A 120,993-nucleotide genomic window follows, 5' to 3' on the forward strand; every position below is an offset into this window, starting at 1 on the left:
AAGCAAAAGCAAAAACAAAAATGAAAAAAATAATAATAAAGAGAAGAAAACGGAGGGTCTGAAGGAACCACAGCGGTGGAGGAAGGGCTGGAGATACGAAGAAAGGCCGAGGTACTTACGCTTCCTCCCAAGGCTCAGGTGGCCCTCCAGCTGCCGAACCTGCTTCTGTAGCTCAGGACTGGCCCCGTGTCTCTGCAATGCGTGGCCGAGCAGGGAGCAAGCGTACTGTGCAGCCCTGGAGGAAAGGACAGGCAAGGTAGCATGGGGACCTCCTGAACCTGCCTCTCAGGAATGTTCCCCAAAAGCCAAGAAACCACTTGCCCTTCTCCCAGTTTGAGGCCATTCTCTTTCCTCCTTTGGGGAAAAAGAAAAGCATAAGGGGAAAACGCGGAGCTAGCAAGAGTTAGGGAAGTTGTGTTTCGAGTTGAGAAGAGTTTTGACAAGCAGGGGGCCGGGGAAGGAAGCAGCTGTCCACCGAGGGCACGCCCCAGATGTCTGAGGCAGAGGAGGGTAGCTGGCGGGCAGGTGAACTAAATGTTCTCAAGGTCCTCGGGCTGAATCAAGACCAGAAAGAGGGCAGAAGCAGAGGACCTCCCGGGGTGACCACAGGGCGAGGGCACACAAAGTCGGGGCGCCCTGGGGGACGAAGTTCAGCTCGCCATCCTCCACGGCGTGAACACTCTTCATTCCACCACCGCCCAGGGAGGAAACTGCTGGGTCTCAGTGAACCCGGTGACCCTGAGCGGCCTCCCTACTGGCCCACTCGTGCCTCAGTTTCCCCATCTTTCCTGCGAGCAGAGAAGTATCATCTCCTCACGGCCGGCTCAGCTCTGCCCGTGGCTGTCCGTCCGAGGCCCCGTAGTCGGGTGTTGACCCTTTCTGACCCCCGTAGCCCGAACTGACCTCTCGTCTCCCGAGGCTCTCCCGCTGCCCGCCCTCCCCGCGTTCCTCTTCAGGCCTCACCTACACAGTCGCTCCCGGGCTTGACTCTGAGCACTGAAGTGGACCCAGGCGTCCATGACAGCGGCAGCCACCGCTCCGCGGCCCCGCGCCCGTCCCCACTTCCCGCCCCTAGTCACGCCTTCCCGGGTGACCCAACGGCGCCGTGCGAGGGACAAACAGCATCAAGAAACAAAGCGAGTGGAGCCGGCCCTTGCAGCGGAATTTCGGGACTCGAAGTTCCGGATATATAGACCTACACCAGCGTGATGTCGTGCGTGTCAGATTCCCCTATCAGACGCTCTCCACTCCTTAAGTTCGTCTCCAGGGGCACCTTTTTTCTTTAAATATTCGAGTCCTAGGGCGGTGCCTGCAGGGCCGAGGGCGGAGCGAGGATGCGGCGCAGGGATCTCCTGGCGGCTGGGCTACATTTCTCTGTCTGAGGAAACAACCCCAGGTACTCCCAACACGACACACTCCACGCACGTGCATGCAAGCTGTATTTGTTGGAAAGATAGATTCTGCAGAGAGAGGAGACTGAAAGATCTTCCATCCGCTGGTTTACTTCTCAAATGGCTGCAACAGACAGAGCTGGGCTGACTCGAAGTCAGGAGCCTCCTCCAAATCTCTCATGCTGTGTAGGGTTCGAAGGACTTGAACCATTCTCTGCTTTCCCAGCCCACAATCAGGGAATTTTACTGGAAGTGGAGCAGCCGGCACACGAGCCAGCACCCATATGGGATGCCAGCACTTGAAGGTGTTAGCCTGCTAAGGCATCGCACTGCCCCAAAATGCCATCTGGACTGTCATTACATTTCTCTAATGGCGATGTATGCTGCAGCTTTCCTGCCTGTGGTCATGGAGTTTCACCACCAGGGGTAATACTCAACCCGCTCACCCCTGCTCAGGTAGAAGGAAACTTCTTGAGGCAGCCTGGAGAACTTAACTTCCTGTCTGCTTTGCCCTAAGTGAGTGACTTGGGATCCTGGGCTGGGGTGGACAGGAGTTTGGCTGTTAGATTGTGCCTGGCCTCCATTAGCCACTAACCCTCTGGGAGGGTGCCTCTGCTCTCTTTGACAAGTTAGGATCACATGTGTGTTCATTTACAGGTTGAGCTTACTTTCAGAGAACTACTCTGTCCCTTATCCTTCGGGATGGCCACAGTGCTGTGCTGGGCTTCCACCGTTTGGCATCTTCCCAATCCTGCCTGCTTCAGGTTACTGCAAAAAGTCTCTAGATCAAGGAAGAAACATAACGGGAGCCTATCAGGAAAAATGAAGTCAGGCTTTGGGTAAAACGTTGTGGTATGTTCATTCAGACATTTAAAAAGGTGTATTCCGTATGCAGCAGTATCCTGACTTCAACAAGTGAATGTACTAGAACACAGGAGACAAATGAAGCAGTGTTATGCTAAAGTAAAGAGCGACAGAACACAGCCACACTCCACTCCCAGCTCTTGCTGTCAGGGGAAGCATTCTAGAGATGTTAAAGTTCGATTCTTGAGAGAGAGGTGTTACAATTTTGGATCAAGCATTTTGGAATGAGGTAGTAGATGGAAGATAGCTGTCCCTCTGTTGCTTTAGCTTCCAAGGACATGAAAATACAGATGTACAGAGAGGAGGAGAGACAGAGAGGAAGAGCTTCTGTCCAATGATTCACTCCCCAAGTGACTGCAACAGCCGGTGCTGCACCTATCCGAAGCCAGGAGCTAGGAGCTCTTCCGGGTCTCCCACATGGGTGCAGGGTCCCAAGGCTTTGGGCCGTCCTCGACTGCTTTCCTAGGCTACTCGCAGGGAGCTGGATGGGAAACAGAGCTGCCAGGATTAGAACCGGCACCCATATGGGATCCCAGCGCGTTCAAAGTGAGAACTTTAGCCACTAGGCCACAGCTCCGGGCCCAAAAATAAACATTTTTTTAAGTGTCAAATTTAAAATGTTCTTATAGTGTGATGTTAGTATGGTGAGAGTATTAGGAATAGTTAAGAATGGAGTCTCGTAGGGACAAGACTCCATGTTATCAATTGTTGAAAGAAAAAAAATTGAAAGGCAGTTACAAAGTCTTCCATTTATCAGGCCAAAAAAAGTATTCAAGAATTGAAAGACACTATTAAGAGGCCAAATATAAGAGTTATGGGAGTCCCAGAAGGTGCAGAAAGAGAAATTGGTTTTACAAATATATTTAATGAAATAATAAAGGAAAATTTCCCTAATCTAGAGAAAGAATTGGGAAACAAGATCCAGGAAGGGCACAGAACTCCCAACAGGCCTGATCAAAAGCGATCTTCACCACGACATATGATCATCAAGCTCTCTTCAATTGAACATAAGGAAAAGATCCTTAAATGTGCACCTGAAAAAAATCAATTGACATATAAAGGAATGCCAATTAAACTCACAGGAGATCTCTCACAGGAAATTCTACAGGCAAGAAGAGAATGGAGTGACATATTCCAGATTCTAAAAGAAAAAAATTGTCAGCCTAGGATAACATATCCAGCAAAGCTTTCTTTTGTCTTTGAAAATGAAATAAAATTCTTCCACAGTCAAGAAAAGTTAAAAGAATTTGCCTCTTCCAAACCTGCCCTACAAAGGATACTTCAAGATGTTCTCTTCGGGCCCGGCGGCGTGGCCTAGCGGCTAAAGTCCTCGCCTTGAAAGCCCCGGGATCTCATATGGGCGCTGGTACTAATCCCGGCAGCTCCACTTCCCATCCAGCTCCCTGCTTGTGGCCTGGGAAAGCAGTCGAGGACGGCCCAAAGCTTTGGGACACTGCACCCGCGTGGGAGACCTGGAAGAGGTTCCAGGTTCTCGGCTTTGGATTGGCGCGCATCAGCCCGTTGCGGCTCACTTGGGGAGTGAAACATCGGATGGAAGCTCTTCCTCTCTGTCTCTCCTCCTCTCTGTATATTCCAGCTTTCCAATAATAATAAAATCTTTAAAAAAAAAAAAACAAAAGATGTTCTCTTCACAGAGAAGAGGAATAGCACCAAACAAAACCAAAGGCAAATGTAAAAAACATCCCAGTAAAATGACAACAGAACACTAAACCAATGAACAACCCATTTCTAAAATGACAGGACCAAAGTACCACCCATACGTATTAACTCTGAATGTAAATGGCTTAAGCTCAATCAAATGTCATAAATTAGTAGACTGGATTAAAACAACAAAATCCATGTATTTGTTGTCTAGAAGAGACACATTTCTTTTTTTTTTTTTTTTAATTTTTTTCTTTTTATTGTATTGTTGTTGACAATCTTTACATAGTTAATTACAGTTAAAGGAAAAAGAAGAAAAAAAAAAGAAAAGAAAAAAAAGGTTCAGGGGGATAGGAAAGTGGGCAATGCCATTATGTCCATATTGTTTCCATCATGCATCTGAGGTAAAGGGGGACATTGAGGGAGAAGCCCCACCCGGTTTCCCGCCCACCCCAAGTCCCGGATGTGGGGCATGCTCCGAGATATGTGCCCAAGTGGTGCTAATAGTTCTCCAGTTATGAATCGCTGCCAGTTTCGCTCGATGAGGTCGTCCACTGATTGACATGGTTAGAAGAGACACATTTCACCAACAAAAACCAGCAGAAAATATATCACATGGGTTTTGATGTTTTCTGTTAGTTTCATCTCTTCAAAATACTTTCTTCTGATTAAATTCTTCAATGACTCATAGATCATAGAATAGCATCATTTTCTCCAAGAAGGTTCTTGATTTTCATTTCTTCAGCTACATGTTAGTCATTTAGTAGCATGTTATTTAACTTCATGGTGTTGTTAATTTCTTTTTCCTCCCTGATGCTGATTTTGCTTTGTGGCTTTTTATTTAAGGGGATGTACAGTAGTTGTGTAATGGAGACTGTCATATCTAGTAACATGTTATTTAACTTCATGGCATTGTAAATTTCTATTTTTCTTTCTATTGTTGATTTTGTATTATGACTTTTCATTTGAGGGGATGTACAGTAGCTGTGAAATGGAGACTAACATATCCAGATGTGAGGATACAATGTAGTATGCATTTCTACTTCCACACAAGGAAGGAGCTACAATGAAGCTGTTCACAATATCTTGACAATAGGATGCTGGACTCTCTGCCATTGTCCATACCTGCAATGATGGACATATGACTGTGCATGGAGAGCTATATTTCAGTGATGATATAGAGGAACTAGGTGGTGGGGGGGGAAATGGGGCAGGGATAAGGGAAATGCCAGGAGCCTATGGAACTGTATCATAAAATGATAATAATAATAATAATAATAAAATATAAAATGTAAAATAAAAATAAATAAATAAATAAATGAGCCAAAGCAAACAAAACAAAACAAAAAATCTGGGGCCCAGCGGCATAGCCTAGCGGCAAAAGTCCTCACCTTGAACGCCCCAGGATCTCATATGGGCGCCGGTTCTAATCCCGGCAGCTCCACTTCCCATCCAGCTCCCTGCTTGTGGCCTGGGAAAGCAGTGGAGGATGGCCCAAAGCCTTGGGACCCTGCACCCATGTGGGAGACCTGGAAGAGCTCCTGGCTCCTGGCTTCGGATTGGCTCAGCTCCAGCCATTGCGGCCAATTGGGGAGTGAATCATTGGACGGAAGATCTTCCTCTCTGTCTCTTCTCTGTATATATGACTTTGTTTAAAAAAAACAAAACAAAAAACAGAAAAATCTTCCATCCTCTTCATTTTCCAAATGCCTGCAATGGTCAAGGCAGGGCCAGCTGAAACCAAGATCTGGGAGCTTCATCAGGGCTCTCACATAGATACAGGGGTTCAACTTAGGCCATCTTCTGCTGCTTTCCCAAGCATAATATCAGGAAGCTGCTTTGAAAGTGAAGCAGCCTCCATGCTCGGAGCCCCAATTCCAGTCAACGCATTTACACGGTGACCTGTCTCTGGCCGTGCCCAAACTCCAGAGGCTGCTCCCTTCATGATGAGTACACTGAAGGGGAAGTCTGGAGAGCTGGGCGGGCCCGGCAACACCCACCGCCATCATTGCGCGGTGGATGGGATTGGGGAGGGGGTGAACTTGAGGTCTGGGGGTTAAAACTTCCAGCAGCCAATGGATGCTGGTGGTTGCCAGGCTGGAATTGTCTTCATTCTTGGAGCCCCAATTCCGGCCACTGTGTACACACAGTGTCTGGTGTCCGGTGCTCAGTCCATGCAAAAGCTAAGGCTCAGAGCTTGTCTAGCAGGACCATATCCTATTACCTGACATGATGATGGATCAGGAGATGGGTCACATTAGGCCGGGCTATGACATTAACTAGCACAGGAGAGAACCATATTTGGGGGTAGATTCTGTGGGGGATGTGTGGGCCAAACCCTGTGGAAATTCTAGCCCTACTGGTTAGCTCAAGAGTTGGGGTGGTGAGGGACTAAGCTAGGTGTGGAGCCTGCCAACAATCACAGGTAAAGGAACCCACAACAGTCTGGACTGGTCAAGGCAGCAGCACCCGAATGTGCATCCTGAATAGGGTGTGGGATGGGCCGGGCTGCAACATTCACCAGTTCATACAAGGCCAGTAGGAAGGTGAGACTATGCTTGACACTGGCCTAAAACCCATTGGCATGTATGAGAACTGGGTCTGGGAGTGGATCAAGTGGAGGAACTTGGGAAACTCCCCTGGCGAGTCATAGCTCCCACTGGTGAACACATGGTCCAGAACTTGGGGTCGGACAAGCTGGGCAAAGTAGCTCCAATGGCTGGCTAATGGTGTGGGTTGGTAATGGAATGGGGTGGACCGGGCAGGACTGAGCAAACCTTAGCCCACAAACAAAATTAGAAATCAGGACAAAGCACAGGTCATGCCGAGCTAGGCTCTTGCACTTACTGGTCTATGTGAGCCAGGGACGCTAAGCCACAGTGTCTAAGGCAGAGGCCGGGACAGGTGAGGGGCTGAGCCAAGCTGAGTCAGAGTAACCATTGGCATGTGCGTGATCTATGGCTGAGAACAGGTCAGGCTCTGGACCTAAGGGGACATCCTAGCTGGGTTGAGGTTCCCACCAAGTAGCGCATGGGCTGAAATGGGGGCTGCATTCTGATCAGGATACGGTTGTAGTCTCCCTTGGCACTAGTGTGGACTAGGACTGGAGGCACCAAGCTGGGCTAGACTTCAACACCATCTGGTGCTCTGGAGGACCAGGGTAGATGTAGGATGGACTAGGCTAGGTCTCAGTCCCTATTGAGCCAAGTGTGAGCCGTATGTGGGTATGGACGAGCCGTGGCTGGGCTGAAACATCCAACAGTAATCTATGGCTGGGAATAGGCCCAGTTGGGGAGCTAAGGGGCCACCCTAGCTGGGTTGAGATTCCCACAAAGGAGCACAGGGGCTGGAATGGGGGCTGTGCTCTGATCTGGATATGGCTGTAGTTTCCCTTGGCACAAGTATGGGCTGGGACTGGAGGCACCAAGCCAGGCTAGACTCCAACACCATCTGGTGCTCTGGAGAAACAGGGACGGACTAGGCTAGGTCTCAACCCCCTACTGAGCCATGTGTGAGCTGTACGTGGGTATGGACTAGCCGTGGCTGGGCTGAAACATCCAGCAGTAAGAACCAGATTGGGTTGAAGGCCAGTCAGGAAAGGCCACTGTTCCTGCTAGGACAGGAGGTGAACTGAGTAGGGCTGGCACATGGACCCACTGGTATGCGCGAAATCTGGCACTGGGAGAGGTTCTGATGGAGGAGCCTGGGCAACTCCTCTGGCAGGACACAGACCCTGCAGGTAAGCACAAGAAGCATGATATGGAACAGCCCAAAACAGGCCATGGAAAGTTTCCCACTGGCATACATTTGGCATGGGTCGGGGGCAGACCAGGCTGAACCAGTTCATGTCATCTACTGGTGAATCCGAGCACCAGAACAGAATGTGGGTTGAGCCAGATTCGGTCATGACAAAAACCAGTGTACAATACAGAATGCCAAGGTGAGTTGATCCGTACAGATGTGACCGCAGTGCCCAACAGTACCGGTGAGAACCAGGGAGGGAGGGGGTGTCGCCAACAGGGGGAATGTGGAAGGCTCCCCTGCTGGACAGCTACTCCCACTGGAGAGCATGGATTGGGATGGGGGCAGACCAGGCCAGGCAGGGCTACAACACCTGTGCACCTCATGTGGACTAGATCAGGGAAAAGCCAGGCTGGGCTGATTGTTCCAGCTGGCGCAAGCAAAAATTAAGAGTGGGTGAGGGTTGTTTGGGATTAGCCACAGCATCAGCTGGCAGAGGCTGGCACTGTAGGCTAAATCTGTCAAGTTTAATTACAGAACTACCTGGACAGTGCATAATCTGGGAGTGGGAGTGGCCTAGAATGGAAATACTGGGCTCCTCCCTCTTGGGTTACCACTCCCACAGGAGGGCAAGAAAACCAGGACAGGGGCTGGGGTGGCTAGACAGAAAGGGCACCCAACAGCACGTGTGTGGGCTGGATAGTGGAGCTGGTTAAGTTGAACTAAGCTTTAATACCCATTGACATGTATGAGAGCCAAATGGGATGTGGGACAGGCTGGACTAGTCTGTAGTACATACTGGCAAGCATGGGAATCACGGCAGCGAGCAGGCCTGGTGGGGGTTATTGTGGGTTGTTCCAACTAGGCTGCAGCTCCCACTGGTTTATGTGAGGGCCGAGTGTGTGCTGGGCAGAATAGGCTGGACTGCAACACCCATTGGTTCCAGTGGAAGACAGGGCTGGGAACAGAACCGACCCAGGAATTGCAACTACCAGCTGACTGGGGCGATGGACTGTGCCGGGCCTTGTACTTGCAAATACACACAAGAATCTGGTCTGGGTTCACCTCAGACAATGTTTCTTTTGAGATCTCCTCAATCGAAGTGCTGGACTCAGAACCCATGGTCTGCCATGGAGTGCAAGTGCTATAGCTGAGCTTCCTCAGGCTCAGACAGAGCAGTGGAGAGCATTACCAGCTGCACATGGAGGATATGATAGTCTATCGGAACCTGCAGAGGATACCAGGCATCACAACAGAGGACAGAACGAATCAATCAACAACTACCTTAGCTGTATGTTGGCAGTGAAAAACTGGGCAAATGGAGACTCTAAAGTGGACTATGGCAATCAGTGGATTCTGCAGCAACTTCGTTGTGCTTGGAACGGCGATTGGCAGCAATTCAGAACTGTTGACCATTTGAGCAAGACCCTCAGAGCATGCCCCACATCAGGGACCTGGGATGGGTGGGAGACTGGGTGGGGCATCTCCCTTTATCTCCCCTTTATCCCAGATACAGGAAAAAAATAATGTGGAAATAATAGTCTTACCCACTTTCCTGTAGCCCTTGAACCTTTTTACCCTAATTAACTATGTACAGATTGTCAAAAATGGAGAAAAATAAATTAAAAAAAATTGGCACCCATATGGGATGCTGGTGCTACTGCAGGTGGAGGATTAGTGTACTATGCCAGCACATTAGTGCAAAACGCAGTGCTTTTCACAATGGCACTACGGATGAACCATAGGCAGTGCCATAGTCCGTGTAGAATTCAGGATGAATTGGGAGGAGGCAGTGTGACTGAAATTGGGGGTAGGCCAAAGCAGCAGCAGTCAGTCCTAACAGTGCTCAACTCCATTTTGTTCCAGACTGCCCCCTGAGCTGGTCTAATTCCCTTCATTTAAGTGTGTCCCAAAGGCAGCTGCAAAGCTCCATGGAGATTACCTACAAATTTTTTGCTTTCTGCTGCATCTTTGTATTGCCACTGGCTGACCTGGCCATTTGCTGTAGCCACATCATCCTTAATGTATGCAGTCCCCAGACAAGAGGGGAACCACGGTGTGACTCCAATTCTCAAGCCTTATTCCTGACCCCAAGAATCATGCTCTCTAAACACCTAAGGGCTATCTATTCACTAAATCCAAGTGATACCCTAATCATATCCCTATCACCTGATGTAGGACATACTGAATGCTTTCAATTCTTAACAGCTTTGCTAAGCTGAATGAGCAAGGTGTGAATTGGGAAGAAAGGGTAATTAGTCTCCTTTTTTCTCAAAGTACACCTGGTGGTTTCACTTTTCACAGCATCACAATCATGACCTTTTCTACCCAGTGGAAAGGGGCTCTTCCACTCCCAGGTTGGTAGCACTCTCCTCCTGGTAACGAAGAACTCTACACGAGTTCATACTACATTCAGTTCAGAAGTTGACTCGTTATGCATTTGAGTATTTTCTAAATTTTCAACCCCTGCCAATGAATTTGTCTTCTGCCACTCCTCAGATAATTGCCCCCATGTTTGTCTTCAGGCCCTTCAACTGGCCCTGCTTATCTTACTGATTTTCATCCTCTACTGTACAACTTACTACCTACCAGATCTGAGGTACTGGTTCCCCCATCCATAAGTGATGTCTTCACCTAAGCTACATCCTTTTCCTCGTTGGCCTCCTGCATGTGCCTTGGATCCTATTCTCTATGGGGCCTTCACTCTTGTCTGTCAGAGGGCACAAAGAACTTGACACAAACTCCTCCAGGGAAGCAAGGTCTGGAAGAATGCCCCAACAGGAGATTCAAGCCCTGAAGACAGCTGGAAGTACACACAAACACAATATCAGGAACAAAAAAAAAAAAAGAAGCCCTATAATACCCATTTGCTGATGACACAGCATACAGAGTAATTATTCCCTAGAACCCTAAGAACATTTCACATCTACCGATGCTCTAGCTCCTAAAGAGAAAAGGAACAGAACAATGTCAAGCCACTCTGAAAACTATGTCCACTCTAGAAAATTCAGTACTGGGAGAAGCACCCTCACAACGACTGTGCCACCCTTCCATAAACAGTGTCTCGAGACTTTCAACGTTAGAACAGTAAAAGTAACTTTACATGTAGAAAACAAAAGCAAAGACAAATTTATTCATAACTCAAACACTAACTGATAGGGTAAGACATTAAATATAAAGAGTGAGATCCAACTAGGTCCTATTTCTCCGAGGCCGAACGGCCAAATGGAATCTTGCAGAGACCAGCTGGGTAACAAGGGACCTTTCAGCGTCGCCTCCGATCTGGACTCCTGCTGCGTCTTCGGCCACCTCTGGGGTAAAAGAGATAGGTGCATCAGAGGGAGAGAACAGAGTATGTCCTTGTTCTGCTGTGCTCATATTTCCTCCACCAAGGTTCCCTCTCTACTTTACCTCCTCTTGCCCTTGGGTGGACCTCGTACAAAACACCAGTCCACACTGATTGGCTGTCCCATCAGATCCTGGCCATTGAGTCCCTCCATTGCAGCCTGGGCCTCCTTGTACGTTTCATACTCAACTAGAGTATACCCCTAAGACAAGAAAAAAGACAGGTATTAAAAACACTCTTACTTCACTAAGCAAACCAAGCATCTCCTTCCACAAATCTAAACTCACACCTGAGGGTAAATTTTAGACAGTGAATGCATACCATGTAGCCTTTCCATATATGACATATTGTTTCTGTCTCTTTGCTGTATCTAACAAAATCAATTCCCAGTATCCTTTTATTTCAACTTTGCTCTCTGCCAACCACAATCAAATATGGGAGAACTACCAATGATGCTTAAGGGATACACAGCAAGAGGAGTGTCAATTAAGATACCTTCAAGTATCCTGTACGTCTGTCCAGGTTGAGGTGGATGTTTTTTATTTCCCCATATTCTGCGAATTTGTCATGAATGTCTTCCTCAGTGGCCTCCTCATGGACTCCAGTAACAAAGAGAATCCAACCTTCAACAGCTGTTGAGGAAGTGGGGAAAAAGTCAGGTAAGCACATGAAAGAGCGTGAGCTGCAGACAGGCTCCAGGGATGTGGTTAAGCTGCCTCGAGGATGCTACTCCTGCGGTGCTGGACTGCGTTGCTCCAAACACAGATCTTCCCATTTACTCACAGCGTTGCGGTCCGGGTTCATCCCCATCCTGCTCCACACTGTCATAATCCTCTCGCATCCGTGCCCGTGACCCCTCTTCTGTAACAGACACACAAGAGATCACCGAACTCTGCCCCCTTTCCTCCACTCTTCCCCACGAGTCAAAGAGACTCTCTCCAACCTCCAATTCTCGTTCTTTCCCTTCTTCACTCACTCACCTGAGCCAAAGCCGCGGCCCTTCCGCTTCTTCGCTTTTTCTTTCAGTTTGTGGATGCTCTCTGGAGTCCCCAAAAGGAAAACAATCGACAACAAAAGCAAGCATCATTGCTAACTGTCTTTCCACCCCCTCCCCACTCGCCGCAGGCCGAGGTCGCCACCCCCAGTCCTCAGTCCCTTCCCAGTACCGCCCCCATTCCTCCCAGAGGGGGTGGAGTCTCCAGCCCGAGACACGGGTCCCCGGCAGCTTTCCTCCCAACCGGGAGGATCTCCAGACGCACACGCTACCGCACCTTCCCCGCTTCCCGTAGCCGCCTGTCCTCACCGTCCCCATCCTCATCCATGGCGAAATCTTCGCCCCCAGCCTCGTGAAGATCCAGGACGTCCGCCATGTTGCCGCCCAGCACTCGACTGTGCCGCTCACTTGGGCACCTCGGGAAATTATCGCGGAGGGGAAAGGACTTTCTGCCCAGCCGACCAATCAAAGGCTAAGTCTACGCCCCGCCCTCGGCGCTCTGAAAATACGACATGGAGGCGGGCTTAGTTCGGGCAGAAGCCGGAAGCGGCCCCCGCAGCCATCTTGAGCTGATTGCCGGCTGAAAGCGTCTCGTCGGGCGAGAGGGAGGGGTTAAAACATTGCTATTCGTTACGGTAGCTGACGAAAAATACCATTTTTAAAGGATTTATTTGGGCCTGGCGGCGTGGCCTAGCGGCTAGAGTCCTCGCCTTGAAAGCCCCGGGATCCCATATGGGCGCCGGTTCTAATCCTGGCAGCTCCACTTCCCATCCAGCTCCCTGCTTGTGGCCTAGGAAAGCAGTCGGGGACGGCCCAATGCATTGGGACCCTGCGCCCGCGTGGGAGACCCGGAAGAGGTTCCAGGTTCCCTCTGATCGGCGCAGCGCCGGCCCGTTGCGGCTCACTTGGGGAGTGAATCATTGGACGGAAGATCTTCCTCTGTGTATATCTGGCTGTAATAAAATGAATAAATCTTTAGAAAAAAGATTTATTTATTTTTATTGAAAAGTCAAGATATAGAGAGGAGGAAAGACAGACAGGAAGATCTTCATCAGTTGATTCACTCCCCAAGTGGCCGCAACGGCCGGAGCTGAGCCGACCAGAAGCCAGGACCCAGGAGCCTCCTCTGGGTCTCCCACGTGGGTGCAGGAGCCCAAGGTCTTGAGCCTCCTCAACTGCTTTCCCAGGCCAGAAGCAGGGAGCTGGATGAGAAGCGGGGCTGCCGGGATTAGAACCGGTGACCATATGGGATCCTACTGCGTGCGAGGCGAGGACTTTTAGCCGCCAGGCTACCATGCCGGGCCCGGCCTGATTTATTCTTTAAAGGGTTGCTTTCGCCTCTTTAAATTCAAATTATGACTTAGAAATTGATTTTTTTTTTTCCTCTCGAAACTTTTAAAGCCTGTTACCTGTTAGCACTCGATGTAGATCAACGGAAACGCGGTTTTTTGCTTTGGCTTTTGAATTATTTCAGTAAATACTGCCGGCTGCAGCAGGTGCTTCTGGAACATACTGCATTACCGATTGCTCGTTCAACGGAGTGAATACAGCTGATTGCCACATAGCAACCGAAATACATCTCTCTGCCTTCTGTGGGAATTAAGTGATCTTCAACAAAATAGGGTTTTTAACTTCTTTGAAGAAGCACGGTGTTTGATGTTTAAAAGCCTAGGATGGGACAGTGTTTTGGCGAAATGAGTTAATTCACTGCTCTGGCGCTGGCAGTCCATATTGGAACACTGGGTTCCGCGGTTTGGGATCTGGCTGCTGCATTTCTGATCCAGCTCCTTACTAAAGGGATGGTCATGGAGAATCAACATATGATGAGCTAAGGATTCTGTTCTGAGCCCGAATGGAATTCCAAGCTTCTAGCTTTAGCCTGGCCTAACTCAAGCCATTGAAGCTATTTGGGGAATGAATGAATGGGAGGATGGAAACTATCTCCCTCTTTGTCTCTCTCTGCCTTTCAAATATATCTTTTGAGAATAGATACATTTGTAATACTGTGTGTTAATTCTGTTCAGCTGTTTGGAGTCCGGGCTATTCTTCCTGTCCAGCTCCTTGCTAATGCACCTGGGAAAGCAGCAGAAGATGGCTCAAGAATCCTCATGTAAGCGTTCAGCTTACTTGTTAATTCACTTGTTGATTCACTCATTTGTTAATCAGCTATGAATGCCTAAATGTGTATAGAGGTAACACTGTGAATATTAGGACAAATAAATGTACTATCAACTTTCATTATAGCACAGTATGAAAGTGGTAATTTTTTTAAAAAATTATTTATTTTTATTGCAAAGTCAGATATACAAAGAGGAAGATCTACTGTCTGATGATTCACTCCCCAAGTAAGCGCAACGGCTGGAGCTGAGCTGATCTGAAGCCAGAAGCCAGGAACTTCTTCCAAGTCTCCCAAGACTGTACAGGTTCCCAAGGCTTTGGGCCATCCTCAAATGTTTTCCCAGGTCACAAGCAGAGAGCTTGATGGAAGCAGGGCTGCTGGGATTAGAACTGGTGCCCACATGGGATCCTGGCATGTTCAAGGCAAGGACTTTAGCTGCTAGACCATCACACTGGGCCCGAAAGTGGTAATTGTTGTCCTACAGTCCTACAATAAAATTTGTAGGACTGAGAAGCCTTGACATTTGAACTGAGTCTCTTCAAGGATGAGTAGTTTTCCAATTGCAGCAACTGTATTGAAACTAGGACACATCTATCCTCTCTTATCAGTAGATAATGTGGTATTTAAAAAAATCAGTTGGCCATTGAGCTTAAGGAATATGTAAAATATGTTCTCTTTACATTAATAAGCAGGTCTTCCATGTGGGTGCAGGGTCCCAAGAACTTGAGTTGGGCCTGGCACAGTAACCTAGCGGCTAAAGCCCTTGGAGGAGGACCCAAAGCCTTGGGACTCTGCACCTGCGTTGGAGACCTGGAAGAGGCTCCTGGCTCCTGGCCTCAGATCAGCTCAGCTCTGTCCACTGCAGCCGTTTGGGGAGTGAGTCAGCAGATGGAAGGTCTTCCTATCTGTTTCTCCTTCTCTGTATATCTGGCTTTCCAATAAAAATCTTTTTTAAAAAAAGATTTATTTATTTCATTACAGTCAGATATACAGAGAGGAGGAGAGACAGAGAGGAAGATCTTCCATCCGATGATTCACTCCCCAAGTGAGCCACAACAGCCGGTGCTGCGCCGATCCGAAACCGGGAACCAGGAACCTCTTCTGGGTCTCCCACGCGGGTGCAGGGTCCCAGTGCTCTGGGCCGCCCTTGACTGCTTTCCCAGGCCACAAGTAGAGAGCTGGATGGGAAGTGGAGCTGCTGGAATTAGAACCGGCGCCCATATGGGATCCCGGGGCGTTCAAGGTGAGGACTCTAGCCGCTAGGCCACGCCGCTGGGCCCAAAAAAATAAATCTTTAAAAAATATATATTGGGGCCAGCATTGTGGAGTGGTTGATCAAACTACTACTTCCTACATTGACATTCCATATTAGAATACTGGTTTGAATCTCAGCGCCTCTGCTGCCAATCTAGCTTCTTGCTAATGCAGGACAAATTCCTAAGTACTTGGGCTATTGGAGACCAGGATGGAGTTCCTGGCCCCTGGCTTCAGCCTGGCCCAACTCTAGGTGTTGCAGGAATTTGAGGATTAAGTGGACATATGGAAGATCACTCTGGTTTTCCCTTTCACTCTATTTTTCAAAAATAATAATAATAATAATAATAATTTAGAGAAACCAATATATTTGCCCATCAGCACCTAAAATCATCTCAGGTAACACCATATGCAACTTTGGGATGGGGTCAGCACTGTGACAAAGCAAGCTGATAACCACATTAGAAAATTGGTTTGCAACCCAGCTTATCTCTTCCAATCCAACTCCCTGCTAATGTCCCTAGGAAAGCAGCAGAGTATGACCAAAATACTTGTGCCCTTGCAATCCACATGGGAGCTTGAATGGAGTTTTAGGCTCCTAGTTTTGTCCTAGACCAGCCCCAGCCAATGTGACCATTTTGGGAATAAACTGAAGGTGGAAATTGGTTGATTGTTCTCTTTCCCTCACTCATTCTTCCCTTCAAATAAACAAATAAATCTTTGGGGGCCAGTGCTGCTTAACCCACTTTATACCATAGCACCAGTAGTGTATATGGCTACCAATTCAAGTCCCAGTTGCTCCATTTCTGATCCAGCCCCATGTTGATGGACTAGAAAAGCAGTGTATTATGCCCCAAGTACTTAGGCCTCTTAACTCATGTGGGAGATACGGAAGAAGTTCTGGGCTTCTGACTTTGGCCTGGCCCAGCCCTGCCACTGCAGCCATTTGGGGTAGTGAGCCAGTGGATGGAAGATATCTCTCATTGCCTCTGTCTCTCCCTCTCTGTAACTTTTTTTTTTTCAAATAAGTAAATCTTAAATAAATAAATAGACAAATCTTTGAAAAAATAAACTGGAAAATTCTACTAAGGTAAAGATGGTTGAGTGATGCTTTAAGCAAAAAAAAAAAAAATCATAAGTATTGCAAAAGAAATATGACAGCAGTGTGGATGTGAAGGATGAAGGCAAAAACGAGCTAGGAAGCTATTGCAGTGGTCCAGTCTAGAGGTCAGAAACAAACTATTGCAGTAAACATGGGCAGAATAGATATTAAGGAGTTTACTTAGGAGGTAGATTCTCCAGTAAGTCATTGCATGATGATAAGGAAAAATTGGAGATGGATCTGAGATTTCTGGCTCAGATAACTATAAGGATAATTCTTTAGCTGACCTAAGGAGTCAGAGGAACATGCATAGAGAAATGGGTTTCATTTTGTACACATCACTCAGTGTTTTGGTCATGTTCAGTGGTGATGGCCAATATGTGGCAGAATAGGTGTAATGGCTCAAAACAGGTTGAAGTGAAAAACATAGATGTGGGAATGACTTGTGTAGTGGAATTTAAGTCACTCTAATCAGTAAGATAACCAATGGAATGGGTACATGTTAGGAGAAAGGACCAGGGACAAAATCCAGGTTCCTTAAATGTTTGGATAGGAGGAGAAGCAGGTTGCTATCCCCTAGCAAGTTGCCAGGATTGTCTTATTTCCACAGCTTTAAAAATACTAATAATTGTTTTCTAGTGCGGATATGAAAGTATGGAGCCTCTGTTACAAATCTCAAGAAAGACTCAATCTGGCTCACTAGACCAAAATCTATCTTTAATTTTATAAAATTATACATATAAAATACATAGAAAGTACTACAAAGAGTAAAATCTTTGACAGGAACAGTGACCATATCAGAGAACATTTTTTTTTGAGTTCTTTGATAAAAGCATAGACATTTGGTGTAAGTATTTATTGCTTACTGATTGGTACATGAGAGAGAAAACAAATCCCGAAGATGTGATAACAGTTCTTCCCACAACTCATCCCCTTAACACGTTTTCCCAAAAAAAAGTGGCATAGGAGAATGGAGTGTTTTTGATTTCTGGATTATTAACATCAACACCTATTATTTAATGAAGGGATATCTACTCCGACCCTAAATGTGTTTCATGGAATACAAAGATGGGACTAAGAATACTTCCAGGAAGCCCCTTTTGAGCATTAATACAATTGTGTCTGGTTTCCTAATCTCTAACCCTATACGTACCCATCATCAAGATGACTTCACAGCAAGAGAGTGGCCTTTCAATATTGCCTCTACATAATACAAGAGTAAACTGGCCTGCTTCCTACTCTATTTCTAAAGCAAAGCCTGTATAACCATTAAATGGAAGTCCAATTACAGGAGCAGTAAACATCACAAGTTCAGTTAAGGAATTCACCGAGCAACAATGTACTATAAAGGAAATCACAGAGACAAGGGCAAAAAGCATATCTTAGACTTCCAAAAATAGCCACCAGCCAGATTGCTCCTGTCTTACTTCACCCAGGAGAATGGTATTGAAACCACAAACAGTTGATCATTGATTTCTTCTTTCCTCTCCTTCGGTCTCCCACGGCTCCAGTTAGTTAGAAGTACTGCAATACTAAAGTCTCATTGGTTTTCCTCATCAATTCATTCTCTAGTGATCAACGCAATCAATGTGGAGGAAGAAGAAAAGAGAAAAAAAAAATAAACATCAAAGCTGTATGCATCTGTGATGGTAAGCAATAGTAACAGAGAATATGTGAAACTTGGCTCTTTCACCAAATGAGGCAGGTAATGCTTCCAAAGAGCAAAATGTTGGGAGTTTTGCTCTCTCCAAATCTCTCTGGGCGGGAAGGTCTAAATACAAGACTGTACTAAGTAGAGTGAGCAAGGGAGAAGTGAAAATGAAATATTGAAAGACAGTCATTTTCAACTTTGACCTCGTAGAGTATATCCAGAAATCTGGACTACTGGTATAGTAAAGATATGTCCCAGAAGCGCTAAGCAGTAAACGTCCATGGATTATGTTTATAATTCTTTTCGTGTTCCTGGACAGTTTCTCAGGAGTGATCTGAAAATAAGAAACCAGATCTGTACTTTCTTCCTAACAAGGCAAGGAAGTCTCAAAACAAAGCCGCGTTTGGAGGCAGACAAGAAGTAAGGGAGTGATGGAGAGGGTAGGAGTATCTAGCAGGTGCAGCTCGAGATAAACCAAAGTCAAAGGCTTCATATTCATTTGAATCCAAAAGAAAAGAGGAATGAGGGGGAGGGTGGAGCACACATTCAGGCTACCTGTTACTTTGAAAGGAGACATGAACAAAGTCAATCATTGTGCTATTGAAATGATGACACAGAGTTAATGTGAAGAGCCAAGAAAGCTCCAAAGACAGGCTGCTCTTTCCGATGAAAAGGAGAGGAAATGTTTCAAATGAAACTATACCCAAAGATGGGAAGTTAAAAAGGGGGAAGCGCTTAGCAAATAGGAATCCACGTGTAGAATTTATACATATACATATATATAATCTATATTTTAAAGTATAAAATTGAGAAAGTATATACAGAAATTGTTCTGTGTCTTAGAGACATCAAAAAAGAGGGAGTGGTCCTGGAGAAACTGGGGTGTAGGTGGTGGCGTGTCTAACAGTTGGAAGAATGCATATTGCCCAACTGTCCAGCTGCCAGCATGAGGATATCTTTCTTTTCTTTGTGAAAGCGTAGCTCTTTGCCTGCCAGTCGGGCTTCATCCAGCTCCCGCTCAGTTGAGGCCAACTCTCGGGACAGTGCCCCCGGCACACTCTGCTCTCGGCTCACCCAGTCCAAGGCCATTTGGTGGCGAATATCATCATCGAGGGCCCGGTGCGAATAATGAGCCAATACCTCCTGGTCAGAGAAGGAATGTGAAGATTATGGAGAAAGTGAAAATGTGTGTCATCCCACATTGACCCAAATGGGATTAGGAACTCATGGCTTTGGAGTCATAACTAAAATCAGCACCATAATTTCCCAAGGAAATCTTCCTAGTGGGGGAGATAGGGTAGGCAAACAAATCACAGTCAATACTTAAATAGGAGAGATTGTAGGCGTGAAGAGCACATATAAGAAAAGACTTCTATATTCACAGCCTGATAATCATATACCTACTTATATCTATCATAGTAGCCACCACAAAATAGTCCTCCTGTCCGACCCTGCAACTGTTAATATCTCTTACCTGCCGGGAGCACTGTCTTTCTCTCATGGCCTTGAGGCTGCCATTCCAGTGCAGCAGCTGAAAGACTGTCATCAGCTCCTGGGGGAGGAAGACATGAAGGACCAAGGCAGTGGTTTTTCTGTTGGTAAGTTGCATCAGAATTATATGGGGAACCCTTTCCAAAATGTATTTCAGGAAGCATCTGTCACCCACAGCTCTGACATACCCTTGGGAGAAGAAAGGTATTATATTTTGAATAATATCCTAGCAGGTTAGGAATTAATAGGCATAAGGCATATATACCATAAATATATTAATAGAAGGCATATATATATATTATGTACATATATGATATATAATATACGTATCAATCAGGTAAATAAGTGAAACAGTACCTGGAACTCTAACATTGACTTGCCCTTGTTGGATTCCAGCATGAATCGGAAGGCACCGATCCCTGTATTCGGATTGTCAGCTTCTTCCCTGTTTCCCTGGTAACAGAAGGATAGAAAAAAAGATAGATCTTGAATCAAGATTTTCATCTCCAGCAGCACTGTTCAACAGAAATATAAGCTACATATTTAATTTTAAACCTTGTAGTCACCAAACTAATATAAGGCAAGCAGATAAAATTAATTTTAATAATATACTTTATTAATGCAATACATTCAAAATATTACTTCTCAAGTGTAATCGTATAAGCATTAGTGAAATAGATTTTTGGAAATTTATCTTAGCTATTTTAAAGGCAGAGTTACAGAGAGAGGAGAGACAGAAAGACAGATCTTCTATATGCTGATTCACTTCCCAGATGGCTGCAACGGCTCGCTCTGGGTCAGGCTGAAGCCAGGAGCCAGGAGAGTCTTCTGGGTCTCCCACATGGGTGGTGTCCAAGGACTTGGGCCATCTTCTGCTGCTCTTCCCAGACTATTAGTAGTGGGCTGAACTGGGAGTACAGCTGCCAGGCCATGAACTGGCTCTAACAAGTGATGTTGTCATCAAAGGCTGTGACTTTATCTGTTAGTCAACAATGCCAGCCCCCCAAAGCAATTAAATTTACACCAGCCACATTTCAAGTGCTTAACGGACACACCTGTCTAGTGTCTATTCTTTTTTTCTCTCTTTTAAAGATTGATTTATTTTTATTGGAAGACAGATTTACAGAGAAGAAAGATCTTCCATGCACTGGTTCACTCCCCAAAACAGCCAGAGTTGAACCAATCTGAAGCCAACAGCCAGGAGCTTCTTCCAAGTCTCCACACAGGTGCAGAGTTCCAAGGCCTTGGGCTATTTTCCACTGCTTTCCCACCCCACAAGCAGGAAGCTGGATGGAAAGTAGAACAGCTGGAACACGAATTGGAACCTATATAGGATCCCAGCGCTTGAAGGTGGAGGATTTAGCCAATTAAGCCACTTCACCAGGCCCATGTCTATTTTCTTAGCAAAAATCCACAGGAGCAGAAGGTAATCACATTTTTTTTAAACATTTACTTTATTTGTTTCTATTGGAAAGTCAGATGTACAGAGAGCAGGAGAGACAAAGTGGAAAATCTTCCATCCGTTGATTCACTCCCCAAGTGACTACATTGACCAGAGCTGTGCTGATCGGAAGCCAAGAGCCAGAGGTCTCTTCGGGTCTCCCATGCAGGTGCAGTGTCCCAACATTTGGGCCCTCCTCAATTGCTTTCCCAGGTCACAAGCAGGGAGTTGGACGGGAAGTGGGGCCATTGAGATTTGAACCAGCACTCATGTGAAATCCTGGTGTGTGCAAGGTGAGAACTTTAGCTGCTAGGCCATGGTGCTGGCTGCATATATATATATATATATATATATATATATATATATATATATATATATATATATATATATTTAAGATTCATTTCTTAGGCCCGGCACTATGGCCTAGTGGCTAAAGTCCTCACCTTGAACACGCTGGGATCCCATATGGGCGCCAGTTCTAATCCCGGCAGCTCCACTTCCCATCCAGCTCCCTGCTTGTGACTTGGGAAAGCAGTCAAGGATGGGGGTACTTGGGACCCTGCTCTCATGTGGGAGACCTGGAGGAGGTTCCTGGCTCCTGGGTTCAGATCGGCGCAGCGCCGGCCGTTGCGGCCACTTGGGGAGTGAATCATCGGATGAAAGATCTTTCTTTCTGTCCCTCCTCCTCTCTGTACATCTGCCTTTCCAATAAAAAAAAAATAATTTTTTTAAATTGGAAAGTATTATTATTATTATTATTATTATTATTATTATTTACAGAGAGAAGGAGAGACAGAAAAAAAGCTCTTTAATCTGATGGTTCATTCCCCAAGTGGCTGCAGTGGCTGGAGTGGAGCTGATCTGAAGCCAGGAGCCAGGAGCCAGGAACCTCTTCTGGGTCTCTTTTCTGGGTACAGGATCCCAAGGCTTTGTGCCATCCTTGACTGCCTTCCCAGGCCACAAGCAGGTAGCAAGTAGGGCAGCCAAGACGTGAACCGGTGCCCATTTGTGATCCCGGTGCATGTAAGATGGAACTTTAGCCACTAGCCTACTGTGCTGGGACCAGCAATCACATATTTTTAAAATTATCTTTTGTTAGGGCTAGCATTGTGTGCAAGTTAAGCCACCATTTGCAACACTGAATCCCATATTGGAGTGCTAGTTTGAGTATATGCTATTTCATTTTCAATCCAGCTCCCTGGTAATACATTTGGGAAAGTAGCAGATGATGGATGGCTCAGGATCTTAGGCCTCTGCCACCCACAGGAGACCCAGGTGAAGCTCTTGGCTTCTGGCTTTGTCCTAGTCCGCGAATTAGGAAGAGTAAATCAACTGATGGTCTCTCTTCTCTGTTGCCCTGCCTTTTAAATAAATAAATAGACTTTTAAAAAAAGATTTATTTATTTTTATTGGAAAGGCGGATACACAGAGAGGAGGAGAGACAGAGACGAAGATCTTCTGTCTAATGGTTCACTCCCCAAGTGAGCCGCAACGGCTGGAGCTGCGCCGATCTGAAGCCAGGAGCCAGGAGCTCTTCCGGGTCTCCCATGCGAGTACAGGGTCTCAAGGCTCTGGACCATCCTCGACTGCTTTCCCAGGTCACAAGCAGGAAGCTGGATGGGAAGTGGGGCCGTCGGGGCTAGAACCGGTGCCCATATGGGATCCCAGCATGTGCAAGGCAAGGACTTTAACCACTACGCTATTGCACCGGGCCCTAGACTTGTTTGTTTGTTTGTTTGTTTTAATTAAAAGGGAACCAGTATGAGCCATAAGCATGGGAATGCCTTGGTAGCATCTTCATACCATCTATTTAATATGTCCTCTGTTATTATATGACCCCTAATATATTTTTTAAAGATTTTATTGTTATTGGAAAGCTGGATATACAGAGAGGAGGAGAGACAGAGAGGAAGATCTTCCGTCCGATGATTCACTCCCCAAGTGAGCCTCAACGGGCCGGTGCTGCGCCAATACGATGCCGGGAACCTGGAACCTCTTCCGGGTCTCCCACGCGGGTGCAGGGTCCCAATGCATTGGGCCGTCCTCAACTGCTTTCCCAGGCCACAAGCAGGGAGCTGGATGGGAAGTGGAGCTGCTGGGATTAGAACCGGCGCCCATATGGGATCCCGGGGCTTTCAAGGTGAGGACTTTAGCTGCTAGGCCATGCCAGCGGGCCCAGACCCCTAATATTTTTTAAAAAACAATGTGATATAGACGTTAAGAGTGTGAACTGCATCTACTACTAGTCATAATGAGATTAATCATAGGCTCATATTATAGGATTGTTTTGAGAATTAAATGCATTTTTCTAAATTAAAGAAGAAAGAGAAATACATATGTTCCAAAAATTGCAGTGAGGGGTGGGCACAGTGGTGAAACCATCCTTTGGAGCCTCTGTACCCCATATCAGAGTATCTGGGTTCAAGTCTTGGCTCCACTTCCAACTCCATCTTTTTGCTGATGCTCACCATAGGAGGCAGTAGGTGAAAGCCCCAGTGCTCGGATCCCCATCATCCATGTGGGAGTCAGACTGAGTGTTGAATTCTGGCTTTGACCTGACCAAGTCTCAGTTACCATGGGTACCACTGGATGGAAGATCTCTGCGTGGGTGTTTCTCTACCTTTCAAATAAAGTAAAAATAAATAAGATTTTAAAAGGAGCCAGCACTGTGGTGTAGAGGTTAAAGCTGCCACCTACAATGTTGACAACCCATATGGGTGTTGGTTTGAACCCCAACTGTACCACGTCCAAGGCAGCTCTCTGCTAATGCGCCTGGGAAAGCACTGGGTGACGGCTCAAGGGTCTGGGCCCCTGTAGCCATGTGGGAGACCCAGAAGAAGCTCCTCTGGCTTTCTGATTGTAGCCTGGCCCAGCCTTGCCTGGAGTGAACCAGCAAATGGAAAAATAGAAAATCCTTCTCCCTCTTCCCCTCCCTCTCCACCTCTCTCTGTAACCGCCTTCCAAATAAAGAAATCTTTAAAAAAAGCCAATCATATTATGTATAATTCAGTTTACTTTAGAAAAGCAAGCATCACTAAGGATTTAGAAGCAAAAAGCTGGATCGCTTTCACTGGAAGGAAGGAAAAATGTCATCTTCTAAATTAGGCTGTAGGGCTCTGAGAAAAATCATCATTTATTTTTGCTTGTAATTGTTCAATATGATGCTCTGTCAGTACCTTCCAAACCATTTAATGCACGGCATATATAAATGATAATTATATCGGTGCAGCCGACTAGACCACCTACAATAATGTTGGGCTGAGAAGTCTGTGCTAGGCCTTGCCTCTCTCCTCAGCATGGAGACGATCAGCATCATGCCACACAGGCAACCTGTCTAGGGCATGTAAGAGTGGCATGACCTACCATTGGGAAGCCACCAGCTAGGGAGCTCTACCTCATGTCACACTTCCACACCTAACATGGGTATATTAATTCCATTATTCAACAAATATTTAATTAAAGAATACTTGATAAGTGAAAGGAATTCTAGAATATAATTGGAAATAAATTAGAATTTGATCCAATTTATTTAGGCTATAAATGTGAAAGCTCAGACAAACTGAAGCTAGGTAATTTGTCAAAACACAGAGTACAAGATAGTGCCATTCATAACCATTAAGAACAAAGGCCTGGTGCAGTAGCCTAGTGGCTAAAGTCCTCGCCTTGCACGCGCCAGGATCCATATGGGTGCCGGTTCATGTTCTGGCTGCTCCACTTCCCTTCCAGTTCCCTGCTAATGTGCCTGAGAAAGCAGTACTAGATGGCCTAAGTGCTTGGCCCTGCCCCCATGGGAGGACCAGGATGCAGGTCCTGGATCCTGGTTCCCTCCTAGCTCAGCCCTGACCATTACAGCCATTTACAGAGTACGCCAACAGATGGAAGATCTCTCTCTTTTGTAACTCTGCCCTTCAGATAAATGAAACAGTGGGGAAAAGGCTGAAGGCAAAAAATGGGAGCATTACCCTTTATCCATGGCTGAGACCAAATGAAAATTATTCTAAAGAGTGGGAATTCCACCAGGAAACCAATGAGAAATCCACTAATTCTCAGTTGTGGGGGGTTAATAAAAGAGGAATAGTGCCAAGGGAAAAAGAATAACTCACATTTGTTAAGCACTTTGCAATAACATTGCTTGTAATTAACCTATAATTTCTTTCCTTTTCCTTTACTATACAGTCTTAACCTTGTTTAGTAATCACCCCTCTACTAGGTGCCTCGGAGGATACGGACTTATATATAACTCACATTCAGAAGATAAATATTGATCCTCTTTTCCAGCAATTTATTTAAAACTTTTTTTTATGTGTGTATTTGTTCTTATTTATTTGAAAAGCAGAAAAAAACAGAGATCTCCCATACGCTAGTTTTCTCCCCTATGCTCATTTACTCCCCAAATGCCCACAAGAGCCAGGGCTGGGCAGGCCGAAGCCAGGGGGCAGGACCTCAGCCTGGTCTCCCACCAGTACAGCAGTGACCCATCACCGGGCCATTACCAACTGCCTCCCAGGGTGTGCACGGCAGAAAGCTGGAATTGGAAACAACCAGGACTCAAAACTCAGGCACTCCAATGCGGAATGTGGGAATCCTAAGCAGTGTGGTATCTTGAACAACTGCATCAAACGCCAGTCGCACAAATCTGTTTTAAGATGGGCATTTTGGCCACTGAGAAGTTGAATGGAGGCTTTCTGGGGGAGTATCTGGGAAAGGATCTTTTAATATTAGAGAAAATAGAAAAGATAGTCTCTGTCTCTGAATGTAGTCGTGTCTCTATTAATTGAAAGCTGTAGCCAACCTGCACCCTGAGGAGACTGAGTTCAAGGATATAGCCAACATCCACAGGAAAGTTAAGTGGAGAGATGGGAAGAATTTGGGCTAGGAGGCCCGGCGCGGTAGCCTAGTGGCTAAAGTCCTTGTCTTGCATGTGCCAGGATCCCATACGGGTGCCAGTTCTAATCCCGGTGGCCCCACTTCCCATCCAGTTCCCTGCTTGTGGCCTGGGAAAGCAGTCGAGGACAGCCCAAAGCCTTGGGACCCGCACCCGTGTGGGAGACCTGGAGGAGGCTCCTGCTTTCTGGCTTCAGATCGTCTCTGCTCCGGCCGTTGCGACTGCTTGGGGAGTTAATTAGCGGATAGAAGATCTTTCCTGTCTGTCTCTCCTTCTCCATGTAAACCTGACTTTCTAATAAAAATAAATAAACATTTTTTTTTCCCAACTTCTTCCATGCCTCCCACCCAAGTGTAGGATACCAAGGCGTTGGGCCGTCCTCAACTGCTTTCCCAGGCCATAAGCAGGGAGCTGGATGGGAAGCGGGCCACTGGGATTAGAATCAGCGTCCATATGGGATCTCAGCACGTGCAAGGCGAGGACCTTAACTGCTACACTATTGCACCAGGCCCATAAACAAATCTTAAAAAAAAAAAAAAAAAAAGGAATTTTGGCCAGTAGATGATGACATTCTTGATCCATTGGCTCAACCAGCTCTGAAATTTCCTTTATTTCTGGACTTCCTGTCATGTTAAATGACAAATTTCCTTTCTTTATTAAGTCAATTTGAAGAGATATTTTCTGTTACTTGCATCCAAAGGCATCTAAACAGTCAACAAATAAGTATACTATGTTAATTATATATATTATACCCATTCGGTAGATGAGGAAACCGACAATGCAGTCACTGCTGCAGAATTACACAGTAACAGAACCATAATTTCAGTACAGTGAATTCAGAGCCAATTCTTCTAAGTGTTACCCACCCTGCTTTTTATTAATCCAAACTGATGTTTTCTTTTATAATACCATGAGATGATTTAAGAGCCACAATGTACTTTCTTAATTTTAATTGACACTGATTAATAAAAACATTGTTTTATTTTCTACAGATGCTATCGAATGGGAACAAAAAAATAGGAGGAAAAAATGGATGGTTCCTAAGTAACAGACGAAGGCCAGTAGTCTTTTAAAATTATTTATTCATTTATTCATTTCTATCACAGGGAGACAGAGAAGGAGGGGTCTTCCATCTCCTCATTCCAACTCATTCCAACTCCCCAAATGCTTACACCAATCAGTGGTGGGCCAGGCAAAAGCCAGAAATCAGGAGCTCCATTCTGGTCTCCCACATGGATGACAGGGACCCAAGCATGTGGATCAGACTCCGCTGCTTCCCCAGGCACATTAACAGGGAGTTTGATTGGAAGGTTCGACTTAATCCTACAGTCTACCATGGGCTACTAGTGCAATGGAATGCCAGTTTCTCAAGCAGCAGCTTAACCTACTGTGCCACAAGGCAACTAAAACATCTTCTCCATGAGTTCCTTTTTAAAAGAGTAAAATAAACTTTCCTACTTTTTAGGAAAAAAGAACAAGCCACTGCATTGTAAAGGGGTTCTCTATTAATACCGAAAGTCATAGAGTTAGGAGACAAGTGACCACAAAAATAGCCGTATAAAAACCAGAACAGTAAAAAGCCATTGTTTTGAACCAACATTGAGAAAGCCAAAATTCAAGGTTAATGTTCATTTTGAGAAATCTCTAAAATTCCATAATTCTTGAATTAAAGTTTTCTGGATATCAAAACTGCACAGTAGGACCCAGCGTGGTGGCCTAGAGGCTAAAGTCCTCGCCTTGAACGTACCAGGATCCCATATGGATGCTGGTTCTTTTTTTTCTTTTCTTTTTTTTTTTTTTAAGATTTATTTATTTTTATTACAAAGTCAGATATACAGAGAGGAGGAGAGACAGAGAGGAATATCTTCCATCCGATGATTCACTCCCCAAGTGAGCCGCAACAGCTGGTGCTGAGCCGATCCGAAGCCGGGAACCAGGAACCTCTTTCGGGTCTCCCACATGGGTGCAGGGTCCCAAAGCTTTGGGCCGTCCTCTCCTGCTTTCCCAGGCCACAAGCAGGAAGCTGGATGGGAAGTGGAGCTGCAGGGATTAGAAACTGTGCCCATATGGGATCCCGGGGCATTCAAGGTGAGGACTTTTAGCCGCTAGGCTACGCCGCCGGGCCCCGGATGCTGGTTCTAATCCCGGCAGCCCCACTCCCCATCCAGCTCCCTGCTTGTGGCCTGGGAAAGCAGTAGAGGACGGCGAAAAGCCTTGGGATCTTGCACCCCCCGTGGGAGATCCCGAAGAAGCTCCTGGCTTCATATTGGCTCAGCCCTGGCCACTATGGCCGCTTGGAGAGTGAATTATCAGATGGAAGATCTTCTTCTCTGTCTATTCTCCTCCCTATATATATGATTTTGCAATAAAGATATATAAATCTTTAAAAATCTGCACAATAAAAGATGAAATAGCAACAAAAATCCCACAAACCTAGATACAGGATTAAATACTGAGACACATGGGCCTTGTGACACATAAGACCAACAGGGAGGAAACAGAACAGAAATGGAAACAGATAAGATGAATTCATGCCTGATGCCCCAGTTGATTTGAACGATTTCTCAGCCAGATTTTTCAGCCAGTCACTTGTCCCATTCCCCAATGCTCCCTTCCAACCTCACGTGACTTACATTGAAAGATGCCAGGGCCTCAGAGACACTCTTCTCAATGAACTCATCAGTGATTCGCCGAGAAGGATGCTCGTTAAACACAGAGTTCATTAACGCAATCTTTGCAGCACTCCGCCGAGCCTCTGCTTTAGTGGGGCAAAACTAGGCAGGGGAGAGAGAGAACATGTGTCTTGTGTGCAACCTCAGAGGAAAAAACAGTGGGAAAGAAACACAGAAGACTCTTGGGACATTTTTCAGGGAGGGGGAACCCTTTTTGTTTTTCTGCCAAAGATCATGTGCATATTTATGACATCATTTGTGGGACATCCAAAATTATCAGCTTAAAAATTAGACTGCCGTAAGTTCACTGATTTTTAAGTCCTGCTTTCTGTTGCCTTGACAGAGCTGGTCCAGATGACTTTGAGGGCCTTATAGGCCCCCAGGATGGGATTCCCCACCTCTGCTTTAGATAAATCAGTTGTGTTCAACACATTTTCCAAGTGTTTAATTGTAAATAGGTTGGGATGTTTGGATGTATAATTTTGATTCAACATCCTGAAGTCATTAAAAACTGGAAACAGCTATAGCTCAGACCAAATTGAATGCAGACTAATGAAGGCTGCTGAAGTCAGCATCTAACCATTAGAGAGGAAAAAAAAAAACCTTCTGCTTAAACTGTCAACAGAATTAATTACTCAAAGGCCAGATTCTAGCCAGCTTGTGAGACATCTGCAACTTGTCCTCTTGGTCTATGGATGGGCAAGGCCATTTGGATTCAACTAGAGAACCCATGATTAAAACAAAGCCTTACTGGCCAGGCTGCTTCTGCAGAGGCCCTTATTCTCTGTTCTAGGTACTCATCTGGAACTCCTAGACATCACTTGAACAAATTTTTAAACATTTATTTATTTGAAAGGCTGAGTGAGACAGAGAGAAAATTCAGAGATATCTTCCAACCTGACTCACTCTTTTTTTTTTTTTTTAAGATTTATTCATTTTATTACAGCCAGATATACACAGAGGAGGAGAGATAAAGAGGAAGATCTTCCATCCGATGATTCACTCCCCAAGTGAGCCGCAATGGGCCGGTGCGCGCTGATCCGAAGCCGGGAACCTGGAACCTCTTCCAGGTCTCCCACGCGGGTGCAGGGTCCCAATGCATTGGGCCATCCTCGACTGCTTTCCCAGGCCACAAGCAGGGAGCTGGATGGGAAGTGGAGCTGCTGGGATTAGAACCGGCGCCCATATGGGATCCCGGGGCTTTCAAGGCGAGGACGTTAGCCGCTAGGCCACGCCACCGGGCCCAACCTGACTCACTCTTAAGAGCCAGGGTTGAACCAGGATGAAACCAGGCCCCAGGAGCTCCATCTGTGTCTCTCCCCTATGACTTGCAGGAAGCCAAATCCCTGAGCAATCATTTCCTGCCTCCAGGCGCTCAACCTGCTGTGCCGCAACAGCAACCCATGGATTTCATTTGAGGTTCTAATGGGGCATTTTCCCCAGGAATGCAGTGAGCCAAAGGAGCTATTTCTGAAGAAGGTCTAACTCTGAAGACTAAAGAAAGAATTCATCATTTTTTTTTCTTTTCAGTGAAGGAAAGGAGCAGCAGGGCAGTTGGAAGGGAACTAGGGGTATGGGTCTGTACCATGGTGTAGTAGGTTAAGCCTCTATCTGCCATGCCAGCTGGTTGAGCCCAAGCTGCTTCACTTTTCATCCAGCTCCCTGTTAATGTGCCTGGGAGATCAGAGGAATATGGCCCAAATCCTTGGGCCCCTACACTCACATGGGAGACCTGGAAGAAGTTCAAGGCTCCTGGCTTCAGCCTGACCCAGCTCTGGCCACTTGGGGAGTGAACCAGCAGATGGAAGATTTCTGGCTCTCTCTGTAAATTTTCCTTCTCTCTCTGTATATCTGCCTCTCAATTAAAAATAAATAAATCTTGAAGGATTGTTAGGGAAGGAAAAAAAACAAGGAAATGTGTTTAAAAAGCAAGGAGAAATTAAAGATTAATTCATTAATTTATAACCAACATAGGTTTCATGGAACAAGCCTGGTTTTCAGAAGTCTTAAACCATTCAACCTGAGATCTCTATCCACAACAGTATTCCTTTATAACTCATCTTTGTTGGCTGCCCTTTATCATTTAAGATTAAAATGAGAAGAAAGCGATGTCGCAGTTCGGGGGGTGGACATTTGGTGCAGTGATTAAGGTGTCACCTGGGACACTCGCATTCCATATCTGAGTGCTAGCGTCCTGGCTGAGCTCATGACTCCGTATTCCTGCTAATGAACCCTTGAGGATGGAGCAGATCATGGTTCCATACCACATGCTTCCTGCCATCCACATGGGAAGCTAGGAATTGAGTTCCAAGCTCTGAGTTACAGCCCGGCTCATCCCTGGCTATTTAGGGCATTAGGGAAGCGAATCAACAAACAGAAGACTTTTCTGGGCTTATTCTATCTTTCTATATATTTCTGCTTTTCAAATAAGCAAAAATTCCAAAAGAGAATTAAAAGCTAGACCAGGTTATGTTCACTACTTCACCATTCTTACTGTTAATAATTCCTAATTTCCTATAGCTGCTGGTTTTCTCTGAGACAGCAGATACAGCTTAAGGGACTGACTCTAAGTCTTCTTGCTTCTGAAGTTTCTCTATTATTTGTCTGCTGCCCACTCCATCATATACTGTTGTTTCTGAAAATGTCACCTATAAGGAAAACCACAAGGGAAATTTCACCTGCCAAAGCGAACATAAAAGAAACAAGGTAGGGCCTGGCGCAGTGGCCAAGAGGCTTAAGTCCTCTCCTTGAACGCGCCAGGATCCCATATGAGCGCCAACTCTAATCCTGGCAGCATCACTTCCCATCCAGCCTCATGCTTATGGCCTGGGAAAGCAGTCGAGGACAGCCCAAAGCTTTGTGACCCTGCACCCGCATGGGAGACCTGGAGGAAGTTCCTGGCTCCTGGCTTCAGATTGGCACAGCTCTGGCCATTGTGGCCACTTGAGGAATGAATCATCGGATGGAGGATCTTCCTCTCTATCTCTCCTCCTCTCTGTATATCTGCCTTTCCAATAAAAATAACAAATCTTTAAAAAAACAAACAAGGGGGAAAAAAGGCCACAGTTGATAATTATCTGAGAAAAGTTACAGAAATTAAATTGCTAAAATGGTTCCATTATGGGCATCATAAAATAATCAAATTGTGTGACTACCATCAATATGATGAGATGGGTAGAAGGGAAAGATATTATTCTCTAAGAGGAGAAAGAATGAACATTAGTTATCTTGGATATGTATTTTTTTAAAAGATTTATTTTATTTTTATTGCAAAGTCAGACATACAGAGAGGAGAGACAAAGGAATATCCTCCATCCATTGATTCACTCCCCAAGTGACCGCAGTGGCCAGAGCTGAGTCAATCTGAAGCCGGGAACCTGGAACCTCTTCCAGGTCTCCCACATAGGTACAGGGTCTCAAGGCTTTGGGCTGTCCTCGACTGCTTTCCCAGGCCACAAGCAGGGAGCTGGATGGGAAGTGGAGCTGCTGGGATTAGAACTGGCACCCATATGGGATCCCAGTGTGTTCAAGGAGAGGACTTTAGCTGCTAGGCCACGCCAGCGGGCCCTGTTCCACTTTTAAACCAGCTCTCTGCCAATGTGCCAAAGCAGTGGAAGAATCTAGACCCTACAGTCCATGTGGAAGACTAGGATGGAATTCCAAGCTCCTGGTTTTGGTGTGGCTCATCCCAGTCTACTGTCCCATTCTGCAGGCGTGGGGTGGGGGGTGAACCAGCAGATGGGAGATCTCTCTGTCTCTTTCTGTTACTCTTTCAAAAAAAAAAAAAAAAAAAAAAAAAAACTAACTAACTAAATAAATAAGGGCCCAGTCCAGTAACTGAGCAACTAAAGTCCTTGTCTTGCATGTTCCCGCATACCATACAGGCGCCGGTTCTAATCTCGGCAGCACTACTTCCCATCCAGCTCCCTGTTTGTGGCCTGGGAAAGCAGTTGAGGACGGCCCCAAGCCTTGGGACCCTGCATTTGCATGGGAGACCCGGAAGAGGTTCCTGGCTCCTGGCTTCAGATCAGCTCAGCTCTGGCCACTGTGGCTGCTTGGGGAGTGAATCATCAGATGGAAGATTTTCTCTGTCTCTCCTCTCTGTATATCTGACTTTGCAATAAAAATTAAAAAAAAAAGAAAGGATAGTTACTATTATGGGATCTCAAGAAATCACTGTGGACTACTATGAAGATTTTTTTAAAAAAGATGTATTACTATTAAGCAGAGTTATACAGAGAGCAAGAGCTTCCATCTGCTGGTTCACTCCCTAAAAGTCTGTAACAGCTGGAGCTCAGCCAATCAAAAGTCAGAAGCTTTTTCTGGGTCTTTTGCGTGGGTGCAAGGATCCAAGGTCTTGAGCCATCCTCTGTTGTTTTCCCATTCCATAAGCAGGGAGGGAATTGGATTGGAAGTGGAGCTGCTGGGACACAAACTAGTACCTATATGGAATGCTGGTGCCGCAGGCAAAGGCTTAGTCCACTACAAAATGACCTGGGGCCTGGCCCCACTACTATGAATATAACAGATGAACTTATCATTTTATTTTGTTGTTATTTGAAAGGGTAGAGTTCTAGAGAAAGAAGGTGAGATAGAGAGATGTTCCATTTGCTGGTTCACTCTCTAAATGGCTATAATGGCTGGAGCTGGGCTGGTTCCTCAGGAGGAGCCAGGAGCTTCCTGTGGGACTCCCAAGTAGGTACAAGATCCCAAAGACTTGAGTAATCTTTTGCTGCTTTCCCAAGTGCATTAGCAGGTAGTTTGATTGGAAGTAGAGCATCCAGGACTTGAACCTGCACCCACCTCCACAGGAAGAGGCTTATTCCACCATGCCATAGTGCAGGCGCCAAAGATGGATTTTTTAAAAATGTGTTTTATGTATTTGAAAAGAACAATGACAGAGAAACAGAGAGATTTTTCATCTGTTGATTAACTCCCCCAATGCCGCAAGAACCAAGGTGGGGCCAGGTAGAAACCAGGAGCCTAGAATGCCCATCCCCCTCTCCCTTGTGGGTGGCAGGGATCCAAGTACTTGGGCCATCTTTTGCTGCCTTTCCATGCACATCAGTAGGAAGCTGGATCAGAAGTGGAACAGTTAGGACTCAAACTGGCACTCTGACATGAGATGCTAGCATCAGAAGCTGTGACATAACCTACTGGGCCCGCTTCTCTATTCTTTTTTTTTTTTTAAGATTGATTCATTTTATTACAGCCAGATATACAGAGAGGAGGAGAGACAGAGAGGAAGATCTTCTGTCCGATGATTCACTCCCCAAGTGACTGCAACGGCCAGTGCTGTGCCGATCCGAAGCCGGGAACCTGGAACCTCTTCCGGGTCTCCCACGCGGGTGCAGGGTCCCAATGCATTGGGCCATCCTCGACTGCCTTCCCAGGCCACAAGCAGGGAGCTGGATGGGATGGCTAGGCCACGCCGCTGGGCCCCGCTTCGCTATTCTTAAGAAGAGATGGTAGAGGGCCCAGCAATGGTCTTTAGTGGCTAAAGACCTCGCCTTGAACGCCCCGGGATCCCATATGGGCGCTGGTTCTAATCCCAGCAGCTCCACTTCCCATCCAGCTCCCTGCTTGTGGACTGGGAAGGCAGTCGAGGATGGCCCAATGCATTGGGACCCTGCACCCGCGTGGGAGACCCGGAAGAGGTTCCAGGTTCCCGGCTTCGGATCGGCACAGCACTGGCCGTTGCAGTCACTTGGGGAGTGAATCATCGGACAGAAGATCTTCCTCTCTGTCTCTCCTCCTCTGTGTATCTGACTTTGTAATAAAAATAAATAAATCTTAAAAACAAAAAAAAAGAGATGGTAGAAAGTTGGAATGTCATAGACGAAAGAGCAGAACATGAACTAGAGAGGGGCAAGAGGAGGGTGCTGGCAGTGTGATGCACTGAACAAGGCAATACATAACTGTTCAAATTCAAAATGGGTTTGAAGTTTTGCAGGCTCAAAGAAAGCAGCATGCTGCTGAGGGTCTTCTAAGGGCTAAAAGAGACTCAGAAACTTGCCTGAAGGATTTTCCCAGAATTGGCTTAAATCCCCAAACATGTGATTGCAAAGAGAGATTTCACGGCCAAAGTGATAGAGAAAGCTCATGTGGTCTCCTAAAGGGTTCCTCTTTGTAAATGCTACACTGGCAACTCTTACCTGGAAGCTTCCAAAGCAGCTCCCTCCCGGCAGGGTGACGTAGCACACGTAGGGAGGGCTGTTGGAAGGAACCATCTCGTAAACCACCAGGGCCCCATTCTTCAAGTCAGCCCCACGGGACTGCTTCATCTGCCAGAATTCTTGAAGGGCCTCCACCACATTCACTGCAAAAAGAGAAGACATTAGCAATGTTGACACCTCCAAGGGTGCTGTGCTGCAGCACAGTGCGACCTCTCTGTACTCCTGTACTCCTCAACAAGCTGATCATTGCCATGTACAAGCGAGTGAATGATTAAAATCACGCTGTGATGAACTTAATTTGTATATACCAACCAGAATATGCCTGCCCTCCTCTCGCCCCTCTCTAGTTGACTTAATTAGATGTGCACGCACAAGGAGAATTAGGTAAATACTGAAGGCAGAGTTTCCAAGATCAACAGACCATTATCAATACCTGATGCAGTACAGCAAGCCTAGAATAATAACCACGACAAGTTTTATTGACCACTTACCCTATGTCTGGCATTTCCCTAAAGAATTTACCCACATCATCATAGCAACTTTATGAGGTAGGTGCTTTTCTTATCCCCATTTCACATGTAAGAGAAATAAAAGTAGTGAGCAGGAATTTAAACTTGGTCAGTCTTAGTTACGCATCCCATGATGTTGACCATTAGGCAATATTGTCAGACAAGAAAATTGAGTCATGTTCAAGCCATGTTTCTAGTGAGCGAACCAATGGCTAGATTCTTTTTCCATCCTGGAATTCTGTGTGTATACTATGTGACAGAGAAGAGGCATCCAGATTGCTTTTCTTTAGTGGGCTTACCTGGGTGTATGTGCTTTTTGGAGGAACTCTATGTTGGGAGCTACTCCTCCGTCGGTCTCTCAAGCCCTTTCTTGCTAGGTATGCTAAGATTAAACGGTCCTGACTGCTCTCTACTCAGACCTTCTCATGACTGCGTTTGCAGCAAGAAATCTTTTTTTTTTTTTTTTTTTAAGATTTATTTATTTTTATTGAAAAGTCAGATATACAGAGAGGAGGAGAAACAGAGAGGAAGATCTTCCGTCTGATGATTCACTCCCCAGGTGACTGCAACGGCTGGTGCTGCACTGATCTGAAGCCGGGAACCAGAAACCTCTTCCAGGTCTCCCACGCGGGTGCAGGGTCCCAAAGCCTTGGGCCATCCTCGACTGCCTTCCCAGGCCACAAGCAGGGAGCTGGATGGGAAGTGGAGCTGCTGGGATTAGAACTGGCGCCCATATGGGATCCCGGGGCATTCAGGCGAGGACTTTAGCCGCTAGGCCCGCAGCAACGAATCTTAAAGATGAGATAATGCCTCCCTGTGCAACCAAAACCAGACCTGTTTATTGCTTATTACAAAATGGCAGCTTCTTCAAGTTCAGTGTTCCTCCTTATGACACTGTCCACTGTGCAAGCATCCATGTTGGACTTGGCAAGCAAGGAAAACTGACACAAATAAGATGTTTATGCTACATGTGGTGCTACGAGTAATAAAGTCCTTTATCTCTGACCCAGAAGTCTTAGACTTCTGCTAGCATTCATTAGACAGTAACTAATTAGTTGTAAAATCAAACTCCAGACCTGACAGTAATCTAAAACACTTATTCCCATCTCACAATTCTTGGGCCCAGTCACTCCACAGGGGTAGGTATTCAGTATCTACCCCATGTTAGATTATGAATTAGATTCTAGGTCACACTAGAGAACACAATCATACATGGTTTCTTTTTTAATGTTGCCTGCACTGTGAAGGGGGAGAAACAAAAATAAAATCAAACAAACGTAAAATTTGAACTGATAAATTCTGTAAAGTGATACATTCTAAAAAGGAGTGGTAAACAGAAAAATTATAGGACTATCTGATCTAGTTAAGAAGGTCAAACAAGGGGGGAGTATTGTGATACAGCAGGTAGACCATCACCTGTGATTTGGTATATTTCCAGCTCCCTACTAATGGTCTGAATGGTCTGGAAGAAGCAGAGGAAGATGGCCCAAGTGTTTAAGCCCCTGCCATCCACATGGGAAACCTGAATGAAGCTCCTGGCCTTGGCCTGGCTGTCTGGGGAGTGCACCAGCAGACAGAAGATCTCTTGCCTCTTTCTCTCTCTCACTAACTCATACTTTCAAATAAATAAACAATAAATCTCTTTAAAAAAAAAAAGAAGAAGAAGAAGTTGAGGACAGCCCAAAGCTTTGGGACTCTGCACCCGCATGGGAGACCTGGACGAGCTCCTGGCTCCTGGCTCAGATTGGCACAGCTCTAGCCGTTGTGGTTATTTGGGGAGTGAATCATTGGATGGAAGATCTTCCTCTCATCTTTCCTCCTCTCTGTATATCTGCCTTCTAATAAAAATAAATAAATAAATAGAAAGAACAAAAAAAGGTTTGATGAGGTAAATTCAGGTATGAGTAAGAAGTCACTAGGTAAGAAGTAAGAAAAGAATTTTCTGAACATAAAGAACAGCACAGGGCTTGGTGTGGTAGCCCAGTGGTTAAAGTCCTCACCTTGCCTAAATAAATCTTTAAAAAAAAAGAATAGCATATACAAAGGCTTTGTGACAGCAAGGAATACAGTGAATCAAGGTAATGAAAGAAGACCAGTTCGCTACAAACAAGAAAGAGTGAGGGAACGCAATGCAGATGAGGTAGTAGTCCCTGAAAACAAGATTAGGGCTGTGGAAGGTTTGATTCCATCCTAACTATTGGGAAGCAACCGAAGGATTTTAAACCAGAGTAATGAGATCCGTTTTGTTTTGGAAAGGATTGATTTGAGGATATTAAACATTTCAAGAAGCTTTAACAAAAGCTTCACAAACACAAATTATCTTTTTTTTTTTTCTGAAGATCCATTTATTTTTATTGGAAAAGTAGATATATAGAGAGCAAGATCTTCCATCCATTGGTTCATTCCCCAAGTGGCTACAACAGCCAGAACTGAGCTTATCCAAAGCCATGAGCCAGGAGCTTCTTCTGAGTCTCCCACACGGGTGCAGGGTCCCAAAGCATTGGGCCATCCTCCACTGCTTTCCCAGGCCACAAGCAGGGAGTTGGATGGGAAGTGGAGCAGCCAGGACAGGAACCAGTACCCATATGGATCCCATGCATTCAAAGCAAGAACTTTAGTCACTAGGCTACCGTGCCAGACCCAAACACAAATTATCCTGCGTGCTCTCCAGTATCTTGCAGCATAACCACTCCCCTACCCTTAATCATAACAACGACTTACTCCTTCTTTCAGATTGCATTAATTAGTTCAGATCTGTCAAGAAACCATCAAGATCGGAAAGCAATGAAAGAGATACACTGCAGAAGTAGGAGAGGGCAGGGGGAGGCTTCAGAGTACAATGGAAGTCTGACATTGGTAGGAGGAAGGGAAAGAAGGTTTGGATTTGAGAATCTCTGACTGTAATGCAGGTCCCACAAAGGTTTGGCCAAGCTAGTGGAAGTCCTCAGGCCAAAGGAGTCCAATGTCTCACCAGGATGTGCTTTATTAATACTCCACTGTGTTCAGTCATTGGCTAGGAGATGCATACAGGAAACGTGACCTCAGTGTAGATGCACCAATGAATCCAGAAAAGGCAACAGCTGAAGCTGGTCGTCAGCTATGTTCCTGGAAGCTGGAGAGCTGAATGGCCCATTTTCATGGCTGCCATGCATGCACATTGGCCAAAATGTAAACATTTCAAGAAGCTTTAACAAAAGCTTCACAATAGGTGCATGACTCCATTCTAGATTGTAAGGATAAAAATAATACAGAGGGCCTGGTGGCGTGGCCTAGTGGCTAAAGTCCTCACCTTGAACGCCCCGGGATACCATATGGGTGCCGGTTCTAATCCCGGCAGCTCCACTTCCCATCCTGCTCCCTGCTTGTGGCCTGGGAAAGCAGTCGAGGACTGCCCAAAGCTTTGGGACCCTGCACCCGCATGGGAGACCTGGAAGAGGTTCCTGGTTCCTGGCTTCAGATCAGTGCAGCACCGGCCGCTGCAGTCACTTGGGGAGTGAATCATTGGATGGAAGATCTTCCCTTCTCTCTCCTCCTCTCTGTATATCTGACTTTGTAATTAAAAAATAAATCTTTAAAAAAAAAGAAGAAAATAATACACAATCCTTGACAGCAGGATGCTCAAGATCTACTCAACAGTCACAGCTGTCTTACCTGCTCAGCAGCCACGAGACACCCCATGCACACAGCCAGAATTTAAAACGTTCTTTTCTAATGTCCTACATTTAGCTGACTTTCTAGAATGCTTATTCTCTCATTAAAAGGCAGCATGAAAAGGAAACACTCTCTTTCCCACCCTTGGTTTTGGCAAGGGCTCTTAAAAGGTCACTGCTACCCGGAAAGTTTAGTCATCTTTGTTCTTTGCATTGAGATCTTTTCAACCCAGTTCCTTCTTTGAGGCAATTTAGCACAATGCACTGGCTGACAGCTCTCCTCACATGCAAACAACTGGGGAGAATAGTGGAATAAAGAAGAAGGGGAGGAGACCACCATAATTGGGAAAGTCCTGTTAGAAAGCACCTGTCTATCCCATATCCATTTAAATCTCACTTGGCACAGAGATCGGCACAGGACTACGGTTTTTTTTTTTTTTTTAATTTTATTTTATTATTTTTAGGACTATTTTAAAATGACTGCTAAAAGCCAAAGGAGATGGAGGTGGGGGGGTTCTTATTTCAAAAATATGAATATGGGTGCCCGGCGGCATGGTCTAGCGGCTAAAGTTCTTGCCTTGAACTCCCCGGGATCCCATATGGGCGCCGGTTCTAATCCCGGCAGCTCCACTTCCCATCCAGCTCCCTGCTTGTGACCTGGGAAAGCAGGACGGCCCAATTGGGACCCGGCACTCACATGGGAGACCTGGAAGAGGTTCCTGGTACCCGGCTTCAGATTGGCGCAGCACTAGCCGTTGCAGTAACTTGGGGAGTGAATCATTGGACAGAAGATCTTCCTCTCTGTCTCTCCTCCTCTCTGTATATCTGTCTTTCCAATAAAAATAAATAAATCTTAAAAAAAATATGAATATGAAATGAGAAATTGGGGAAATGATCAAGAAAAAATCAATGAACTGACCTGCATTTGAAAATGCTCATAGATTTATTCATTTTTAGAGTTGGAGGAAGCTTGAAATGATCTGGTTCTAGTTAAGCTAAAGAAGGGCAAATTATTTGCTCGAGGTCACAGGGCTGTTACAGAGTTGGGGTATGGGTCTAAATGTCCTGGAATTAATGTTTTCTCCAATCTTGATCCTAGGTCCAAAATTCAGTCCATGACAGATATAATGGTTTACAAACGGACAGAGAAGAGTGAGCGGGAGACGTACACATAGGATAGCTACGTTTATTTTTTGGAAGTCACTGACAGATGCAGGGCTGAAAGGAAAAGAAAGACCAGGATAATGAGTAATATTTAAGTGTTTATGCCATTATGTGGAACAGTAACAATAATTTGACTTTTATCCTAGGACATAAAAATAATAGATGAATGTTTAAATGGAATGAGGTTATTTATTTACCAGAAGAAAAACACTGAAACCACACATGAAACTATAATTAACATTTTATGTCATAAGAATAAATGCATGCCTGGTGGCGTGGCCTAGTGGCTAAGGTCCTCGCCTTGAATGCGCCAGGATCCCATATGGTTGCTGGTTCTAATCCCGGCAGCTCCACTTCCTCTCTATCTCTCCTCCTCTCTCTGTATATCTGACTTTGTAATAAAAATAAAATAAATCTTCAAAAAAAAAAAGAATAAATGCAATTTTGTGGCAAGGGAGCAGGGATAAAGAGATAATAAATAGATGGTGAAATTGAGAGGTGAGTAAAAAACTCCCTGTGATCATAAAGGATGTTGGAAACAGGCTAATCCAGCTTACCTCACATTTTATGACTGAGAAGGAAGCCATTATTATGGCAATATTTCATCTGATAGTTTAAATTCTACTTTTTAGAAGAGTCCCATGAATGGCCCACAGTATTACAATCTCTGTGGGAAAATGGGAGTACCAGCGACTCTGGGATGGACTGTGACAGGCTGAACAATACCCTCCGCCAAACTGTCTATATCCTAATCTTCAAGACCTACAAATGTTACCTTATAAGGCAAAGATTTTGCAGTGTTTAATTAAGGAATCTGAGATGGGGAGATTATCCTGGATTATCAGGATGGGCTCTAAATGCTTATAAAAGGAAATCAGATGTAACAAAACAGACTAGAAACAGGCATGAGGCAGAACTTTCTACTATGGAGGCAGAGATCAGAATGAAATAGTCATGAACCAGAGAATGCTAGCAGCCACCAAAAGCTGGAAGAGGCCAGGACTAGGTTCTTTGTTAGAGCTTCAGGGGGAACATGTGGTGTCAATTTTGTTTTTTAGGTTTTTTTTAATAAAGATTTGTTATTTTTATTGGAAAGGCAGATATACAGAGAGGAGGAGAGACAGAGAGGAAGATCTTCCGTCTGATGATTCACTCCCCAAGTGACTGCAACGGCTAGAGCTGAGCCGATCCGAAGCCAGGAGCTTCTTCCAGGTCTCCCATGTGGGTGCAGGGTCCCACAGCTTTAGTCTGTCCTCAACTGCTTTCCCAGGTCACAAGCAGGGAGCTGGATGGGAAGTGGAGCCTCCAGGATTAGAACCGGTGCCCATATGGGATCCTGGGTGTGCAAGGCGAGGACTTTAACCACTACACTATCGTGCTGGGCCCTGTGGTGTCAATTTTGTACTTCTGATTCCAAAACAAGGAGAGAAAAAATTTCTGGCATTTCAAGTCACCAATTTTGTGATGGTTTGTTATGGTAGCCACAGGAAATTCACACAGGGATTTGTCCACATTTCCAAAAACCACAAATATTTTCACTAAATAGTTTGGCTTCAGTCACTTACAGGGAAAAAGCCAGCCATGATTCTAAGGAAAAGAAACAACTGAACAACTAAACAGAGAACACTACACAAGATTCACTTGTTCAGCCAAGTGGACTAGCTGGGCAAAATCTTGTCACGTAGCCATATTATAAAGCAAAGTAGGCCTGAAGACTTACCAGGGCAAGGAACATGACTTATTCAATCACACAGTTCACAAACTGCCAGATGTCACCTTGGAGAAGGGGACTGGTTGACAGAGGAAAAAGAGGGCAAAGGAAATGGTAATACCAATGCCTATTACACACAAGATTCTCAAAGTATTTCAAAATGCATATTAGCAACTACTCGTTGAGCACTGTGTGCTACAAGCTTTGTATTGCTCACCTCACTTAATTCACAAGAAACTATCAAGAGATATATTATAATACCCATTTCACAAAATAAATGATTTAAGAAACAAGCCAGAAGTAGCAGAACTAAGATATGGAATCATTTACTTGGCCCCAGAGCCAGCCTCCCTTCTATTGCATGATCTCCCTTTTCTGTGCCATGAATCTTCACACATGTTCTGTAAAAGCAGACTATGAGCTCCATCCAGATGGGGACTAAATATCTGCCTTGATGACCACGCAACTGGTGATCCATAAATATCTGTTCAATGAACAGAACAGAGGAGGCATGCAGAGATGAAGCAGCTTTGCCAAGATCACACAATTTAACAAGGCTAGGCTCTCTTGATCTCCAATCCTATGCATTATAAACTGATGAAGACCCTTCAGCATAGGGAGCTCTGCTTATCTTGGATGAGTGGGAGTGTGAAGAGATAAAGACAAATGGGTCAAACAATAGAAGAGTTTTTAACAAAAATACTGAAGTCCTCTATGCATGAAGGTAAATCCAAAGATTATGACTGGGAAAAGTTATTTTTGAGCAGCCAAGAAGAAGAAGGGTATGAGTTGAAGATGATGCAGTGAAGTCTTACTGAACCTGGGAATGGTTTGGGCAGAGACCGAAGTAAATTGTATCCTCCCAAATACCGTGCCATCAGTCACAAGGGTACGTGGGTATGTGCCAGCAGCAGCTTTGCCTATTAATCAAAGTAGAATAAGTGATTCCATGTGGGGAAGGACTTCCGAGCCAAATCGGCAGAGATTTTTGCTTGCCTGAAGCTGAATTTGCTGCCAAATTGTCCTTAAGTACTGGCTGGGCACTCAAACTGGAAATGAGAAACTCAAGAATAATGAGAAGTATGGTGTTGAGAGGTGGAAGGTTGGAGGAGTCTGAATGGTGGCTTTCTGTCAGCACAGTCTGCTCATTCCCCTCTCCTTTCTAAGGAAATCAAGGAGTTTTTGCTGAACCCTCAGTCTGCAAGCAAAACTAGAGGTGCTCCAGGTAACCCAGACAAGAGGTCCGTGTCCAACGGCTAAGCCTTTCCTTGACCTCAACTCGCAGACCTGCAGGAGCAGGTTGGCACCTGGTGGCAGGCAACTCTGTCACACAGCCTTCTTAAAGCCAGGAATTAAGGTGGAAAGGCAAGTATTTCCTTATGATGGATTTCTGAATCCTCGCCTTTTGCATTCGTAGTATGCCATCCATGGCAAGAGTTCAAACTGAAGAATGAGGAGAGGTTGATAATACATGAATGAATCATTAGGCAACAGAGAAAAGTGAATCTAAAAATCATTTTTGTTAAAATCTTTAGCTTTATACCATCTGAATTTCAGAGCAGGAGAACATACAATGTCGTTCTCCCTAAGGAAATACAACCCAACAAGTCTGCTATCATAATCATTCAATAATATCCAGTATGCATCAGTTTCAATATCTCAATTAATTCATATCACAGTTCTTGAGGAAACAAAAGCACAGTGAGGTTGAGTCCTTTCCTCCAAATACATCTAGCTGGCAATAGGGATTTCTAAAGTTTGTATGTGCCCTTTTCGCTAGGCCTGCTCAAAAAAAAAAAAAAAAAGTCACTGTTTATACAGAAAGCCTATTGTTAAAATAGAAAGTTAAACCTATAAAGTCACTTCCAGGACAAGCAGACCTGGTTAAACAGACAGAAGAGATGTCCTGAAACTCCCAGACTCACACCCCCTCATATCTCACACCCTTTACCATCCCTTGCTACGCAGCACTAAAAATCTGGAACTCCAATTCCAGGAAATTCTATCCTGGTAAAACAGAAACAACAAAGAAAACCCTTGCATCCCCCTTCCCAGAGACGAGGCATCTTGAAGAGGATGATTTCTCACTGAAATGGAGTTTCTACCTGGCTCCTTTCCATAGAAGTTAACATTGAGACAGCCAAGCCCTGGAATTTATCCTCAGTTTCTGGGCAGCGGCCAGGAAAACAAGGCCAGACAGACAGGGAGACCAGAGCTGTGGGGCTCCCATACTAAAAGAGACGCTGGAGTAAGTCCTAAGGCACAGGAAGCTGGGGAGGGCCCGGCCCAACGGCTCTAGATGTAAAGGCACAATCTCTAGCACCCCTTAATTTCTCCCAGCCAATCTGAAGTTACATTCGAAATTTCAGAATGAAGTTAAGTGAGGGATGAAGAACCCATGATGAAGGAAATGGAGTCCTGGAATTACCGAGATTGCAGAAGAAATGTTGCGGAAGGGTGGATAAGCAATGTCTTGAACATGAGATAAAGGGCAGGATCCAACACAATGGGGACTGGTTTTCAAAGGGCAAGAAATGTTGAGACACTCAGCTACGGGAAGAATTGCATTTCTGAAAGAGACAGGTTGGAAAGAAAGGGTTGTTTCCCCTTCCTCCCAAAAAACTGGGGTCCCTTGAAAATCTATTAATAACTCAATAAAGGGGAGGGAGTGGAAGGCTTCAATGCGTGTATTGTGCGATTGTGCCTGTGCCTATATGCAGCTAAGAAGGAAATTCCGAAAGGAAATGCATGTTGGGGCTCCACGCCAGGGAAAGGACTGTGAGAGAGCAGGGCCCCTTTACAGGGAGGAGGGTCCCGCAGGAGGCCAGACCCACAGACTCACCTCGGCCATAGCCCTGCGTGTGCTTGGCGAAGCTCCTCACCACCGCCTCCACGGCCTCCCGCAGCACCGCAGGGCTGCCGGCCGCGCCGGGGGGCAGGGGCAGCCCTGGGGCCCCCGACAGAAGCAGCGGCGGCGGGGGCGGTGCGGGGGGCGGCGGGGCCGGCGGGGGGCCCGCTGGGGGTGTGGCGGCGGCGGCGGCAGCCCCGGTCACGCCGGGCCGCAGCGCTCGAAGAGTGCCCCTGCCGCCGGTACCCACTCCAGGCTGCAGCCTCTGAGCTCGCATCGTCTCCATCCCGGCTGCCAGCAGAGCAGTGGCCCGCAGCCTGCCAGGCTGGCGAGCTAACGGTCCCAGCCACCCCCGTCAGCAGAGCCCGGGGACTGAGGGCGGTGCCGGGGCCCGGCCGCCAGTCAAGTGGGGGCGGGGACGACCCCTGCCTCATGCCAATCACCGGCGAGGGGCGGGAGAGGGTGGGCTCCGGCTCCGCCATAGGCAAGTTGCTGAGGAGGATGGGGGGACCGAGAACCAATTGCAAAGAGAAAAGGCGATACTCTCTACATTGGAGAAGCCAGCGCGTCTCGGGGAGCTTGGTGGCGGGTACTAGAAAGCCGGCCAGATCCGTGGGCGGGACTTGAGGAAATACAGACCTGGATGCAAGTCCTGGGAAGAACTGCAGACACCAGTGAGAGGATTCACAGAGACCATGTGTCGGACCACTTCGTTTTAAAAATAGACATGAGGGTTTTACATGTACATGAGGAAAGTGTACTTAAGAGAAGTAGTGGAAGTTGTCCAAGATCCCATGCAATTGCTAGTGGAGCTAAAGTGAGGAATGCTATTGGCAATGTAACGAGCAAATTCTGTGCAGGGTCCTTTAACGCCTTGTCTTATTCAATAAGCATACTAAGTAGATTTTATTATTTTACAGAGAAGAAAATTGGTGTTAGGGCCTGGCATGGGAGACCCCATTTGGACCACTCGGGGAGTGAACCGGTGGGTGGAAGAGCTTTCTCTCACCTTCTCTCCATACATCTGATCTGCCTTTCCAATAAAAAATAATTTAAAAAAAATGATGCTCAGAAGACTATGTAAATGACCCAAAGTTAAGTAGTTAGGGTATGGCAAGGGGAGGTTCAAAATGTGTCTGTGTGTGTGTGTGTGTTTTAAGATTTATTAATTTAACTGAAAGAGAAGAATGCCCGTGTTTCCACCCATTGGTTCACTTTTCAAATTCTCCAAATGGGCAGGATTGGCCAGCTAAAGAGTGAAGCTGACAGCTCACTGCAGGACTCCCAGTGTGGGTGGCAGGAACCGCTGTAGTTACCCATCATAGCCGCCTCCCAGGTTCTGCACTGGTAGAAAACTGGAGTGAGGAGCCAGAGTTAGGTGTCAAGCCTAGGCACTCCAATATGGGATGCATGTGTCCTACCTGCAAGTCTGAGCACTGCCCAACGCAGGCGTTATGATTTCCCACATTTTCATGTTTCGCTATGCCATATTGTGTAATTTTCTGATTCCACTGAGGGAGTTACAGAGTGGAATGGATGGCTCACTTTACTTCCCTTTTGAGAGACAGATATAAACAGAAATCCAACAAACTGAGAAATCTACAGAACAGATTAAGAAAGACTGAAATCCTTGAATCTCTCTGTCTCTGTAACACACACACACACACACATCAGTTGACCACTGTGCCATTTGTGTGGTTGTAGTAGGTGCCCCCCCCATCTCTCCAATAGTAGTTTAGAAATCAAGGATAGAGAAATAGGGTCACAAGTAGAAGAAAATGGATGAAATCCACCTGATGAAATACAATTGGGCCCCAAATAAAAATTATGAATAGTCAAGAAATAGGAAGTTTGAAAAAGGAACAGTTCATCTACTGGAACATTTTTGTTGATGGTGTAGGGAAGGAACTGTTGGTAGGAATCTTCAAAGAGATTAAGAATGGCTTTGACGGTTCCCACGGTTACCAGAGGAGGGCGGAGCTTGCTTCCAGCCCAGTAGGACATTCAGACCTAAGGCTACAACCCCGGAAGGGATGGAATTCTGGCACCCCTTCAGGCAACTGCTGCACCAATGAAGGACACAAAACAATATTTCGCAGCAAATAAGGTCCAAAGCAACCCCGCTTCAGCCTCCATGTCAAGGAGGATTTAAAACTCCTCAGTACATCTTTTCCAGGCTTTGCTTTCCTCTGTAGCTCCCTGGTTCACGCCTGACTTTCTGTTATGGGGAAGGGAAGCCTGTGACCAAGGTTCCCTGGAATAAATGCCATCTAAATCCTTTTCTGTATGTGGCTGATGTGTTCCTTCCCTGGTGGTCAGCGAATCTAACAGGTTTGTTGTGGGCTGTAAATGGGTTGTGATTTAGTGGGTCTTTGCGATCATTTAAGGAGTGAATCATGGATGAAAGAGTCTCTGTAAAGTAAAATAAATAGATCTTTAAAAAACAATAATAAAGAATGGAGACAGGAAAGACTGCAGCAAATGAAAGCCCATCAAATGCCTTAAGACCTTCAGGGCACAGGATATTCTTGCCTTTCCCCCCTACTATCACAGTTAGTTGGACTCCTGGAGAGAAGGTAGCTGAAATCTGTAACTACCCCCGCTAGATGATTACAGCTATAAATTAGAATCACCCTCCCTCCCCACTCCTAATTTCTCACTCCTCATTCCCCATGCCTCCAGGCAGAAGTGACAAAACAAAGACTTCCAAACACATTTATTTGATAAGTCAAGTGGAGAGAGGTGTTATTTAGGGTTCCTCCCCACTTCTATCTGTGGGGGGTGTTCATAAGCTCAGACAGACAGAAGAGCAGCTTAGAGCCCATGACCCACCACCCCCTGGGAAAATGAGTCAACCTGTTAGTGGTGGCTGGGGGAAGAACAGGGTGGGAATAAAAGCAGGAAGTTGAGAAGTCAAGCTGAGAGTAGGAGGGCAGCAGTAGTATTGAGGGGGCAGGGACTGGCTGCAGGAACGCCCAAGAATGAAAAGATATCCTGCAAGGTGAGTGGGGCTGAAACAGGGTGTGAACATAGGGCCAGGTCTGCAGAGGCAGGACCTGTAGCACTAAGTGGTGTATTCATGAAGAGAGTCCAGTGTGCAGAATCATGAGAGGCTGTGTTGTACGGCATACATGGAAAGCACGGACTTGCTTCAGCAGGAGGGCAAAAATACAGACAATGACCCACAAAGTAAGATTCCCCCACTGTTTCTGAACAGATGCTTGGGACCCAGTGGTCCTCTGTGTTTATTAGTGTGTTGTGCCTGTGGGTGCACAAACAATCCCTTGTGCATGTGAAATGTTCAGGCATGAGTGCATGTGTCTATACATTCGGTAAATACAGAGTGCTTGCCTTTCCCTGCTAATAAGATTCCTGTGCTTGTGGACACATCACGTTGACCCATATGTGCGTGCACCGCGCCGTGAGCACATGCAGAAGATCGCTATGTCTGTGGCATAAGTGTATCTGTGTGCGTGTGTAAGCCGATCCACCTGTCCCATCAAGTTCCCTGCTGCCCACCCTCCCTTGGCTCCTCTCAGACCTCTCAACGCCCTGGTTCCCCTGGCCCACCTAAACTCTGGAAACCCCCTAGCAGGCGTATCTGCTCAGTCTGCATGGAGTGGCGTCTCACCAACTTGCGCTTGGTCCTGGGAGAGCCTGGCGCCCCCGCTTGGGGAGGAGCAGGTAGGGAAGGCGCCCGGCCCCCGGGTTGGGGACGGATGTCGGGGATGGGAGGGTGGGGACTGACGTTGAGTGGAGGCAGGAAACCTGGGCGTGTTTGCGAGATGTGGTCCAGGAGCAACGTCCCCGAGCCCCTGCGCTCCAGCAGCCCGGGACTCCGCCTCCGTCCGCTCAGCGGAGAGACGGCTCCCGGCAGACTCTCCTGGGACTGGCGCGGGGAAGGAGCCGAGGCGGCTGGAGGGAAGGCCAGCGGGGAGGCGCTGTACCGGCGACGCTCCAAGGCCAGACGGCTGCACTCAGGCGAGTCGGTGCAAAAGTGTCCGGGGGTGTCGAGCTCCAACGACTCCATACGGCTCAGTTTCTGTCTCAATCCTGAAGGGGGACCAGGCTCCTGAGTCTCAGGCGCTGTGTTTCGGCGGGAGAGAGGACCCCCGCCCGTCACTTTCTCCACCCAAGGGGGCGGATCCTCCGGGCCTTCCGTGCTGTGACGTCGGGAAAGACGAGGTCGGCCGCTCAGGGTCAGGCCATTGAATTCGGCGGTCAAGCGCTCGATCCCCGGTCTCCCTTCGGCAGGTGGAACCGGTTGTGGAGGGGCCACGAGGCCCCAGGGCTCGGAGTTGAGCCTCTTTAGTGGTTTCGGGGGGTGACGAGGTGGTTTGGGGAGCGGCTCTGAAGGGGAAGGGTCATCGAGGGGCTTAGGAAGAGGGAATTCAAATACGTCCCGTTTCTCCTCCTCCTCCTGGGCGCGAGGGGATAACAACCCACGCCCTCCTCCTCTTTCTCCTCCTCCTCCAGCAGTCTGAAGCTGTATTTCTGAAGGCGATGTGCAGACCCCGGGGCTGGGTGGGGCGGGAGCAGGATCCTCCACCCCCGGGGACGGTGGAGAATTGAGATATTGACGCGTCTTCTTGGTGCCCGAGGGCGAGGTGTCAGTGGTGATGATGATGACTTCTGTGCCCTTGGCCTTGCAGGCGTCCAACAGCGTGGCAAGGGTCTCCCGGTCCCCACGGTCCAGGGCGTGGACCAGCGCAGAGGCGCCCGCGTGATCTCTGACGGAGGGGTCTGCGCCGTGCGCAAGAAGCAGCGAAGCCACCGCGGCGCCCCCACCTCCGGCGCAAGCATGCATGAGAGCCGTGCGCCCTAGGCGGTCTGCGATGTTGGGGTCCGCGCCTTGCTCCAGGAGGTAGCGTACCATGCGCGCCTTGTTTTGGGGGTCGTCGTAGCGGGCCCGGCAGGCCGCCATTAGCGCAGTCTCCCCCTGGGCATCACCCTCGTTCACGTAGGCGCCCCCTTCCAGAAGCAAACGGGCCAAGCGCAGCTTACCCTGACCCACAGCCCGAAGCAGAGCGTGGCCCTCGGTGTGCAGCATAGCTGCGGCTGGAGCGAGGGCACTGATGGAGCCGGGACTGGGACCTGCTGAAGATGGCTAGGGGCCTGGGGGTGGAGGTTGACGGAGGCCTGGGGTCTCAGTGATGAAGCTGAACCCTACAAGAAAGAGATGGCTCTTATGGACGGATTCAGCAAGGAAACGGAGGCAGCGGTGGGGGGCATCCGGTGTGAGGCAGTACACGGTCCTTCCTCTAACTCATGCCTTTTAGCTTTCTCTCACCGCCCCCCCCCCACCCAGCGCATGCCAGAGGAGGTGGGAAGGGTGCACCCGCACTGAAGGATGAGCGCGCGTGCAAAATACGTACGTGCACGCGCAAGGAGATCCGTGCCCCCACCCTCACCCCACGGCTTATCAGACCTCTCCAGCACCCCCCTTTTCTTATCCACACTTGGAATTCCCCTTTCTAGAATGCTGAACGCCGCCCACCCACACACATGCTTCCATACAAACACATATCCCCATTCCTAACCTCTTTTAGGTTGCCACAGCCCCCAAAAATGGGTAAGGGGAGGGAAGCAGCTTGCGTTTGGGACCTAAAACGGGTGGAGGGAGAATTGGGGGTTTCTTCTGCTCCTGCTATGTTCCCCGTCACTCCTTGCTCTTTCCCCCTCCCAGGCTATGTGCCCTAATAGATACCTGGATATCCGCAGAGTCTCTGCAGGGCCGGGATTGAGGCCGGGTCCACCGGGCAGCCAGGGTGGCGGAGCCAGGTTCTCAGGGGCCCACATGGCGTTGGGGCGGGGGGACCCGGGTTCCCTTGGAGTCAGTATCTGCGCCGGATCCTGGTCCCTCCTCCCGGTGCGCCCCGGGCACAGCGCCGGCTCGGAGGAGAGAAGCTGGGGGGGGGGGGGAGGGAATGGGGGCGGAGCTCTCCTGGGCTATTTTTAGCCCTGTTTCTTCGGGTGGGGGCGTCTGGCACCAAACCGCTCCCCCACTCATGCACGCATAAACCCTGAAAAACCTAGAGGCTCCAATCCTGCCTTCCCTTTCTTAGCTGACCTTCCCCAAACCTCAATAAACCTAAGTGTCGCTTTCGGAATGACTCCGAGACCCAGACAGGGACCATCCAAATTCTTGGCGGAATTTCAGCAGATCTCCATCCACCCCCACCCTCCTCTACTTGGTTTGCTTATATGCTCTGTGCGCCAGACTTAACCTGTCACACACCGCACACGACACACTCTGCAGAGGGGTGTAGACAGGCGATTGGGATCCGCAGTGGGGGGGGGGGGGGGGGCGTATGTAGGTAGGCAGTCAGACCGGAGATCAGAGCACTACCTCACCTCGACCAAAAGGGAATCCACTGCACAGAGAAATCTGGACCTGAGCTCCTTTAGATGATCTGAGGAAGGTAGTTAGTTGCCTGGGGTCTAGGGGCATTCCCAGATGCTTCCTTCCCATAATCTTGGGAGGAGAAAGCTAGGCAGGGAAAGGAGGAACCAACCAACACACCCTGTCATTGTATTTCTTTACTCTCTTGCTTAGACTCATTAATTTCCCGTCTTGCTTGAAGGGATCTGTTCTAATTGCTCCTGGTCTTTTCTTTCTGTCACTACCCACCCCTCTTGCTGTCTGCTTCTCCTTGCCACCTGCCCTGTCTCCATGGTTACCATAGTTTCCATCTGCATATTTTAGGAATGAATTTCTGTCCAGCTGGAAGGTACCATGGGGAGTGGGGGGATAAGGGAAGAATGCTAAGGATTTGGGATATGTACTTAGGATTCAGAGATAATTTAGAGGCTGGAGGCCCCCTGACCCAGGAATCTAAAAACAACATTCCTGGGGCCCAAGATATGGTCCAGAGGGTTACAGAGAGTTAGGCAAAGGCTGTGATGCCAGCATCCTATGTGACTGTTGGTTCAAGTCCTGGCTGCTTCACTGCCATGGGAAAGCAGTGTAAGTCACTCACAGGTGGGACCTGGGTAGAATTCCTGGCTCCTGATTTCAGTCTAGCCCAGCCCTGGCTGCTATGGCTCTCTCTCTTTTAAATAAAAAAACTTTCTTTTTTTAAAGTAACATCTCTAGGCAAGGAGAAGAGAACTATTTGCAGGGAAAGTATCCATTTTTACCAGTTTTTGGATGCCACCTATGTGCCAAGTTTTACCTACATATTGTCAATCCTCATAGCAATTCCAGAAGATAAGAGCTACTATCACTGGCTATGAGGAAACCAAGAGGGGGGTGGTTAAGCAAGTTCTCTCAGATTCACAGGTATGCTTTGGTCCTTACCCAAAGACTGGTCGCTTTATCTGCTCCTCGTCTAGAGGCCGTTTTCTCTGACTTCCAGGATGTCCTTGTTGGCTAACTCCTATATTTCATCTCCCAACCCACAACTCCTTTCTGTTTCTGTTTCTTGAGAAAGTAGCACTTACCCTTCCACCCTGACCCCCTTTACTACGGGACTTGGAGCAGCTACAGTCAGTGGAAAACACAGAAACCCTATTCACCCATGCCCAGTCCTTCTTTCCCCCAAATCCACTCCCCACTTTTCTCACAGACATGGCAACAGCCCACAGAACATCAACGGTGCTGGAGGGAGGCAGTGCAGAACTGAAGGAGAGGTTGTAGTAATGGAGAAGTCACCAAAAAGTCTGATCCCTAAAAAGCAGCTTTCATTAGGGATTCCTCTCATTGCAGGGGCTCCCCCTTTTTTGGCCTCTCCTTGGAGGCATCCTCAACAGAGATCTAAGCGTCTTCAGGTACCGCCTGCGAACCTCTTCGCCAGCCAGAGGCTCCTCCATCTGGGGTGAAGTCACAAATCACTGACCCCTGGTGGCGCACCCAGCCTCCCAAGCCTCGCTGCCCGCTGGTCCCCCAGCTCGCTCCTCTGCAGCCGGGCTTTAAGTGGGCGGACCTCGCTCCTCCGCGTCTCCTAGATTGGCTGGGAGAACCGCCAATGAGGAGCTGTGGGGGGCGGGCCTAGGACGCCACCGGCAGGAGGAAGTAGAGCAAAATTCAAGTTGGCGGCGGCGTGGGCTTCGCCTGGGGTAGGGGCAGCAGGTAAGGTTCTGACCCGGTGGCTGCGACCGGGTTCGAGTTATCACTCCCCGGCTAGTTGAAGCGGGCCAGGCTACAGGGTGGACAAGGCTTTCCGGCAGCTGTTGGCTGAGCCCCCTCCGGCTTCCTCCCCGCGCTTCCCGTTGCTGTATTGATTGTAAACCAGAGAACCCTAGTTCTCTATTGCGTATCAGCAAGATTCGTATTAAAACAGAAAGTGGGAAGGAGTCACCCTGTTAGCTCAGACTCTTTGCTGTGACATCAACTGGCCCATATCTGTTAATGTTATCCCACAGTCTGTAAGCTTCCCAGACTACTGCTACCTGCCAAGACTCAGCTGGAATGCTACCGTCTACCTGTAGCTGTTCTGGAACGCACATCTTGCAGAGTTGAGCATTCTCCATTTTATGCATGCTTTCTAGGAGAGCACTTAGTAGACATTCTCATTTTTAATATTTCTGTCCTTCTTAGAACGTAAGATTTTGGAGGGCAGTTCTAATATTTAATACATAGTGCCCAATAAACATTCATTGCGTGTGACTGATTTGCAGGAACCTGCCCTCTGGTGAGAGAGGCAGAATTTAAACTCCTAACTTAATTAAGGATCATGAAAAGACGATTGTAATTAGAGCTGTTTCATTAGCGGTTTGTAATATAGCAGTTTTGTAATTGTCCTCTTGATCCAGAGAAGAAAGTGCGAGAATTGGGATGACAAAGAAGGCCTTAGGAATCGGGATGTCTCTTTTGCCAAGAAATAATGTATTTATTCGCTTGTTCATTCAACAAACATATGTTGAGCACCTAGAGTGTGACAAACACACTGCTAGACAATGAGGCTTGCAGTAATCAGGAGTCCTAACCATGCACCCCTCCTCGAACAGGTCAGCCAATTGTTACCCAACTTTTCTGCACGTCTTTGGTAAGACAACTCCCTGTTCATTCCAATAGGTATTTCCATTTTTTGGACAATTGTTCAAATGTTCTAAATGAAAAATAGGTAACTCAATGAAATGCATTCCAGGCTTTCATTAAAAAAGAGATCTACCCTGGTTGTATTCCTTTAGTAAAAGGCGAAAGATTTATACAATCTGAAGAGAAACCAGAGTATCCTGGTTGTATTCCTAAAAAAAAAAAAATCTGATTTTGATTATAGAAGTGGTAGACATTTATTCAAGAAAATATGGGAAAAAATAAAGATTTAAGAAAAGCACCTACAGTTTTTAAAAAAGATTTATTTATTTTTATTGGGAAGGCAGGTATACAGAGAGGAGGAGAGACAGAGAGGAAGATCTTCCAGCCAATGATTCACTTCCTGAGTGACCGCAATGGTAGTGCTGCACCAATCCAAAGCCAGGAGCCAGGAGCTTCTTCCAGGTCTCCCACGCGGGTGCAGGGTCCTAAGGCTTTGGGCCATCCTCGACTACTTTCCCAGGCCACAAGCAGGGAGCTGGATGGGAAACAGGGCTGCTGGAATTAGAACTGGTGCCCATAAGAGATCCTGGTGTGTTCAAGGTGAGGACTTTAGCCGCTAGGCTCCCGCACCAGGCCCAACACCTACAGTTTAGTGATTGTGTTATAGTGATAATATTTTGCTGCGTGTGCTTTCAGATTCTTTTTCTCTGTGTATATATACAAGTGTGTGTGGCAAACAAAGGTAAGGCCATAAAATAAATGCAATTTTTATTATATCTTCTGCCAGTATGTATTATAAACATTTTTCTGACTTTAAATATTATTTGAAGTCATAATTTTGTAGCTATAGTGTAGGCTAAAATAGATGTTTAATTTTTTTTAGCCATTCATTTGTTGTTGGGCAGAATTTTTCTACTACAAATAACTTTGTGATGAACATATTGTACTTCTTTCTCTGACCATATGGATGATGATTTCTTGTGAGTATATTTTAAAAATGAGATTATTGGATTAAGCTTCTAAATGTTTAAAAGGTTGTTGATTCTAGTGATCAAATTGCTCCTTTTAAAGATTTTATTTATAGTCTTTGTGTGAGGCATGAAAAAGCATGTCTGAAAAATAACTCATGATAGGGCCCAGCGCAGTAGCCTAGTCCTCACCTTGCACATGTCAAGATTCCCATATGGGCACTGAGATCCCATATGGGCACCTGTTCTAACCCTGTTTCCCATCCAGCTCCCTGCTTGAGGCCTGGGAAAGCAGTCCAGGACATTCCAAAGCCTTAGGACCCTGCATCCGCATGGGAGACCCAGAGGAAGTTCCCGGTTCCTGGCTTCGGATCAGCTCAGCACCAGCCGTTGCGGCTCACTTGGGGAGTGAATCATCAGACAGAAGATTTTCGTCTCTGTCTCTCCTCCTCTCTGTATATCTGACTTTCCAATAAAAATAAATACATCTTTAAAAAAACTTACTATAACCTGATTATTATTTCAGTATTTGTCAACTTGGCAGGGTGAAGTGTGGTTGTATTGGTCATTCTTTTATCAACTGCCCATTCAGGTCCTTTGCCCAGTTTTTTCTGTAGTGGTGGTGTTTTACAGTTTGGATTTGGGCTGACATGTTGCATAGCGGTTAAAATGGCTGTGTTGCCTATCAGAGGGCCTCAGATGATGCCTAGCTCTGGCATCCTGCTAGTCCACACCCTGGGAGGCAGATATTATTGCCATCCATCCATGTGGGAGACCTAGTTGGAGTTCCTGGCTCCTGGCTCTCAACATCTACCAGTCTCCAGTGATGAGCATCTAAGCAGCGACTCAACAAATGAGAGCTCTTTGCTTCTCAAATAACTAAAATTTTAGCCAGTTAGCCTTTCAAAGATGTATTAATTTGAAAGGTAGAGCTACACACAGAGATGGAGAGAGAAGGAGAGAGAGAGACAAAGAGAGAGAAATAGATCTTCCAAGTGCTGGTTCACTCCCCAGATGGCCAGAACAGCCAGAGCTGGGCCAAGCTGAAGGCATGAGTCAGGAGCTTCATCCTGGTTTCCCACATGGATGGCAAAGGCCTCGTTGCTCTCCTTTTCCTAGGCACTTGAGCAGGGAGCTGAATCAGAGGTGGAGCAGCTGGGACTTGATACACACTATAGCTTTACCTGTGAAGCCACAGCACCAGCCCCTCATAGAAATATTAAAAAAAAAACTTTGGATTTCCTTGAGTTCTAGATTGATAAGAATGTTAATTTACTGCCTTTTTATTACAAATAAAGCAAATTACGAGTGCCTCTGGCCTCTGCCCCTGGGTACACCCCTTTAGGGATCTCTCCCAGTCCCGTGGCTGAGATGTCATCTCTACACCAATGACTCTCCCAGAACGTGGGCACCATCGATACCCCACGGATGCCACAGTTTTTTTTTTTTTTTTTTTTTTTAATATTCATTTATTCATTAATTACATTGCATTACATGACACAATTTCATAGGTACTGGGATTCCCCCCCCTTCACCCCAAACCCTTCCCCCATCATGAATTCCTTCACCTTGATGCATAACCACAGCTCAAGTTCCGTTGAGATTCCCTAATTAAAAGTTTACACCATACAGAGTCCAGCATCCCACTTGTCCAGTTCAAGTTCAACCGCCTCTTAGGGAGGCCCTCTCAGGTTTGTAGGCAGAGCCAGCAGAGCGTCACCTCGATCAATCAGAAGCACCAACATATCATCAGCAACAGTCCAGGTATGATGAGGCTGGTGCAGAGTCCACTGATTGGCATAGTCCGTCTTAGGGTTTCCCCTTGTCCAGTTTTCCGCTGCAAGCATAAAGCTGAGGTGGTTGATTCATCTACTCCATTTTCCATCTTTTTTTGATTAATGCTTTGATTCCTCCATTTTGTTCAGGGGAATCTCCCTAAAAAAAACTTTGAGGCATTCCCAGTCCAGGCTCCTACATGTACTACTAGTAAGCACAGTGCCCGCCACCGTCCATCACTCCGATCAGCTGATGGTTTTAACCCCTGGGTTGGTTCTCTTCTGAGCCCCGACCTCTATTGGAACCAATGAGTATCGCATCTCTCCCCGGCTCTGCCCATCACACTCTTGTCCCTCACCTAAACCAGTGGGAGGAGTGCTGGTCGGGTGTTGCATTCCCTGCTAGCACAGGCCATTTCACCTTGGCATTTTGTGTTTTGTACTGTTTTTTTTTTTTTTTTTTTTTTTTTTTATCGCAACCAAACCCGGCCAGGCCCCCACACAGTTTCAGCACTTGGGCTTGCCAGTGGATGACGTGAACCGACTCAGCCTGGTCTGCCCCAACCCGAGCCAAGTGTATTCCAGTGGGTCACATTCCAAAGCCTCTTCTGGGTTATTTACCTCCATGCTTCTTGCGTTTATTTGTAGAGTCAGTGTCCTGTCAGAGGATCTGTTCAGGTTCCTCCCTCCGACTCCTTCATGGTGTCGGGCTTCACGCATTCCAGCAGGTCCTTCGGCCAGCACCGCTCTTCAATCCATTCTGGTTCCTGCTGTTGAGAGTTTCAGCCCAGCCACGGCTCGTCCATACCCACGCATATCTCATATATGGCTCAGATGGGGTTGAGGCCTAGCCGAGCCCGTCCAACGTCTATCCTGGTCCTCCAGAGCACCAAACTGTGCTGTGGTCTAATCCGGCATGGTGCGTCAAAGCCGAATTGATATTTGTGCCAAGGGATTACAACTGTGACCCGACCAGAACTCAGCCTCCCTCCAGTTCCTGTGCCCCTTAGTGGTAGGCTCCACGCAGCCAAGGCCTCCACCACGCTCTCCAACCAGGCCTGTTGCCAGCCAGTGTTAACTATGCCAGAGGTTGCTCTGGTCAGCCCAGAGCGTCCTATAGACTGTCATGCCTCCTGCATAGACTCCACCGGCCCTTCTAAACCGTCCAATGGGGTCAGAGTGTCAGGGCATTGGTCCACGTATGCCTTACACATTCTAGCCCCGAGTATGGTTCTTGAATGCCAGTCAGTGTCATAGTAATGCCTTCTGTGACCCCTCTGCTGATCCCTCATCCTATCAGGTAATGGGGCATCCTGCTGGAAAAGCCCGGAATTTTGCCTTTTAAGTGAGCTGATGTTGGTGATCGGCACTATAAAGTGACTACAGGTTCTTCAGAGGAAGATTAAATGCCTTTGAAAAGCTTAAGGACTAATACATATTCTCAGAGTACTGTGGGTTCAGCACGGAGCGTCTCATGCAGCATATCAGAGAAACCAAATTCCAGAACTTCCTGGCCGGGCGGCCAGCAGGCGAAGCCTGGCGCCAAATGGCGCACTGGCCGCCCGAGAGCCTCGCACCCCATGTACCTGCGCAGGTGGTGGAAAGCTTGGCTGTGTTAGGCTGGAGATGCCACAGTTTTGTCCCTTTTGCTTCCTATTATGTCGCTAGCACCCAACACAACGGTTTGATGTGTAATAAACATTCAGTAAATATTTGTTGGATGACTTAAAGTAATAATATTATTGTTACTATTATTAATCCCACTTTAAAGATAAGTAAATAGGCTTGAAGAAGAATAGTCAGAGGCAATAGGAAATGATGGAACTGGGACTCAAATCCATGTTCTTAACCACCAAAATGCTGTTTTCCTTAATGTACTTGCTAGTGTTTTTCTGTATGGTTTATCGAGACCAGCCTCTTGGGAACTTCTGGCACAGTCAGAGGCATGCACACTTGGGAAGCAAAGTTCTGGCTGAATGTGGGAGAAGGTGCTTGTTAAGGAGGAGCAGGCTGGGTCCAGGGGACCTTAGACATCTTCAAGAATTTAGACTCAGTCACGATCTTAAACAGCTCAGACTTGTAAATTCCTCAGCTAAGAGGAAATGAGTAGTTTATAGTTTCCCAACCACTAGTTTAATTTATTGCCTGGATGCTATAACATTTTGTCCTTTTCCTCTGTATCCTTGGGTTACTTATTTTAATATCTGGAAATGAAATTAGAGTTGTCTGACCTCAAACTCCATGGAACATGGCCCCCCCATTTTTTTGGCTATTAGAACTGTATTTGGGGCCAGGCTTGATTGTCTAATCCTCCACCTTGCAAGTGCCAGGTCCTAAGGCTTTGGGCCATCCCTTGCTGCTTTTCCACACCATAAACAGGGAGCTGGATGGGAAGTGAAGCAGCTGGGACACAAACTGGCACCACGAAGGGATCCCTGCACTTGCAGGGGGAGGATTTAGCTATTAAGTCAATGTACATACAGTGTGCACCCTTTATGAACAACTTTTACATTTGTATGTTTTTTTTTAAAGATTTTTTTTTATTATTATTATTGGAAAGCCAGATATACAGAGAGGAGGAGAGAAAGAGAGGAAAATCTTCCATCCGATGTTTCACTCCCCAAGTGAGCCGCAATGGGCCGGTACGCGCCAATCTGATGCCGGGACCAGGGACCTCTTCCGGGTCTCCCACGCGAGTGCAGGGTCCCAAAGCTTTGGGCCGTCCTCGACTGCTTTCCCAGGCCACAAGCAGGGAGCTGGATGGGAAGTGGAGCTGCCGGGACTAGAACCGGCGCCCATATGGGGTCCCAGGGCTTTCAAGGCGAGGACTTTAGCCGCTAGGCCACTGCTGCCGGATCCTGTATGTATTTTTTTAACAAACTAATTTATCTTCTACAATTATTTTAAAATTATTTTTTTAAAGGTTTATATATTTTTATTGGAAAGTCAGATATATACAGAGAGGAAGAGAGATCTTCCATCCGTTGGTTCACTCCCCAAGCTGCCGCATGGCTGGAGCTTAGCCAATCCGAAGCCAGGAGCCAGGAGTTCTTCTCTGGGTCTCCCATGTGGGTGCAGAGTCCCAAGGCTTTGGGATGTCCTTGACTGCTTTCCCAGGCCACAAGCAGGGAGCTGGATGGGAAGTGGGGCTGCGGGGATTAGAACCGGCGCTCATATGGGATCCCAGCGCATTCAAGGCGAGGATTTTAATTACTACGCTATCGCACTGGGCCCTAAAATATTTTTTTCTTACAAACTAGTTATTGGTGGATTTTGACTCATGACTCTTTTCTTTTTGTGCAATGTGGCATTTACTTGTTTTTAATTTTTCTTTTTTTTTAATTTTTATTGGAAAGTCAAATATACAGAGAGGAAAATCTTCTGTGTGATGATTCACTCCCCAAGTGAGCACAACGGCCAGTGCTGCACTGATCCAAAGCCAGGAACCAGGAACTTTTTCTAGGTCTCCCACGCAGGTGCAGGGTCCTAAGGCTTTGGGATGTCCTTGACTGCTTTCCCAGGCCACAAGCAGGGAGCTGGATGGGAAGTGGAGCTGCCGGGATTAGAACTGGCGCCCATATGGGATCCTGGCGCATTCAAGGCAAGGACTTGAGCTGCTAGGCCACGCTGCCAGGCCCATATTTGTTTTTAATTTTTTCAATTTTTTTTTTTGCTTACCGTCCTTTTAAAATTGTTTTCAGAAATTTTTATTGGGCCTGGCACAATGACTAGATTGGCTAATCCTCCCCCTTCAAGCACAAGGATCCTATATAGGTGCTGATCATCTGGCACCTTGCTTGTGCCCTGGGAAGGTAGAGGAGATGGCCCAAGTGCCTGGGCCCCTGCAGCCAGATGGGAGACCTGGAGAAGGTCTTGCCTCCCTGCTTTGTGTTGGCTCAGCTCTGGCCACTGGGGTCATTTGAGGAGTGAACCAGCAAATGAAAGATCTTTCTCTCTGTATCTTCTTCTCTCTGTAAATCTGCCTTTCCAATAATAAATAAATAAATAAATCTTTTAAAAAAATTTATTCATTGAATATTTATGGAGTACATTGTGACATCTCAATACGATAATGTATGCTGATCATATCAGGGTAATTATTATTTCTCTCATCATTTTTGCTGTGTGATTGGAGCCTTGGAGAGCCTTTCTTCTATTTACTCAGGAAAGTCACCCCACTTTCCTATGCAAGATAGTAGCTTATTCCTTCTATCTGTGGATTGGTCTCATTTGTTATTCAATCTTCCTCTGTCCCCTCTTCTTCCCAGCCTCTAGTAACTACAATTCTTTGTTCAGATTCAAGTTTCTTTTCCTTTATTTATTTATTAAAAAGTCTTATTTATTTTTCTTAATTTTTTTCTTTTTATTTTTGGAGATTTATTTATTTTGATTGGAAAGTTAGATTTACAGAGAGAAGGAGAGACAGAGAGGAAGATCTTCTGTCCACTGATTCACTCCCCAAGTGAGCCACAATGGCTGGAGCTGAGCTAATCCAAAGCCAGGAGCCTGGAACCTCTTCTGGGTCTCCCACTCGGGTGCAGTGTCTCAAGGCCTCAACTGCTTTCCCAGGTCACAAGCAGGGAGCTGGAAGGGAAGTGGAGTAGTCAGGATATAAACTGGTGCCCGTATAGGATCCCGGTGTGCAAGGTGAAGACTTTAGCCACTAGGCGACTGTGCTGAGCCCTCACGTTTCTTTTTAAAAATTCACAGATATTATTTTCTGTGTTAGATTTACAGAAAAATTTGACAGATAGTACTGAGAGTTTCCCTCTACTCCCCCATTTTTAAAGAAGATTTATTTATTCTTACTGGAAAGGCAGATTTTACATAGAGAGAAGTAGAGACAGAGAGAGAATATCTTCCCTCCGCTGGTTCACTCCCCAAGTGGCCACAGCTTCCAGAGCTGAGTCAATCTGAAATCAGGAGCTAGGAGCTTTTTCTGGGTCTTTCACGTGGTTTCAGGGACCCAAGGCTTTGAGCCATCCTCCACTATTTTCGCAGGGAGCTGGATGGGAGGTGGAGCAGCCAGCACATGAACTGGTGTCCATATGGAATGTGCCTGTGCTTGCAGGCAGAGGTTTAGCCGGTTGAGCCAGGGTACCTGTTCTCCCCCCCCCCGCCCCTTTTTTTTTTAGATTTATTTGCAAAGAAGAGAGAGCAAATTTTATATGGGCTTCCTGCTTGGGTGCAGGGGACTAAGTATGTAGGTTGTGCTCTACTGCTTTCCCAGGTGCATTAGCAGGGAGCTGGTTTGGAAGTAAAGTAGTTGGGACTGAGCCAGTATCCATGATGCTAGTGTCACGGGTGGTGACATAACATGCAGTGCCACAACACTGACCTTATTTTCTCAATTATATAATATCTTTTTAAAAAATGATGTACCAAGGCCTGGCGTGGTGACCCAGTGGCTTAGGGTCCTCGCCTTGAACGCGCGGGGATACCATATGGGCGGCTCCACTTCCCATCCAGCTCCCTGTTTGTGGCCAAGGAAAGCAGTCGAGGACACCCCAAAGCTTTGGGACTCTGCATGGGAGACCCAGAAGAGGCTCCTGGCTTCGGATTGGCTCAGCTCCAGCCGTTGTGGCTGCTTGGGGAGTGAACCATCAGACGGAAGATCTTCCTCTGTCTCTCCTCCTCTCTCTCTATCCGCCTTCCCAATAAAAATAAATATGATGAATTAAAAAAAATGATGAACCAGTTGCCATGTTATTATGAACTGAAGTCCATGCTTGACTCAGATGTCTTTAATTTGTAACCTGCCCTTCTCATGTTCCAGGGTTCTATCCAGGGTGGTACATTATATGTAAGCTCCTCTGGGCTATGATGGCTTGCTATTTTTCATGGCCTTGAGTGTTGAAGGACAATGGAAGAGACAACATGGGCTGCCCATCCATTGGAATTTGGTGTTTTTCTTGTGATTAGATAGGGATTATGAGTTTAGGGGAGGATGATGACAGAGGTAAAGTGCCATGTCACAAATCATGTCCAGGGTGTATACCGTCAACCTAATTTATGATTTACTGATGTCATCCGGCTGAGGTAGTGTGTGATAACTCCACTACAAAGTTATTGTCCGTCACCCCCGATTTTCCAAAATTGTGTCAGTCCATGTTTAAGAAGTGTGGTGTCCATATGATTATTTGAAATTCATTGTTTGCTTCCCCATGTGTTCATTTGTTCAGTTGTTTACATCAAAGTGGATGAATAAGTATTTATTTTGTACTTTAGGACTGTGCTGCTTTGTTTAATTTGTGGGGTCCATGTTGTTCTGGCTTTGTCGACCAGGAGCTCCTTCAGTTGGCTCTTTACCCCTCCGACATGGCTCTGTATGGCTGTGTGGTTTGGATGCCTTACATTATGGTGCCTTAAAATGCTGCAAACTCTGGTTGTGTATTTTCTGTATAGTCCTGGAATCAACTATTTTTCCAAAGATCCCTGGTTCTTTTCATAGGAGAATGGAATTCAAAACAAGATCTGGGCGCTCATTGCTATTGGGATGCCATTTCTTCGGGTTTCACTTTCGTTGGGTGATTTTCTTGCCCCTCCTGGTTGGCTCAGATTGCTCAGCATTGATGACTAGAGACGAAGGTCAGCAGAGCCTCGACAGGTTGACCTGAGTGGTGTGCATGGCCCTGGGAGAGAATGGGCACCTGTTCCTTAGCAAAAGGCTACCAGAAGCGAATAATGGGCAGTTTACAGAATCTGGTCCTGTCCACTGTTAAGATCCTGAGCTTCTATGTAAGTGACGTTTAAAAAGATCAATTTGATTGTAATGCTGCTTTCCCCTTAGTGATGGTGAGACTGGTGGCATCTCTGTGTCCCCACAGTGCCTGGGCAGGACAACACCTTTTTTATGATAGATACTTAATGTTTCCCTGAAGTGCATTACATTGGATTGGATTGGGCTGGAAGGATGGGAAGAAGAATTCCAAGGCTGTATGTGGCAATGCAGGTAGTAACAGCATCAGACTGTCTTGGGGATGTAGAGAAACTTTGTCCAAGGGTCTACTCACCTGCTCCTTTGTACTATAATTATATTGTATTATAATGATCTGTCCACTTGGGACCATGTCTCATCCATGTTGTATTTTCACAAATACCTTGCCTCTCGCTGTGGTTCTTTAGCCAAAATTTGTTGAATGTTGTGGGCTTTACAAGTCCCAGGGAGAGAAAGTTGAGTGTCATGTACCTGCTTTGCTATCTGTCCAATCTACTGTATTTTTTTTTCTCTTTGTTTCTTTATTTATCAGGTTTTTCTCACTGGATCTCTGAATATCCAGGCCCCCTCCACCATGGCCGGCCGGGGTGGGGGCCGGGGTCGTGGCCGGGGCCAGTTGACCTTCAACATGGAGGCCGTGGGCATTGGGAAGGGGGATGCTTTGCCCCCACCTACCCTGCAGCCTTCTCCACTGTTCCCTGTGAGTGTCTCCCTTCCTTCCCCAGGATTTCCACATGCCCCAGGATGACTGTGTGTGACCCCAAATCCTTGCATTCCTAGAGCCAGGCCCATCAAAACACCATCCTCATCTTGCCCCTCCCTAACTCTGTTGTTCCCCGTCACAAGGGGTGTTACTCCCAGATCCCCTGCTTTCACAGGGCTATGTCAAACCCCTCCCAGCTCTCTTTCGGCCCTCTGTTTAGTGGGAGCATTAGATTAAATTGGGGGTGAGGGGAGGTTTGTACTCCCTCATTTTCTCCCTGAACTAAACGCTGCCCCTGCCTCCTTAGCCCTTGGAGTTCCGGCCAGTGCCCCTGCCCTCAGGAGAGGAAGGGGAGTATGTGCTGGCACTGAAGCAGGAGCTACGAGGGGCCATGAGGCAGCTCCCCTACTTCATCCGGCCAGCTGTCCCCAAGAGAGGTCAGTTGGGGTACCTGTTGTGGCCAGTGTCCATACTCAACACCACAGAGGGCCAGAGAGACACAGGAAATGTGCCGAGCAGATCCTAATTACTTCTGTATCTGCAATGTGTGCCAGTATTTCTGGTTTGTTTTTGAGTCTCACGAAAGCCTTGGAACAGTGGGAAAAATTAAGTATTAAGATCCCATTTTACATGCATAAAGTGGGGGATATATTAAAAAAAAATACCTAACAGTCTGGATATTGCTAAGTAATCAGAAGGAGGCTGGTGCTGGGGCTCCCAGTAGTTAGTGGACTGAAGGGAGCTCAGGGAGACCAAGAGGGCCTGGAGAAGCAGGTGCTATTGTTGGGACAGTGGGTGTTTGTCAGCTGGTGTGGGCTACAGCAGTTCAGTGCAGTGACAACTGGTGCTTTCCTAGATGGGAGACCTGATGTGAACCCCCAAATAAAGAGCTTTACCAAATGCTGGTTTTGTTAGCCAGTATCCTGCCTACAGCACCATACTTCTCAATATAACTGTGGAAGGAAAAAATAAATTGTCAAGAGTTTTGGGTGATGAAATCGCAGATTAGTGCTTAGGTCCCCACTTGGGCTGATGTCCTGGGCTCTGGGTTTGGGACAAAGGGACCCTTGGGAACAGCCCTGTTCTAGGGCTTCTGAAGGGATAAAACTTTGACCCTTGACCCCCTCAGATGTGGAACGTTACTCAGACAAATATCAGATGTCGGGGCCGATTGACAATGCCATTGATTGGAACCCAGGTAGGTGATGGACCCTTTTATCTATTGCTCTTGTTTCAAACTGTCTCATCTAGCCCCTCCATCTATTCAGGATTACAAACAAGAGCCTTAGCTGGGCTCCCAGATACTCTTAGAGTCTGCCTGAAAAACCTCTTAACTAACCCCCACTCCTTGGGAGGTGTCCCCTACAGGCTCTGTGCTGAACAATTTTGTCCCACCCTGTCCTCTCCTTTGAAACCAAGTCATTACTCTTCAGAGCCCCCGGCAGGGTCCTGTTAATATTCACGTTCCTACTGTGCCTAGATTGGCGGCGTCTACCCCGGGAGCTAAAGATCCGAGTGCGGAAGCTACAGAAGGAGCGTGAGTGTTTCTGGAAAAGGGAGGGAGAGGTTCTAGCAGCGATTGGAAGGCCCTCTGCCTTCCCCTACCAGTTCAAGGTCTGTTGCTAGATGCTGGGGTGGCCACGTGGGGGCAGCAGAGTGGCATGTTCTCTCCAGAAGGGTAGGCTGAGGGAGAGAGCCGGGAGGTTTGCTGTCTGATGGTTGACTTCTTGATCCGTCCACCAGGGGCCCCCATTCTACTCCCTAAGAAACCCCCTAAGACCGCAGAAGAGAAAGAGGAAACCATACAGAAACTGGAGGTGAGGGGGAAGTATGTGTAGAGACCTCCTGCACCCCAGATCCAGTTCCTCTCCCTTGGCCCCTGTGTGCTTCAGTTTTTTCTCCCTTCTAAGAGCTGAATTTAAGTCTCTTTTCCTATTCATTTTCACATGAGTCGCTAGAGAAGAAGGAGGAAGAGGTGACTTCAGAGGAAGATGAGGATAAAGAAGAAAAGGAAGAGGAGGAAGAAGAGGAGTATGATGAAGAAGAACATGAAGAGGTGAAGGGAACCTCCTTCTACCTCAGTGCTCCCCAAACTCTGGGACCTCAACTCCTTCTGCCAAGATGTTCTGGGATAGATAGTACCACGGCAGTAGAGGCTTGCTTTGGCCTCAGGTTCCTTGTCTATAAATATTATTACTGGAGAGTCAGATACACAGAGACAGAAAGGAACATCTTCCCTCTGTTGATTCACTCCTCAAGTGGCTGCAATGGCCAGAGCCAAGCTGGTCCGAAGTCAGTAGCCAGGAGCCTCTTGTGGGTCTCCCATGTGGGTGCAGGATCCCAAGAATTTGGGCCATCCTCGACTGCCTTCCCAGGCCACAAGCAGAGAGCTGGATGGGAAGCAGGGCTGCTGGAATTAGAACTGACACCATATGGGATCCTGGCGTGTGCAATGCAAGGACTTTAATCATTAGGCTATCGTGCCGGGACCCTCAGATTCCTTTTCAAAGCAATAACAGGTGGAAGGGCTGTCCTGGGCTTGGAGTGGGAGAGAAGGGACCTGGTGCAGAGGGAACAGGAGGGCTGTCCTGGGCTTGGAGTGGGAGAGGAGGGGCCTGGTACACAGGGAACAGGAAGAATGCCAAGCTCATGGGTGATCTCTACATTTTTTTTTTCAGGAAACTGATTACATCATGTCGTATTTTGACAATGGGGAGGATTTTGGGGGTGACAGTGATGACAACATGGATGAGGCTATATACTGAAGAACAGTCTGGGCCCCCCGATGCTCTGCATCTGTGGTGCAGTCAGTACCTGTGCGTGTGACTTGACTTTGTGCTGATCACCTCTGTCTGGTCCCTGGCGCTAGGAACGGAGAGCAATGCCACACAGCATTCTTTCCTCGCCTTCCCCTGCCTCTGTGTTTGTATCATCTCTGGTGTCTTGAGGAAAAGGGAGAAGACCCATGTCCTCATTGGATGAAGCTTGATAACACAAGGGAAAGAACTGAGCTTGAGAGTTCAGACAGCCGTACACACATGCCCCCAGCCAAGTTAACTACTCTTCCTGGAGGTAACTTGGAAAGGGAGGTGCGGTGGTGGTGGTGGAAGCACCTAGGAGGGCAAACGCCTACTTTATATATTTAATAAAGGAGTTTTATCTGTTTCTCTGTCTTGGATAAGGCGTGGTGGGAGAGGCTGAGTTGTGTCTGGTGTGGACACAAGATGATCGCCGTCTTGCTTTTGTCATTTTGTCCTCACTCCCATGAGCGGACACACGCAGTGCAGCCCTGTCAGCGAATTCGTCTACAGGCTCCTGTGGTGGGAAAATATGCCACCAGCAGCAGACCAGCTGGCGTCTGGGCCTCCGTTTCTCAGGCCGTGGGGCCGTGACTGTGTCTGCTCGCACACGCTAGCAAGGAACATGTCCTCTCTTTCCCACACTTGACCTTCATCTTGTCCTTATTTACCAAGAATGATTACAGCTATTTTTGTGGAGAAAGTTAAGGAAGCCAGGTGTGAGGAGGGAGGCGGGGAGAGGAGTCTACTGCTACTCAGCATTCCTACCCCTCTTCCAGCCTGGAGCTCCTCCCCTCCACCACTTGGAAGAGCGTTTCTGTGCAGAGGGAACCCAGATGCAGTGTTCTGCCCTTGCAAAAGCAGGTGCACACGGAGTTGCAGTTTCTCTTTGGCTTCTTACCTCTGTGGAATGAAGTTAGCCTTTCTCACTGCCTTCTTGGGGGAGGGGAATAGGCAGTTGTTGCTGTACAGGAAGTAAGGCGGGTGGGGAAGACGAGAGTGATTTAGAGACACTCATAGAACTGCGCCCACACGGCTCTCCCTTGGGTGAGGTCACTTCCTTAGGCTCTGATTGGCTTCTAAGGAAACCCTCGGTGAGCGGATTGGTTCCATGCGCTTGACATGCAGTAGCCACGGGTGAGCCTCGTGTCCAGAGTAGGAACTGAGTAAGGAGGCATACACAGACACCTGGTGTGCTATCATGGTAACTCTCAGCATTTCTGAGTCAAAGGATGGGATATAGAACAACCTTTGAGAAATGTTCCAACTGCCCTTAGGCAGCCTGACTGAACATCCTACAGCATGTCGTGAAAGACCAACAATCTGAGGCAAACCCGCGGTACAGAAGGAAAAGAAACCGGGACTCTGCCTAGGGAAAGTACGCTAGAGCTTGATTTGGATGTGTTGTGAGGTGCTAAGATAGAAGCAGCTAAGAAAACAGAGAAGGAAACAGGAATAGAAACAGAACATTCCAGAGAGGTTGAGCAATTTGTCATGATTGATGTGTTTCCTTTTCTAGCGCTCTAAGGTATTGTGTGAATAGAGGCGGGAGGGGCTAACAGATCTAATTGGGGTTTCCCATAATTGTTTTTCAGCCTGTGGTTGTCATTAGGGAGTGATAAACACAACACAAAAATAAAACACGAAAGTTGGATTTTTGCTTTTATTCCTACATACCTATACTTAACCTGGTCAGCTTTACCTGTTTCTGTGTTTGGGGCATGGCCACACACTAAATCCCATTTAGTTCCAGTCTGGGAACTAAAAAGAATGAGAACAAAATGTTCTGGATGAGAGGAAGTTACAGCAGGACTGGAACTACATTCCCACTGCTGCCCCCACGCACATGCAGCTGGGAAAGGAGGGCAAAGGTTGGAATGACCACTTAAGCATCCACTGTACTGCCTCAAAGTCACAGTGTTGGAAAGCTGGAACCATTCTTGGACTTTGCCCCAACTGGCCTCCTGCCCCTTCTGGCAGATGACTTTACTGGATAAAGCCAAAGACACGAGACCCAGCAGCTTTCCCTAAATTCTGGAGCATTGCAGTCAGAAACCAGGATGCTTCCATGAACCTTGATGGGGACTGAAGCCTCAGGTCTGGTGGTCAGGATTGGAAACAACAGGGTTCCCCACCTGAGGGGTTAGGGCTTGGGGCCCTGCTTCCAAACCTCCCAGGGGACTCAGCCTTACACCAGCTCCCTGCCACACCTATTTACATTGAACAACAGATTACTCCCAAATCCACGCCCGGACCAAGCAACTTTGGTGCTATGGCAACAGTCCTGTCCTTTTGTACCCTGGGATCTATTCTTAACTCCTAGTCCCACCTCACTTTGGGCAGGCAGTTTGAGAGTGAGACCTGTCTGTAAACTGGCTCTGGAACTCCAGGGGTTTGAGGGCAACCTCCACGGGGGATCCAGATGTATTATGTGATTTAAACTGGGAATGAAAACAAAATGGAGATTAAGAGATCAAGTAGATAGGACGAGCATCCGGATTTGGTAAGGAAAAGATGGTTCCTTTCTTTAATCCTTTAATTGATTTTTGTTGCTGTTTGAAAGAGAGGAAGAGGGCACAGAAGAGGGCTCAGCACAATAGCTAAATTGGCTAATCCTCACCTTTCAAGCAGTAGGATCCCATATGGGCACCAATTTGTGTCTTGCGCTGAGATCCCATACGGGTGCTGGTTCTAATCCTGGCAGCTCCACTTCCCATCCAGCACCCTGCCTGTGGCCTAGGACAGCCCAAAAATCCTTGGGATTTGGCACCCACATGGGAGACCTGAAGGAGACTCCTGGCTTCTGGCTTTAAATCAGCTCAGCTCCAGCCACTGTGGCCATTTGGGAAGTGAACCAGGAGATGGAACCATTTGGTTCCTCTCCTTCTCTTTCTGAATGTGCCTTTCAAATAAAATGAATAAATCTTAAGAGAGAGAGGAAGAGGGACTGGTATTGTGGCATAGTATGTTAAGCCACCACCTAAACTGCTGGCATCCTGTATGATACCAGACCAAACTGCTCCACTTTCTTTTCTTTCTTTTATTTTTTTTTAAGATGTATTTTTGTTTTTTATTGCAAAGTCAGATATACAGAAAGGAGGAGAGGCAGAGAGGAAGATCTTCCGTCCGATGATTTACTCCCCAAGTGACTGCATCGGTTTGCACCGAGCCCTTGCTCCACTTTTTTTGTGTGTGGGGGGGAGGTGCTTCATATTAAACTTGTAGTTTTATTCAGGTTTGATTTTTAACAAATGTGTCGGGGAAGAGAGCCCACAGGGAAAGGGTGAAACCCATGGGGGCAGCACCTCCCAGATGCCCAACAAAGGGGCAGGTCCCCCCTCCACTTCCTTCCCCCGTTTTAAGGGGCTTGGGGAGAGACCCAGGCAAGGGAGGGGACTGGCCCGTAGTCTGGTGGGGAGGTACTTAGGGTGGGGGGGCACTATGGGAGCAGACCAGACTAGGGCTGAGGAGGGGAAGGGCACTGGGACCATTTGCCAGAATCCACAGCTTTCCTATTCCAGGTTGAATTAAAAAACAAACAAACTAAACCACAAGCAGCACCCACCTCCTCTCCCCCACCAGGGCTGTAGTATGAGGGGAGAGGAGGCAGGCAGCTTCACCAAGGCCACTGCTCACTAGCTCTTGGCCAAGGGAACTAGGTGAAGGGCAGGGGCTCCCCGACAGATTGAAGGGGTGGGGGAAACCAAAAGAAAACATCAAATAAATTGTGTAGGAGTCCAGCCAAGGGCCAGGCCAGGGTGGGGCCAGGGTGGGGGAGGGGCCTCTGCAGGCTGAGGATCGCATCGCTGCTGCCACTGCCGCCACCTGGAGCCAGTTATTTTGCCATGGCCTTGATTGCTACAGCTGCCTCCTCTGTCATGGCTGACAGCACTGTGATCAGGATCTCTTCTCCACAGTCGTACTTCTGCTCATCTCCTGCCCAAGGGCTCCCTGAGGCAGGCGGAGGTCCTCCCGCACCTGCCTGCTGTCCTGACCCTGCTCCACTTTCAATCCACTCCCTGCTAAAGCACCTGGGAGAGCAGTGGATGATGACTCAAGTTCTTTTTTTTTTTCTTTTTAAAGATTTATTTATTTTTATTGCTAAGTCAGATGTACAGAGAGGGGAGACAGAGAGGAAGATCTTCGTTCCGATGATTCACTCCCCAAATGACTGCAACAGTTGGAGCTGAGCTGATCTGAAGCCAGGAGCCTGGAGCTTCTTCCAGATCTCCCATGTGGGTGCAGGGTCCCAAGCCTTTGGGCTGTTTTCAACTGCTTTCCCAGGCCACAAGCAGGGAGCTGGATGGGAAGCAGGGCTGCCAGGATTAGAACCGGTGCCCATATGGGATCCTGACACGTTCAAGGCAAGGACTTTAGCCTCTAAGCCACCACGCAGGGCCCGACTCAAGTTCTTGGGACCATACACCCACATGGAAGACCTGGAAGAAGTTCCTGGTTTCTGGCTTCACCTGCAGCCATTTAGGGAGTGAACCATTAGATGTAAATTTTCTCTCTCTCTGTAACTGTGCCTTTCAAATAAATAAAATAAATCTTTAACCGTGTTTTTTTTATTTTTTATTTTTTTAACCGTGTTTTTTAAAGAGAATAGCTTGTAGGTGTAGGCTTATTAGAAACTAAATTGATGGGCCTAGCACGGTAGTCTAGTGGCTAAAGTCCTTGCCTTGCATGTGCCGGGATCCCATATTGGCGTTCGTTCATATCCTGGCTACTCCACTTTCCATCTAGCTCCCTGCTTGTGGCCAAGGAAAGCAGTTGAGGACGGCCCAAAGTCTTGGGACCCTGCACCACATGGGAGACCTGGAAGAATCTCCTGGCTTCGGATCAGTTCAGCTCCGGCCATTGCAGCCACTTGAGGAGTAAACCAGTGGGTGGAAGATCTTCCTCTCTGTCTCTCCTCCTCTCTGTATATTCGACTTTAAAATAAAAGAAAAGAAACAAAATTGACAAAAAGGCTACCATCTCACTTGGGCACAGCACGTTATTTGGTCTAGCTTCACCACTCCATTGTTATTGTACCTTTGGGAAAATAATGGAAATCAAGATGCGTCAGTTTCCTTATGTATGAAACATGAATTTGGACTAGATGTCCATTAGGAAGCTTTGTAGCTCTTACAGAGTAGGCTAATTTGGATCTATCTACTGAAATCCAGCAGTTTCTGAGAACAAAGGCAGGACACAGCCACTTTGGCTGAACTGATACCATCCACTGGATTTCCCAGTCCTATTTACAGCCCAGGCAGGCTAAAGCTACCTCAGGCGTCTCGCCAGTCGTTTCCAGGAACCTGCTTCTGCCAAATAGCAGGCAGATCAGCAAATGTATCAACTAACAAGAAAGGAGACAACCCTCAAGCCAACTTCAAGGTCACCATGTGCAAGCCAGAGCTCCCATCAGGCAGCCCACCAACAGATGCCTGAGGAAAAGATTAGAACGGCAGGTGCTCTTTCCGCTTTCTTGTGAAGGTACATCAAAAAGTTCTTGGGAGGGCCTGGTGCAGGGGCTCGATTGGCTCATCCTCCCCTTCAAGTGCCAGGACAAACCAGTTTGTGTCCTGGCTGCTCCTTTTCCCTTCCAGCTCCCTGTTTATGGCCTGGGAAAGCAGTGGAGGATGGTCCAAAGCCTTGGGACCCTGCACTCTCATGGGAGACCTGGAAGAAGTTCCTGGTTCCTGGCTTCAGATTGCCTCAGCTCTGGCCGTTGTGGTCAGTTGGGGAATGAACCAGTCTATGGAAGATCTTTCTCTCTCTCTTTCCTCTCTTTAAATCTGTCTTTCCATGGGGGCCTGGCCAGGTTTGGTTGCGATAAAAACAGTACAAAACACCAAATGCCAAGGTGAAATGGCCTGTGCCAATAGGGAATGCAGCACCCAACCAGCACACCTCCCACTGGTTTAGGTGAGGGACGAGTGTGTGATGGGCAGAGCCGGGAAGAGCTGCAATACTCATTGGTTCCAATGGAGGTCGGGGCTCAGAATAGAACCAACCCAGGGATTACAACCACTAGCTGATCGGAGTGATGGACTGTGGCGGGCACTGCACTTACTAATAGTGCATGTAGGAGCCTGGACTGGGAACACCTCAAAGTTTCTTTGGGGATTCCCCTGAGCAAAATGGAGGAATCAAAACATTAACCAAGAAAAGATAGAAGATGGAGTAGATCAATCAACCACCTCAGCTATATGTTTGCAGCGAAAAACTGGACAAGGGGAAACTCTAAGATGGACTATGTCAATCAGTGGACTCTGCACCAGCCTCATCATACCTGGACTGTTGCTGATGATATGTTGGAGCTTCTAATTGATCGAGGTGACGCTCTGCTGGCTCTGCCTTCAAACCTGAGAGGGCCTCCCAAGAGGCCGTTGAACTTGACTGGACAGTGGGATGCTGGACTCTGTATGGTGTGAGCTTTTATTTAGGGAATCCCAACGGAACTTGAGCTGTGGTTATGCATCAAGGTGAAGGAACTCACCATGGGGGAGGGGTTTGGGGTGAAGGGGGGAGAATCCCAGTACCTATGAAATTGTGTCATGTAATACAATGTAATTAATGAATAAATGAATAGAAAAAAAAGAAAAAGGAAAAAAAAATAAATCTGTCTTTCCAATAAAAATAAATAATTCTTTTAAAACAAGTTTTGGGAAATGGAGTTTTAAAATATGTCTCTTCTTGGTGCAAAAATCTTTGAAACATATACCAGGGTTCTTTAAAAAGATCATGAAATGCATATTTTTATGGGGAAAAAGCTATGCTGGGGCTGGCATTGTGGCATAGTGCGTTAAGCCAATGCCTGCAATGCTGACATCCTATGGGCACCAGCTTGTGTCCCCACTGCATTACTTCCAATCCAGCTCCTTTGTAATGTGTCTGGGAAGACAGAAGATGACCCAGAATACTTGGGCCCTTGGCACCCACATGGAAGACCTACATGAAGCTCTTGGCTTCAACCTGGCAGAACCCCAACCACTATGGACATTTGGGGAGTGAACCAGCAAACGGAAGATCTCTCTGTCGCTTCTTCTCTTTCTGTAAATCTGCCTTTCAAATAAGCGAATGAATCTTGAAAAACAAAACACGTGGGTTTCAAGATAAACATCTTTTAATTCTATTTTTCCATGAATTATTTTAAGTACTCCTGTATACCACATCTGGCCAGAAAACAGAAATGGTCTAGACAGGAATAGCTCAGTGAGCTCATTTGGGCAGCTCAGAGAAGATTCGTACTCCATCAACCTTTACCCTATTGAGGCTTACCATTTTCCCAAGGTCATTTGTGACCACAAAACTGAAAATTGGACATTCTAGTTTCTTGGCATTGCCTCAGAAAATGCTTTGGCTAAACTCAGCAGGCCTTTAATTTGCCTCTTTGCATCCCAGAGGGAAGGGAGAGCACTCCTCGTGGCAGCTCCCAGCACAACCCTGCAGCCCTCATGGGAGTCAGTGGGAAGGCACTGATCCAAGCCTTAATTGCAGGACCGGAGGGGCCAAGTGCTATAACCTCGGGAAACTAAGGCATCAAGGAAAGAATACTGGGATTCCTCAGCCCCAATCCTGCTCCACGCAGGGAGAGTTATGTCTCCATGACCTTGGAGTCTGAGACTATTCTCCATTCTCAGAATTCCCCTCCTCCCAGGGTCCTCAACTGTGGGACGTGCATCTCAAAACTTAGACCCCTGTCTCTTCCCAAATGATCCCGATCACGTGATTCTGCCTCTTTTAGAGTATGGTTGGGAAAGCGGGAAAATATCCCAAGTTTGTCTCTACCATTCTTTGTGATACTTAGGGCAGTGCTGGCAGTACAGCAGGGTGGCAGTCAGAACTGTCTTTGATTTACCAAAGAGAAGTGGGGCCAGAGGGTGCAGGTTCCCAGGGAGAATGGTGGCAGCCAGGTTGGACGGGGAAGTAGCCCTGGCACTCATTCTCCTCTTATGTTCTGCAACAGGCAGAGATGCGGGCATTTTGAAGACTTTCCCTCATGTCAGGAGGTCACCAAGTTCATGTGGTTAGCTTGTTTGTCTCAGGCAGAATGATGAGAGAAAGTTAAACAGAAGGCCTAGTGGGCGGAAGGGCGAGTGCTAAGCAGCCGTTCTCTGAGTCCTCTACTTCCTTTCCCCAAGCCAGTTTCCTGGCACCCGGACAATCTTTCCTGCCTAACCTTACTTGGCTGCTCATGGCCCCTCACCTCTCCCTTACTTGGCCTAACTCCTCTTTTGAGTCTTGTTTTCCGCCCTGAGCACAATTCTGACACCTGTCCTGAGAGATCAGGGGTGTCTCCAACTTCTCAGGAGCCAGACTAGGCCAGGCCAGACCTGGAGCTTCAGGACCAATAGCTGGATTTGTCATTCACACTCATTTAGCTACAACAACAACAACAACAACAAAAGCTTATTGGGGCCTGTATTATAGCATAACGAATTAAGCCACTACCTGTGACACCAGAATCCCATAGGAGCACAGGTTTGAGTTCTGGTTTTTCCATTTCCTGTGTGTCCCTGTTACCCCCGTGGGAGGCCTGGATGGGGTTCTGAGCTTCTGGTTTTGGCCAGGTGAGCCCTAGTCATTATGACACTTTGGGGCGTGAATTAATAGTGGTTGAATCTCCTTCTGTGTCTCTCCCTCTCAAAGCAAACAGAGAGATGGAGAGACATGGAATCAAAGCAAACAGAAACAGAGATGGAGAAATATGGGGAACCTGGTTCATTCATCAAATGGCCTCAGTACTCAGATCTGGGCCCAGTCGAAGCCAGAAGCCAGAAACTCCAATCTGGGTCTCTCATGTGATGGAAGGTGCCCACTTACTTGACCCATCTTCTGCTGTCTTCCCATGCACATTAGCAGGAAGCTGGGTGGGAAGCGGAACAGCAGGGAGTCAAAACTGATGCTTGGTCATGGGATATCAGAGTTACAAATAGTACCACAATGCCAACTCATTATCATCTTTCAGATTTTATTTTTTGGCTCTGTCTTTATGCCTTTCTCTCCTCTCTTACCATGTCATGCCTTGTATTCATTGCTGCTTAAATTGGGTTAGTTGGGGGCTGGCACTGAGTTATAGCATGTAAAGCCACCATCTGTGATGATGGCATTCAATATGGGTGCCAGTTTGAGTTCTGACTGCTTCACTTCTGATGCAGTTCCCTACTAAGGTGACTGGGAAAGCAATACAAGCAACAGACCCGTTTTCTGAGCTTGGGCTTTGGAACACAAATGGGAAATGTAGATGAAGCTGCTAGTTGCTGGTTTTGACCTGACTCAGGTCTGGTCCCAGCAGCCATTTGAGGAGTGAACCAGCATATGGAAGATCTCTGTCTCTTACTCTCTCTCTGTAATTCTGCTTTTCAAGTAAATAAATAACTCTTTATACAAATAAATTGAGCTATTCATCAAGTGATGTTATAAGGATCATTTGGCAGGCCCATTGTGATGGCTCAGTGGCTAAAATCTTTGCCTTGCACAGAGTCAGCATCCCATATGGGTGCCAGTTCGTGTTCCGGCAGCTCCATTTCCCATCCAGCTCCCTGCCTGTGGCCTGGGAAAGCAGTTGACGACAGCCCAAAGCCTTGGGACCCTGCACCAGCATGGGAGACCTGGAAGAGACTCCTGGCTTCAGATTAGCTCAGCTTTGGCCATTGCAACCACTTGGGGAGTAAAACAGCAGATTCAAGATTTTTCTCTTTGTATCTTCTCTCTGTATATTTTCCTTTCCAATAAAAATAATCTTTTTTAAAAATCTGCCTTTCAAATAAATAAATAAATAAATAACCCCCCTTCAAAAAAAAGGAGGGCCCAGTCGCTAATGTCCTTGCCTTGCATATGCTGGGATCCTATACGGGTGATGGTTTGTGTCCTGGTTGCTCTACTTCCCATCCAGCTCCCTACTTGTGGACAGCCAAATCCTTGGAACCTTGCATCCGTGTGGAGATCAGGAAGAAACTCCTGGCTTTCGACCGGCTCAGCTCTGGCTGTTGCTGCCACTTGAGGCATGAATCAGTGGATGGAAAATCTTTGCCTCCGTTTCTCCTTCTCTCTGTAAATCTGACTTTCAAACAAGGTTTCTTAAGATTTATTTGTTTTTCGGGCCCAGCGTGGTGGCCTAGTGGCTCAAGTCCTCGCCCTGAACACACTGGGATCCCATATGGGTGCTGGTTCTAATCCCAGAAGCTCCACTTCCCATCTAGCTCCCTGTTTGTGGCCTGGGAAAGCAGTTGGGGACATCCCAAAGCCTTGGGACCCTGTACCCAGTGGGAAACCTGGAGGAAGTTTCTGGTTCCCGGCTTCAGATCGGCGCGCACCGGCCGTTGCGGCTCACCTGGGAAGTGAATCATCGGAAGGAAGATCTTCCTCTCTGTCTTTGCTCCTTTCTGTACATCTGACTTTGTAATAAAAATAAATAAATCTGGGCCCGGCGGCGTGGCCTAGTGGCTAAAGTCCTCACCTTGAATGCCCCGGGATCCCATATGGGCGCCGGTTCTAATCCCGGCAGTTCTACTTCCCATCCAGCTCCCTACCTGTGGCCCGGGAAAGCAGGTGAGGACAGCCCAATGCATTGGGACCCTGTACCCGCATGGGAGACCTGGAAGAGGTTCCAGGTTCCTGGCATCGGATCGGCGCGCACCGGCCCGTTGCGGCTCACTTGGGGAGTGAAACATCGGACGGAAGATCTTCCTCTCTGTCTCTCCTCCTCTGTATATCTGACTTTGTAATAAAAATAAAAATAAAAATCTAAAAAAAAAAAAAGAGAGAGAGATACAAATGAAAACCACATTGAGATACCACCTAACTCCAGTGAGACTGGCCTACTCAACTAAAAAAATAATAATAATAATAAAAAATAAATAAATCTTAAAAAAATATTTATCTGTTTTTCTTGGATTGCATATGCCAGCATCCCATAGGGGTGCCAGTTCACATCCCGGCTGCTCTACTTCCCATCCAGCTCCCTCTCTTGTGGCCTGGTAAATCAGGCCAAAACCAATAGACAGAAATATCTTAGGCAGGGTAAATAAAAATTTGGAGTTTTCATACATAAAATATAAGTGTATCTTTTTAAAGTTCTTTTCTGTTGTTTTTATTCTGTTAAAATATAAGCATTTTTTAAGTTCTTTTCTGTTGTTTTTTTTATTCTGCTAAAATATAAGCATATCAAAAGACATTTCTAGATCCCTGAGCGGTCCGCAGAAACAGAAGAACAGTAAACTTCCTTCGGAACTAGGGAGAAAAGCTTTCTCTGGCCCTTGCCTGCTTCCAACTTTGGGTCCCCACCCTCTTTTGTAAGGACCATCGGGATTGCTCCAGAGACCCCTCATAACAAACAAACATATGAACAAACAAACTAGAATAGATAGACAGAGAACAACTAGGAATGCTTAGAAACAGACAGGAAGCGGCCAGCCGGGATGCACTTATGACTCACTGGGTGGAACACAAAGATCAGTTACTCCTCTCTGGGGTGTTGAGGATTTCTCTGCACACCCCTCCCAAAAAACGTTCACCTAAACTGTTGACATTGGTCCTGTTAAAGTGATAGAGTTAGACTACCCGAAAAACAACCAGGTTTAGCAAAATCATGCTAAAATGCTATAAAATGCTAAATGCTGACATTGGAGTAGACAAGAAACAGCTGAGTGGCAATCTATGGCCATTTTAAGGTATATGGAACATGGTTGAATGTGAGCCAAAATTGAAATGTCTATGAGGAAGTCACAGGTTTCGGTCGAGAACCTGCATTTCCCTAGTAACATTGGTTAATCAATACCACATCAATTAATGCCATAATGTTGTAAATGGTTGTAACTATTATGTTGGGTTTTTTACTTGATTGGGATGATACTCTGCTGGTTCCACCTTCAGACCAGAGATGGTCTCACCAAGAAGCCACTGAACTTACCAGGACAATAAGATGCTGGACTTTATGATTGGTCAAAACCTCCAATGAAAGAATCTCAACTGAATTTGAACTATGGAAATGCAACAGGATGGAGCAATCCGCGGGGCGGGGGAGAGTTTCGGGAGGGACGGGGGGGGGGAATTCCAGTGCATAAAAAAAAAATGTGTCACATAATGCAATGAAATTAATAATAATAAAAAAAAGACATTTCTAGTTTGTGACATGCTACTTTTGAATGTTCTTACAACCCTAGCGAAAATGGTTCACGCTCCTGAATCTTAAGAAAAAATTCTGGAGAAGCCCTGCTTAGAGTACAGGTGGCAACTCAAGAGAAGCCCACACACCAGAATGGAGTCATGCGGGGTAGAGGACCAAAGCAGTGAGTGTCCTGCAGTGCAAGCAGTGGGAACTGCCTCACCAGGGCCTACCTGACTCCTCCAGCTCCAGCTGGTTGACGTTAGCGAAGAATGCAGCTCCGTGTTGCCAAATACACTCATTTTGAAAGAAAATCCAGGGAAATCAATTACTGTAAATTAGATTTTACATGTTTATAACCAACTGATTTTTCTAAAGGGAGGAGCTGTTAGCATTTCTGGATGTCTGCAAGCTGACGCCTACAAGCCCTGGTTTAGACTTCCGTCCAGCTGTACTTTCGTTCATCCACGTCAGCTAAAATCAAGATCCAGAAAGAGGAAAAGGAACCACATTGTGATTTCTCCCTTCTCCAATTCCATCTCCCCTCCCACTTTGTTTTAACCTGGGAGCACATACATCAGGGATCCCCTTCAATGACAGAGCAGGTAGCTTTTGTCAGAAAACATGCTGAGGCACAAGAAAAAATAAAGGGAGGGGAGGAGGTAGTTTTTGGTTATGTTGCGGAGTGTGAGAGAGATCACAGTGGATCCAAATAAAGAATCCTTGTAGGATGTTACAAAGATTCTTTATTGCCAAGTTTGGTGACAACAGCTCCGGGTACACTGCAGAAACAGATGTACAGAGCCGCCAAAGTTTTTAAGTTCTCATCCTCCAATCAGATTGAGAGCCATGAAGTACAAAGCTTGCTTGTGCAGGAGGCAGGAAAGGAGTTACCAGAGCCCAAAGTTTTCCTGTAGTTAATTAACCTAATCTAGTACAATAGGAGGCAGGAAGGGTCAGGTGCTTCTATCTCCAGAGTCTTTTCCGTGCTGTCAATTGTCCTGAGTGGTGCGGAAGGGGTGGGTGCATGCCAGGCGCCTCTGAAACTGGTTTCACGCCTCCAATTAACTTGAATAGCGCCAGAAGAGGTAGGAAGGATGCAGTGTGGAAACTCTGGTCCACTGTCAACCTGTGAAGCGGGTGCTAGCCATCAACCGCTGCATCCCATTACAGTTACAGAAGACAGTATTAGAGAAGGCCAAAGGGAGATGGAGCTTCAAACTGACCTAGAGGGACGAGGAGATGGAAGCACCTGGGAGTTTGGAAAAGAAAGCAATATTTCCATCAAACTGGAAGGTAAGGTAAGCAGGAAAGTACAGTGAAATGCATGTGAACGAGGGACCAATGTATCACTGAGCCTGGACAGGTGAAGGAAGTAGTCGGAATTAGACATGTGAGACAGAGAGGGAGGGCTCTTTAATCACAGAACTATACAAGGGAAACACAGTTCTCATGCCCCTGGTGCCTCATCCCACCTCAGCGACTGAAATCCTTCCTCTCTTCATCTGTCCTGGAGGCTAAATATAAATGAGCTGGACACTTAGCCAGACATTTCCAAGAACTTGTTTACTGACCATTTTGGTGGACGTGGAGAGGTCTGGTCAGCAGCTCCATCATCCAACAAGGACAGAGTGGACCTCAGGACAGCAGGCACGTGGAATTCATGATACTGTCCTCGTGTTCTGCTCAACTTCCATCTTCTACCATCATTCCGTTGCCTGGAGATGACCAATCAGTTGGTGGCCAGAAAAATCCTGGTTTTTGGAGTCTTTCCGTTCTTTCCTTCTTGTGTAACAGGCTCAGCCAAGAGGAGGGAAGGGTCGAGCCAAAGGGGAGTTCAGGAGAAGACAAGAATAACAAAAACAGGCTGACTTGGGCCTCACAGGTGGATTTACCACCACTGGCCTTTGTGGTTCTCAGTCTAGTTCACCTTGAGGGAAAATATCAAATAAGATGCGAAGCTTGGAATAAGGACATTTTGTAGTGTAACATTGCAAATGCAGCGTTCTCTGTTCCTTAGTTTACCATGCCCAATGGAAGCTTTACCCTGAAGTTATAAAGTTTGGTTAATTTTCAACAGGTGCTCATCCAAACACCTTGGAAAGCACTTTGGGAATGTGAAAGAGAAGACCCTAGTTCCCCCAGATCCACACCATGAGATGTTGAGAGAGAGTCTAGAGGGCCCGTTCTGTTCTGGGAAGAGAGGAGAGTCTAGCAGTGAGCTGCTTTCCCATTTCCACATTAACTACAGGCTGAGTCAGCTCCTACACAATGATCTCTTCCCAAGATTGTTTTGTTTCTCTAACACAGGAAGGAAATCAAGAGGAACAAAGGGAGAATGCCCTGAACTGTGATAAACTATGAGAAACAGAGAGAAAACTATGGTTAGGATATGCCTGGAAGTTCTTTAAGGTGGTGACGATGAATATGTCTTTCCATTTTAATTAATTAATTCATTTTTTAAAAAGATTTGTTTATTTTTACTGCAAAGTCAGATATACAGAGATGAGGAGAGACAGAGAGGAAGATATTCCATCCGTTGATTCATTCACTCCCCAAGCGGCCGCAGAGGTTGGAGCTGTGCCAATCCAAAGACAGGAGCCAGGAGCTTCTTCAGGTCTCTCACGTGGGTGCAGGGTCCCAAGGCTTTGGGCTGTTCTCAACTGCTTTCCCAGGCCACAAGCAGGGAGCTGGATGGGAAATGGAGCTGCCGGGACTAGAACTGGCACCCATATGGGACCCTGGCACATTCAAGGTGAGGACTTTAGCCGCTAGGCCACGCCGCCGGGCCTCCATGTTAGTTTAAAAAAAAGTTATTGATGTATTTGGGAGAGAGCGAGCGAGATATATTGTTCACAACAGCTGGTGCAGTCCCCAAACACATGCAGTGGCTGGATTGTGGCTAAAGCCAGGAGCTTAATCCTAGTCTCTCATATGGATGGCAGGGACCCAAGTCTTTGAACATCATCCCTGTCTCCCAGGGTGCACATTAGCAGGTAGTTGGGATCAGGAGTGGAGTCAGGACTCAGTCACTCTGCTGAGGGAATGCAAGTGTACAAACCACATGCCCACCCCTCCTTCTCTTCTGCTATAGTTACCAGGCACTTAGTTGCAACAGAGAGAGAGACGGAGACAGAGATCTTCCATCTCCTGATTTGCTTCCTGATTCGCAAAAGCCTGAGTCAAAGCAAGGAAATTCCCCTAAGTCCCCACACAAGGCAGTCATTTACTGCCTCCCAAGGACATTGGAAGAAAGCTGGATTGGAAGCTGAGGTGAAGGCACTACTAGATCCTGGGTTCTCTGACAGGGGATGTGAGCATGTCTATCGGTGGCTTAACCTGCTGTACCACACGTGCCTATGTGTGTTTTAATCCTCACAGTCTTCTTGGGTAGGTACTACTCCTATTATTCCCTAGTTTATAAATAAACTGTTGACACAGAGACACTAAGCAAGTTTCTTGGGGCCTGTGCAATAGCACAACTAGCTAATCCCCACCCTCAAGTGCTGACATGCCATATGGGAGCCTGCTTGTGTCCCAGCTGTTCCACACTTCCCATCTAGCCCATGCTTATGTCCTGGGAAAGCATCAGAGGAGGGCCCAGTTCCACGGAACCCTACACCCATGTGGATACCTGGAAGAGGCTTCTGGCTCATGACTTCTGGCTTCAGACAGGCTCAGCTCTGCCTATTGTGGCCCCTTAGGAAGTGAACCAGCAGATGGAAGATCTTTCTCTGTTTCTCTGTAAATATTCCTTTCCAATACAAATAAATACTAAAAAAAAAAAAAAAAAAAGTTTCCCAGGCCTGGTGCGATAGCCTAGTGGCTAAAGCCCTACTTTGTATGCAACAAAATCCCATATGGGTGCTGCTTTACATCCCAGCTGCTCCACTTTCCTTCTAGCTCCCTGTGTGTGGCCTGGGAGAGCAGCTGAGGATGGCCCAAAGTCTTGAGATCTGCATCCATATGGGAGATCTGGAAGAAGCTCCAGGCTCCTGGCTTCAGCTCAGCTCAGCTCTGGCCGTTGTGGCCACTTGGGGAGTGAACCAGCAGATGGAAAATCTTTTATTTGTCTTTCCTTCTCTCTGTAAATTTGCCTTTCCGATAAAAATAAATAAATCTTTTTTTTTTTTTTAAAGATTTATTTTATTTTTATTACAAAGTCAGATATACTGAGAGGAGGAGAGACAGAGAGGAAGTGGAGCTGCCGGGACCAGAACCACCGGCCATATGGGATCAAGGCGAGGACCCTAGCCACTAGGCCACGCTGCCGAGCCCAAAAATAAATAAATCTTAAAAAAAAAATTTCCCAAAGTCACAGAGTTATTTAAGTAGTAGAAGCAGGTCTTGAATTTAGATGGTTTAGCTTCAGGTCCACGTGCTGAACCATTACACTTTCCTTGTTCTCCTTAATAGAACAAGAAAATGAATTTCTGAAAATTTTCCAGGTTCTATACTTACCTATTGGGTCAGGACCTGCAAACTCTGGATGAGTAGCCACCTCTAAAACAGTTTTTCAACTTAGGAAATGGAAGTGGATGTGAGGTTAGTACAGAGTAGGAACAAAAGCGCCCACTAGGGTGCCTGGGTCAGGTGACTTTAGGGTCAGTAAAATATTCTCTTTTTCCACTTCCCATCCAGCTCCCTGCTTGTGGCCTGGGAAAGCAGTCGAGGATGGCCCAAGGTTTTGGGACCCTGCACCCATGTGGGAGACCCGGAAGAGGTTCCAGGTTCCCGGCTTCGGATCGGCGCGCACCGGCCGTTGTGGCTCACTTAGGGAGTGAATCATTGGAAGGAAAATCTTGCTCTCTGTCTCTCTTCCTCTATGTATATCTGACTTTGTAATAAAAATAAATAAATAAATCTTTTAAAAAAACACCCACATATGAAAAGAACTCAGGGAAGGATCTGTTGAAAGATCTGTCTGTTGAAAGAATTAGCAAAAAATGGGGGCTGACACTGTGGCATGGCATGTAAAGCCCTGCCTGTGGTGTCAGCATCCCATATGGGCACCAGTGTGAGTCCTGGCTGTTCCACTTCCAATCCAGATCCCTGCTAATGCATCTGGGAAAGCAGTGGAAAATGGCCCAAGTGATTTGGCCCCTGCACCCATGGAAGACCTGGAAGAAGTTACAGATTTCTTGGCTTTGGACCAGCACAGCTCTGGCCTTTGCTGTTATTTGTAGGAACAAACCAACAGATGAAAGATCTGTATCTTCTGTCACTGTAACTCTTTTTGTTTAAAGATTTATTTTATTTTTATTGAATAGTCAGATATACAGAGAGGAAGATCCTCCATCCTATGATTCACTGCCCAAGTGACCACAAAGGCCAGAGTTGTGCCAATCCAAAGCCAGGAGCTAGGAACTTCTTCAGGTCTCCCATGTGGGTGCAGGGTCCCAAGGCTTTGGGTCATCTTTCACTGCTTTCCCAGGCCACAAACAGGGAGCTGGATGGGAAGTGGAGCTGCCGGGACTAGAACTGGCACCCATATGGTATCCTGGCGCATTAAAGGTGAGGACTTTAGCCGCTAGGCCACGCCGCCGAGCCCTCTCTCTGTAACTTTTTTTTTTTTTTTTGAAAGAATTTATTTTATTGGAAATGTGGATCAAACTTACAGAGAGGAGAGACACAGAGATCTTCCATCCACTGGTTAACTCCCCAAGTGGCGGCAATGGCTGGAGCTAAACCAATCTGAAGCCAGGAGCCAGGAGTTTCTTCCAGGTCTCCCACATGGGTACAGGGTCCTAAGGCTTTGGACCAGCCTCCACTGTTTACCCAGTTCATCAACAAGGAGCTGGATGGGAAGTGAAGCAGCTGGAACCTAAACCTGTACCCATTTGGGATCCTAGCACTTGCCAAGGGGAGGATTAGCTAATTGAGCCATTGTGTGTGTAATCCGGTCTTTAAAGAATTAGGCAAAGATCACTTCTGCTCTGCACTCTATATTCTTAAGCTCCCGTGTGATTGTTTTTTTTTGCTAACCATGCGCCTGCTCAGATCCTCTCTCTATACCCGCCATCCCAGTGCCTCACCCCAGGGAAAGTCTTTTTTTCAGTCTGTTCAGATATATGGGTAGCCCAGTCCCAAGTTTGGAATTGTCTGCCTTTTTCGTGTTAATTCATTTTCTTTAGTTGTGTTTCTGCCTTTTCTCAGATGGTCCTGAACCAGACTGGAACCTCATGAAAAAGTGATACCCAGAACTTGATCTCGTCTAATGGCTATGTATCTATGTAGGGTGCAGCTCGTTAACAATTAAAAGGCATATCGAGAAGAGTGTGAGAAAAGAAGAGCCAGAATCTCCACCCACTCAAGTGGGGACAGAGCTGGCCCAGGACCCAGGGAAGTGCTCTTGAGCTAAGTGTATGCAGAAACTGTCCTGGGGCCAAACAAGGGCCAAAGGAAGCAGTGTGGGGCCTCGCCTGCTCTAACACAGGGATGGGTTTCCTGCAGAGGAACAGCTCTGGCTGCTGCTTCCTTCCTCAGATTGTGCTGCATAGCCACTGCTCACACGAACCTATTCTCTCTCTCTCTCTTTTTTTTTAATAAGAAACTATTCTTAAAAATTCAGTACATCGGTGACGGTAGTAATATTTCAGTGAAGTAGCCATAAGTGTTTAGCAGCTACTGTATTGGAAAGAACAGACACAGAACATTTCTACTATCATAGACGTTCCAGTGGACAGGCCTGGATTAAGGGGTTAGGTTGTTAGGAGATGCGTGTGCCCTGGTCCTGTGTTCTGCAAGTTGCTAAAGAGGCCCTGGGTGTATGCTGCCTGTCCTCTCCCTATCATTCCCTTTTCATATCATGTACCAGTGGCCAGACTGCGTACACAAACAACTGTGCTCTTGCCTTTCATGGTCTCTCCATCCCTTTGTCCAGCCCTCTAGCCTGCTCCTGTCCTTGCTCTGCCCTTCTACTCCCTGGAAAACAAGCTGCAGAAAAAAAAACCCACCAAAACTTTTCCATCAACTTTCACCTAATTTCCTGTTCACAATTTCCAAAGGGAGTTATTGAACAGGTGAGAAAGGGGTGAAGCATTTGAGAGTCACCATAGGAACAAGGTGAGCAAATGGTAATGAAAAAATAAAGGCCAGGAGATGATAGCAAGAATTTTGGAGTGTGACAAACAAATAACAAAAATGAAGATTCAGTAGAAAAAAAACTAACTCCACTTTGTGCTTCAATTCACGTGAATTATATGTATAGAACTTGTAGGAGTCTAGTACTTGGAATTAGTATGTGGAAATCCATAAAAAAAAAAATGCAACATCCAAGAATGGCCAGGACTACACCTGTCTGCAAAAATTTCAAAGAGCCAGAAATCACAAAATATTGTACCTTGACCTCTGCCATCTCAGAATTCACTTTTTTCCTTAGAAGTAAAATTAGATGCAGAATCATGGATTCAGCCTATTGTGATTACCCCAAAAGGAAGAAATAGGAACAGTCAAGACATATCCTGAGAGTGGGATTGAATATTTAGGAAATATGTGCTCAGTTATGCTGTGAGCTTGGACAGACTGTGCTATAACCCGCATATGGAAAAAAAATCTGTGTATCTGTTTCCCAAGATTTTAATATTTAACTTTAAGTAAGCTCTTGGAAGTCTTGAATAGCTCCTTCTGTCAGGACCTAGACCAGGAAGAAATCCCACCATGGAATCAAGCTTTAAAAAATAAACTTCAAACCTTTGCTTCCAAGTCTCATAAACTTGTTTCACTGTCTTCTAAGAATTCATGAGCTCCCAGAATAAAGGGACTAATGATTAACTACGAAGATGGAAAACTAGCTTAGCTCACCAGCATGTCCCACTATGCTTCCTTAGTGAACTGGGAGGACCAGACCAGTTCAATGTTCTTCCCTTCCACACTCCCAGCTCCCATCTATCAGTCACCAGGGCATGTTCTCTCAAAATGGCTTTCAGGAAACAGGGAGGTAGGGGAAACTTGCTTTAGATAACCTCCTTTCTAAGAACTATTCCAATGTTGGTTCAGGAACAAGAAAACACAACTTCTTTTGCCATTAAAAAACTTTATTTTTTACAAACAGTACCCCCACCTGGGGTGAAAATATATCTGGATAAGTACAAAATATAGATTTCTTTATCATACAAAAAGATACACAATTAAAATACAAAAACACAAAGTGAAATCACCTTCTGCTCCCACCCTTTCTGGCTGTACTTTTCAGAAAGGGTAGAGCTCAGTGCTCTAACACAGGACAGTGAACAAAGTGCTATGGCTGGTGCTGACTGACCCAGTGCTAGGGGCTGCAACGAGACAGGGCGAACCTCATCGCCTTACACCGGGGAGGAAGGGGATCCAGAGGACTTTAGTGAAGAATTGCCCGCTAGTTCCTCAGGCCAGTGTCTGGGGGATCCCATCACAGTGTTGGGGTATGTGGATGGAGTTCCTCCTCAGCTATCGAGAAGTCATAGCGGATCACGGACAAAGCTTTATAAAATAGCAACCTTTCATATGAGTGTCGGAATTATGAAATTCTGTACATTGTGGCAAAGTCTCAAAGGTGAAACTTTTTTTGGGGGGGGTGTATGTGTGACCTTGTGCTTACCCCTAGATACATAGATCAGTTGTAGCTTAATTTGCAATAGGGAGAGAAAAAAAAACAAAAAAATCTGAAAGAACTAAAGTGCTAAGTTATCTCCTTAGAATGAATTCCAAGAAGTCACATGAAAAGAAAAACACATTCTCCTAAATGAAAAAACTTCCATAGGAGTCACAGTGCAATAGGCTCTAAAAATGGCTTTCAAGACCTTTGGTGGAGCATAGTTACTACTGCTTTAAGCCAGGTTGAAGTACATTCTAAGCAAAGAAAAACAGTAGCTTCTTTCAATTCATAGGGATGTTCTCTGAAGTTCAAACCAAATCAGCCTGGCAGGGTTTTTCTTTCCCATTAAAGCACAAAAGGAAACACTGATTTTTTCTTAAAGAACCTCCTCTTTCCAAAATGTTGGCCGTTAGTCTTCATTTTCCCACGTTGCTAAATTGGCTCCATTTTACATGGCACATTCAGTTCAAGGTCTGATGTTGTCATAACAAACCACTGTCCCCTCCAACATCACCTTGGGAAGACCATGCCAGAAGGTCGTTTGCATCCCTGACTCAGGAATACCTCAGAAAACAGGGTGGGCCTGAATTGTTCTGAACCGTTTTACACCCCACCCAGCAAACACTCTCGCATCACGTTGTGCCAGCGGAGGATGGGTCCAGATCTTTAAGGTCCACAAGACTGCCAGCTGATCACCTCCCACAAGAGGAGGTCCGAGGCTGGGAAGGACCCAGGCCCCACTGCAGAGACTGCTTGGTGAGTCTCAGAAAGTGAGTCCAAGAAGAGAGGCAGAAAAAAAACAAGTGGTACAACTGTTTTTCTCCCCCATGTTCACTGCACATTATTGTTGAGGACGCAGGGATCCACCTGAGAAGGAAAACAAGAGACCATTTTAGTCTGAATTAGCACTGAAAGACAAACCTTACAATCCTCCCAAGTCACCTTCCTACAGAGGGCTCAGGACAAATGAACAGTAAAAATGACTTCTCACCTCTGTGTAAGTGGGTGGTGGCACAAACTTGAACTCAGAGGGATACATAAAAATAGGGCTGTCTGGAGGACCATCCACATCATCTAGCAGAGGAGTGGTGGGACTCTCCAGACGATGATCTTCAGGAATGACATCCATATAGCAAGGAGGTGCTGGAAAGAGAGAAAACAGCGTTCAGAAGCCTGACCAAAAACAACACCGGGTCCCAGGCATTTTCCAAACCCAAGCAGGACAGGGGAGGAAGAAAAGACTCATAGTGTGGCTCACCTTCTAGGGTTTCTGGGATGTTTAAATCTATCCAACTCATCTCAGAGCTAGTTCGGCTGGCCATGCTGGATGTCCGGCTACTCAGACCTGATCTGCTACCGATCACCAGTGGTAAGTCAAGGATGACTTTTTTGGAGCCAGGGACGCTAACATAGATCTAGATAGGAAGAGAGCAAGCTCATTAGACAAGAGATCTTGAGAAAACATGACTGTTGTCACAGATGAACGCTTCCTCATTTAGAGCCACCCTACTCACCAGTAAGGAATATTCAACTCGAAGGATGTTGCAACCCAGGATGGAAGGTCTGATCTTCTGTACCCGAAGGCTCTTGCCACGCCATGATGCACAAGACCCTGAGATAATATGATTGCCTCTGACTGATGACAACTTCTCCGTTAGCACTTTCGTCTGGCCGTTGGCAAGGTAAGTATGTCGGGCTACAATGGCCGCTTTGGGGACCACAATGCGGGAACATGTATTCTCAAAATCAGCATGGATGGAAATGTCATCACCTAGTGGTAAGAAAATGACAATGCTATTAACTGATGCTCACTACCATTAATGACATTTCCTCTGTCCTATTCCACATCCTTACACCCAAACCCATGCTTCTGTTGTTTTTCTACCCACTCTAAGTACTAGTTTTTTTTTTTTTTTTTTTTTTTTTTACCTTCACAGAATCCTTTTCTGTCAATTCTGGCAGAGACAGACACTCGCCCATCAGGAATGAACATGCAGGAAACTTTCTTCTCCTTTTTAGCAGACACAGGTGCCTGTGGAGGAGAGGAGGGGAAAAGATGTTTTGAGATGCCATAACATCATGCGTGAGATCATGATATATCATTCCTGGGACCCAGGAGAACTGACTCTTAAAAAGAGCCTCACCATTAAATCGGGGGTATTGACATCCACCAAATCCATCACTTCAAAGCGCTTCTTGATCTCTTGAGTTGGCTGGCTGGGGCGGTCGAGGAAAGCCTTCACCCAGTAGTCCACACAACCATATTTGCCTTTGAAGGATGTTCCCAGAGGTCTGTGTCAAGAAAAAGTAAACAATCATTACTTAAAAGCTCTCCAAGAACAGTTACGGAATCAAGAGGGGAGGGAAGAGTTTAGAAGAGTCCAAAGATGAAGTTAGCAAATACCTACCCTTGTGGAAGCTCGAAGCCAAACTTGTACTCGTACTTGTTTCCAGGTCTCATAATCACCATCTCATTCTCACCTGGAGAGAGAGAACAGTCACCATTAGGTTTTCCGTTGCACTTTCAATACCCTATATGATAAGAGATGTTGGGGCAGCATGTAAGGGCATCTTAGGACTCCCAGTCTCATCTCTTACATACTTCAATGAGAAATTCTGATGCATTTTGTTGCAAAGCCTAGCAGTACAGTGACTGACCTAGGACAGTTTTGCTACTCACATCTCCCAAAAAATATTATGACACATGCACACAGAAACCTTAAAACATCTACTGGCCCCATCACCTTTACAACACACCCCCCCCCCAAAAAAAACTGTAGAGATTGCCCTGCTTTTGGAGACTGGGGGGGTATCTGCAAATTAAGACTGAAAGTAAACGTAATTCAAATCAAGCAGAACACCTTAAAGCATTCAGTATCAGATCCACTTACTCAATTCTCTGCTACAGCCCGCTTTCACCCTCCAGCATGGAACTGTGCCACTCACCTGTGGGCTGCTCTTCCAAGAGAAGGGTGTCTTCATACCGCAGGTAGTCCAGCGTCTGCTTGCACTGCTGGGAGCCCTGCATCCACAGGACTTTGGCGACCCCACAGGCCAGGATCCTGACGGCTTTAACCCGAGTAACTTCACACACCTCCACAATCACCCGGCCGGCCACCTTCTCCCCACTGCCGTACACTTTTTCAGGGTCGGTGAAGACCACCTCAAAAGACTTGATCTTCTTGAACATCACCATGATGGGGCAGAGTAGAGCTCAAAAGTCAAACACAAAGCCAAAGCCCCAAACGCAAGTGTTCTTTGTGGTAAATTACTTCACTCTTCCTAAGGAACGAGTGTGTTCTTAAGCAGGTTGCGTTTAAAAAAACCAAACTAGACTCAAGAAACAAACCAATCTCGACCACTACGCTTCAAAGTGTCCCAAATTACTTAAGCGGCTACAGAATTTCAAGAAAATAAGCCGTCTCCTTAGCTCGCCGTAACAGCTGTAGAAGCGCTCTCGCTGAGACGGCTAACGCAACCGACCGGGCAGAGAGCAGAAAACGCTTTGCGCCGGGAGCCGGAAGCTGCTCTATATAGTAGCAGGGCCATGCGAGCGCTGCGCTGGAGGCTCGTGCTGTCCTCGTGCACAGCTCTCCCATTGGCTGCCTGCGCCTTGTTTACCAGGAGTCTGACCAATCCGAGTGCTCACAGCGGCGCGTGGACACGGTGTGCTCTGGCTGGGAAAAAGGTTGTTGTGCACGGCGGCGGCACGGGGAGGGGCGGGGCGCGCGGGGGGCGTCGGAGGGGTTTCTCTCGGCGGCTTGGCAGGAGGGTCGCCAGTGCCCCCCGAGCCCTGTCAGGGCGGAGAGGGTCGGTGTGCGTCGGAGGGGCTTCTCCGGGCGGCCTGGCTGGAGGGTCGTCAGTGCCTCCCCCCGCCAACCCTGTCAGGGCGAGCGAGCATCGGTGGGCGGGTGTGGCTGCTTTTTGGTTGGCAGCGGCGTTTTGAGGTAAAAGGAAAATGTGCTTAGGAGGGAATTTCATGGCGGGCTTTAGCCAGTGTAATTAACTTAGAGGCGAATGTTTATTCTTGGCTCTTAAGTCAGTCTGTGAAAAATAATCCCATCGCTCCAAAAATACTTCAGAATTGGGACAGAGGGCAGGGAGTACTGGCGTTCGGGACCCCCCTTCCTCCTCGCCCATCTTGAATAAAATACCAAACCCTGCCTCTGAAGGAAAGTCACTCCTTTCAGCCCCTGTTCAAGTCTGTTTGGGAGTCAGTCGGGACGGATGTGACTTCCCCCAGCGCTCCCCTACCCATCGGGGCTATGGGACAGTGTGAGGGGCTCTTCCTCGCCACCTGTCCCCACCATTCTGTTCTCTGTGTTCTCTGGAACGGAAGCAGTAAGGGTGTGAACACATCCTGTGGCTTATCCCCTGATCTCTTCCGTTTCTACCTGCAAAGTTGGGGAACAATTTGTTTATGTTCCCTGCTTACCTCATTACCCGGCTAGTGAGGTATGTCCTTTAGACTCTGGTGATTCACTCTGTGTCTCTCTGCCTCCCTCCTTCTCCAGGGAACAGAGATAAAATGGCGAAGTAAAGAATAGATGCTTGGCTGGTCACTTTCTGCGTGAGCCGCTTTCACTACTCCCTTCTCCAGTTTACTAAAGCAAATGAACAGATCCATAGATCTGTTGGCCACACAAAGTTGGTTAAAAGTAAGAAAGTTCTCATGTTTATAGTTGTACCCATTTGGAGGAACAATTTCTGTATCTTGTTCCAAACTGTCTCCCCCCTTCTCCCAACCTTTGGAATCCCAAGAGGAGAAGAAAGAGTGGTCAGAGCTGAGGTCATGCTAAAGGAGCCCAGAGTTCATTCTGTATTTGTTTCAGATAGGGGTTACCAAATACCTTAGGAACCATCTCCTGAGATTTTATTCTTAAATGTAATAAGAAAAACTTGCATGTAGGAATGGAGGGGTTTTGTTTGTTTGTTTTTGACTGTTACCCCTCAGGTATCTGTGTTGGGGTGTCAGGAGATCATTGCCTCATTCCTGATGCTGGAAAGAGGAAGATAATGTCCTGAAGGCTGAGATGAGGAAGAAGCCTCTGAGTGTGTAGAAATCCTCCTCTTTCAGCAAACAGGAATGCTTATTCTTTGCTGTTCTTCATACACCCTAATTGGGCTGGCACCCTAAGGCCAACAAGTTACAACTCAACCCCAACATTAAGCAAGCTCAGGAATCAGGCAGTAAAACTCCATTGGAACACACACACACTGCCATCAAACCCAGGAACATGTTGATCCTTATGGTGTGTGGGTTTGAGGCAGCGCCTTGTTCTAGAAAGTTAACCAACTAGGCTTGGCTTGTTTTTAGTTGGCCAACTGAGTTATTGGAAACAGAGTAGGTGAGACTCTTTAAATTTTCAAAGTTAAAAACTTGTGGTTTCTGGGAGTATTTTTAGTTTGGCGTGAGAATCAGACATCAATTGCAAAGAAACAGATGAATTAACATCAGTGAATAATGTAATATGTAAATGAATAAATTAGTGAGGGAATAGGAATGGATCAGACTAATTTGGTACACGTTAGAGACAAGGAATGCTGATATGTGTTTGTAAGGATACATATGTGAAGTTCTGGATGATTGAGTTTTTAAAAATCCTATGGCATATCTCTCTTGTTCTGTTTCTCTTGGGCTTTAATTTCTTCTCTCTTCCTAGTTTGCAGAGCTCAGTACAGACCACTTGTTTGCTCTGTTATGCCCAAGTTCTTTTGAACACCAGGAAACTATCTCGTTTTGGCAGCAGCGTTAGCGGACTACCAGGCCAGGAGCCAAGTCTTGTTCTGAAATGGAGTGTGGACAGAGTTGTTTACGACCTTTCACCTTATAACCTGGAATTCTGATAAAAACCTGCTCCCCAATTCTTCTTCCCTTAGTTCTTGGGTTAAAGGAAGAAAACAGACAGACAAGAAAAGAAGAAAGAAATTTGTAGACTCCTTTCTTGAAACCAGGGTACAAACACTGTGCTTTCTGGGGAAAAGAATGGGCCCTGGAGGATCAGCAAGGTAGGGCTCAGTGCACTCTGGGAGTTTGTAAGTTGGGTCATCCTTACCTGGCCCATCTTCACCTTCTGCAGTCCCTGCTTAACAGGAAGCCAAGTGGCAATTATTTATTTGCTGTACTGTAGGTGATAGAGTCAGCGCTTTCACAGAGGGAAGGAAGTGCCCTCAGCACTGTGTTGCCATGCAGGAACAAGGCTTTGATCACATTTCTCCTTTTTTTAAGCCCCTGGTCTGATAAACAGAAAATTCTGCAGACATAAATTTTTTTTCATCCTTTTAATCACATCTGCCACCTCTGCTTTGTAATCTTTCCTTTAATGCTTATCTTCTTTTCCCCATTTTTTTTTTCCTAAGAAATGTTTTGGTGACAAATAATTTAAGTGAGAGTGTGGGATTTCAAGACTACCTGTGTAGTACACATAAATTACAGAACTCTTTACATCAGGAAAAAACGCATATTTCTTAAAAGAGATTCATTTTATTTAGCTGAAAGTAGAATTACAGAGAGGGAGGACGAGAGATAGACCTTTCATCCACAGGTTCACTTCCAAGCAGCCACAATGGTCAAGGCTGGGATGTGCAAACCAGCGGCCTGGAGTTTCATCCGGGTCTCCCATGGGGGCAGGGGCCCAGTAATTTGGGTTATTCTCAGCTGCTTTCCCAGACTCAGTACCAGTGAGCCAGATTAGAAATGGAGCAGCTGGGACTGGAACCAGCACCCATACGGGAAGCTGGCGTTGCAGGTGGCAGCTGTATGCACTGTGCCACAGTACCAGCACCTGAGCTTACATTTTAATTCAATTTTCGTAGAGTTTTTTCATGTATGCTTGTATGTAGAGGTCCAAGTTATAGTCAATAAGAATACATTAGGGCCTGACGCGATAGCCTAGTAGCTAAAGTCCTTGCCTTGTATGTGCCAGGGTCCCATATGGGCACTGGTTCATGTCCCCGCTGCTCTGTTTCCCATCCAGCTCCCTGCCTATGGCCTGGGAAAGCAGTAGATGGCCCAAAGCCTTGGGCGCCTGCACCCGCTTGGGAAACCTGGAAAAGGCTCTTGGCTCCTGGCTTCAGATTGGCTCAGCTGTGGCCATTGTGGCCACTTGGGGAGTGAATCATCAGATGGAAGATCTTTTTATCGCTCCTTCTCTCTGTAAATCTGCCTTTCCAATAATAATAAATTTTTTAAAAAAGAGAGAATATATTGTTATATTGTCTTAAGAGTTCAAAGTTAGCACTTGTGTAACTGTCATTTATAAAGTACTTATAATGGACCCAGTTCTTTTCTTAATTGTATCAGTGATGTCTGTAAAATCATTTTTCATCTTGTTCCAGTAAGATTTAAGGCTAGATTGTTTCACTTAATCTTATTACAGGGTTAATGAAGAAGAAATCAGTCTCAGAAGAGTTAATTTGCTACAGGTCGTAGACTTTGTCAGTGAACAACCTCTTGAACCCAGGCCTGATCTGTCCAAAGTATATACTATGTGCTTTCTACTGTATTGTCTTGCCTCTCAGTGACTTGACACATAATATTCTGTGTGATCTTCACAACTGTCATTTAAGAGATTCAGGGAAAAACCCAGAATTTTAGAGTTAAAGGTAACTCTAATTGCCTTAGGACCTACAGTTAAAATCTAATGCAACCACACTCCCAAACCTAGGATTCTTAACACTTACTGTAAGGTGCTTTGTTTATCAGGGTGCCTTTTTTTTTTTTTTAAATCAGCTTTAATTATGGCTGTCTCCCTTTATGTGGGGGAATTCCTTCCAGTATACAGTGGATGCCTAAAACTGCAGATAGTAGTGAATTCTATGTGTACTAGATTTTTCCCTATGCATACTTTCTTATAATAAAGTTTAATTTATAAATTAGGCCCAGTAAGAAATTAATAAGGGATAATAAAATATGTATAACAATATAGTGAAAGTTAGTGAATGAAGCTTCTCTCTCAGAATACCTTATTGTACTGGATTCACCCTTTTGGTGATTATGTGAGAAGATACTTTGGCCAGATGATGAGTTGAAGTAAGATGAATGGTGTAGGCATTTTGACACAGCATTGGGTTACTGTTGACCTTCTGGGACCAGCTTTGTGGGTGCAGGGGCCAGGTTCTTGGGCCATCTTCCTCTGCTTTCCCAGACACATAAGCAGGGAGCCGGTTTGTAAGCAGAACAGTGAGGACTCCAGTTGGCACCCACATGGCTCCCTGTAGCTAAAGCAGGAGCCCCAGAAAGGATGCCTGGCTCCTGGCTTTGGCCTGGCTCAGCCACAGCTACTCTGGCAATTTGGGACATGAGTCAGCCAGTGGAGCATCTCACGCTCTTTCTCTGTAACTCTTTCAAGTAAAATACATAAAGAATAATGCTAAATTTTTAAAAGATGTAAACACTCATCTTGATTTTTGAACTTCTTCTTTTCATAGCGATTTCTTCTTTTGCTCCATACCCCAAAGCTTCTCTTGATGGCTTGTCTTTGCCCTCTGCTTCTCTGTTAGTTAGTTTTTAGTTTGTTCATCTGAACCTCACTGTGTAAGTGACATTAAAATCTGTACTAGTTAGCCTGTCTCCAAAAGCTGCAGCTGGTATCTCAGATTCAACATGTCCAGTCATGATTTCCTAGTCTTCCTGCTGTATTAAACTCATTTGCTTGCCTTGTTCCTTTTAATGGAGCCATTGTGCATTCCCCCAGTCATCAAGGCTGAAAATCCAGGAGTTGCCTTTGAGTCCTTCCTTTCTGACCTCCCCCACGCCCAATCAGCTGCCAAATTCTGTAGAGGTCACTGCTCTGCTGTTTATAGAACCTATCAGCTCCCTCTTAGTCCCCTGCCACCCTTCAAGTTCATGTCCTTGTTACTTTTGGCCTAGATTATTTTAATAGTTTCATAGTAAACTTCTTGCTGTGATACTTAGACCACGACTAGATTAATCTAACAAAATAGCATTCCTGTTTCCAGGGTGCTCCAAAATCTATAATTTATTGAATCACATTCAGAGGCTTCAACCTGGCATCTAAAAACCTCATGAAATGTCCTCGACCAGACTTTCCAGTCTCACTTCCGCTTATTTCCTCATATTTGTACGCTATGCTTGAGTACTCAATGTGCCTCTGTGTCTCTGTGGATGCTTTTCTCTCTACCTGGAATGCTGCCATTCCTTTCCCAGCTTTTTTTCCCCAAAGACTTGTCTACTTGAAAGGTAGAGTGACAGAGAAATAGAGTGCTCTTCCATCCACTAGTTCACTCCCCAAATGCCCAGAACAGCCAAAGGTGGTCTGGCCAAAGCCAGGAGCCAGGAATTCCATCCTGTGTCTCATATGGGTGGTAGAATCTCAAATATTTGAGCCACTGTCTTCCCAGAATGCCTAAGCAGGAAGCTGGATTGGAGAGGAGCATCAGGGACTCAAACCAGCACTCCAATATGGGATGCTGTCTTTGGAATCAGCAGTTTAACATGCTGTGCCACAAGGCTGCACCCTTCCTGGTCTGGCCTAGCTATGCTCTATGTCATCCTACATATATTTCTATAGACAGCCACATGACCTTTCATCTAAGAAACCTTTGCCAATTCCTTCGCTTATAATCAAAAGATGTATTTTTTTAAGATTTATTTATTTTTATTACAAAGTCAGATATACAGAGAGGAGGAGAGAAAGAGAGGAAAATCTTCCATCCGATGATTTGCTCCCGAAGTGAATGCAACGGCTGGTACTGAGCCGATCCGAAGCCGGGAACCAGGAACCTCTTCCGGGTCTCCCACGCAGGTGCAGGGTCCCAAAGCTTTGGGCTGTCCTCGACTGCGTTCCCAGGCCACAAGCAGGGAGCTGGATGGGAAGTGGGGCTGCCGGGATTAGAACCAGCGCCCATATGGGATCCCGGGGCGTTCAAGGTGAGGACTTTAGCCGCTAGGCCACGCCGCCGCCGGGCCCTAAAAGATGTATTTTATTTTTATTGAAAAGTCAGATATACAGAAAGGAGGAGAGACAGAGAGGAACATCTTCTGTCTGATGGTTCACTCCCCAAGCAACCGCAACGGCCAATGCTGAGCCTATCCAAAGCCAGGAGCCAGAGCTCCTCTGGGTCTCCCATGTGGGTGCAGGGTTCCAAGGCTTCGGGGTGTCCTCAACTGCTTTTTTTTTTTTTTTTTTTAAGATTTATTTTATTTTTATTACAAAGTCAGATATACTGAGAGGAGGAGAGACAGAGAGGAAGTGGAGCTGCCAGGATTAGAACCAGCAGCCATATGGGATCAAGGCGAGGACCTTAGCCACTAGGCCACGCTGCCGAGCCCGTCCTCAACTGCTTTCCCAGACCACAAGCAGGGAGCTGGATGGGAAGTAGGGACATTGGGATTAGAACCGGCGCCCGTATGGTATCTCGGCGCATTCAAGGCGAGGACTTTAGGCGCTAGGCCACTGTGCTGGGCCCATAATTTCATTTTTTTGAATACATTCTCTTTGAATACTCTACCGCATGTGGTTAATATTTCAAATATACCACTTAAATATATAAATTACCTTGTCTCTCCTAGATAATGAAATCCTAGGCAGCAGGAAATCTACTTTTCTTTGTTCTTTGTATTCTTCCTGGTACTTGATAAATTTCATAGAATTAATCATTAAATAGAAGAAATTGAATTGAGAGACTGGGGCAGATGTATGACACAATGGTTAAGATGCCTCTTGGGAGGGGCTGGTGGTGTGCATAGCACCACGCTAAGGAGCTTGGGAAAGCAGCAGCAAGTGGCCCAGGTGTTGGGACCCCTGCCCCACATGTGGGAGACTAGAGTGGAGTTCCAGGCTTCTGGTTGTGGGCATATGAGGAGTGACTCAGCAATGGAAGAGCTCACTCTGTCTCTCCCTGTCTCTGCTGCTCTGCCTTTGTAATAAATAAATCATAAAGGGAAAAAAAACGCCACTTGGGACCCCTGCATTCCATGTTGACGTGCCTGGCTTGGGTCCTTGATGCGTTTTCTATGCCAGCTTTCTGCCAGTGCACACCCTGGAAAGCAGCAGGTGTGTCTCCAGTTCGTGGGACCCTGCTTCCCACATGGGAGATGGACACTGAATTCCTGGCTCCTGGCTTCTGCTTGGCATAGCCCAGGCTGTTTGGGGGTATTTTGGAAGTCAGTCAGTGGTTGGGAAATCTTCCTTTGAGTCTCTCTGCCTTTCAAATAAAATGAAACCTGATTTTTAGCAATTTAAAATAAACCTCAGACAGTTCCTTCTGCTATCCTGTAACATTTATAGCCAATTTTTCCCTTAAAGCCTGTGACCAAATTATATATCAGAGCAAGGGGGTTAAGGCAGTGAGACAAGATGGGATGGCTTGTTTTTCTGTGAAAGGAAAATTGGACCGAGTTGATGTTTATAAGCACGAGGGAGATGGGACATTGCGTGCTTACCCTAACTTCCCCTTTTCTGAGAAATTCTTTCTTCAACGATTTGGAATCCAGTTGCTCAGCCCTGCCCCATAGTGGTCACTTTAATATGCCACTGCTTAGTTCAAAGAGAAAAACAAACTCTTGAAACTGCAACTTGCTCCAAACTATTTACCCCTGGGGCCCTTCCCCCTTCCCCTGCTTCTTGATCATGAGAAGAAGGAAGAGATGAAGGAAATACAGTGTTCAGACTGAGAGAAAGAAAACAATCATTAAAACCCTTTTTTAGTTTTTAATCCAGACTTACAACTTTGGTAATAGCATTTTACAGATTAGCAGCTCACTTGATTCTCACCAGATAGGCAGGCAGCTATCTATATCTATATCTATATCTATATCTGTATCCGTATCCGTATCTATATCTATATCTATATCTATCAGAAGATGGTATTTTTTAAAAAGATTTATTTTTTTTTATTGGAAAGTCAGATATACATAGACGAGGAGAGACAGAGGAAGATCTTCCATCCGATGATTCACTCCCTAAGTGACTGCAACAGCCGGTGCTGCACCGATCCGAAGCCAGGAGCCAGGAACCTCCTCCAGGTTTCCCAGTGGGTACAGGGTCCCAAGGCTTTGGGCCATCCTCGACTGCTTTCCCAGGGAGCTGGATGGAAAGTGGAGCAGCTGGGACCGAACCAGGTGCATGCAAGGAGAGGACTTCAGCCACTAGGCTACTTGCCCCAGGGTCCCAAATTGGCTTCTAAAGTGGAACAACCATTAGTCCACAGCCAGATCTCTGGCTTAAAACATTTTGGGATGTAGATGATGCAGGGATGCCTTAGAGGGGTAGTTCTCAGTTTTAACCTTCAAATAACAAAAAGCAAGGGGAAGGTCTGGGACAGCAAGTGTTTGATACTAAATGTAGTAGTATAATAGTGTAAGCAAGAATACTACTGACTTACAGGAAATTATAGGAAGTGAATATTGAAACAAGGGAAGTGAATATTAAAGCACAGAATATTGAAATATAGGTAGAATATGGAAACATAGAATGTTGAAATAAACATGTTGAGATAAACATCAAGGAACAAAATGTTTCGGGTATGCAAGAAAAGCACCTAGTAATTGCACATTGTTGTTGAAATATTTGGTTTTATTGCCTCATAAAGCATAGGTAGCGATAAAGGAGAAAAAGGGGAAGAAAATATAAAAGAAGAAAAGAGGGAGGGAGTGGAAGGTGGAAAGTATGAAGGAGAGAAGAGAGATGAAAGTTTGTTACAAAGGAAAACAACTAAAACAATCTGCTCTATTCTGAATGTCAAAATGGAAATGCCTATGTAGAAGCCTACAGAAACACAAATGTGTTTATTTGTTATTTTAACAAAGTGTCAAAGTAAAATGTTGTGCTGTAGTGGGTTAAGCCACCCTGTGTGATACCTGCATTCCATTCTATCTCATACTGGAGTGCAGTTTGGAGCACATTTGAGCCCAGGATGCACCACCTCTGATGCAGCTTCCTGCTGATGTCCTGGGAAAACAGCAGAGCAGAGCTCTTGACATCCCCACGGGAGACCCAGACAGAGTTCACAGCTCCTGGCTTTGGCCTGGTCCAGTACAGGCTGTTGCAGCCATGTGGGGACTGAACCACTATTAGGAAGACCTCTTTCTCTCAGCAGCTCTGTCACTCTGCCTTTCAAAGAAGTGAACAAATAAGTAAGTAAGCCTTAAAATTGATTCTTCGGGACCAAGAGCAGAGAATGAATACAAGAATGTCCCGAAACAGCACTGTAGTGGAGGCAGAGTCTAGCTATCCTTCTTTCACTCTTTCACTTTTACAAACCACACCCTTTATTCTCACGCAAGTTTTATCTCAGGAAACATCCATAACTTACCTCTTCCCGTTACTTCTTGGGAATATGATGAATCATGTGGTTGGGGAACAGGCAGAACTATTGAGGAAGGCATTTTGTTTTTGGATGTTCTTTCCTCTTTCCTTAATGCTAGTATAGTGTCCTGGCACTTCTTTTGAGAATTGTAGTTACTGGGTCATTTCCTTGAGTAGAAATGTGGGAAGGAACCACGAAGTGGAGGGAAGGAGGTGTTGACATGGAAAGTGGTTGAGGAGACCACAAGTTAAAGTAAAAAAATGAAGGAGCAGAAACCCAGAGAGTGCTGGAGAAGGAGGCATTTGGGGCCCATTGTCAACTGCGGAAGCAACGACAGCAACAGGAAAGAGCCATCTTAGTTATTGTGACTTGAACTTCATTTGTTTCTTACATTCAATTTACATGCTTTTTAAAAAAATTTAATTTGGGCCCGGCGGTGTGGCCTAGCAGCTAAAGTCCTCGCCTTGAACCCCGGGATCCCATATGGGTGCCGGTTCTAATCCCGGCAGCTCCACTTCCCATCCAGCTCCCTGCTTGTGGCCTGGGAAAGCATTCGAAGACGGCCCAATACCTTGGGACCCTGCACCCGCATGGGAGACCCGGAAGAGGTTCCTGGATCCCGGCTTCGGATCAGCGCAGCACTGGCCGTTGCACTCACTTGGGGAGTGAATCATCGGATGGAAGATCTTCCTCTCTATCTCTCCTCCTCTCTGTATATCCGGCTTTCCAATAAAAATGAATAAAATCTTTAAAAAAAATTAATTTATGGGCCTTCTATGGTAGCCTAGTAGCTTAAGTCCTTGCCTTGTGTGTGCCAAGATCCCACATGAACACTGGTTTGTATTCTGGCTACTCCACTTCCCATCCATTGCAAAGGCAAATCAGATTTACAGAGAGAAGAGAGAGAGAAAGATCAGCCTGAGCTGAGCTGATCTGAATCCAGGAGCTTCTTCTGGGTCTCCCATGTAGGAGTCCCAAGGCTTTAGACCATCCTCTACTGCTTTCCCAGGCCATAAGGAGGGAGTTGGATGGGAAGTTGAGCAGCCAGGATATGAACTGATGTTCATGTGGGATCCCAGTGCTTGCAAGATGAGGATTTAGTCATTGAGCCATCATACTGGGTCTGGCAATTTTAAATATTGTTATCACATTGTATTTCATTTTCCTTTCCCCCATGATTACCTTCCAGGTAGACTTCTATTACTCTTTTAACAAAATCAGTGGTTGGTATTCACATTGCTAACACTGTAAATAATATCCATGGTGGAGCCCAATAGTATATTTTGTTTCTTGAACCACCCTTGTTTGTTGTGAAGTATTATATTTAAACAGTGTAATTAGCTTATTATGCACATAAATTCATTTAATTTCTGAAACATCAGTTGTTAAATATCTGTAAATATATCCTTTTAAATGGTCGACATACTATAGCTTTAGAAACAGCCCTTCAGGCCCCACAGTGAATAATTTTTAAATCACCAGCGCCACCTGCTGTCTATGATGAGGTAGAAGGACAGAACCCCAAGTCATTGTTTTTAAACTGGAAAATGTCCTTTCTGTGACCTCCCACCCTGAGAATGATTTTCTTGAGGAACAAATAAGATCTTTGTAACGAGAACAGAGAACAGACCATAACACAATTAAATAAAACATCCTCTTTGCCTTATCCTGTCATCCTCTTATTTTCTGTGTTTTTCTGGAAGAACTCTGCTTTTGGCTTTGTTTTCGTTATAAGCCTGTGTCTGATGCACCAAAGGAAGACTGAAATGTAGGATGCCTATTTTTAAGTTACATTTTTATTGAGGTATAGTTGACGTGTGATAAATTGCACACATTTATAAATGTCTCTTTGTGTGGGGTCTGATGTGTGCCAGTGACATAACTCCACACTCAGGACCGTGGTCTTGTCTGCCCCTCCCAGCAGTTTCCTTATGCTCCTCTTCCCCTCATTTCCAAGCAGGCATTGACATTCTTTTTCTGCCTTATATACTGGTGTGCATTTTCTATAATTTTATGTAGGTGGCCAAGGGGAGCAAACAGTATTTATGCTTTGGGTGGGCATGGGGTTCTTTCACTTGCATTATTATTGTGAGATCCGTCCATGTTTTCTGTATATCAGGAGTTTGTTCTGTTTCGTTGCAATCTGTTCTATGAATTTGCCACAATTGGTGTATCCTTCACTTGTTTAGTTATTCTCAGTTTTTAGTTATTATAGATAAAACTGTTATGAACATGTGTGTTCAACTTTGTGTGTTGATATATATTATTTATATATGTTTATATAATATATCATATCATATGATATCATATCATATCATATCATGGCTAGTGTATGCTTCCTCTGAAAGAGATTGCCAAGCTTTTAACAAAGAGGTTATACCATCTTACATCTAACAGCATATTAGGAAAATTCATATCATGGCAACATTTGGTGGTGTTGGTATCTTCCTTTCTCCAAAGATTTCTTTATTCTTATTGGAAAGGCAAATATACAGAGAGCGGGAGAGAAAGAAAGATCTTCCATGTGCTGTTTCTCGCACCAGGTGGACACAACAGCTGACGCTGAGCTAATCTGAAGCCAGGAGCCAGGAGTTTTTTTTTTTTTTTTTTTTTTTTTTTTTTAAGATTTATTTATTTTCTTTTTGGAGAAATGATGGCCTCGCTTCCCATCCAGCTCCCTGCTTGTGGCCTGGGAAAACAGTCGAGGACAGCCCAAAGCCTTGGGGCCCTGCACCCACGTGGGAGACCCAGAAGAGGTTCCTGGCTCCTGGCTTCGGATCGGTGCAGCACCGGCCATTGTGGCTGCTTGGGGAGTGAATCAATGGACAAAAGAGCTTCCTCTTTGTCTCTGCTCCTCTCTGTATATCTGACTTTCTTTTTTTTCATGTTTTTTTTATTATATGTTTGACAATCTTTACATTGTTAATTAGGGTAAAAAGGTACAAGGGCTGTGGGAAAGTGGGTAAGACTATTATTTCCCTATTGTTTCCATCATATATCTGAGGTAAAGGGAATATTGAGGGAGAAGCCCCACCCAATCTCCCACCCACCCAGGTCCCCGATGTGGGCATGCTCTGAGATCCTTGCTCAAGTGGTTTTGATAGTTCACCAGTTATGAATCACTGCCAGTCTTGCCACTCCAGGCACGATGAGGTTGTTGAAGAATCCACTGATTGACATAGTCCATCATAGAGTCTCCCTTTGTCCAGTATTTCGCTGCCTTCATATAGCTGAGGTGATGAATTGACCTGTTCTGTCTCTGTCTTTTCTTTGTTAGGTATCTGACTTTCTAATAAAAATAAAATAAATCCTTTTAAAAAAGAAAAATTGCTACAGCTAGGGAATAAAGTTACTCTTTTGAGTTCAGGGAACCAATTAAAAGAACAATTCTTCAAGAGGGGTGATTTAAAATGCCAGACATTGGGAGCTGGCACTATGGCTCAGTGGTTAAACCCTCACTTGGAGAGTTAAACCTTCACTCTAGGGGAGTGAACGTGAGTGGCCCACAAGAAGCTCCTGGCTCCTGGCTCTGGCTGTTGTGGCCACTTGGGAATGAACCAGCAGACAGAACATCTTTCTGTCTCTCCTTCTCCCTGTAAATCTGCCTTTCCAATCAAAAGAAATAAACCTTTAAAAAATATATGAGTTATCTTTAAGAGTAACCTGGCTCTGATACTTCTTTCGTTTTTCTTCCTTAGAACAGGTTACCTAGATTAGCCACAGTTTGTTTCTGTAGAGTGGGTGCAGAGCAAGGAACAGGGTTGAAAATCTGCGGAAGACAAATGGGAGAACAGATAAGACACCTGGTCTGGAAGGCATGGGCCCGTGTGCGTGCATGTGTGCAGGGAGGGTTTGGTCAGGTGGGTGGGACTGAGAGAAGAGGGTGCAAATAACAGTGAATGTCTGATTAGCTCTTGGAGGGACAGAGGTCTCAAAGATAGCCTCTCAAGGGAGAGGCTGAGCTCAGAAACCAGGGGAAGATACTAAATAAAAACGTTACTCCTCTGGGTTGGTGTGTTGGCTAATCCTCCACCTACTAGTGCCAGCATCCCAGATGGACACCGATTTGTGTCCCAGCTGCCCTGCTTCCCATTCAGCTCCCTGTTTATGACCTGGAGAGGCAGCAGAAGATGGCTCAAACCCTTGGGACCCCACACATGCATGGAAGACCCAGGAGAAGCTCCTGGCTTCTGACTTCGGATTAGCTCAGCTCTAGCCATTGCTGCCATTTGGGGAGTGAATCAGTGCTTGGAAGATCTTTCTCCTGCCTCTCCTCTCTGCAAAACTGCCTTTCAAAATAAAAACAAAATAATATCCCTCCTTCCTTAATTTGCTTAGCACAGTGCTGCTGCTTCTGAACACCCTTCTTTGACAAGCTACCTTGCTTCAAATCTGAGCTTTGCATTCCTTTCTCAGAGCCTGAATTTGGCTTCATATGAGAAGAGAGTAGCTTTTGTGGTAGCACTAACTGCCTTCCCTATCCTTCTCTGCTCAGCTCTACAACCAAAATTCATTTAGTGTAATAGTTAAGAACTGAGTTTCTGGATCTAGCACTTACTGTGTGATTGGGAAAGCCAACCTTTCTGTGTGTGCTTCAGTTGTCCCCTATTATACAAATAGAGATAAGGGCCTTCCTACAGTTTTTTTTTAAGATTTATTTATTTTTATTGCAAAGTCAGACACACAGAGAGGAGGAGAAACAGAGAGGAAGATCTTCTATCTGATGATTTACTCCCCAAGTGACCACAATGGCCAGAGCTGAGCTGATCCAAAGCCAGGAGCCAGGAGCTTCTTCCCAGTCTCCCACATGGGTGCAGGGTCCCAAGGCTTTGGGCCATCCTCAACTGCTTTCCCAGGCCACAAGCAGGGAGCTGGGTGAGAAGCAGGGTCTCTGGAATATGAACTGGTGCCCATATGAGATCCCAGGCGAGGACTTAAGCCACTAAGCTATCATGCCAGGCCCAAGCAGCCACTTTTGAGACCAGAATGTCAGTCATAGTCTTGGCTGCTCTATCAGATCCAGCTGCTTGTTAATGTGCCTGGGAAGGCAGTGGATGATGGACTAGATACTTGGGCCACTGCCACCCATGTGAGTGAATGAGATCTAGTTCCTGCCTTCTGGCTTCTGGCTTGGTCCAGACCTAGCTGTGGCAGCCATTTGCAGGAGTGAACTGTCAGATGTGAAATATCGCTCTCTCTAAAATAATCTCAACCCTTAAATCTTCATGGGTCATTGGGACCCTATCACCTCCACACTGGTAGAAGTAATGTCGGGACTAGATGGATTGAAACCATCTGTTTGCTATAAAATGGGATTGGAAAGGCTGGTGAAGAAGTCCTGCTGAGGTCTAGCATCCAGAAATCTTGCCGAAATCCTTACTCTGTGTGCCTTTTCACCCTGGACTGTAGCCACATCTGACCCTGGATAAACGCATTGCTTCATGTGTCTCCAAGCCACACCGTTTCCTTCAGCAGTTCTTTATTTTCTTTCATGCCAGTGTCTATCCCTGAACAATTTGCACACCAGTCATGGAATTGCTGACCTACTTACTGGAAGCAAAGCCACAGAAGAGAGAGCCCAGAAAGGAGTGAGGCTAAGAGGGTTGCTGAGGAGACAGGGACCCCAGCATCCGAGAGGAAGACATGCAGCTTCTCCAAGTCTGGCAGGAAGGCCCGGGCGTCCTCCAGAGCCGCCTGAGCCGCCACCGTGAAGTTGGGGTCACCAGAGATCAAAACGTCAAAGACACAGGAATGGAAGTAAGCATCTTCCACCGGAAGCCCCTCCTTGCACAGCTGTCGGGCAGTGTCTATGCTGACAGCTCCCCTGCGGCTGCACTCTGAGTGGGAGAGTCGCTGGCTTGGAGGGCACCCTCCAACACAGAGCTGCAGGTCCTGCTCGGCTGAGAAGGCCCTGGCCACCTCCTCCGCCACCCTGATGGAGAAGGAGAGCTGCCCAGCCGTCTGCCGGATGATTATAGTTGTGCCGATGTAGGCGGCTCGGATCTCCACGTGGCTCCCAGGGTTGTCAGTTTGAATGGACAGACTTGAGCCCCCAGGCCGGTCACCTCCGTTGATGGAACCGTCTTCAAAGGCTGCAGGAAGATTGTCCACCTCAGCCTGGTAGACCTTCTGATCAATGCATTCTTGCATGTTCTTAAAAATTATGGTGAGCTGTGATGAGGGTAAGACAGAAAATGGTTCAAGTGGTTCGTGTGGGGGTTCCTAATCAGGCCTCCTACCCCCACACATCAGTCAGGACTCCAGCGCTTCATTCCCACTCAACCTTTCTCTCTGGTCTCAATTTCCTAAGGAGAAGGATGTTTCCCTTCTTTAAAACTCAGCTCTGCTGCCCCTGGTTTTTTTTCCCTAGTAATTTTCTGCATTTGAGGGACGTTCCAGTGAAGGCAAAGTGACTCACACGAACAAGACTTTGGTAGTGGGGTGGAGGGGGCAGATGTGGGAGTTGGAATTGGGAGCATTGCTGGGGCAAGGGGAGGGAGGATTGGGGAAGGATTGGGGAAGCAGCGAGAGTAACCCTGAAAAGCGGGCTGAAGGAAAATTGAGACCCTGACCTTCCGGGTGGTGGTGGCGTTGGCCCCCTTTGCCACGGGGGAGCTGGTGGCCTGGACAAAGAGGAAGTCGTTATCCAGCAGGGGCCAAGCTCCTTGGACACGGCACGTGTGAAAGTGATGGTGGAAGCTGCGTACGTGGGGGTCCCCGAAGGAGGCGCAATGCAAGAAGCCCGGGGCACGACCATGCAGCCGGGAAAACCGGCCTTCGTAGTCACAGGGGTCTGGGGTTAGGGGACCAGGACCTGCGTCTGCAAGGGCAGGGCCCCGGGGCGGGGGAGGAGCCGTGGGGCCCTGGCGGGAGCAGTTGTGCTGGATCATTAGGTCTTCGATGCCGTGCACCGCCGAGTGGAAGGCAAGATCCCCGCGGCAGGTGCGAGCGGTGCGCCGAGTGCAGAGCGCGTAGGAGCGCAGCGCCCGACAGAGGCCGCTGGAGCCGGCTCCTGCTGCTCGACCACCACTGCCTCCTCCTCGAAGCCCTCCAGGAGAACCCCCGCTTCTAAGGCTCAGGGTGGATGATACATACTCAGCATTGCAGCGGAGGATCTTGCATTGGGATTGAGCTGAGGACGGAAGGGAGAAGAACATTGTAAACGGGTCCCCGTATTTCCCCGCTCCAACCAGAATCTATCTGCTCATAACTTTGAGATCTGTTCCAGAGACTCCAGCCGTTCCTAAACCTGGCTGAGCGTCTTTCCCCGTTTGCTCCCTGGCCCTGTACCCCCTCGGTCTTATGAAAAGTGTGTGATCCCTTCTCCCTGGCCGCCAAACTCTTCCCAGAGATCCTTTCCCAAATCTAGCTGGCACTTGAACTGTCCCCTAGACCAATGCGAGGGCCTTGCCTTACTCAGGCTCTGGCATGCACACACCCCTTCCTACACAGCAGCCAGCCTAACCCCCTGGCTTCCCCCACACCCTTCCCTGGCCCCTCCTTACCATGTCCACAGAGGAGCAGCAGGAGAGTGAGTATGCTTAGAGTTGGGGGACTGCCATGGGGGGGCCGGGGGCTAGGGGACTGTCCTGGATGCCCCATACCTATCCAGCCAAGTCCCCCCAGGCGCCGGTTCTTCCCAGCTGACGACCCTCCTACCTAGTGGATTTTGACCGGGCGTCCTGTGAGTGACTGAAAAAAGAGATTTGGCTGGGCATGGAGAAAGAGAAGAGTTGCAAATTGGCCAGGATGATGCGAGGAGAATCTGGGGAGATCAAGAAAAGGGTGAGCAGCCTGGGGTTTGGGGAGAATGGGGCTTCCCAAACTCTAATTGGGACCGGGGTGCCCAGCTCCAGGCCACGTACAGGTCCCTTGTGCAATACCCCTTGGTGGGGGTGGAGGGAGGGTTGAGTGACCTCGCTGGGGCAGAGTCCAGGCGTTGCCCCATCTGGAGCTACCAAACAGCGGTTCTGTCAGAAGTGGAGGAACTGTGGAGGTGCATCAGAGCTCACTCTTCCCAGGAGAGTTTCCAAGTAGATTTCCATCTGGAAACACTTGAGAAACACACTTTTATTCCTCCTTCCCCATCAGGAGAGGCCACCCTCCAGGGGCTGTGCCATCCTCTAGATGTTTCTTCTTCTTCTTCTTTTCTTTTTTGTGTCAGAAGAACACAAGAAGGAGCAAAATGGGTCATTCTTGCCTTCCAAAACCTCACTATTCAAATGAGAAGGGGCCCAATCTCTCACCTGCTCTAAACAGCTGCGGTTAGGAATAAGGTGGTACACATCAGGTATGCCAATCAGTATTTGATTTTTTTGAAGTCAACACTTGTATTTTTCCAAACTTAACTGGAGACCTACTCTTAATCTTCCCTGGAAAATCCTAAATTATCAGTCTTTTAGTCTTTTACTAAAATTAGGGGAGGGGTCAGCTCTTATTGGACCAAACTCCTGTCTTTCGGACTAAGGATGTGATTGGGGGAAACTCTGCAGGAGGGAGAGTCAGTCAGAGGGACTGGAGTTTGGGATAAAGACATAGTTTCTTGCAAGGGCTAGCCTCAGGCCTCAGAAGTCCAATGTGAAGGGCATTGCTAAGTAGGGACTGGGGGCAGGCACGTTGATGACTAATCATCAGAGGTCCGATTTGGCCACAACGAGAAAACTACAGAATAGAGGGGTGAGCAACTCCTCCCCAGACTTCATTGCAAGTCCTAGGGTGACAAGGTGAAGGAGATGCCAGAGACAGAGAAGTAAAGTTCAAATGGACAGAGATTAGAAGCTAGAAAGAAATGAGAGCTGAAGAAATGGAAATTGTAGTATCTAGGTATAGAGAGATCTTAACTTTGGGATCAGAACCATCCAAACCAATGTCTGTAATTTTCTCAAAAAGTCTAACTTCCATCCAAAAGTTTATCAAAGGAATTGCAATTTCATTTGGACTTACTGTTTCCAGAGGTCAAACATGACTCTGATATCCAATTCTCCAGCCATGGCTGCCTACTCTGTCAGTCTGCTCCAACCAGAGGGTCCCCCGTCTCTTTCTCCATGTCTCCCCCAGGTCCCCAGCTCGGCTGCGGTCTCACACGGGAAGGTCAGGGAGCCAGGGAAGGTTCGCTGTGGGGGAAGGGAGTAAATGGCTGGCGGGAGTGCCGGACAGCTGAGCGGGGGAGGGAAGTGGCTACCGAGTTGACGGTTTTAAAAATAGCGAAGTCCAAAATTCCAGGAACATTGGAGGGGGTAGGGTGTAGGAGTGGGGAGGGCGGAAAGATTAGAGAGAATATGGAGTGTAGGGTGCCAAGGGGGGAAGGTGGGAGAAATTCAACAGGAAAGTCACACACAGGGATCTAGCTTCTCTGGCTCTATAGTCATTCTCTGCTCTGGGCAGCTGTTATGCGTTCTCAGGAGGGAGTCCCTGACCTTCAGTTATTGCGGTGTGCAGTTGGGTGCCTGTCACTCACTTCCCTTGTCTGTTCTCCATTGGATGGTGCATATAATTTCCACACAGAGGATCTGGAAGGCCCATGTGAACAACCATAGCAGAGCTGGTTCATGGTCCCTCCCCCATCTTTGCAGTGTTTCAGATGGGCTGAAAAATCAGCTGCCAAGAGAAGAAATCTGAGCACTGAGTTGTTTAGGGTGAGGGTTTGATCAGTCTACACAGTCAGATCCTTGCAGCTGTTGGTCCCTCTACCTCCCCCGTTTTCATTCCCTTACTTTGCATAGTAATTCCTTTCTCTCTCTCCTCCTCTCCCCCTCTCCCTCTCTCCCCCTCTCCCTTTCTCCCTCTCTCTCCCTCTCTCCCCATCTCCCTCTCTCCCTCTCTCCCTCTGTCCCTCTCTCCCTCTCTGATACACAGACATGCAAGCTCCTGAGAAGGCTAACACAGGCAGGGAGGTGAAGAAGAGATGGAAGTTGGATTTTTTTGAAGGTACTCACTCATATGGAAGAAGAAATTAGATAAACTGAGAGACAAATTTTGAAACATGTTTCTTTGTGGTAACACAATCTCCCTACCTTCTAAGAAATTGCAATCAAGGAATACCCAGGGTCATCATCTTTTTAAAAAAAAATTTTAATGTTTTTAAATTTATCTGTAAGGCAGAGAGACAGAAAATTTCTATCTACTGGTTTTTCTCTCCAGATGTCCTCAGTAACCCTGGCCAAAGTTGGGTGTTAGAAATCCCACCCAGGTCTCCTGTGGGTGGCAGTAACTTTATCTCTTAGCCGTCACCTGCTGCCTCCCAGATCTGCTGGAATAAGGAGCAGAGCTGAATATCAAACCCGGGCACTCTGTTATGGGATATGGGATATCTGATACAGGCATCTTCACCACAAAACCAAATTCCTGACCTTCATCATCATTAATATTTGCCAAGGGAAGTTAACAGAAGGGTTGATTCCAAATAACATCACTAAGGCATTTGTACCGATTTCCTTCACATTCAGAAGTGAGAGGTCCACACAGTATACTCCTCATATTCGTATTTACATACAAGTACCATTATCATCTATCTGACAAATTTAGTTTTTCTCTGAGTCATGAGGCCATATTACAAGAAATTCCATTGCAAAAATTCAATATATCTTCAACCAAATTATTTAAGTTAAATAAAGGGAATGTTTCTCTTTACAAGGCTATTACAATAAGCAAATGAAGAAAGAGCAGCATAATTAGAATGCCAGTACTTTGTAACTTCTGATGAATTAAAGTGTTCAGGCAATGATCTTTAATAGTTGTAATCTATTACAAAAAGAAAGATAAATATTATGATTCTCTCATCAGAGGTGGAGCATACAACTTTATAAGGCAACTTTGCAAAAAATAAAAATAAACAAAAACTTTAGTTTGAATCTGATTAACTGTTGCTCTGGATTTAGCTACAAATTTTCAGGAAAGCCAGAAGACATCAAAGAACATCTCAGAGTTGTAAATTCGGACTGAAAATACTCTCCACAAAGAGCAACCTGGGTTCTTAAATACATTTCAGAAAAAAGATGGAAAAGAACCTATAGATTAAAAGGGACTTAAGAAGCACCAGTCACAGAATATGGACTTTACTGGAGCCTACCTGAAAAAAAAAACAAAATAAAACTATGAAACAATTGGGGAGATTTGAATGCTGATGAATACTTACTGGATACTTGCTGATTTACAAAAATTATTGCTAATATTAATAGTGTGAAAGTGGTACTTTTTAAAGATTTATTAATATATTTTCATTGGAAAGTCAGAGATCTGTATAGAGATGAAGAAAAACAGAGAAGAGTTTGCATCCACTGGTTCACTCTCCATGTGAAGATGAGCTGATCCAAAGTCAGGAGCCTCCTCCAGGTCTCCCACACGGGTGCAAGGTCCCAAGGCTTTGGGCTGTCCTGCAGGGTCCCAAGGCTTTGGGCCGTCCTCGGCTGCTTTCCCAGACCACAGGCGGGGAGCTGGAAGGGAGGTGGAGCAGCCAGGATCCAAACCGAACCGACAGTGGTGCATGCAAGGTGAAGACTTTAGCCACTAGGCTTCCATGCTAGGTCCAGTTCTTGTTCTTTAGACACTCATCTTAAAAAGAAAAAAATAAAATAAAATAAAATAAAATAAAATAAAATAAAATAAAATAAAATAAAATAAAATGAAAAGGCATGCTATTGGGGATTTGCTTTTGGATAACAGGTTGCAGAAGGTGGGGATATAATGCTAAAATAAAATTGAAATGGGCCCGGCGGCATGGCCTAGCAGCTAAAGTCCTCGCCTTGAAAGCCCCAGGATCCCATATGGGCGCTGGTTCTAATCCCGGCAGCTCCATTTCCCATCCAGCTCCCTGCTTGTGGCCTGGGAAAGCAGTCGGGGACGGCCCAATGCATTGGGACACTGCACCCGCGTGGGAGACCCGGAAGAGGTTCCAGGTTCCCGGCTTTGGATCGGCGCGCATCGGCCTGTTGCGGCTCACTTGGGGAGTGAATCATCGGACGGAAGATCTTCCTCTCTGTCTCTCCTCCTCTGTGTATATCTGGCTGTAATAAAATGAATAAATCTTAAAAAAAAAAAATTGAAACATGAAATTAATTATTGTTGAACCTGTGTGATGAATATACAGGGGTTCATTATAGCAGTTTTTCTATAAATGTTTGGCATTTTCTATAATAAAAATTTAAAGCCAGAAGCTATTTTTGTTCCCTTGGGGATACAGAGGATACTTCAAAAAATTCATGAGAAAAAAATGAAAGATTATTTCAGTGCCAAAAAAAAAGGAAATCAAGGGAAAGTATTTTTACTGTGTATTTAATTGTTTTTATTTATTGGAAAGAGGGAGGGACAGAGAGATAATGTGATTTTCCTCTGCCGGCTCAGTCCTCAGATGCTCACAACAGCCAGGGCTGGGCCAGGCCAAGCTAAACAGGAGATTGGAATTCCATCCTGGTCGCCCATGTAGGTGGTTAGGGCCCAGGCACTTGAGCCTTCATTAGCTAGAGTTTTTACATAATGTCATTGTCCATGAACTTTTCGAAGACCCTTTATATGCATAGAATATGTAAATATATTGATATATATTTATATTTAATATTCCTTTAATATAACATACACTTACATAAATGTATATATACACACATGCATGTATTCTTTATATGGTCAGTTGGTAGTAGAGAAATCTGATCATCTTTGTCAAAGCCCATGTACCAAATACTACTGGAAACAAGCTTGTCGTCAAAGAAGCTGGGTTTATTTGACTCGCTTTGGCAAGGGATTGGATGTCTGAACAGAATTTTCAAACAAATCAAAACTTCAAGGAATTCACTAAGAGCAAATAGATCCTCATCAAAACATTGTTACAGAAAGAATAATTTAGGGATCACAAGGTTGGATTATTATGGGAGAAGGAAAGATAAAGAAATAAAGATGTGGCTAAATCTAAAAAAATTAAAAATGAATACTTTTGGGAGAGCAGTGGAAAACGGCAAAAATACCTGTGTCTCTGCTATTCATATAGGAGACCCAGATCGAGTTCTAGACTTCTGATCTCTGCTTGTTCCAGCCCCAACTTCTGAGGGCATTTGGAGAGTGAACCACGAATGAAGATCTCTCTCTCTCTCTCTCTCTCTCTCTCTTTCTCTCCCCCCACCTTTTTCTGTAACTGTGCCTTTCAAACAAATACATCTTTTTTTTTTTTTTTAAAGGAATGCTTTAGGAAGTAAGAAACCGTTTCGCAGGAAAAGTCTGTAGGATTTGCTGATGTCTACACTTTTTTTTTTTAAGATTTATTTACTTGAAAAGAAGACTACACAGAGAGAGAGAGAGAGAGACAGAAGCCTTCCATCTGCTGGTTCACCTGCAAATGGCTGCAACAACCAGCACTAGGCCAGGAACTCCAGCCAAATCAGCCACATGGAACATAAGTACTTGGATCATCTGCTATTTTTCCCAGGTCATTAGCAGACTTCATATTTCTAGTGTTTTTTCTTTCTTTTTGTGGATTTAGCTATTTTGATTGGAAAGGCAGATTTACAGAAAGAAGGGAAGACAGAAAGAGAAAGATCTTCCATTCACTGGTTCACTCCCCAAAAGCCTGCAAAGGACAGAACTGAGCTGATCTGAAGCCGGGAGCCAGGAGTTTCTTGTGGGTCTCCCATGTGGATGCAGGGTCTCAAATTCTTGGACCATCCTCCACTGCTTTCCCATGCCGTGAGCTGTAAGTAGGCAGGACACAAACCAGTGCCTATATGGGATACCAATGCTTGTAAGTGGAGGATTAGCTTGCCCTCCCCCTTTTTTCTTTTTTTTTTAAATTTGTGTCTCTCTTTTTAAGATTTATTCCATTTTTATTACAAAGTCAGATATACTGAGAGGAGGAGAGACAGAGAGGAAGTGGAGCTGCCGGGATTAGAACCAGCGGCCATATGGGATCAAGGCGAGGACCTTAGCCACTAGGCCACGCTGCCGAGCCCCCCCTTTTCTCTTTTTTTTTTTTTTTTTTAAAGATTTATTCATTTTATTACAGCCAGATATACACAGAGGAGGAGAGACAGAGAGGAAGATCTTCCATCCGATGATTCACTCCCCAAGTGAGCCGCAACGGGCCGATGCGCGCCGATCCGAAGCCGGGAACCTGGAACCTCTTCTGGGTCTCCCACGCGGGTGCAGGGTCCCAATGCATTGGGCCGTCCTCAACTGCTTTCCCAGGCCACAGGCAGGGAGCTGGATGGGAAATGGAGCTGCCGGGATTAGAACCGGCGCCCATATGGGATCCCGGGGCTTTCAAGGCGAGGACTTTAGCTGCTAGGCCACGCCGCCGGGCCCAACCCCCCTTTTCTCTTAAAGACTTATTTATTTGGGTCTCTCCCTCTCTCCTTTTCAAGAAGTACCCCATTTCACCAATCCCTCTGGAGGTACTTTCACCATCCTTCCTCTCCTGAAAAGGTTATAACAGCCAGATTTGGGTCAGGCCAAAGCCAGGAACCAGGAACTCCAACTGTGTCTCTAATGTCGGTGGGAGGGGCCCAAGACTTGGGACATCTGCTGCCGCCTTCCCAGCCACATATTACCTGAAGCAGATTGGAAGCAGGGTAGCGGGGACTGAACTGGTACTCAGATACAGGATGCATGTGGTGGCATAAGCAACTGCCTCTAATTGTGCCTCCTTTGTTTTTGTTTTTAAAGAGTAACTTTTGTTTAATTATTATTTTTTTAACCTGGAAAGGCAGATTTAGGGAGTGAAGGAAAGACAGAAAGAATTTACATCTGCTGGTTTACTCCCCAGATGGCCACAACAGCTGAAGCTGAGCCTATCCAAAGCCAGGAGCCAGGGGTGGCGGCAGCTGCTGCTGCTGCTTCTTCCTCTTCTTCTTCTTCCTCTTCTTCTTCTTCTTATTTTCCTCCCCCTCCTCCCCCTCCTCCCCCTCCTCCCCCCTCCTCCTTCTCCTGATTCTTCTTCTTCTAAGATTTATTTATGTATTAGCAAGTCAGATACACAGAGAGGAGGAGAGACAGAGAGGAACATCTTCCGTCCCATGATGTACTCCCCAAGTGACTGCAATGGCTGGAGCTGAGCTGATCCAAAGCCAGGAGCTGCTTCCAGGTCTCCCAAGCAGGTCCAGGATCCCAAGGCATTGGGCCGTCCTTGACTGCTTTCCCAGACCACAAGCGGGGAGCTGAATGGGAAATGGAGCAACCAGAACAGGAACTGGCACCCATGTGGGATCCCAGTGTGTTCAAGGTGAGGACTTTAGCCGCTGGGCCACCACACAGGGCCCAAGGATCTTTTTTTTTTTGGATCTTCCATGAACCCATATACTCTGATAGGAGATGTTGGTGTTTCAACTGTGACTTAACTATGACTTAACCACTAGGTCAAAATCCACCCCAAATATTAAAAAAAAAAAAAAAAATTGTCAGGCTAAGTTTTGCTAGTTTTGACAATGCTTACTTTTTCTTTAAAAAAAAAAGTAGGCAATTTCTCTTCGGATTTTCTCTTTAACAAGACTGTAAGCTAGTCTCTTTTCTAAAGTCCAAGTCCTTTGATAGAAATTTCCTGACCCTTCTAGAAGATGACCATAAACTTTGTTGGCAGCACTCAAGCTGATTTGGATCATGGAGCTGGCCCTTCAGATCTTTCCTATTCCATTTATAGACCTGTCTCCCTTACCCTTTTGGAGTTATTTATAATGTAGTTTTAAGTTACTGCATGCTCGCTCAGTGTCCTGAGGCTGCAGAGAAGCTGTGATCAGGAGTGGTAGTAAAATAAATGAATACAGCTACAAATTCTACAAATTTGCACACCACATGCACTGTGACAAAGTATATCAATTGTGACAGGAGAGTAGAGTTCCTTTGAAAGCACCGCGGAGTTCAGACAAGGTTAAGACAAAGTTAAACTGATAAGTTGAACACAGCAAGAGGGCTTATGCTGGTTTTTCAGTAAGGAAAAAGTCTTAAAATTGGGTTGGGAGAATTGTCATGTGTTGCGGAAAAAAAAAAATCAAGCAAAAAACTTCCTGCCTAAAAGTAATCATAATAGAAATATTTAGAGTTATTTAATTCATTTTTTTTTCTCTTTAAAAAAGAAAAAAATTGCTAAGTTTTGGCACATGGTTCTTTTTTCTCTCTCTCTCTCTCTTTTCTAACATATATTTTTATTGCATTTCCTTTTTTAAAAAACTAATTACATTGCATTATGTGATACATTTTTTTTATGCACTGGGATTCCCCCCGCCGCTCCCAAAACCCTCCCCCCACGGTGGATTGCTCCACCTTGTTGCATTTCCATAGTTCAAATTCAGTTGACATTCTTTCATTGGAGGTATTTACCAAGCATAAAGTCCAGCATCTTATTGACCTGGTAAGTTCAATGGTTTCTTGGTGAAACCATCTCTGGTCTGAAGGTAGAGCCGGCAGAGTATCATTCCAATCAATTAAAAGTCCCAACATAATATTTCCAACCATTTACAACATTATGGCACTAATTGACATGGTATTGATTAACCAATATGTTAATAGGAAAATGCAGGTTCTCAACCACAACCTGTGACTTCTTCATAGACATTTCAATTTTGGTTTACATTCAACCGTATTCTATATACATTAAAATGGCTATAGATTGCTATTCAGCTGTCTCATGCCTATTTTAATTTTAGTCTTTAGCAGTTTATAGCATTGAAGCATGATTTCGCTGAACCTGGCTGTTTTTCAGGTGGTCTAACTCTATAATTCTAACAGGATATATGTCAACAGTTTAGGTGAGCATGTTTAGGAGGGGTGTGCAGAGAAATCTTCCATACCCCAGTGAGGAGTAACTAATCTTTGTGTCCCACCCAGTGAGGTATAAGTGGCACATGGTTCAACAGACTAATCCCCTGCCTGAAGGTGTTGGCATCCCATAATGGGTGTTGGTTTGTGTAGCAGCTTTTTCACTTCCAATCCAGCTCCCTACTGTGGCCTGGGAAAGCAGTGGGGGATGGCCCAAGTCTTTGGGACCCTGCCACCGCATGGCAGACTTGGAAGCCTGGCTTTGGATTGGCTTCAGATCAGTCCAGCCAGATAAGCTGTATTTTAGAAAGATATATTAGCTATTTATTTGAAAGACTAAATGAGAAAGAAAAAGAGGAAGAAGGAGAGAAGGGGGTGAAGATGGGTATGGAAAAGGAGAGGGAGAAAGAGAGGAAGAGGGAGAGATTTTCTTTCCATTGATTCACTGCCCCAAAGTGCCTACCACAGCCAGGGCTGGGCCAGGCTGAATCCAGGCTAAATCCAACCAGGATCCCCAAGTGGGTGTCAGTGTTAAGGCAGCCAGGTAGACATGAGTCCCTGTGTGTGATGATTCAAAGACAATGGGAATTTCTGTGTGACAGAACAAGGAAGCAAGCCTTGGAAACAAACCAGGCTTTGTGTATCAGAAGTCTTGCAATTGTCCCATAGTCTGGTTAGGCAGGTCCCAACTCTCTCCCTGGGGAAGGGGAGCAGGGCAGGGCAACAGCTTAAGGAAATCTCATCCCCAAGGGACTCCTGTGAAGCTGGGAGGGATCCCACACTCAGAAAGCCCTGGCAATGTTGCAGAAAGGGTGTAGGGGGAGGAACACACACCCGACATCCATGAAAAGTCCAGTCTGATTGCACACTGTGTTTTGAGTTCTTTGCTGAGGTGCCCGCCTGGTCGGTCAGGTGTGCGCTCTGCATTGCTTCCACTGCTGTGTCTCACGTGGGAAGGCTGATCTGCAGCCACAGCAGGAGCACAGGTATTTGTGACATCTATCTTCCTGGGCGCATGAGCAGGAAGCTATAGGCTGTTCCTTTTGATTCACATGTTTATTTGGTTTTCTGCTAGATTTTGTCTGTATCTTTAATAAGAATTCTGGCACGTGATCTGTAAATGTTTGAGCAAAGGAAAAAGGCAAATAGAATAAAGTGCAGTACCTGAAGGGCATGCCTCCCTTCTCCGCCCTGAGCTGCGGGTGTCAGGAAGAGGAGGAGGGTTAATCCAGGCTTGGTGATTTAGGGTAGGAAAATGGTGATTTTCTGGTGTTGGGACAGAGGGCCTGCCTTCCAGAACTCACAGGCTCCATTCTAGAAGCTCTTGTGTTATCAAATCTTACCAGCAGGGCCTGGCATGGTAGCCTAGTAGCTAAAGTCCTTGCCTTGCAAGTGCCGGGATCCCATATGGACGCCGGTTCATGTCCCAGCTGCCCTGCTTCCCATCCAGCTCCCTACTTATTCCTGGGAAAGCAGTCAAGGACAGCCCAAAGTCTTGATATTCTGCACCTGCGTGGGAAACCTGGACGAGGCTCCTGGCTCCTGGCTTCAGATCAGCTCAGTTCTGGCTGTTGAAGTCACTTGGGGAGTGCATCATAGGATGGAAGATCTTCCTCTCTGTCTCTCCTCCTCTCTGTATATCTGCCTTTCCAATAAAAATAAATAAATCTAAAAAAAACCCAGCAGGTGTCAAAATAATCAATGGAAAAGTACTCACAGACCTTATCATAGAGAAATTATATTACTTGTACTCACCTCTAAATACTATTCCATGATGTTGCACTGAAAGTTAGGTACTTACTCCTCAGCCTTGGGGCACAGAGAGCTGGAGTACAGGGGAGTAGGCTCTGAAGGGTGCACGGTGGACATGGGAAGATGCTTGAATTTTTGTGAAAACAAGTCTAGTGTTTACTCTTCTCCCAAATTTATGACACTGAAACCCATGGCAAGGTAGCAGTTGAATGAGTGGAAAATTGATTTCTTCTGTAAACCACATTTTAATACTGATACTTTAAAAAAGAGAGAGGCTCCCGGCATCATTACTAAACGATAGTTACCCTGTTCTACTGCACTATTCCCAAGCCAAAGAGATTCAACTTGGTCTTTAAAAGAATTAAACAATATCACACACACACACACACAAAGAGGCTTATTTATTTTATTGGAAAGTTAGATACACCGAGTGCAGGGTCCCGAGAATTTGGGCTGTTCTTGACAGCTTTCCCAGGCCATAGGCAGGGAGCTAAATGGGAAGTGGGGTCACTGTGACACAAGCCGGCACTCATATGGGATCCCAGCACAATCAAGGCAAGAACTTTAGCCCACTAGGCTATTGTGCTGGGCCCAATACTGATACTTTGGAAGCAAAACAACAAAATGAACACCCCCCCATTCTTCTTCTTTTTTAAAAGATTTATTTATTTTTATTGGAAAGACAGATATACAGAGAGGAGGAGAGACAGAGAGGAAGATCTTCCGTCTGATGATTCACTCCCCAAGTGAGCACAACAGCTGGAGCTGAGTCAATCTGAAGTCGAGAGCCAGGAACTTCTTCCGGTCTCCCACGTGGGCTGTCTTCGACTGCTTTCTTTCCCAGGCCACAAGCAGGGAGCTGGATGGGAAGCGGGGCCTCCAGGATTAGAACCGGTGCCCATATGGGATCCCAGAACATTCAAGGTGAGGACTTTAGCTTCTAGGTTACCATGCTGGGCCCCCTCTTCTTATTTTTCCAAGCTAAGTGGGGTCTCCCCACTTATCTTCCTTCAAGTCTCCCACACAGGTGGAAAGCTCTGCACTGGGACACATCACCTTAGTCCTCAGATGGCAAGGCTGCAGATTGCCCAAGGAAGGGGTCTGGGGACACAGTGGAGTGAGAACAGCTGAGGGTATGTTTGACAGCAGAGAAATGACTTCTGAGGTGTTCCATGGACTGGGCCATTGCACTTGCAGGTAGGTGAGGGAGCTGAGATTCAGTGGTTTGGGGCAGGTTGGTGGGGGAGGGCCTGGAGGGCATGTCTGGGCATGCCAAGGCACCTGCCCATGTGGGAAACTGGGATTGGGCTAAATAGCATCGCCTACCACTCACTGGTGCAATCAAAGGCTGGGACCTGAGGAGGTTTGGGCTAGACCACAGTACTCACGCTTGAATTTGTGAGTAGCAGGTAGGCCATGCCAGGCTAGGCTGCAGTGCTCACCAGAATGTGAAAGAACTGGGTCTGAGGGGAGATTCTTTTTTTCCGTGTTTATTTTTTTTTATTGCAAAGTCAGATATACAGAGAGAGGAGAGACAGAGAGGAAGATCTTCGGTCTGATTCACTCCTCAAGTGAGTGCAATGGCCAGAGAGGAAGATTTACTCCCCAAGTGACTGCAATGGCCAGTGCTGTGCCAATCCGAAGCCAGGAGCCAGGAACTTCCTTCAGGTCTCCCACACAGGTGCAAGGCTTTGGGCTGTCCTTAACTGCTTTCCCAGGCCACAAGCAGGAAGCAAGATGGGAAGCAGGGCTGCTGGGATTAGAACAGGCACCCATATGGGATCCTGGCACTTTCAAGGCGAGGACTTTATCTGCTAGGTTACTGCACCGGGCCTGGGGCAGATTTTTAGGGTACTTGTGGGCTCAGCTCTGTGGGACTGCAGCACCTGCCAGCTTGCGTGGAGAGCTGGGGATGATGATGGGCTGAACTAAGCTTGACAGAGGAACTCAACAGACACG

General features: G+C 46.4%; 7 protein-coding genes across 16 annotated transcripts in view; 1 reads left to right on the plus strand and 6 right to left on the minus strand.

Annotated features, from left to right (window-relative positions):
* The window catches only part of PEX11B (peroxisomal biogenesis factor 11 beta), an 8,626-nt gene extending 7,422 nt beyond the window's left edge, over positions 1–1,204 (minus strand). Inside the window, exons 1-2 of one of the 2 annotated variants that reach the window (XM_004581831.3) lie at positions 964–1,204; positions 120–235 (exon numbers count right to left, since the gene is read on the minus strand). In XM_004581831.3, the coding sequence (XP_004581888.2) occupies positions 120–235; positions 964–1,019 (172 nt within the window). In that variant the 5' untranslated portion in view covers positions 1,020–1,204. Of the gene's footprint in view, positions 1–119; positions 236–769; positions 867–963 lie in introns of those variants that run through there. The other variant, XM_004581832.3, reaches the window with a different exon arrangement.
* Positions 1,205–10,764: 9,560 nt separating this feature from the next.
* RBM8A (RNA binding motif protein 8A) lies at positions 10,765–12,460 on the minus strand. 2 transcript variants are annotated; one of them, XM_058660914.1, is made up of 6 exons: positions 12,308–12,460; positions 11,985–12,044; positions 11,788–11,862; positions 11,500–11,636; positions 11,070–11,206; positions 10,765–10,969 (listed from the first exon to the last, which is right to left on the minus strand). In XM_058660914.1, exons 1-6 carry the CDS (start codon positions 12,372–12,374, stop codon positions 10,924–10,926), a joined length of 522 nt encoding a protein of 173 aa, XP_058516897.1. In that variant the 5' UTR covers positions 12,375–12,460; the 3' UTR covers positions 10,765–10,923. The 2 variants fall into 2 exon arrangements, with proteins under 2 accessions (XP_058516897.1, XP_058516896.1); XM_058660913.1 differs by having other exon boundaries at positions 11,788–11,865.
* Positions 12,461–18,707: 6,247 nt separating this feature from the next.
* On the minus strand, positions 18,708–45,216 carry LIX1L (limb and CNS expressed 1 like). The gene is made up of 6 exons (XM_004581830.2): positions 44,666–45,216; positions 34,769–34,932; positions 28,575–28,715; positions 19,973–20,068; positions 19,599–19,676; positions 18,708–19,267 (listed from the first exon to the last, which is right to left on the minus strand). The coding sequence occupies exons 1-6, from the start codon at positions 44,955–44,957 to the stop codon at positions 19,025–19,027; spliced, it is 1,014 nt and encodes a 337-aa protein (XP_004581887.2). The 5' UTR covers positions 44,958–45,216; the 3' UTR covers positions 18,708–19,024.
* Positions 45,217–47,380: 2,164 nt separating this feature from the next.
* On the minus strand, positions 47,381–50,669 carry ANKRD34A (ankyrin repeat domain 34A). 2 transcript variants are annotated; one of them, XM_058660167.1, is made up of 3 exons: positions 50,379–50,669; positions 50,212–50,275; positions 47,381–49,837 (listed from the first exon to the last, which is right to left on the minus strand). In XM_058660167.1, the coding sequence occupies exon 3, from the start codon at positions 49,719–49,721 to the stop codon at positions 48,216–48,218; it is 1,506 nt and encodes a 501-aa protein (XP_058516150.1). In that variant the 5' UTR covers positions 49,722–49,837; positions 50,212–50,275; positions 50,379–50,669; the 3' UTR covers positions 47,381–48,215. The 2 variants fall into 2 exon arrangements, with proteins under 2 accessions (XP_058516150.1, XP_058516149.1); XM_058660166.1 differs by lacking the exon at positions 50,212–50,275.
* POLR3GL (RNA polymerase III subunit GL) lies at positions 49,399–66,980 on the plus strand. Of its 5 annotated transcripts, none has more exons than XM_058660168.1 (8): positions 49,413–49,535; positions 63,645–63,812; positions 64,123–64,252; positions 64,945–65,013; positions 65,296–65,352; positions 65,559–65,632; positions 65,767–65,871; positions 66,494–66,980. In XM_058660168.1, the coding sequence occupies exons 2-8, from the start codon at positions 63,687–63,689 to the stop codon at positions 66,578–66,580; spliced, it is 648 nt and encodes a 215-aa protein (XP_058516151.1). In that variant the 5' UTR covers positions 49,413–49,535; positions 63,645–63,686; the 3' UTR covers positions 66,581–66,980. The 5 variants fall into 5 exon arrangements, with proteins under 5 accessions (XP_058516154.1, XP_058516151.1, XP_058516153.1 ...); XM_004581828.3 differs by lacking the exon at positions 49,413–49,535 and adding an exon at positions 52,633–52,742; XM_058660169.1 differs by lacking the exon at positions 49,413–49,535 and adding an exon at positions 53,194–53,658.
* A 19,745-nt stretch (positions 66,981–86,725) lies between these two features.
* On the minus strand, positions 86,726–90,779 carry TXNIP (thioredoxin interacting protein). Its single transcript, XM_004581827.4, has 8 exons — positions 90,229–90,779; positions 89,691–89,763; positions 89,427–89,574; positions 89,212–89,314; positions 88,797–89,053; positions 88,541–88,697; positions 88,274–88,425; positions 86,726–88,149 (listed from the first exon to the last, which is right to left on the minus strand). Exons 1-8 carry the CDS (start codon positions 90,476–90,478, stop codon positions 88,114–88,116), a joined length of 1,176 nt encoding a protein of 391 aa, XP_004581884.1. The 5' UTR covers positions 90,479–90,779; the 3' UTR covers positions 86,726–88,113.
* A 15,322-nt stretch (positions 90,780–106,101) lies between these two features.
* On the minus strand, positions 106,102–109,710 carry HJV (hemojuvelin BMP co-receptor). 3 transcript variants are annotated; one of them, XM_058660172.1, is made up of 4 exons: positions 109,498–109,710; positions 108,060–108,246; positions 107,127–107,686; positions 106,102–106,725 (listed from the first exon to the last, which is right to left on the minus strand). In XM_058660172.1, exons 2-4 carry the CDS (start codon positions 108,154–108,156, stop codon positions 106,102–106,104), a joined length of 1,281 nt encoding a protein of 426 aa, XP_058516155.1. In that variant the 5' UTR covers positions 108,157–108,246; positions 109,498–109,710. The 3 variants fall into 3 exon arrangements, with proteins under 3 accessions (XP_058516155.1, XP_058516156.1, XP_004581883.2); XM_058660173.1 differs by having other exon boundaries at positions 108,214–108,319; positions 109,498–109,708; XM_004581826.2 differs by lacking the exon at positions 108,060–108,246 and having other exon boundaries at positions 109,498–109,708.
* Between the last annotated feature and the right edge of the window lie 11,283 nt (positions 109,711–120,993).

This window comes from Ochotona princeps, chromosome 2 (genome assembly GCF_030435755.1).
Source record: "Ochotona princeps isolate mOchPri1 chromosome 2, mOchPri1.hap1, whole genome shotgun sequence".
NCBI classification, from domain to species: domain Eukaryota; kingdom Metazoa; phylum Chordata; class Mammalia; order Lagomorpha; family Ochotonidae; genus Ochotona; species Ochotona princeps.

Excerpts from the sequence above, each read along its gene's own strand:
- POLR3GL (XM_058660168.1), top strand. The coding sequence starts at position 63,687 with ATGGCCGGCCGGGGTGGGGGCCGGGGTCGTGGCCGGGGCCAGTTGACC. Across the intron at positions 63,813-64,122 it reads AGCCTTCTCCACTGTTCCCT|CCCTTGGAGTTCCGGCCAGT; the intron begins GTGAGTGTCTCC and ends CTGCCTCCTTAG. Across the intron at positions 65,633-65,766 it reads AAACCATACAGAAACTGGAG|TCGCTAGAGAAGAAGGAGGA; the intron begins GTGAGGGGGAAG and ends TTTTCACATGAG.
- TXNIP (XM_004581827.4), bottom strand. The coding sequence starts at position 90,478 with ATGGTGATGTTCAAGAAGATCAAGTCTTTTGAGGTGGTCTTCACCGAC. Across the intron at positions 89,315-89,426 it reads TCAATACCCCCGATTTAATG|GCACCTGTGTCTGCTAAAAA; the intron begins GTGAGGCTCTTT and ends TCTCCTCCACAG. Across the intron at positions 88,150-88,273 it reads CACCACCCACTTACACAGAG|GTGGATCCCTGCGTCCTCAA; the intron begins GTGAGAAGTCAT and ends TTTCCTTCTCAG.
- ANKRD34A (XM_058660166.1), bottom strand. The coding sequence starts at position 49,721 with ATGCTGCACACCGAGGGCCACGCTCTGCTTCGGGCTGTGGGTCAGGGT.
- HJV (XM_058660172.1), bottom strand. The coding sequence starts at position 108,156 with ATGGGGCATCCAGGACAGTCCCCTAGCCCCCGGCCCCCCCATGGCAGT. Across the intron at positions 107,687-108,059 it reads GCTGCTCCTCTGTGGACATG|CTCAATCCCAATGCAAGATC; the intron begins GTAAGGAGGGGC and ends TTCCGTCCTCAG. Across the intron at positions 106,726-107,126 it reads ACGCCACCACCACCCGGAAG|CTCACCATAATTTTTAAGAA; the intron begins GTCAGGGTCTCA and ends CCCTCATCACAG.
- LIX1L (XM_004581830.2), bottom strand. The coding sequence starts at position 44,957 with ATGGAGACGATGCGAGCTCAGAGGCTGCAGCCTGGAGTGGGTACCGGC. Across the intron at positions 20,069-28,574 it reads AGGCCCTGGCATCTTTCAAT|GGAAACAGGGAAGAAGCTGA; the intron begins GTAAGTCACGTG and ends TTCTGTTACCAG. Across the intron at positions 19,677-19,972 it reads AGTCAATGTTAGAGTTCCAG|GAGCTGATGACAGTCTTTCA; the intron begins GTACTGTTTCAC and ends TTCCTCCCCCAG.
- RBM8A (XM_058660913.1), bottom strand. The coding sequence starts at position 12,374 with ATGGCGGACGTCCTGGATCTTCACGAGGCTGGGGGCGAAGATTTCGCC. Across the intron at positions 12,045-12,307 it reads CATGGATGAGGATGGGGACG|AGAGCATCCACAAACTGAAA; the intron begins GTGAGGACAGGC and ends TGGGGACTCCAG. Across the intron at positions 11,866-11,984 it reads GGGCCGCGGCTTTGGCTCAG|AAGAGGGGTCACGGGCACGG; the intron begins GTGAGTGAGTGA and ends TGTCTGTTACAG.